Raw genomic sequence first — 144179 nt, forward strand, 5'->3', positions numbered from 1 at the left:
ATACAGAATAGATTGCATTCAATGAATTTCTTTCTTTCCTGTTATGGACTATTTACAAGCTCATAGACAACATTCATAATTTAATGAAAAATTGGTTTTATTGAATTGGTTTTGAAGTTTGGGGATTGTTCTATTGACAGAATACAATATGGCTGTTCTGCTGAGGGAACTGTGTCTGCTAGTGGAATGGGCATACTCTCATTACCTGCACTGCAGGGCTAGGAGATACTCTGGAACAGATTTTTTTAGTCACTTTGGAAAGCTGTATGGAGTGGAAAGGGATATGGAATGATCACACTTGCATTTGCATTTGGCTGCTTGTGCAAAGTTGGGTTTAGGCCCATAGAACATTACCAGAAAATATGAATGATTGAATCAGGGCTCTTTGATCCACAGGAAGTTTCCATTAGTAAATCTATTTCTAGTGATTTCTCCTCCTGCTGCAGCTCCTCTATATCACTTTCTATTTTATTCCAAAAGGTTTACCAAACCACTAGAAAATATGAGGGAGAGAATTAAGTCTGTAGGGGAGGAAGACAATAAAAATTGCCTCTGTCTCCATATCACACACAGATGCCTCAGTAGGATCAAAGGGGTTTCTGTCAGCAGAATAAAAGAATTGGATACAACCTATGTTTATCTATTGCTTTATTCAAAATTGAATTAAATCAGCATATGGAGTATGCTAATGACATCCCCTTCACCCTCATTTTGATCACACGCAAAGCAGCAGTTCTGAAGAGGAGAGACTCTTCTATGCATAGTGGGTCTGCACAAAAGCCAGAACAATAGAAAATCTAACTTCTGGATTGTGTGGAGACACCTTATGTAAAAGAGGCCCTCTGTTTCATCACCTTAGCTTTTCATGTGACCAAAGTGATGGGGAGAGGATCATTCCCCTGCATTCTGGTGTCATCCTGTTTGGATGATGCATGACCTAAAGCTCAGTTCAGATGTGAGCAGTCTGAATGATGTCCAGCATATTCCGCACCAGAGCCAGGATATAACAACCTTTAAATTGTTTTAATAATAATAATAATAATAATAATAATTTATATTTCCCACCTCTCCAAAGATTGAGGTAGGATTACAGCAGTAATCCTGTTAATAACAGGTAATAACATACTTATTCCTCTGGATCCCCCAGGAAGATCCAGAGCCCGCCATTCCTGCACTATGGTGGCTGTCTGCATAGATGTACCTCTGAACCGCTGTGGGTCATTCACTCTGAGGTCAGAATGAGGCATCCAGCCATGTGATCATTACTGGTGCCTTTTTCTGACCTCAAAAGCAAGTGACTCATGGCAGCGGTGGATGCACTAGAAGGCTCAGTGGGATGCCTATGCAGACAACTGCAACAGCACAGGAAAGGAGGGCTAGGAAACAAGGGGAGGTCAGGGCAGCTGTGGGCCAGGACACTCCAGGATGATCCTAGAGTATCCTGGCCCATGCAGACTGGTCCTATGTCACCTGTCAGTTTAGCCCCTTTTACACACCTAAATAGGGCTTGTGACAACCCCAACACCAACATTCTTGATTGATCTCTGGCTATATTAAGTGACTCTCCAACATTTCAGAGATGCAAATCAGGATACATGTGGCCAAGCAACAGAGGATTTGCTGCAGAAGATTTGAAAAAGACTTCTTTTTCTCCCAAGTCAAATAAAAACAATGTTAACAAGTCAAAGGCGGGTTACAAACCGCCATTAGGGACGTCCTGAGGACGTCCCAGTTTGAAAAAGGGGCGTCTCTTCTAGACGCTCCTTACCCTATCACAGACTCAGTCTGTACAAAAATGCGGTGCCCTGTTCATACAGGCACCACCATTTTGACGTAGCAGACGCTCTGCGTCTGCACGTGGCGCACCAGAAGTGACGCTGCGAGTGCGCCCTTTGGCACTCGCGGCACCTGTTCCGGGGCCTGAGAAGGAGCACGATTTCCGCGCTCCTTCTCTGCAGCGTCCGGGAACCGTGCCGTTTAAAGGCTGCAGCTCCTGGACGCTGCAAGCGGAGGCAGAGCCAGACCGCTGCTTCTCAGCGGTCTGTAACGCACCAAAGTCTAGAGCTGAACTGCAAAAGCTGCAAAGTCAAGGACTAAATACCAAAAGCAAAAGCAACTTTAAGAAAGAAGCTTTTAATCTTAAAATCTTCCAGTCATGTTGATATTTGTTTGATTCAGCAACAAATATTTCAAATTGCTGGAGATAAATATAAAAATCAAGTTTTAATTGATAGTGGAGCTAGTACGCATTACTCGAACAACAAAGAATGGTTTGTTGTTTTTGATGAAAATGTAACTTTTCCTATCTGTCTTGGTAATGGTCAAGATGTTTTTGCACAAGGAAAAGGGACTGTTATTTTGGTGAAAACAAAACTTGGTCCTGACAGAATAGGAACTTTACAAATCCCAGATGCTTACTATGTACCGGATTTCCAAGCCTTTTACAGTGTGCAAACCACAACATCAAGAGGCAACCGTGTCAGGCCTGGTACGAAGTGGCGCTTTGTGCCGACCTGGGGGCGATTTTAGGGTTCTGTAGGGCTGGGCATCCATACGTGCCCGGCCCTACTTTCGGCACCTGTGCACCATTTTGCTGCACCCCTGTCTACACGGGGCACGTGACAATGACACGTAGGCATCCAAGTACCCAAGTAGCACTCACCAGAAGCATTGTCATCATGGCACACGAGCACCATTATTACGCTCCTCAAAAGAAGTCACCTAGAGCGGCTCCTTTTGAGGGAGCGAATCGCTGCCATGCCGTGAGGCTGGTGTGCCACCGACAAGGGGCAAAAATGGGCGGCATGGAGCTATCTGTCTGTATCCCCCCTCAGTTTCAGAAAGCAAACCTGCTTTGGTTTTCATGGCAAGAATTTGAATTTTCGAGCAGAATTGGGATCTCATAGTTGCTATCAGATTCAGATTTTACACTCATCTGTGAACAGTGTGACCAAATGTAATCACAAAGACTGTTCAGTTTTATGGCATTGCAGATTTGCTCATCGGAGTATTGAAAATATTAATAAACTGGCAAATCAAGAGCTTGCAAGAGACTTTAAATTCAAAGCATGCTCCAATAATGAAAAATATGTAGACTGCTTGATAGCCAAGGCCACAAGAACTTCACATCCTCCAGTTACTGAGAGACAATCCAACAAGGTATTGGATCTTTTATATGCTGATCTCTCTGGACCAATGAATCAGAAGGTACTGTACTTTCTGGCGTATAAGACTACTTTTTAACCCAAGAAAATCATCTCAAAAGTCGGGGATTGTCATATACACCGGGTGTCGTCTTATAGGATGGGTGCTGAAACTTCTGAGCTGTACTGGAGAATTTGTGGTCTCTGCATATGGTGGGGGGAGCTCAAAAATGGCTGCAGCCGCATCCCCGCGATATGCAATGACCGTATGAAAGCAGCAAGGGCGGTGCTGTACAAGTACAGTAAAAGAAAATCCACTCACCAGGATTCATGGAAAGAAGTGACTTAACGCAATCCAATGATGAGGTGAGGGGCGCCTCACCGGGAAGGTGTAAGTAAAGGGCAAAGCAAGCTGCAGGTGTCCGGGACACCCAGGATATGGAAAAAAGCCGTGCTTGTGCTATCGCTCTGATATTCATGGAGACAGGGAGGGCTGAGCAGAGCTGACCAATCTAAGCAGGCTTTGTATACAACAAGTTTTCCTGCTAAGTACCTGCATGTCATAAGCATTTGAATTAAAATTACTATATTGAAATCAAATCTGATGTTTTTTTTTTAATTTTTATTTGGTGTGCGTTGGAAGAGGGGTAGTCTTATACAGCAAGTATATCCCAAACTCTATATTTTAACTAGAAAAGTTGGGGGTCGTCTTATACGCCCAGTCATCTTATACACTGGAAAATACGGCAACTGTTATATTATGTTATTATATTATGACAATTATTAATGATTTCAGCAGATACACATATACTTATCTTCTCAGAGATAAGAGTCAAGCTTTTCAAAAATTCAAAGACTACTTTAATCAAGTCTCTAACAAATTTGGCTCCAAACCAAAGAGCCTGCATACAGACAACATCACTGAATTTGTCAATGCTGAATTTGATGAATTTTTAAAAGAACATGGCATTGAGCATCAGATTACACAGGCTTTTTCTCAGGAACACAATAGTGTGGTAGAGATAATGAACAGAACTCTCAAGGTGATGGCAGTCATTATTCTTTTGGAAGCCAATATGCCTAAATGCTATTGGCCTGAATCCATCATGACTGTAACATACCTGTGTAACCAATTGCCAACAAAATCCAAAGATGTAACCCTATTCCAGTTATGGCATGAAGTTAAACCTAAATTAAACCATCTGAAGCAAAGCAAAGCATTTACCTATATTCCCAAGCAGAAAAGAGGCAAACTTGACTGTAGAAGTGAAGAGGGAATTTTTGTTGGTTATGCTAGAGGTGGTTACAAAATTCTAAATCCAGATGGATGCACAATAAAATTAACAAGTGTTGTTTATATTGATGAAAAACCACAGCTCAAATTTAGTCCAAACCAAGATATGTAACAAGATTTATTTGCAGTAGAAGACTCCCACCACAACCAAAGCAAGTGGAGTTCTTTCATCCTCAAAAGGTCTTGCATCCAGAAGGGGCTACACCTGCAGTGGACCACCACGACGAAGAACCAGACATCATGCAAGAAGTGGAGCAAGGTATCTAAATCCAGGTAAGAAGGTCAGAATGCTTCTTTTTTTTAAAACGGTATTTATATCTCACCCTTCAGGCCTAAAGGCACTAAGAGTGGCTTACAATTATTATTATTTCTAATTAGATGTTTCCCTGCCCTCAGGCTTACAATCTAAAAAGACTTGACACAAAAGGAGAAGGGAATGGTGGTGGGGAAGGGGATCAGGTCCAGCTGAGGCCTGGACCAAGGCAGATAGACTGGAGGGAGGGCTCTGCTTCTTAATAAAGGTATGCCACCTGACAAATTCTCTTATCAAGCCACAGAGGAATTAATTCCAAAACCTCTGATTGGGAGAAGATCAAGGGAATTCCAAAGACAGATTCAGATAAATGGGTGCAAGCAACTAGTGAGTGAGAAAATGCAATCTTTATATAAAAACAAGACTTTGTCGGAATTGCCAGAAGGAAAAAGGGCAATTGGCTCTAGATGGGTCTCTACCACAAAGCTAGATGCAGAAGGGTAAATTCAAAGATACAAAACAAGACTTGTTGCTAAAGGTTATACTCAAAAGTATGGTGAGGACTACAACAAAAATTTTGCTGGGGTAGTCACTCATACAACCATCAGAATTCTTCTAGCTGTTGCAGCTTGCAAGAAAATGAATGTTCAACATCTGGACATTTGCACAGCTTTTCTGTATGGTGATCTCTCTGAACAACTTTATATGGAACAGCCTCCAGGATTCCAAATATCTGGCAAGGAACATTTTGTAAGCAAATTACAAAAGAGCATTTATGGTTTAAAACAGGTGCAGAGTGTGTTTGAGCAAAAGCAGCATGTGACGAGATCAAATGGCTGCACAACTTATTTCTGGATTTTAGGATAACAGAGCCCAAACTGACGATCTTGATGCAAGATAATCAAAGCTGCATCAAAATTTCTGAAAGTGACAAAGTGCAAGAGATGTGCAAAAGTAGACTTGTCTAGCTAGAGTACTGCAACACTGAAGTAATGATTGCAGACATCCTCACTAAAACTCAAATAAAGGTTGGTTCCAGCGGCTATGTGTAGGACTGAAGATCCTCAAGTCAGTCCAAGAGATGAGAAGGGGATTGTCAGAAGAAACCTATGCATTCTTTCCCCTCTCATTATATAGATAGGACCTTTGACTAACTTGTGGTTTTGTCGTCCTCCAGTTGGAGTCCTCCCTCCCCTCTTTCTCTTTAAGACTGTTTTTATCTCAAGTTGGTATGTGTCTCTAGCCTGTCTGCTAGTCATCTCTCTCTCTCTCTCTCTCTCTCTCTCTCTCAGTCTTCTTGCTATAACTATCTTAAGTTAGATTAGGTTTTAGTTTTATTATGTATATTTATTAAAGCCAATATTATTTGTTTTTAAATCACAAACTACATGTTTGTTGTTTCTTTGAGTTAGTCTTTATTTTTAGGAAAGCATATTAAAATATAATCTGACACACACGTCTCCTGTACTAGTCCTATATTGGGGTTATATACATTACATCACTGCCTGTCAAGGTATTCATTGATTATGCTATGTAATGCTTGTGTTGCAATAATAACTTAGGGTGAGGACTGGGAGCTAAAATAAAATTGGTAGTGGGGATTAAAAACAATGCAGCACATAGTAAAGGTGTAACTGGAGTCTGAGGGGGGGAACATTCTGCCAATTTTCTGTGCAGAAAAACATGAACTTTTGTGTAAATTTGCCCTAACAAAATCCTGAAATCACAACAATCTTGGAGCTATGTGGTCATGTTCTAGAAGAGTTTATTCCTGACATTTCACCAGCATCTGTGGCTGGCATCTTCAGAGAATGCTGGCATGGAATCTTGTGGCTGTTTTCCTTTTCCTTGGCAGAGTCTCTTGAATTTTAAGATACTGTTTTCTAATCAAGGATTCAAATATTATCTCATATTCTTCACATTCTTACAGGGAATAAGGCCAAACCTAGCCTATCTATTTTATTTTAAATCCAATTGTTGTGCATTTCATAATAACCATAGATGGTGCTGCTCCTCATAGTATCATCTGGTCTGAAATTGTCTTGTCTAAATCACATATCCAAACTTTTCCCTCTGCATTTCAAAATGACTAAAATTGTAAATTCCCTATAAATGTTGTGATGTGAATAGGTATTTTGTTCAGTGAATGTGTGCTGCAGTTTACTAGTTTCATGGTCTCTCTCTATTTAGAGCTGAATGTTTGTTTTTATATGGCATATTTTAATTAGTGATTTAGTTTCCACATATCTGGTGTAAATCTTGTTGAACTTAATGGAACATGCTTCTCAGTACCCAGAGGACAGAGCTGTTAGGATGCTTTGCAACTGTATTATTATTTTATCCTTTCATGTGGTTTTTTAAAAAAACCTGCAGTACATGTGGAGCTACTAAATTCTTTTCTATCACTTATTCACTGCATTATTGTGCCTTGCCTGTGTGGATTGACCACAGACAGAATTTCTGTTTCTATAAGAATGCTAACAATGTTGAGAACAGTCTGTTGAAAACAATCTTGATAGCAGGTTCATAATTCAGCTATGATTAATAAAGATGTTTGAATTACTACACTTGTATATTGCATTTTGTCTAGGAAGTTCAAAGCTGTGAAGATTTAGCCTCCAGGTAGCCCCAATCTAGTCACTGAAAAGATTCAGTAATTGCATAGTTTCAAAAAGGATGTGTGTGAGATAGAATGAGTTGGCTCCATAAGTATTAATGAGTGTGTGTGTGGGGGGGGGGGGGGGGGAGGTGTGGGGGTGTATAAGTATGAGAGAGAATAGGGCGGAGAGTAGGCATGGAAATAATATTTGCTGTTATTCATTCCCTGGGTTTCCTGACACCTAGAAAGCTCAGCTGGGAAAAATAACACAAAAGTGCAGATTTTGTGTGGATTTCACCCATGTCACATCACATCAGACATATGTTCGGTTCATTCTTCTGTGCAGAAAAATAACAACAAGGATTTTTCTACATGAAAATCAGGCTTTGTGTACACCTCCCCACCCCCCCCACCCCAAAAAAAAACCCGCTCACCTTTTTGCAACAGCCACACTCTTTCTACCATGTATATTTTGTGCAAAATTGTTGCTTTCGGCAAAGAAAAATAGAAAGACAGACAGACTAGAAATTCTTCACAAAATCACAGTGATTTCTGAGAATGCTAATTTTTGTGCAGAAAATGGGTTTTCTCCCTAAAAAAGATTTCCATATAGAAAACACTACTTCCAGAAAACTATAGGAGTCAACTGTTTGTGTATGCAAAAATCATGTTGTTGTTGTTTTTTACAGAGAAACATGATTTTTGCATGAAACTACATGCAGGTTTGTGGAAACAATGTTTAAAATAAAGAATTGTGGCATTTTACATGCATGTACACATGTGCACACACAGAGAGACACATACACAGGCACACTGTTCCTAGAAAGGGGGGGGGGGGCTCTGAAAAACTAAAGGTTTTCTGTGGAAAAATGCTAATTCTAATTCCTTCCAACCACCATCTTGAGGGGGAGAGAGGCAGGCTAGCAACAACAGGCCACGCCTGGAAGACAACATTATTTTTAATTCATGTCATTTATTTATTTTTAAAATATTTTAATTGTACTTTTTGTTTGTTTCTTTGTTTATTAATTGCTATGAAGCTGCTCTGAGTCCCAGTCCTGGGAGAAGAGCGGGATATATATATATATATATATATATATATATATATATATACATACATACATACATACAAACAAACAATTCTGTTACAGCAATTCAGACACAGGTAGTTTGTGAGTACAATGCATAAACTAGTTAGGCCGTGGTAGAATCTTGCAGCCCTTGGGGGAGATATCATGTAACCACACAACCCCTGGGTCTCCCAGACCTCCCCCCCCCCCAAACCTATCTAATACCATAAAAATATTGTTTCATCCCTGAATGCTTTTTCAGAACTTCTATGGTTTCATGGTTTCATGCTTAAACACTGTTTTTGGATGGTGCATCCTGAAATGGGGAGGGGATCCATTCTAAAAGGGAACACAACAGAATATCATTTCTGGTTTTAGGTTTTTTTCATGTTAAAACACAAACAACTAAGTCTACATAATGTTACTTGACATACAATTCTACAAATCTAAATAACATACATGACATACATACATTTACAACAAGCATGAAAAAAGATATTATTGGTTTTAGGAATCACAACGGGTGGTTCTTCAAATGGCATTCTAATCTGCAGTCCATGCCCACCCTGATGAAGACTTTGGATTTTTGATCACCTTTGATTAGGCTTTCAGTCACCTTTGTTGAGAGAGATACATGGAAACTGAAGCTCTCTTGCTCTTGCTTAATCTCTCAGGCTGCATCCACAATGCAGAAACAATCCAGTTTGATGTAAAGTCGAAGGCTTTCATGGCCGGCATCCATGTTTTTTTGTGGGTTTTTCGGGCTATGTGGCCATGTTCTAGCAGGGTTTCTTTCTGACATTTTGCCAGCATCTGTGTCTGGCATCTTCAGAGAATCTGTGGCTGGCATTTTCAGGCAAAGCATTCTCGGAAGATGCCAGCCACAGATGCTGGCGAAACGTCAGAAAGAAACTCTGCTAGAACATGGCCACATAGCCCGAAAAACCCACAGAAAACTATAATCCAGTTTGACATAACTTAACTGCCATGGCTCAATGGTACGAAATCCTGGGAGCTGGAGTTTTATTGTGGTACCAGAGCAATCTGACAAAGAAAGCTAAATGTCTCACAAAATAACAATTCTCAGAATTCCATAACATTGATCCATGGCAATTTAAGTGATGTCAAACTGGATTATTTCTGCAGTGTAGATGCAGCTTCAGTGGCTTTTGATATCTACAATTTTCTTCACCAACTCAAGGGGTTGAGAGCTGGGAGCACTATGCTTCAGTGGTTTTAAGTTCTACAGTGACACTGGCAGGCTGTTTCGCAGTTTCTGGAAATGGCATTATGGGATGGCAATATGTACCATCTTATCCATGTACTATTAGTTATATGAAGCCACTGGGAGTAGTCATCAGATTTAGAGCAATGTGTCATGAGCATGATGATATCCTTGTTTCTGTGTCACACCCAAATGAGGTAGGGCCATGAAGCTGTTGTACAACTATATGGATGCAGTAATGTGTGGATGAGTGCTAAGAATCTGCGCCTGAAACTTGGTATGATGGAGGGCTTGTGGGGACTAGTTCCCAGGTCCAGAAGATAAGTAGGTTACTTGTTCTGAGTGCAGTTTCACTCCCTCTCAAATAGCTAATGCAAATTGATTGGCCATCCCACCCACCCCTCCACAAAGGAGGCTGTGGAACTCAGATGGGCTGTTTGCTGCCCTCACACTGGTAGAGACCAGAATGGTTAAATCACGCCATGGTGGGTTGGACACCTAGGGGCTGTGGTTAATGGCATGCTTTGCCTGTCATCCCCTAGGTGTCCCATTCCTGGATTAACCATCGACCCATCCACTTGGCGCTGGTATAGAGTGAAGTCTTTCTTGGTTGCCTCGGGCCGGGCCCAGGTAGGAACTTCTCCCCTTTTCTACAGGGTTTTTCGCTTACCCCACACTGTTTCCAGTGCCATATGGGAAATTGACTGAGGTGGTGTAGCAATAATACATGATTTGGTTTAAAACTTTTGATTCTAATGGGACATTATAATATATATTTTGCATAAATTCTTTGAATTTGATCTCAGCAAGCACCTTGGACACCCTACTGGGTGTTAGGAAAATTTCTCAAAACATCCCTATGGGCCTTGCGACCTGGGGGTGGCTGAAAGAAATAGATCTTGGGTCTGGCTTGAAAGTATACCCCGACTTTAATCTTTGCAGATTGGGAAAGGGGACTTCTTGCTGGGCTTCCTTATGTGGGCGGCCAATGTACAACCCAGTTTATGGACTGTCGTTGAGGGCCCGGGTGTTATCGTCCTTGATAAGCTGCAGAGGTAGTCTGCGGTAAGACGCCGGTTTGCAGCTTTCCCTGTCTCCCACATTTGTTTGGTTAGGATTTTAGTTGAAGTTCCATTAAGAACTTAATAAATAGGTCAATAAATGGCCCTGTTTTATCCCATACATCTTGTGTCTGGTCTCTTTATTCCAGGGGTAAGCTAGCAAAACTGTGAATGTGAGGAGAAAAATAATGCAAGAGGACAGAATTGTAGCACCTCCCTGTCACCATTTCCCTACTAATACTGGCAACCTTGTCATGTGGCTGCTTTTCACTTAAAACAAGAGCATCCCATCAGGAGTTTGTTTATCTCTCACATACTATCTACTTTGGTACTCTCTTGGCCCAGAGTCCATCACTTCCCCCCAAATCTGTGCCCATCACCTAGTTTTATGAAAATAACTATCTCCCATCCACCTCCACTCTCTTCCAAACATCACACATTGAAAATAACAATTTCTCCTTTTTAAAAAGTTTAGTTTAGGGGTGTTGCTTGCTACCTGTTATAATAGGTGCCGATGAAACCTCTTTTAAAGTATAAATTAAAATATAAAGTATAGATTAACTTTTCGTCTGGAAAAAAAGTTTTGGGGATGGTTTATATTTAGCCTGCAGAAGAGAAGACTAAGAAGAGATATGATGGCTATATTCAAAAATCTGAATTATTATCAAGTGAAAGATGGAATGAGCTTGTTTTCTGATGTTCCAGAAGGTAGGACATGAACCTAAGGGAAAGGAAAACTAATTGGCCAGCTTAGCCATGTATGCAATTATTTCTGACTTTGCATGTGTAGTTATAAAATTTGCACATACAACTTTTATGCATATTAATGCCATATGAGCCTAAAACATTTTAACATTTAGGCTTGTAATGTAGATGAAAATGTCATCTGTGAAACAGCCTTAAAACTGTGAAGCTTTCATGGCTGGCATCTATAGTTTTTCATGGGTTTTTCAGGCTATGTGGCCATGTTCTAGAAGATTTTATTCCTGACATTTTGCCAGCATCTGTGGCTGGCACCTTCAAAGAATGCTGACCTGGAAGAGTCATACACAGACACACACACACACACACACACTGTGTGATCCTGGGTAAGGAGGAGTGATTCCAATGTTAATCTGTGTATTGTTCTGTTGTTGATGATGTCCCCTCCTTGTTGTCTTTCCACTGACATGTAAGGATCTGTTTACTTAAGGAGGCGTTAGGGTTGTAATATGGTGCAGCAGACAGAGCTTATAATGGGGTCTGTGTGTGTGTTGTATTTCTACATTATATTTTAAATGTGTTTTTAAAACTGCTTTTAACTTGTGTTTTTAATGGTATGTACGCTGATGGCAAATTTCTATTTCTATTTTTGTTATTTTAACTTAATTGTATGTACAGCGCTGTGTAAACTTCAGGGCTGGGGAGTAGTGGTGATTTTGGGGTTACTCCTTGTCCTACTTTTTCTTAATGTTTCTCCTACTCCTATTCCTGTAAAAAAACCTCTTACTCCTTTACTCCTACTTCTATTCCCCAGTCCTGGGGAAAAGCCCTGGTTGCTTTGCAAGGCTGGTGTGTGTGTGTGTGTGTGTGTGTGTGTGTGTGTGTAAGTGACTCTTTTTGCCTCTCAGTCCCTTCCCCAGTGCAATACAAAATTGTTTGTGTGTTTGCTTTTTGCTGTTTGTGTGTACAATATAATAACAGGAATAAGGAGTAACAAATACATGTTGTTACTCCTTATTCCTACTCCTGCTCCTGAAATGACTTCTTATTCCTTTACTCCTACTCCCCAGTTCTGGTAAACTTACAGCACTTTATAAATAAAGCATAATAATAATAATAATAATGTTTCAGCACCTTTGAGGCTAATCACTGAAAGAAATGGACAGCATGAGTTTTCGTAGGCTTCAGTGTCCTTCCTCAGATGCTTTTGGTATTTATTATTATTGTTATTTAGAGAGATCTTGTAGCCCCTTTGAGACTCACTGAAAGGAAGAAATGGGCAGCATGAGCTTTCCTGGGCTTCAGTCTCCTTCCTCAGATCCTATTATTATTATTATTATTATTATTATTATTATTATTATTATTATTATTATGTAGAGAGTCCTTGTAGCCCCTTTGAGACTAAACTGAAAGAAAGAAGTTGGCAGCATGAGCTTTCCTAGGCTTCAGCCTCCTTCCTCAGGTGCATTTGGGAATGTGTACAGTTTTGTTGTGGCTCTCTGACAGGGAAGGAGTCTCCCCAGACATCAGCCCCCAGAGCATGGAGCCTTGGCAGTTCTAAGCGGTGTCAGAGCGGATGGCCCCTGCAGTGTGGACCCAGTCCTCCAAGCCCAGGGGTCCCCCCCCCTTCCTTCCTTGGCCAAGACGTGAGGAAGGCGGGCCCTGCTTCCCTCTCTCTCTCTTCTCCCCCTCTCCCTCTCCTTGTCAGGGCTGCCTCTCTGAGGGAGCTATAAAAGACCGGGTTTTGAGGCTGGCTGGAGCTTCCCTCCCCGCCTCTGCTCGGCTGACAGGGACGCTGAGGCTGTGCAAAGAAGCCTGGAGAGGGCAAGGAGAACTAGGCAAGCCAGAGAGAGAGAGAAAAAGGAAAGAAAGAAAGAGAAAGAGAAAGAGAAAGAGCTGAGGAGGAGGAGGAGGAGAGGACGCAGAGCCCCCCAATGCATGGACTAGCCGCCTTTGCAACATGCAGGAGCTACAGAGCCGCTAAACGGAGTTCGGACGACGCAGCTGCTGGGGCTGGATTGCAGCGCTCTCTTTCCTTATGAAGAAGGCACAAGTGAGTAGCAGCAGCGGCAGCGGAGCAGAGAGGGGCCAGTAGCACCACCAGCAGCAGCAGCAGCAGCATCCCCAGGAAAGAGGAGCAGGAGGATGGAGGGAGGGAGGGATGGAAGGCCCTCCTCACCTTTCCGCAAGAGTTTGGCTGCAGCAGGGCGAGGCTGCGTCCACACTGGAGGAAATAATCCGGTTTGATCCCTCCTTTAAATTGCCAAGGCTCCACCAAGGTGTGCCACAACAAACTCCCATGCCCAGCATTCCAGAGCATGGAGCCTTGGCAATTTAAATGAGGGATCAAACCGGATTATTTCCTCCAGTGTGGACGCAGCCAGAGAGCCAAGGCTGCCTGCGAAGGCGCTTTCTTCTACTAAAGGTTGCCTGGTGCCTTGCTCCTTATCAGTCCTGTCCTTTGGACATGGAAACGGATGGGAGGTTCCTGCCTCTCCCTGAGAGAGTTCAGAATAAATATATTGGAGAAGCAGGTAGGCTCCCATTCAACCAGAGAGAATAATATCTCTATTCAAGAAGCAGGTAGGTTCTCATTCAGCCAGGGGCTGAGGATAAAAATCTGTATTCAATATTATTATTATTATTATCATTATCTCACCTTTCTCCCAAACTGGAACCCAAGGTGGCTAACATCATATATAAAAATGTACAAAGTTAAAAAAATAATACTAATCTAAAGCCGACCCCCTCTTCCCCAGTAAAACCAAGCCTGCAAGATTTTAAAAGGCCTCTTTAAATGCATACGTAAGGTAGGCTTTCATTCAACCAGGGGCTCAGGATAATATCTATATTCGATAAGCAGGTAGGCTCTCATTTAACCAGAGGTTAAGCAAGTACAGTTTCATTCAGCCAGTTTGACTAAGCATCCTCTTTTTCCCCTCAGGGCATGTCCTCCATTTCAACCTTTTGTCCAGGAGGATATTCCAGGCTGGACAGAGTCCGGCTAAGAAGCATGAATTTATATTTCTAGAGGAGTGTGTTGAGCGTTTCTTGTGCAAAAGCCTTCCGTTTTTCTGGCATTGTCCTCCATTTCGTGGTGCCTTTGTCCTCCTTTGCAGTGAGGACATCTAGTCGCCCTGCAAATCAACCTGCCTCAGGCCTTTGAATGAAGGGGGTTAGAAATGCTGCCCCAGATGCATTCAATACAGTTTCATTGCAATGCTCTGGGCACCACTTTTCTTTCCGTCCACTTCTAGGCATTTCACTCCTTGCCTTTTGCTTTTTTGGAACTGGGTCCATTATTTTCCCACAAGAGGGCAATAGCTATACTACGATAGGTGGATAAACATAGACAGGAGGCATTTTCAGAAAAGAAAAAGATGAAAAAGAGGGGAATAATCTTCCCTTTTTATATATACATAATAGCAAGAAACTGCTTAATGCATGAGCTGAACAAGGCAGGCGGCTCAACAGATATTCTGTGTCCTGCCCATCATTTGCAATATATTTGTGTTTGTTCTTGTTGTATGCCTTCAAGTTGTTTCTGACTTACGATGACCCCATCAGAGGGTTTTCTTGGCAAGATTTGTTCAGAGGAGTTTGCCATTGCCATCCCCTGAGGGTCAGAGAGTGCGACTTGCCCAAGGTCCCCTGGTGGGTTTCATGACCAAGTGGAGAATTGAGCCTGGGTTTCCAGAGTCATAGTCCAGTGCTTAAACCACAATTTGTATATATCTGCTGATTGTGACACTGAGTTACTGTATTTCTGGTTTGCAAGGGGCCAGTGCCACTTTCTCCCTGTTGTCTTTTCTCAGAGGTCTACAATTTTCTTGCTCCCATCCCCTGGCACCTGCCCGTTGGCCATTTTAGACAGACTCATGTATCTGTGTAACTGCAGAAACAGGCTGCAATAGAACGAAGCAAGGAGAAAGGGGGGGGGGATCTAACCTGGGCTAGGCTCAGAAAACATTTATTTTGGTGATACTTTTGTATAAAATTTGTTTGTATAAATTTGATTTTTTGTTTGAAGGAAAGGTAGTGAAACAGGTATTCCCTGCATTTTGGAGAATATTAGCCACTACTACTACTACTACTACACCACACACACAGTATCCCTCATGTTAAAATGAGAGTGTTGTGATGGCAGCCTCTCAGACCAGGACATTATATGTGAGAGGCTGCCATCACAACACTCTCCTTGTCTTTTGGTTGATCTCTAACCAAATGGAAAGACAGTTTCTGCAGAAAGTTCCAGGGGCAGAGAATTTGAACCCTCCAGATGTTTTAGACTACAGCTTCCATAATTCCTTATCAGTGATCATTTTGGCTGAGCTTCTGGTAGTTGAATCTCAAAACACTGAGAGGGCCTATTACTTGTTAACTTACTAATTAATTAATTAATTAATTAATATTCTGACCTTTTGAAAGCCATGAGACTCAAGGTAGCTTTAATAAACTGAAAACAGATACAGCTAAAAGTACGTACACATCATACAATTAAATTTTTAAAATTAAACAGAATTAATTAATTAATTAAAAGCAAGCTGTTAAAAGTAGTGTCATGTCATCTGGAAAAGAATTAATCAGCAAAGGTTTGCGATTGGCTATCTGGACCTTAAATTATCACCAAAATGTATGGGTAGGCTATGTCAGAGCTTGGAAAAGTTACTCATTGGACTACAACACCCAAAATCCTGCAACCAGCATGACCACTGGCCATTTCCAGCATTCTGGAAACTTCCTAAGATTTAGGGTTTATGCTAAGAATTTGAATATGGTGTGTCTGAATATGCCTAGAAATAAAAGAGTCCTTTTGAACTGTGGATGTTTCCAAGCCTAGTTTCTATGCAATAAAGGCAGGCAGTGAGTGCATGTAAAAAGAAAGAAGCCAAACTGCCTAGAAAAAGCAGGCTGCAACCCTTTTCATTGTACCCTTAAGACCTGGAGTCCTTTTAGAAGTTTACTTTTAGAGTGATTGTTACATTCCAGATAAGTGGAGATGACATGGTAGATCCCTTCCCATTAGGCTGACAAAGTAGGCAGCCTTCCTTGGGTTTCTAGACCAGATGGCTCCACTCTTGCTGTGGATTTTTGTGGCTCCGTTTCCAACCTAGAATGAAAGCATTCACCAGCCATTCAGCACTTAGGCTTCTTGATAGCCAGGATTCAATCCCAGACATATTAGCCTGTAAATGTTGTGTGTGGATTTTTGTTCACTGGGTGGTAGAAAGAAAGTACAGTACATGCAGAAAAATTTCATCTTATTGAACAGTATTTGATGTTAATCTTACCTGAGAGACAGAGAAAGACCAATAAAATAAAAATGTCTAAGCCTGTTTGTAGAGACTGCAACAAAAGGAGAGCTTGGAAAAATTCCCCACCTTGGGTTTTACAGTTCCCTGATTCCTGCAGGCAGTGTGGCCCCAAGTCAAATTTACAATCAGAAGAAACTTCTAGCAGGAAAAAAAAAACCTCCTTTTACCCTCTACAGTACAAAAAGTAACTGTGTGTACTCAAGGCAAGTGGAAATTAATCCTTTTGCTAGTAAGGTAAAATGTACCTTCTTTCCTTGTGTGCTTTGGTTGTGATGTTCCAATAAGTCAAAATGAACTGATTGAATCAAATATATTTTCCTTGAGGTGTGCATATTGACTGATGTGTAGTGGTTTGAATATTTAACTCTGGAGATCAGGGTCTGATTCCCGGGTCAGTCATGGAAACCCATTGGGTAAACTTAGGATAGTCACACAGTCTCAACCCCAAGGAACCCCATGATAGGCTTGCCTTAGCCTCGTCATAAGTCAGAAACAACTTGAGGGCACACAGCAGCAATGGGGAGGTCTTACTTTACTGAGTGATTTGTAGGCTCACTCAAAATATGATCTCATCAGGCACTATACTATACTACATCATCCACTGTTTCATACTTTCCATCCTGCTTCAGTAAGATATCATGTTGTTTGTATAGTTTTTGCGTATGTGGCCTTTTAAAGAAGAAAAGTAGTGAGAGAAAGAAAGGGAATAAGGGAATTGTTTCTACTGTATGATCTTTGCATTTGCAACTGGTGTTCAACATTTGAATGAAACATTTCAGATTGATCCTATATATGCTTTTTTGAAAGTAAGTCACCCTGCAGGCAATAGGACTTACAGCCTCATGGGCATGTTTAGTGTTGCAGTTTAAGGCCATAACACTGCAGGAAATAAGTCACAGTAGAGTTCAGATGTTCACTGTTAGTTGTAAAAGCAGAGCTCTTGAAAAGCCAGTATGGATTTGACAGAAGATATGAACTCCTTGGGTTTAATTACTTGTCATAAGCTAGATACGATCCTAATTAGCTAAATACTTTTAATCAAATATCTAAAATATCCTGTAAAGTGGGCATTTTACTCTCCTTATGATGAATACTCCAGCTGCATGAAACATATACGCAGAAAAGTGAAGAAAATTGTTTTCAGTTGAAGCGTTTGATGTAACAGACAAATGTTACATCATGTGTAGGTTGTGACCTTAGAAACTTTATGGCAAGGGACTATGCTGATACAGTATATATTAATGATATATGTAAACATTTTTCAGATCTGAGGACTATTGATGTAAATGCTTTTGAAAAAGAAACAAACACTGTAGTAATGCTTAGTTTTTTGTGGGGTTTTTCGGGCTATGTGGCCATGTTCTAGAAGAGTTTCTTCCTGACGTTTCGCCAGCATCTGTGGCTGGCATCTTCAGATGTAGTAATGCCTTTCAAATTAGCCATTTGAGGTTTGCCCAGACACATTTTCATTCATAGTAATCACAGTGATTCAATCCCCTTGAAGGATTATTCTGGTGAGAAGGCTTATGAGATCATGTGCATTAGTAAATACATAGTGAGAAAAGAAGCCAATCTATATTTTCATCCTGATTTTTTTTATAAAAAAGATTTAACAGTAATAATTATAAATGAAAAATTTTAAGAGCAGATTAAAAATATGGATTGTAGTAGTATTTTGAAGTTGTAATTGTTTTTATAGTTATCAGTTTAATAGCAATTCTGTATGACATATTGAGATAAATTATTTTTAAAAGAAACCAGATGCAGAAGTTTGAAATATGGGCATTAATGACAACTGTGGTGATAACTGGGGCAAAGACTGTCAGAAATTTGACCTGCTGGCTAGACATGCAAACTTTAGCAGACCGTACTACTGGAAAAGAGCTAGAGGCAGAAAGAATACAGCTTTCTTTTGTTAAATGGGTACATTTATTGCCAGCAGTTACATGACCTTCAGGGCTTCTCTATAAGGACAGTCCTGGTAGTACAACATTCTTGCTGCTGGAATAGGGTCTTTGGATATAAGGAGGCAGCACAAATTGTGCAAGAGAAACCCTGTGGGAATGCAGCAAGGAAGGATATATATATATTTTTTAAAGATATTTAAAAAAAAAAATAGGACCCTGCAAACCAATCTCCACTTGTCTGGAAGTCATCTCATTTGAACTCAATGAGTCATATTTCTGTGTAGACATTTTGAAAGTTGTGCAGCTAAGCAATGTGTCCTAATACAACTGTGGGACTTGTGCACTTGATTCGAAAGCCCAGAGAAACACCCGTTTCACTGGCTTCAGTGACAGGTCAGACCTTAGAAGCACAGCACTCATTTGCTGAAGTCAGCAAATGACAGCCAAACCTATTGACTTGTGATGTTGGGATTAGAAAAACCAAAATAGCAAAATATAAAGGCTCAGGGTGAGGAGCCAGCAAGAGTGAGAGGGCTGCAGAAATGCTGAGCTGTAAATAAGTTTTTTTGATTTAAGCTCCTATGTGAGCCTGAGTGAAACAACTCCCGCGTGTCGGCATAGTCAGAGAAACACTACTGCTGCTCCTGCTATTAATTTTCCTCATCAGTTGTCATCATTAAAATGAATTTATTGAGAAACACCATGGAAGTAAGATGTTGTTGTCTGGCCAGAAAGAATAATGTTTTTATGTGGAGTGATTTTTGCTCAGAAATGACTGATCATAACCAGGTTCCTCACCACTGGGATTAGGGGAAAGGACTCAGGCCAGACAGTGGGATGGACAGGCACTCTCTGTACTTTTTTAAAGGTACTGCTCAGCAGCTCAAAACCTATGATCCACTGAGGAATTTGGAAATGTTACTTTTTTGGACCACAACTGGTACAATCTCAAGCCAATTTGCCCAGTCTACCTGAGGGTTTTTGGAAATTGTAGTAAAAAAAAGGTAACATTTCAAAGGTCTGATTCCCTTGAAAACTTGGTTTAACTTGAACTTGATTATCTAATTTGGGCACAACAGTCATAATGTTTTTGGAACAAATATTAAAATGCTTTATGCAATGTTTCATTTACTGAGAGGAGTCATACTAGATAAAAGAGTGGCCTATGCTCCATTCTTGGTTTTCACATGGCTCAGTCACTGTGTTGCATGTGTCATCATCCTACTGCGTACGTATGGGAAAGCAAATCATTGCATTCTGAATCAGCTAGGGAGGCTGGACAACAGAGGATAAATATGTGAAACAGCATTGCAGTGGAAAATTGGCATCCGTTTCAAGCAAAGCCATAGACTCTCTTGGCTTTGGGAGGCTCCATTCACAATACTGAGCATATTGCTAGTGGGTGTTTTGGGATTTACCAAATGCCAAATCAGTAAACATACTAGATAGGTGGCAGGAAACAGAGATAGAAAAAAGGTTACAATGAAGGGGTGTTTCTTCCTACTGCTCACTGTGAACTTTTAAAAAATGAGTATCATTTTAATTAAAATAATTGATTTCTTATTTTAATAGGACATTTAATGAGTGTAACAAGAACAAAAAGGGAGTTTTTCTCCACAGGCTTTGTCCTGTCCAAAACTTGTTAAATATCGGTTCAGTAATCAAAATTGAAATCTAAACTAAGAACTGCTAGAGGGAGTCAGGATGTGGAAAATATCACTGTTTTGAAAAAATTGATTATAAAATGGCAAGCAGCCACATGTTGCAATGTTCAACCTACTCATTCTGGCATAGATCCACCAATGTCACCAGGTCTACTTCTAAAATTGCTTTGCGATCTACAACCTTGAGTTTTATAAACTTAAATTACAGTGGCTCAAATAAGTTCTTGGCTATTTAGATTAGCAGCTAAAGTATGTAATGAAGAGTCAAAGTGACCAGAAATAGTTTTACATTGATAGGAAGGCACTACTGTTTAAAAATGTAATTTGTAAAGACTCGGCTCCTGTAGCTGCCGTTTTCCTGTAAGTGCATTTTCCTAGACTATCGTGGACTGTTAATTGCTTCTGTGGTTTGGGTTTGCAATAGTTACAGCTTATTTTGCTCTGTATTATCCTGTCATGTAATGAGCACTCCTGTAGGCTGCTTCCCATAACCTTGCCATGCCTTTTTATATGTACATGTTAATTTTTTTACTGGAGTAACTGGCTTGTCATCCTTATGTCTGGGATTTTATGAAAAACAATCAAAGAAGGGGAATTATAAGCCAATACAAGGCAGGAAAGAAGTTCAGCTGAATACATCTTGTGACACCTTTTGTGATATGAGAACAGATAAAAGAATCAAATGAAAATAATTTGCTTTACTTATATTCAAGCATGAACAGATTATCCACTAGATTATAGCAAATCCACCTTAATTTAGCAGTGAGGTTGATGACAATGAAGAAATAATAGCTCTTTAGAAAAAAGACAAGTAATGGAGTGGAGAAACATAACAGAGGTTTATGAAATTACATGTGGTGTCATGAAAATTTTCTTCCCTTTCTCGGAATACCAGAACTTGAGGTCATTCCAGTGAAGCTGACTGGTAGCAGATACAGGGAAATCAAAAAGAAGTACTTTTTGATATAATGCACACTTAAATTATGGAATTCACTTTGACATGATGTAGTGATGACTGCCAACTTGGATAGCTTTAAGAGATAGTGAGAGAAATGCATGGAGCATGAAGCTCTCAGTTACTACTCATCACAATAGTTATGCCCCTTCTTGACACAGCACATAATTATCAATTTGCTTCCACAAGATTAGTGACAGCCACCAACCAAGATGATTTCAAAGCTATGTGTGGTTATGAGTTGGTTCTGAGCTATGCAAGTGCAGCAGTTTCAGATGAATGTTAGGCCTCATTCACGCTACACAATTATAGTAACATGATTCAGTTTTAACTGCCATGGCTACATCACATGCAATCCTGGCATATATATTCTGATGAGCACTAGAACTCTTTGACTGACAATTTTAAGTATTCCTTTCTAAATGACAAATTCCATAGGATAGAACCATGGCAGTTGAAGTGGAATCACAGACTGTTGCCACATTACAGAATTAATGCAGCTTGACTGTTTTAACTGTCATGGCTCTATCCTATGGAATTCTGGGATTTGTAGTTTGTAGTGACACTAGAACTCTCTGATAGAGAAGGCTAAATATTTCACAAAACTGCAGACTGCAGCATTCCATAGCATTGAGCCATGGCAGTTAAAGTGGTGTCAAACTGCATTGATTCTGCAGTGTAGATGCAGCCCTAGTGCTAATTGTCTCTTGGATGGACCCATAAATAAATATTGGCATGTACTGACAGTAAAGGAAAGCTTAAAGAAATCTGAAGAGTATAATAATGACAGCAGTTAAATATTCGATTATCACTCAATAATTATCAAATGATGAGACAGGCCCTAGACAGCCTTATTGGTCAGGTTAACTCTTTACTATGAGCAAGAACAGGTTTATATTTGATGCCTTGATTGAACTGGGTGACACTGGCAACATATGATAAAGTTTGTATTGCTTTGAAATCATCGGATTATTCAGTATGGGGGAATACAAGAGGAAAGTTCTGAATATTGCAACCTTGTGATATTTTATTGATGAAGATTGAAATGGAAGTGAGAGACCGGGAGTTCCATTCCCATTGGGAACACTTTTTAGGGTTCCTGATCACATAGACAGTGCCTCGAATCAAGATCATCTACACTTTAAGCATAGTGTAAATATATGCCACTATAGTTACAGTGGGTACCACAGTTGCACAACTGATTTCACAACAGCCATGTCTGTGAGCTCACACATCGTCCGATGGTCAATAAGCTACCACTCCCACCAAGTCAAAAACTGAAACAAAGTATCTCTGTGTGCTTTTGTAACAATTGTTTCCACTAGAGACCTCACTTGGAACTATCCATGAAAAGGTACAACCACATTAATGTGGGTGTAGTGCTCCAACAAAATTGTGGCTCGTGTTTTTGTGTCTTCTGCTTCTGCAGCCTTCTGAGGAGAAGAGAAGATTAATAAGATGAAGTAAGAGATGGAATGTGCTGCAGTGACACTGTTATATTGCTTTTGAGCACTTATTATAGCAGTTGGCCTTACAAAGACTAAGACATTTCAGTCCTATTTGGCCATTCAAGAACCCATTTACCTTTATGTGTGAATGGGGAATGGGGCCACATAACCCCTCTCATGGTGGAACTTCCCATGTGTTTGTGTGTATTGTGTAAATATTTGCACTTGTATCAGCTCTAAGAAGGACACAGTCCACACGATCTTCCATTAACAATTTGAAATGGTGTGTAGACTATTCAATAAATCACTCAATCACTCACTCCATGAGCAGAACATCTTCTCCAAATGTTTGTGCTATATGCAGTAGCATGTTTAATGACTGAATTAAACACTGTTAGCCACTGTTATTCCTGAGTTTCTGTACAACTGAAACAGCTGTGGTTAATGCTTCAACATGAAGGGTGGGGAATATTTCTGGATTCCAATGGTGTTCAGCCTCTTTGTTCAACTGCCTTTGAGATGATGCAGTTTATGTGAAAACACGATATTTTTTCTAGATGCTTCAGTGAATGAATCCTACTAAGAAAAGTTTAATACAAGGCTGGGGAATATTTATCTTCCCAGATGTTTTTGAACTCACATCGTCCCTCATCAGTGGCTATGCTGACTAGGGCTAATGGGCATTTCAGACCAACCTCATCTGAAGGCAAGGCTGGATTATCATTGGTGCAATTGGACTGAATGCTCCAGAGCCTTTAGTGGCTAGTGCACCTATGCTGTTCCTTGTGCCACATGTGTGCACACAGAGAGACAAGGTGCACAAACGTTTCTTAACCTATGGTAATGTTGTAAAGAGAGAAATGTCCCTGCAGGGAGAGAGCATAACTGAAAATCTCTCCTTCATCCCACATGGATTTGTAGTATTTACTAGCAGCCCCATTTTCCAACTGCAGTGTGAAGAGATGCAGATGGTACATTGGAAACACTACCTTTTAAACTCTGGCCTCAGCCATACGTCCTTGGACCCAGATCGTGGGATGTGGGGGTGGGATATGGCCATAGATGCATCCTTGCCTTGGGCACAAAGAAGGCCCTGGTTTTTTAATGCTCCAGAGCCCGAGTCACTTTGATCCAGTACTGTTGGGACACCATGCCTTCCCTGGTATAGAGAAATGCTCAGTGGAAGTCATAAGGTTCTATATAGTTGTTAGCTACTTGTTCTGCATTTGTCTTGTGAATCCCCACTCATCCACAACATTTATTTTAAGGAGAAGATAAACATAACATTAAATGATTGAGAAGTGATTTGAACACCCATCTTACTGTGTTCCAAAGCAGAGTGATCCCTCACCAAATAAACTAACAGCATCCAGCCCTACTCTTTTAGCAGCCAGTTGTATTCTTTTCTTTTGTATCCCCATGACTATTTTTGTATGGTACATTTGTGCACACATCTTGCATGCGACTACATATATGTACCAGAGTTTAGAAAAACAGAGCAGTTGGCCAAAGCATTTTATGACTTGTAGTTCCAAAAGTAAATTTTTAAATCTTTGGTATGTAGTAGAATAATCCCTGTTGACTACTAAGTAGACATATATTAGATTTGTAATCTTGAAATCATATTTCTAATTTGTCATTCCCAAACATAAAGTAAGAAGTTAATCAGTACAAATCATCTGTAGTTGGTAAGTATTAAAGAACATTTTCCTGTAGGTAAAAAGCTGGTTTAAAGTGCCCAAAACCACAAGGATTTCAATCATGTGTTTCATTTACCATAGTGGTAATATTAATGGTAATGAAATGCTAAGCTGACAAACGGCTGCTCTTTGTGCTTATATTTAAACAACTCGGATTTCTGTGAGTTCCCTGCTAAGCCTGACTTTTTCCTACATTGCTATTTTGTTTCTCCAAATCCTTCTTCACATTTTTACCTGCTGTGCTATTTCCCGTAAAGGAGACTCACACTAATACAACTAGAAATCGTATCTCCTCAGGGATGTTCTTTCTGACCTTGTTTATACTTTTAAAATCCCTAGATCTTACTTTTCAGCTGGCGCCTAGAATGTATTAGCAATTGTAAATTGAATTATATTGTGTGAAAACAGCAATTTCTTGTGGTGTGAAGGATTGCTTTTGAAGCTTAATGGAAGAGAACCCAGGGTGCCTTTGGTAAACAGATGTTCAGGTTTATCAAACAGACTGTGACAGTTTAAATACAACACAATAGGCAAATAAGGTTGAACTCAGAATAATTGTAAGACATTTTACAACTGGATCAGAGATAGAGAATTCTAAAAAATATATTAGGAGATTGGGAAGACCTGCTTTGCTTTACCTTTAGAAGAGATGACATGTTTAAGTACTGCTGATCTTGTATTTTCCATAGTGACATCTGCTGCATATCAGCAGTCATCTGTATATGTTGTTCACATTTGCGTCCTTCTTTTCCTTGAAGGGATATTGAGTGGCACACCACAAGAAGTCTCTTCACAACAATTATTGTGGATGTTGCTCCCCAAATGCCAAAACCATATTCCAGCTTTGCTTATGTAGAAACTGCCATGTCTTCCTTTTCCTTTTGTTTTCTCCCTTGCAGGAGACTGCAATGCAAAGACTATACACAGAAGACTCTCTACTCTATATATTTGCTCTTCAACTTACAGAGTAGGCTGGAACTAGACTGGACACAGTAATGTCACAGGGTGGATAGAATTTTTTAGTGTATCCTACTCTCCCCTCACTTCTAATTCTGTGGGGAGATTTTAGGATTGTTGTTGTTGTTGTTGCTGTTGTTATTGCTGTTGTGTGCCTTCAAGTTGTTGCTAACTTATGATGACCCTAATATAATGGAGGTTTGCCATTGCCTTCCCTTGAAGCTGAGAGCATGTGAGTTGCCCAAGGTCACCCAGTGGGGAATCAAACCCTGATCTCCAGAGTCACAATCCAACATATATGGCTTTAATAATTTGGAAATGAGAAGCCTACTGTGTCTGAACCTTTTGACCACTTTTTTCCCCCAGAGAAGCCGTGGTGGCTGGGGAAGTCTGAGATTTGTCCAGAAAAGTTACTTTTCTAAATTGTGGTCTGGGAGCTGAGGTCCACTCACTCATCAAATCCCAATATAGCCTTAAAAACAGTAAGCTATTTCTATTCACTGACTTCATCAGTGGATGCCTATTTTGACCACAAGAATAGAACACAAATTCTGAGACTAAAAATGAGAATGTGGGAAAGGTGTTTCATCTTAATGGTCTAATTTCTGATGACTCTGCCTACTGTGGTTTCCTTCTACCAGGACCCATATCTCTGTGTCTGATATTCTGCAGCCTATGGTTATAATGGATTTGCTTCAAGGAATGTTTTACTGTACTTTTCTTTTCACTCCAATTCCAGTGACCATCTGTCACAAATCCTGCCAATCTGAATAAGAGTCATCAAGAAATAGTCTAAAGTGTATGGTATGAACATATTAGCAAGTTTTACTACTGGTGAGTAGCAGCAACAGATTAGCATATCAGACACAGAGATGTGGTCAGACATATACACTTGGCCCTTAGTATCTGTGGAGGTTTCGTTTGAGGACATACACATCCACAGATGCAAAAAACTGCGGGACTTCAAGTACTACGATTTTCAGTGGCTGTGGGCACACAACTGCTTTGCCACTGCTGCTTGTACACACAGCCATTGGGGTAATAGGGCTTGCCATCTGCAGATCTTTAATCCGCAGATGGCAAGCCCACAGTTGGGGCAGGTGAACTGTATGGAAAACCTCCTCTTAGAAGTAATGTTTCCCATAATACTTTTTTACTTACCATTGCTTGGGTCAGTAATGGTGGGGTGCTTTATTAATGAACATAATATTTGATTACTTGATAAGTACAGTCAGCCCTTCTTATACACAGATTTTTTATACACGGATTCAAGCATCCACAGTTTAAAAATGTTCCAAAAAAGTATGAATTTCAAATATCAAACCCTGATTTTACATTTTTATAAGGGACACCATTTTGCTATGTCATTATATTTAATGGGACTTGAGCATACATAGATTTTGTTATACACGGGGGATCTTGGAACCAAACCCCAGTGTATAACAAGGGTCCACTGTATTATGGCTTTATAATATTTCCTTATTTGTATATTAAAATCCTACAGAGTCAAGTTTTATCAGTCAAAAAATGGAAAACAAAGCAAATTAACTGCAGGCAGCCCTCACTTATGAGATACACTTCTTACTAGTTGAGTATACCTTATCTGAAATTCTGAAATAATTCAAAACCCTAAACGTTTTGAGCTATGTATTTGTACTGTATTTGTGAGGCTAAATGGCATGAGGCATCTCTTTGCTTCAAGTACTATGCTTGGCTTCCCACCAATTCACAGATCCTCTGTCTCTCTCCAGCCTCATTATATCTCATTAGGCATACGCAAATACTGTACAGGTATTCAAAAATCAGGAAAAAAAATTGAAATACTCAGCAGAAGACTTAAGGGTCTGTATAGTTGTGAGCTACTTCTGGTCCAAAGCATTTTGGATAAAGGATATTTAACCTGTAGCTATACTTACTGGTGTTTGAATGTTGCAGTATTATAACCTGAAACAGAAGCTGCAAAGCAAAGTGTAATCATTGTTTTCCAATCCTACTGTGTTGTGTGTGTGTGTGTGTGTGTGTGTGGTTTTTTTTTTTTAAGGGAGCAGGAATTCAGACTTATGCAAGAAGAGATACATAGTTGCATAAGTGCACATGTAAGCATGCTTATGACATTGGATAGCGTGGAGGAGGAAAGCTGTTAAAATTCCAAAGTTGCTCTTTTCATCTCTTCTTCTGTTCTTTTACTACAAGTAAAAAGTAGTGCTCCAAGTATTATTAAACCCATTCCCAGTCTTATGCTTGCAAAAGGTGTGCCAGATTTTTTTAATAAAAATGCAGAAGCATGTGGATTGAGCAAGCAAAGCTGATGCACAACTCTTTTCATTCCCCATTAATAAATAAAAGCACAGAATTTTTTAAAAAAGGCATCAAATGGGTGTGATGGGAATCAGTTTGTTGTATCAGAATTGTCACAATGTTAAACAGTTAAAAGGTTTAATTTCTTTCTCTTCCTGTTTATAGCACTAATAACCTACTCCTCAGCTTCAGCCATTGCATTTCCAGGCCTTTGGTGTAAAAATAAAGATAAAAAGAAATGGAAAGATAGTAGCTACATTTACAAGCATGCCTCACAAGGTGGAATTAAGTGGCTATATGCTGCTCTGTGACATATGATCAGTAGAAAAGAAAGATCGAAAAGGGAAAGAGAGAGAAGAATGTGCTGATAATAAGTTTAGAGCTGGTGTTTAGAGAAAGTGTGTTCTGATCAGAAAGAGACCTACTGTGAGCATTTTATTTATTCATTTCATTTGTATGTCACTTGGCTCTCAGAGTGGGACTCAAGGTGGCTCCCAGAGAGAGTCAGTTAAAAGTATTCACAATAAAAATTTAAAACAATTAAAATCACTATATAAAAATGTATACAATCATTTAAAAGACATACAAATAGCTTTAAAAGACAAATAAAAACCCAGTAAGAAGGTCCCCTGCTTACACTTTAAAAAGTTTGCTTATATGAAAAAGTTTGCCTTTTGTTGGTCAGCAAAAGGAAAGCAGGGAGGAGCCTAGTCTCTTGTGGAAGGGTGTTCTAGAGGGTGGGAGCAGCCATTGAGAAGGCTCTTTATTGTGTTCTCACCAAGTGTGGCTGGGATTGTAGTGGGATTAAGAAAATAACCATTTTGAAAAGGCTTTCCAACTTTGAAAACAAATCCAGCTTTCTCTCCTCAGTGACTCAAAATGGCTCACTGTGCCCCTGGAGCCTTCGTAGTATGCATGTGATTGGCCAGTTTGACGCCAAAAAGAGGAAGAAGGAGAAAGAATGGCAGGTGCTTCTGAAGGTCCTATGGGGTGCTGGTATGACCCCTGACTCCTCAGTGTTGCATGCCTCTGGTCTCAGGTTTCTTGTAGAGACAGATAGAAGAAGTAGAGATAATTATGATGAGTGTGAGAGAAGAGGTCTGGGGCCCTGTCACACTACACAGTTATAATGCTATGATTCCACTTTAACTATCCTGACAACATCCTATGGAATCCTGGGATTTGCAGTTGTGGGAGAGGTATTTAGAATTCTCAGCCAGTGAGTTCCAGTGTCTCAAATACTTAATACCTCAGGATTTATGCCTGCATGCAATAGAAAGCTGGTAAAGGACTTGGAAGATACCGAGGCTGTGCAGACCAGCATCTTTGGCTGGCCTGGAGGCAGAGTCGGGGCATGATGTCTACACAACTCATGCCCTGACTCCGCCCCCAGGCTGGTGTGACACCGTGCACAGCACCATATGGTGCGCAATGTCATGGTGCTCCTCTGGCACTGCATCTACATGACATAGCACCAAAGGAGTACAGAAAAGCCACACGCCGACAGCTATGGCACCCTTTCCACGGTACAGAAAGGTGCCATTTTTTGCGGCTTGTTTTTGTGCCATGGAAAGGAGAGATCAGGGCTGCAGCATTGCCATGACGCCGATCTGGCGCATATAGAGGCGGCATCAGGCCGCCCTTTAGGGACAGTCTGCACAGCCCCACAGTCTATAAGAACAGACAGCCACAAAATGAGGCCAGAGTTCTGAAAGATCCTGGAATCCTCTTGGGTCTTTCTTGAAATTTGTGGAGAAATATGCTGATGGCTCCAGGGATAGCAGCTACAAAAAACTCTACATCCAGGCTTCTCTCTTTGGCAGAAGTGGAAAGTGTAGCCAGAACTGGGTGTTTGGAAGAGAACTGTTGAGGCTTTCTAGTAAAGTCAAAATGACTTGAGCAAAATGATCCTGAAATCACACACACACACACACAATTTTTAGACTGAAGCAGACACAATAAAGAAACATAGTCTGGGTGAATACCTGTTGTAGACAAAAAGAAGAAAGTCTTGGTGGGGCAGTGGTTAAATGCCTGTCCTGCAGCCGCTCACTCAAAACCATAAGGTTGCAAGTTCAATACCAGCAAAAGGGCTCAAGCTCGACTCAGGCTTGCATCCTTCCGAGGTCTCTAAAATGAGTACCCAGACTGTTGGGAACAATTAGTTGTAAACTGCTTAGACACTGCTAGTTTGGTATGAAGCGGTATATAAATGAAGCTGTTTGAAAGGAAGAGACAAACTTCGGCCAGTCTAAAGAAAAGTTTCTTAGTAGGGTCAATTCCTCAGCCCAGATAAAGACAGGGTCTTCCTGTAGCACTATACCACAAGGAACCCATCTGTGACACATTTTGGTAGTGTGTAACTTTATCAGATTTAGTGAAGGTTATTTCATGACTGGCCTCAGTCATTGAACAATACTCATTTTAGAGTAGATAGTTCAGTTACAGTGCCGCTCCTGGCCTGTGTATGATATCTGACATCCACTGCCTATGAGCTGAGTACTTGATGGGTATCATCTGACCATCTGGGTTCTTTCCATGTACTTTTTCTTGCACTGCCCGCCTTCAATGCTTGCCTCTGCTTGAGACAAACAGAAGCCTCTTAAGGCAACATTTATACTTTACAGGAGTGGGATGTTTTCCAGGCTCTTAATCAAGCAGTCTGCCAGTAGGGTTTGGTATCTTTGGGGTGATGGTCAGGACCAGGCATTACCAAGCAATAGATACTCAGCTGTTCTTAGGTGCTTACTAACCACCACATACTCACAGTAGGGTTTGCTCATTCATGTTAATGAGAACAAGTGGGGACTTGCAAAATATTGTTAGTCCTCAGAAATCTAATATGGAATATAAGATATGTAGAATACATAAGGTTTGCGAGTTCTCAAAGTTTCTCCTACAATAACTGTCTATAATTGAAGGTAGCACATGTATCATTGATCAGGGATGTGTAAAGTGCAGCCTGTGGGGGGCAAGTGGTCTCTGAAATGCATTTCTTTGGCCACCAAAGGTCTCCCAGCCCCAGCTCCATCTGATTGTGTTGATTGGCAGTAGTCAGTGGTTTTCCAGGTTTATATAGAACCATTTCCCAACTTTATGTTTTCTGTGCAAAGGGTCTGCTTTTTTCCTGAACTGCTATACCAGACCTGGCCTTATGCTGCCTATTCTTTGCAGAGAGCAACTCACATTCAGTTCATCCTTCTTTCATATTGGCACTGACATGAGTCCTTGTACTGGTGCATAATCAGACTGGGGTGTTTTTTAAACACTGTTTTAATGGTGAGGAATCACAAGCTGTGTTTTCTGTTAGACAGACACTTAAACGTGTGTGTGTGTGTAATAATTGAAAAAAGCAACGGTGCTGCACTGTTCTCAGGTAGAACCTAGATTGCATAGGGATTCTATAAAGCTGAGGTAGCTTTAATGAAATGATTGAAAACTAGTTTTTCTTTAAAAAAAATATTCAGATGTCTCCACTTTCACTATCCTCAGTGATGTCTGTTAGAATGGGAATGATAAAAGTATCCACTAGCTGTTACAGAATTTTAGTAACAGAATTCCCAGGATCTAAGCATGGAATTAAGAGGTTGGTGCTGGAGACAAGAGTGGTATTAAATTAAGGCCATATGGCATTAAGGTGTAAAGTCTGTAGAGCCAGAAGTTGTTTTTTCTCAAGTTTTCTGGATCGGGGCCATGGCGTGAGGTTGTATCACAGGCTTTCTCTGTTGGACATACCTAGGTTGGAAAGGCTGTATCCCTCAGAACTGAAATGTTTTGCAAAAGATTGTTCCAAATACTTGCAGAAGATAGCTGATTTATGGTTCCTGAATACACAGGAATGCACACAAAGGTCCAAATTCACAGCAAAATGAGGTGGGAAACTTTTCAGGTGTATACTGTATGTATGTATATATATATATATATATATATATATATATATATACATACATACATACATGGCAAGTAGACAACTAACATAATAAGGAATGTGATGGATTACTGCAAGGTGGAATTTGTTTGTTTATTTGTTTCTGCTTTTTAATTTCTGGAGGTTTTTGTTTTGTTTTGTTTTGTTTTGCAAGGGTGACTTTTTTTTTAAAAAAAAGTGGCAGCCTACATTGTCCGTTAAAAGGGTTTCAGTTCCATAAAATAATCCTCAAATTTTATTGTTCCATTCTGCTATGTGTACAGACTATGCATGAGTGTCTTTAAGGTGAAGCAAGTGTTTAACTTGCATAAGACCTGATTTTGCCGATGCTGTATCCATGTGGGCTTGTGTAATGAATTCTGTTTTGCCAGTTTCTAATGCAATAATTGCACGGCAACTCCTTTTAAAACTGTTTCAGATTTCGATGTCAGCTCTCATTTGAAGTGAATAGCATCTGAGGGGAAAAAATTCTTAGACGCTTTGAGTCATATGTGGGAGGGTGAACAATAGACAGCCATCTTAATTTAGAAAACTTGTATAATACCTCTTGGCACACTCTATCATTTAAAAAAAAACATGTGCACAAACTAAACTCGTTTAAGGAATAATACAAAAAAAAATTCCTTCCTGAATAATTGTTTTGAACATATAAAACTGGTACCTGTTTTAAGTTGTGAAATCATTTCTATGTTTTATAAGCATTTTTGGGGAATACAAAATTGACCAGGACAAGCAGATTCAATCCTCATTTCTGTAAACCTAGTGCTGCCCATATGGCAAAGCAAAATGTTGTTTATAGATTAACCTTTCCCAACCTGCTTCCCCCCAGATGTGGTAGATCTGGCTCTCCAGCCAACATGGTCACTCGTTTCCATGTTTACTCTGCCTTACTATTAAATAAGCACATTAAGCATGTACCTGTTTTTCCAACTAAATATTTTTGGTCTCTGGGCGTCTCTGGAGCATTACTAGTACATTGGCAGTTTTCTTTTTTTATTTATGGTCTTTCCAGAATGATTGCCAGATGTCTGTCTGTCTTATTAAGATGTTGTCTCTTATTACAGAGCGCTGCAGCAGAGATGCAACCAGTCCACTGTCTCCTGCTTTGAAAATGTCTCACAACCCTGTGTTCAATGAGCAAAGCAATCCTTTGTGCTGTTTCATGACTATCACCCCTTGTTCTTTGAAATGCCAACTGCTCCTGTCCAAGTTCAAACTATCTATCTGATATCAGATACATTTCTTGTATCCAGTCATCCATGCCAATGGTCATTTTAGACAATATCCTTTCGTTGCTGCTCATTACAGTGGGGCTGGGGGCTGTTTAAGGAAAGAGTTTATCACATGTGGAGGAAGCCTAATGGGACATTATATCACATGGCCTCCATTAAAAATCAGAGGAAACCCCAGATTGGCTTTGTCAGACCACTGACATAGAAGACAAAAGTTGCTGCTGGGGCAGAGAGCCCTTGGTATTCAGCGGGTATGTGTGTGAGAGAGTGGATAGGTCAGGGATGTTATGTTCTTCATTAATCAGAGAATTATAGAGTTGGAAGGGGACCTATTGGTCATCAAGTCTAACCTATTGCAGGATCTCCAGCTAAAGCAGTGCTTCCCAACATTTTCTGTGCCCCATATCCCTAAGAAATGTTTGATTAATGTTCACACACCCCTACAAAACGAATATCACATTTCTAATTTTTAAACTGCAAATTGAACCACATACAATAGTGAGACTGAACAATCTGAACTTTTTTTGCTTTTAACTCGGTTCATAAAATGCCAATCTAAATTGAGTAATTAGATTCAGATTTATTCAGAAAATAATTGTAATCTTCTGTAAATTGTAATTTTTTCTCTTTGTGATTACATAAACAACGAGACTGCTTTCTATGCAACAATGCACCTACTGCCACTTCTCAAGGCACACTGAAAGCTGGCTGAGTGACGACTTGTCATTCAAGGACACAAACCACTCTGTTGAATTTCCTGAAATTCCAACTTACACCCCCGGAGGTGCAGGATTCCCAGGTTGGGGACCCCTTAGTTGTAGCATTTGCAGTATCTGTCCAGACTCTTTTTGAAGTCATCTCACCACTTCTCTAGGCAGTTGGTTCCATTACCAAGCTGCTCTCACTGGAGTATATCACATGGAGCCTTTTGGTGGTTTTCCAGCTCAGTTCCGGCTCATTTCTGACGTGACTGCACTTCCAACGATGCAGTGTCATGTTGTAATGTGAATGCGTTATCAGACGCCATTCCTTTCTATGGGAGCTCCTTGCGAGGTGCTCCCGCAGTGTTTCCGAAGTGACCCCTCATTTTGGTAAAACTGGAAAAAAAGTGGCTTCAGAGAATTCGCTTCCAAGCTCCCTTCGATTGCACTGCGATTTGATCTGGTGTGGAATGCAGCTTTGCTACTGCTCAGGTAATCTGCCGCAAAAACCCCAGGTTGCACATTTCCCATGATGCGGCACTGCAGTTTTCCCCCATTCCCTTCCAGTGGTTCTTCCACTTTCAGGGCAACCCGGGGGTGGGGAGCAATCCCTCCGTTGTCTCTGAGGGTATTCCCCGGCCTCAGGCGCACTTCCCGGGCACTATATTGGAGGGTGAGGTGTGTTTCTGGAGTAAATCATGTGTGGAATATATATATATATCTACAGTGGACCCTTGTTATACGCTGGGGTTTGGTTCCAAGATCCCCCATGTATAACAAAATCATAGCAAAATGGTGTCCCTTATAAAAAATGGAAAATCAAGGTTTGATATTTGAAATTGATACTTTTTTTGAACATTTTCAAACCGTGTATGCTCGAATCCGTGTATAAAAAATCCGTGTATAAGAAGGGCCAACTGTATATAGACGTGTGTGTGAGTGTGTGTGTGTGTGTGCGTGCACATGAATGTGAATATACAGATATATATATTTGTGTGTGTGTGTGTTTGCGTGAATGTGAATATCCAGATATATGTGTGTGTGTGTGTGTGTGTGTATGTATACAGTGCTACCTCGGGTTACGAAATTAATTCGTTCCGCAGCGCCGTTCGTAACCCGAAAAGGCTTTCCGTTAGCGCTGGAAAGCTGCTAGCCGCGCTTCGCATTTAAATTTCGCGCCGAAATGAATTTCGTAACCCGAAAAATCTTTCGTTACCCGGAACAGTTTTTTCCAATCTAACTTTTTCGTACCCCGGAAATTTCGTAACGCGATCAATTCGTATCCCGGGGTACCACTGTATATATATGTGTGTGTGTGTGTGTTTGCGTGAATGTGACTATATAGATATGTGTATACATATGTGTGTGTGTGTGTATGTGTGAATGTGAATATACAGATATATATATGTGTGTGTGTTGGCATGAATGTGACTATATAGATATGTATATATGTGTGTGTGTTTGCGCGAATGTGCATATATATATATATATGCATGCGCACACATGCTATGCGTGCATATATATACACATGCACTCTTCGATGTCTGTCAATGCACAAGTGTATATATATGTATTGCATGTGCACACACATACATACGCTGCCATGCATGTGTTCCTGCATATATATATATATATATATATATATATATATATATGTATGCTATACATGCATATATATATATATATATACACACACACACACACACAGTGAACTATCCCATCATCCCCTGCCTTCTCCAGCATCCCAATCCTGGCTCCAGCAACCCCCAGTGACCTATCCCATCATCCCCTGCCTTCTCCTGCATCCTGATCCTGGCCCCAGGGACCCCCAGCGACCTATCCCATCTTCCCCTGCCTTCTCCTGTATCCCAATCCTGGCCCCAGGGATCCCCAATGACCTATCCCATCATCCTCTGCCTTCTCCTGCATCCCAATCCTGGCCCCAGCAACTCCCAGCGAGCTATCCTATCATCCTCTGACTGCTTCTTCACCCCGATGAAGGATGACAGCTAAAGAGGGGCCAGGGAAGGAGGGCAGCGTCCAGAGCCCCACTGAGCATGTGCAAGGGTGCCAATTCGAATCGTTGAACCCTCCAGTGTGGTAATACAGTGTGCACTCACTCCCCTTTGCTTGAATCCGCATCACATGACTTGCTTGGAATAGAACTGACTCTGCTTCCCCCTCAGTTTGGAAGGGCAGTGGAAAGGCAACCAGGTGTGGTAAAACATCACGTTTTAATGTGAATTCGCATTGCTAGACAGGAGTGACTCTGGATCTGGTTTGAAAAAACAGCACGCTTTGCATTGCCAGAACAGGAGTGACTGCGGATCTGAGCTGCAACCCCCCCCCCCCCCCCAACGTGTGATAAGGTCCACTGTCAAGAGGACAAGACTTCACTGAATTGCTTGACAATCACATTTAATATATGTTCCATGTATGGAAGATTCTATTCTTTGAACAGAAGGTCATCTTTGGACTTCCTGTATCTTTAGGTGAGAGAAACTAGATCTTTCAGTCTCAATGACTCTTCTACTTTGGAAATACCAACAGTATTTAAAAATGAAGATCTGACTTATGTATATGCTCATTTTTAATTTTTCTTATCTGCTGTACGTGAAATAGTGAATAAATAACTATTCTTGCAGTTAACATTGCAGAAATAGTAGACAGATAATGAGTTGTGCAGAAAATGTTGCCAATTCTATTTGTCATATACAATTTTCAGAGCTGTTAACTTTTGCTTCCAGCAAAACCCTGTTTTCCAGAAATATCACCCCATATTTAACATAGGGTGCACTTGCACTATAGAAATAATGCAATCTGACACCACTTTAAGTGGTATAGCTTCATCCTATGAAACCCTGGAATTTGTAGTTTTACAAGGTCTTTAGCTCTGTGTGCCAAAGAATGTTAGTGCCTCACAAAACTACAAATTACCTATGGACTTTTTGACTGTAACATATTTGTACATCAGTAGCACTCTGATTCTGAGGTGCCTGGGGCAACTCAGAAATACAGCACAGCATGGACAAATTTCAGATCTCTTAAATCTGACATTGAGTGAGAGATTAGGGAATAACCTTTTATATCATACTCTGCTGCATACATTCTCAGAGCACCCCCAAACCTCAACACAGTGCCACTGACTAAGGCGGGGTACAGACGGGCAGGGGAAGACGTCTTGGAGGTGTATTCTGCTGAATACGGAGCCTCCAGACCGCCCACCCCGGGGGCGTGGCTCAGGAGATGGGGCTTCCACATGGGGTTCAGTGAAGACGCCTCACCTGGGTCCGTTTCGGACCCGCAGTTTCCAAACCGCCGCCTCGGAGGACGCTGCAAAGAGAGAGGCAGCTTCCTCACGGGCGGCCAAAAACGGGGCTTTTTTTTTCCTTTGCCGGCTGGCAGATGCGCAGCTGCGCAGCTGCAGCGCTAAGCAGCGGCGGCAGAAAGCCTATGGGCACATTTAAAGTGCCCAAGCCCCTTTAAAACTTTTTCCCCCGCTCTGCCCAAGAACAATGGTGGTCTCCTGCCAGCTGGTGATCAGCTGGTGTTGGCATCCTTGTCTGCTTGCACTTTGCCAGTGTCACCAGCATCATGGATGCCTCCTCTCCTTTGGTCCCCGCGCTCTTGCTGAATCTGCAATGCACAGCTACAGCTGTCTCCGCTGCCACCGCTGTCCCCCTGCCATCCCCCATCACCTCCCTTGTATATATGTAAATATTTACAGTTTTAGCGTTTTTTATTGTTCGGTGAAAATGGCACAGGAATGTGTGTAGGGGTTCACTTTAAAGTCCAAACTTTCCAAGCAGCGCATGCGTACATGTTGCTCTAGGGTTAGGGTTAGGGTTAGGGTTAGGGTTACGAGTCTTAAAATGCGCTGCAGCTGTGCTGCAGCTTCCACACCTGCATGGCAGCTGACGCTGCAATTAAAGCCTGACTGCAAACTGCGCATGTTCCAGGACCCCGAGTCATTATGTGACGCAGCAGACACGGAGCTTTTAAATGGGCAACTTAAATTAGCAGCATAGCAATTCTGGCGTACCGGTGCAGCAGCTTACAGACGGAGCTGCGCAGCTGCGCATCAAACGGAAAAGAAGCGGAGAAAAGCAGCACCTTTTTAATGCCGCTTCTTCCCGCTTGGGGCGTGCGGGGGGCGTGTTCATGGCGGCATTCAGGTAAGGCACGTCTGAAGGCTCTACCTTCATGACGTCATGAATACACCCCTTTTTGCCCGTCTGTATCCCGCCTAAGGTGAGCCTTTATCCATTGGGAAATAGGGAGGATATTGATAATTGGCTACTGAGGTCTGTTAGAATTTATGCAGCCTTGATGAGTATCCTTTTAAAAGTTTCTTTTCATAACTTGAAAAAGTAAAATCTCATTGGATTACACTACAAGTCTAATAGTGGTGTCTGTTAGTTGTAGCAGGGCCTGTGATTTACACCAGAGCTGAGAAAAGTTACTTTTATTTTAACATAATTCCTACAGTCTGCCAACTAGCAGGGCCAACAGCCATGTTAGCTAGGGGATTCTGAGAGTGTTAGTCTAAAATGGTATTTTTTCTAAGTTTTATTAGTCCCTGTTTTGGCTAATTTTCATTGGCTGTTCAAGCTGATAATTGATAATCATTGTTTGTGATGCATTCTTTGAAAGAGTTGAATATCTGATATGTGTTGGATGTGGAATGTTGCCTGGTATACTGTTGGCGCACTACACCAGTGCAGGTGGTGGCAGCAGAAGGAAAAAGGCTGCAGTCACAGTAGCCTTGGAAGAGAGGAAGACACAGGAAAAACAAGCTGCTTGGATCCAGTAGATAGTCTGCCTTCCCTGACTGGTGCTGCATGATCCTAGAAGAAATGCATAGCATACCTATAGATTTCAGTGTTTCCCATTCTGAAGTCTCTGTTTCGGTCAGGCTCAAACTGAAAGGAAAAAAATGTTTCACACATACCTTATAGAAGCTGGCAGTGCTTTCAGTCATACTTCACTTTATAAGCTAATATGTTGTTGTTGTTCAAACCTCTGCTCCTGGTTTCATTCTTGGTTTATGTGCTTTTGCTAGTCATTCTTGTATAGTTTGCATACTATGTTTTTCTTTGTTACTACTGAGAAAATTCTGGTTATTCGGTAGTCTAAAAGTGCAATAAATAGTTAGATAAATGGGAATATAGAGAGTTAATAGAAGGTTTAAGAGTCAGCATGGTGTAGTTAGCATTGGGTAGTGGTCTGAGTGTTGGACTAGAACTCTGGAAAGCCAAGATTCAAACTCCTGTTCAGCCATGGAAACCCACTGGATAATCATGGGCAAGTCACACTGTCTCAGCTTAAGAAGAAGACTATGACAAATCTCATCTGAAGAAAATTTGCCATGAAAACCATAAGGTTGCCATATGTCAGAACTGATTTGGAAGCACATAACAATAAAAACTAGAAGCTTGCATTCACTATTCCTGTATCTTTGATCAGTTTTCACCCTATCCTTTTACTTGGTCTTTTTAAATATGTATATTCTTCCTTTGGATTTTGCTGCATAATTTCAATATGAATCAAAGTTTTTGTACCCATGACAAACTCATTATTCGTTTTATTGTTTCCTTGATGTTCCTCTTCCTTGTTTTGTCTTTAAACAAAGACTTTCTGGTTTTCATCTTGCAAAACTTGTAAGTAATGATCACTCTCTCTCTCTCTCTCTCTCTCTCTCTTGCTCTCTGAATATTTCTAAAATCTTTCTGAAACATTCTAGAATCTTTCTGATGTATTGGATCTGTTTAAAATGTATCAGGTCATAAGTAAATTTAATCCAGTTTGTACTGTAGCTTATCATTTCATTTATGTGATCACTAGGAGTTAAACTCTCCTCGCCTAGTGCAGCACCATCAAGTGAGAGTAAGCAATTTACACTTCAGTACATTTCCTTAAGTCGTGGTACTAAATGTGATTGTTAAACTGTGAAGTTTCACAGTTAAACTACTGTGCAGTTAATGAGACTTGGCACATAAGACTTCTCCAGCTGTAGTTACTTGTGCTTACTTCTTCCCACCCCCAGCAAAGGGGATTTCATGTTGGACACATTGTCAAAGATTGGGGGGGGGGGGGGGATGACAGAAACATTAAAAAAGATAAAATAATTAATTTAGCTAAGAAGTTTACCAGTAGAAACCCTAGACTAATGGAAGTATTTTTTAAAAGCCTTTCGGGGGGAAATGTGCTGTATTATAAAAGCATATATAGCAAAAGTGCTCATTATGTCCATGTATTCATCACATCTCAGTAGGGTTGCAGTAGCCTTTTTTATTACAACACATTTTCTCTGTACTATTATTCATGGGAGCCAAGGAAACTGCATGCTTTTGCAAAGCTTCTTTTAAAAACAGACATTTACAGTTGAATTGTAAGAACAGTGGGGCTGTGGCTGAGTAATAGGTCACCTGTAACATGGAAGGATATTCTGGAAACTCTTTTTTCCATATAGTTACATGCAGCAGCAGCGTCCTTAATGATTGTGTTAGAAATACTGCTTGCTGCTCTGTTCCCCAAAGGAAGAGACAGTCAGACAGAAATATCTTCAGTGTAGTATGCTCAGCAAGCAGAATTCATTCTCTGTTGGGTTAGCACAAAGAGCACTCCTTTGGCACACATATTTCCATTAATTATACTTTCATTACATTACATTTTTATTGGTTTCCATTATATTGCTACATTTAGTGTGATTGTCTTAACTAAGAGAGCCTGTTCAATTTACAGAATTTGGCATTCTAGATTGCATAGTCTAGGGTTTCAACTGGGAGTAAATTATTACATCTTTGTTATAGGACAGTTAGCACAAGTGATATTGAGAGCCATATTAAGATATGTTTGTCATCCTACATGAGGACACTCTGGTCTCAGTCATGGAGCCTGGAGACAGTCGTCTTCTTCTTCTTCTTCTTCTTCTTCTTCTTCTTCTTCTTCTTCTTCTTCTGTGGTTCACAGGTCCCAGAAATCCTCAGTCAACATGATCCGTTTTGGAGTTGTGGTAGACAAAAGTAACATTCCCAGGTTTTTGACATGGGCCAGATGAAGAAGGCTTATTAAAAGGTTGTGCAGTCGACACTCCATATTTGCAGCTTTGATTTTTGTGGATTGCATTAATATGTTCTCTCAACTCTGCTGGAAGTTGACCTTAGAGCTGTGCTGGAAGACTTAGAGATTCTTAGAGACAAGACTTCTCTAGCTATTTTGTGCCCTCCAGTGTGATTCTGTGGTCATCTTCCAGTGGAGTTGTTCATGGAGGACCTAGAGATTCCTAGAGAGATGTTGTCTCAGGTTAAAAAAAGTGAGTTTTTTTATTTGTGATTATCACACTTTCATGGGCATCCTGCACCCCTAACCCCATTGAATGTGGAAGGCCCACCATACTCTGTGTTCCCTCACTGGGGACCCTTTCATACCATCAGTTTTAGCACAATTTCACTCTAACTGCCCTGAGTACATTCCATGGTATCATAGCATTTGTATTCTGACAAAGCACTAGAACTCTAAATTCCACTAAGTCCCAGGCTTCCATGTGATGAAGCCAGGACAGTTAAATTAGAATTGGAATGCTATAATTGTGTAACGTGAAAGGGTCCCGGCATATTTTATATGTGCTTCTAATGCAGAGGTGGCTGTCTATGGCTCTACCACTGCATGTAAGCCTTGATCTTTTTCTTATATGGCCCATGGTTAAACATCAAAGCCCCCAGAAGAATGAAAGTTGTCATACATTAGCAAAAAGGAAGTGAAGAGCAAGAGATGTTGCTGTGGTTAAAATCTAGTTGGCTGGATGGCTGGTTAACTAGTGTGGCCCTATACAGACTGACAGAAAGCACCGGCCTGTGGGTAGAGTCAGGGCAGCGCCCTGACAATGCTTGCCCTAACTCCATTTTGACACCATTTTGGCATGCCCAGGTCCAGACGGTGCACGCCATCATGACGTACCTCCGGCGCTGCATCCAAATGATGCAGCGCCAAAGGGCCTCCATAGAGCCGTGCTGCTGTGGCTATGGCACCCTTTGGAGGGTGCAAAAAGGAGCTGCTTTTTGTTGCTTGTTTTTGCACTCTCCAGAGGCTGGATCGGGGCCATGGCGTGAGGTTGCCAAAGCCCCAATCTGACCAGAAAAGGGTGGCTGCATGCCACCCCTTGGGGGCAATCTGTATAACCCCTGTGTTTCTAAGAAAGGGACAGGTAATGTGCAGCCCGTGGGACTCTTTTACATCATTTTACACCAGCCAGTTCCCCAAACTTTTCTTTAAAAAATCAGCATATTTTGCAAATGTGCCAAAGGAAAAGAAAAAAGAACCACTCCAGCCTCACATATAAATCTCCCAGAATCCCCCCAGCACAATCTAATACTATCAAGGGTTCTTCTCAAAATGGTAACAGGAAGTCACATGCCATCACTTCTGGCTAAAATTCTGGGAAAGACTTGGATGCGCTCCGTGCGCATCCAAGGTATTTAGGAGCATTCTTGAGGGTGAGGAAGTAATCCATGGGGACTCAGTGGGAGAGAATTGGCCCCTGAGCCCCATGCATGTGTCCTAAAAGAAAAAAAATAACTTGCCTAAATACTTGCGACAGTCAATTGTAATCATGTAATTATATTCTCAGAACTAATCCCTAAACTGTTAGGGGATTAAGGTTGAAATCCTGTAGGCACTTATACTGGCGTAAGCCCTATTAACCTCTGTTATAAGTAGAGAGGGAAAGAATAGTAGAAGATATCCAAAAAAATGTCATAAAACATATTGGGGGCTTATGTTGAAAGGCCCAGATAAGAATCTTGAACTGGCAAAAATCTTCACATTTTAGGACTAATTCTTCACAAAATTCTCTCAGAGTTGTTTTGCACAGAAAGCAGCATTTAGGATCAAGGTGATTGTGTCATAAATAAAGGGTGACAGAAGAGATATACAGGATCAGAAGTTTTAAATATGAGACTTTGGTGCATTACAGACCGCCTGAAAGCGGCAGTCTGCCAGCATCGCCGGTTGCTGCGTCCAGGAACCGCAGCAGCCAAACCGCGCCGTTCCCGGACGCAGCAAAAAAGAAGCCCGGAAATGGCACTTCTTTCTGCGTCCTGGAAGTGGCTCTGCGAGGTGCTAGTTGCGCATTTGTGGTGTCACTTCCACCGTGCGACGTCCAGATGCTATGCGTCCGTGACATCAAGATGGCGGCGCCCGTGTGGAAGGGCGCCACCATTTTCTACGTGTTCTGCGCGTACTAGAATTAACAGGCATCTAGAATAGAAGCCCCTTTCTAACCCTAATACACCCCTTCCTAACCCTAGTACGCACGGAGCGCATACTTTCGGCGCATGTGTAACGCGCCAGTGAATGCATATGCATGATCCGGCTCCCCCCGCATATGTTACCTAAGCCTTGGTGTGCAGGATATAGAACAGGATAGTTGCTGTTTTAAACCTGAATCTGAAAACAGCTAATTGAAGTAAGGAAATATTTGCGATAAAATGGGTAAATAATACTGTTATGGGACACAGATGACAGTGTATTTAAAGAGAATATCAAACACAGGAAATGTTGGAACCATTGTTGTATAAGGAGAAGAATGGAGAGTGCTGGAAGAAACGAAACTTCATGTAATAATAAATAAATAATAAAAGTTTATTTTTATCCCGCTTTTCCAACTTTTGATCAAAGCGGCGTACAGATTTAGATAAAAAATACATCAAGATAAAACAATTAAAACAGCATTTAAAAACAATCACAATAACAACAATAGGGTCAGCTGAGTGGGGGGAATCCATAACATTGCAAGGTCATTGACAGAGGGGGTAAAACATAAAATGACATCTCATGGGGGGAAGGCTTGGGAGAAGAAAAAGGTCTTAAGATTCTTCTTAAAGAAATCTAAAGATATGGTGGCGCGGAGCTCGTCTGGGAGATTATTCCATATTCTAGGGGCCGAGATAGAAAAGGCCCGTTGCGAGGTCCTCGCATAACGTGCCGTTGGGACCTCCAGCAAGTTCTTCCCTGCCGACCTGAGTGTGCGGGGCAGATTATATGGGGATAGGCGGTCCTCCAAGTACCCTGGGCCCAAGCCATTTAGGGCTTTCTAGGTCATTACCAGCACCTTGTATTGCGCCCGAAAGCAAATTGGCAGCCAATGGAGATCTTTCAAGATAGGTGTTATGTGGTCTGACCTGGAACACCCAGCGATCAGTCTCACTGCCATATTTTGCTATTTTGCATATTCTTGCTGCCATATTTTGCTATTTTGCATATGTACTTTAATTAAACCCTAACAAATTTTAAATACTAGATTTGTAATAAAATGTCTCACTTGAGAAGGCAGTAGAGGTTACACAATTGCATTTGTGCAAAGGTGTTCTTTTACTGGAGTATCTTGGTCCACTCCTGTCCTCATGTGAATGTTATTGAACAATTTAGTAGCCAAGAAAACATGGAGCAATAGCAGGGCATATTGGAGGTAACAGGAAGCATATTTGTGCAATGTATGCTTTCACCAAATGCTGTGCTCTAGGCTTTATTCTGTTGTATTGTGCCTGCAGTTTATTCTGTGATTGCTGGTCTGAAATCGGGTGTTCTGTCAATGGTGCCATGGTCACTGGAACAGTGGCATTAGAACTATTGCTAGAGACGAAAGCTGAGCCCATTCGAGTCAGTAAAAGGGAACAAAGAATGAAAACAATGGTTCATGTTTTGCAGATTGTCATGGGACCTCTGTGAGGATTATTTCATACTGAGGGCAATGTTTGTGTGAATGCCTCCATTGTCTGTGCACATTCCAAACATGATTTACAAATGGAGAAACTGCACACTTGAATCATCTGAAGTAATTTGGATCCAAAAGGGCGCTTGGAGACTGGCAGAAAGATAAAGCAAGGTAATCAAACTGTCATCCTAGAAGAGAGGATGTAAATTTGGCAGCCCTGTTAATTACATCATGGAACACTGTATGCTTTATAAAAGCATATCAAATGATTTGGTAATAATGAAAGAAGTTTCCTTAGAAACATACAAAAAACCAGCTTGAATCCATAGTGTGTCAATGTGATGTGGTGTAGGACCGAGAATGTTAGAATGCATTTTTAAAATAGTAAGAGTAATTTTATTCAGAAGGAATCTTTGCATATAATCAGGTGATTTCATAAGTAAGTACAGCTGGCCCTCCATTTTTGTGGGTGATCAGTTCTGGACCCCCGCACGAAAATGGAGACTTGTGTATATTCAAGCCCCATAGGCTTGAATGAGGCACGTGAGCGGGCACGGGATGCATGCCCATGAGCATGCACAGGATGTGCCCTGCATGGACATGGCCCATTAAAAATAATGGAGGCCACCTCTCCATGAATATTCAAGACTGCGGACCTGAAGTATGCAAGAAAGGAAGGGCAACGGTAATTTTGTTGGTACGTTCAGCTTCTCTCAAACATAACTTAATCCCGAGACAGACGGGCAGGAAACATTGTAATCGAGCCAAAATTAGGGTTCTGGAGCATGCAGCAACCGCACATTCCCAAACCCTAATATGAAATGGCAGCGCCATCATGGTGGGCTCCAGTCCACATGGGGGCGGCCATGGTGACATAAGTTCGGTGCTGTGTCCACACGTCGGGGTGCCACGCTTGTACCATTGATGCACCTGTGCACTAATGGAGCACAGATGGTGGTGCCCACACGAACTTTTTGGTGTGGAGGGAGCTCATGCTGTTTGATTGCTGCGGGCTCCCTTGGGAGCAGAATGGGCGGTTCCAGACCGCCCTTTTGGGGCAGTCTGTCAAGCCCCTTACTCCTTTTCTTAATGTGTATCAGGCATTATTTTAATGTGGGGCTTTTGTTCTGTATGAAGTTTAATCAGGAACAAGGCTCATTTTTAAAATGAATACCAGTATATAAAAAAGTGAGAAAGAAAAAATTAAAGTGACCACAGTTAACTTTCAGTCTTCCTAACCTTATATTAATAGTAAATTATTGGGACCTGTTTTGTATTACACTGTCTTCAGCCTAAAGTTCTGAACCTTTCCATAACACCAGCTTTTGAACTCTGTTCTAAAATATAATGGTTAAACACTGTTAAGGTGGTTTGCTAAGAGGCTGAGGCCTTGTCTCACTGGCTAGGATATTCCAGGAGCAGCCTAGAGTAGCCTGGCCCCACTGCTTCCCTTGCCTACACCTTTATCCCCTACCTTCCTCCCAGGTCTGTACAGTTTTCCAGATCTAATTTAATGACCTCTAATTCTTCCTCTAACCACATATGGATGCTGGATATTTAATTCCAGATAGTCTTTGAATGCAGCATGTATGTTCATGTTACAATACGGAAAACCCATTCTTACATGTATAGGAAGGAAGGACAGAAATAAAATATGTCAAGCATGTGATGGGGAAATGCACCTAATGGGTATTTTTCCAAAATGCCCATTCATTCATTCATTCATTCATTCATTCATTCATTCATTCATTTTATACTGCCTTTCTCCCTGAGTGGGAAATAAGGTGTGTCACAAAAAGAATCACTTAAAAATGTACTATAAAAATTAAAAAAAAGAAGAAGTAAAAATCATAACATTAAAACAGGATAAAGTAATTTAAAAGGCTTACTAAAGATTTAAAATAAAGCACTCTCTAATAAGAAATGCTCCTGTAAGTAATTATATATTAAAATTCTGCTTAAACAGACACATTTAATGTCCATGAGTGCAGGATGAACCTCGCTCTGCCCTCTACACTATATAAAAAAAGTCCTGTTGGTGTACATGTACAGTTTGTTGCTATTATTTTTATTCATTTATATTCAATAGAAGGACAGTCCTGATAAAGCAATGCTAGCCTGGGAGCAGTCACCAAGAAGAGCCTTTTCCTTGTTCCCAACAAACATGCTAATCCTTGCTGATAGCAGAGACCAGTTGGCACAAAAACAGTCTACTTAGAGATAGTTGGAAAGGAGAATTAACAATCATCAACACAGTTAGAAACCTGTGTTTTTGCAACAAGTTTGTCTTTATATACCATATTTTTAAATATATAATGCTGTAAGTTCCTGTACTCAAATTTATGTATAAGATGGCCTTCCAACTGTTTACTTTTAGCTCACTGGTCAGCTCTTGTTGGACTACAGCTCTTATCCATCCTAACCAGCATAGCTGATGGGAATTTCAGTTTAACAGCATGTGAAGGACTGCCTTTGCCCATCTCTGCTCAGTCATTCTCCATTAGCAGTAGTTTGTATTCGTAGACTGCTTGTGGACTCAAAGCCTAAACATAGTAAGAAAACAGCCCTGCTGTGTTCAATGCAACTTGATTCCTGGCAAGTGTTTAGAATTTCATGATCTTTTCTGTTCCATTTGCTTACCTGTTTTGTATCTTATTTCAGTGTTCATGAAATCTACGGGTGGTACAAATGATTATAACAGATTAGTCTTTGTGATTTTCAAAAGACTTTTGTAAATAATGCCACACAATTTTGGAAGCACAGGAGGTGTTGTGAATAATTGAAGCAACCTGCTGATAACTCTTATGTCTTTTCCTCTTTGGGGTAGATACCGTGATTATGGAGACATGGCTTACCCTTTTTTTAGTGGGTGGACTTGTTTGTTTGTTTGTTTTTAAATATTGTTATTACAATAAAGCCAACAATAACATTAACAAAAGCAATGACACAAATATACTACATTTTTGTATATCTAAAACAAACATCTAGGGATAACAAATTGCACTAAATTACAAATCTAACTAAACTAGCTACTTAAAACAAACATAAGAAAAAATTCAACAAACAAAAACAGTGGAACTTGCCTTCTGTGATTCTTTAACATTAAACATTTCTGCTTCCTTCTTGTTACTCAAACCTTGCCACATACCTGAATAGTAATCTTAAAAATGCATGCAATATTATAATATTATATTTCATAGAAAACTTAAAATAATTCTATAAACCCCTGCACTATAGAAGACTACTTATTTTGTGCCTTTATATTATCTCATTAAAAAAGAAGAAGCTTAAAATAAATCTATGGCCCTCTACCTGTACATTATAAGACATGTATTACTTTGAATCCCAAAATAATTTCAGGTTCTTGCTTCTTTTCCATACCATCTATTTAAAAGCTTCCACTTTTATTCACGTAAGAATGTTTGCCTAGCAATAGCACTGCTAATGGTGGAGTACTAGTTCCTTGCCAAGTGCATGGCTATGTTCCATGTGTCTAGTGCATGACTGTGCTCTGAACACTGCTATCTTGTAGCATGCAGCAAATGCTTGGGGCCAATCATGATGTATGATTTGGCATAAGTTGCATCTGCACTACATGCAATAATGCAATTTGGTATTGCTGTATTTAGGTCTGAATTTGAATTGAAGGGGGAGTAAATGACAGATACTATCTGTCTCTAATTGGCACAGGGACTTCTTCAGGAGTCTTAGGCGGGGTACAGACTGCCAGAAAGAGGTGACCAGGAGCCACCTCTCTTTTCCGCGTAGCCGCACCGCAGCAACCAAATTGCACAGCGCGGCTATGTTAAAAGGAAAGGACCACTGAAAAGCATCTCCTTTTAGTGTTGTTGCAAACTGCCTGCGGCAGTGCGAGCACGTTGCTGCTGCGAGCAACCATCTGGATGGTGCGCAGCAGTGATGTCTTTGCTACGCGTGCCATGTATACGGTGAACGCAGCAGTGATGTCCTGGTGACGTCCTAGAGTTGCGGGGCGTCTGGAAACAGCGCCCCAAGGCAACCCTAGCACATCACCAGGACGTGCTAAAGGGCCCGTCTGTCCAGGGCCTAAGTTATTCAGGTTGCTGGTGGGAGGGTACAGAATTGTGCCTTTACGCTATAATATTTCAGTCATTTTTATAAGGGCTTTACTATACAAAGTCTTTGGATTAGAGTCAGAGGAATGAAGATGGGAAAGAGAAGAATTATAACCTGCACAGTTTATTAAATGTACTATAAATCAGTTGTTTGGATAGATTTTTGATAGTGTGTAACAAAACGATGTTTAAATGTGGAGCTTATTAAATAATAACAGTGATAGCAGCCATTTTTAAAGCGTTAAATATCTCTTCCCCTAAAAAAAGAAATGTTAGAGGATATTTTATAAGGCATTCTGACATGTGTCTCTAATGAAATAATATTATAAGTGGCTTTTCATGTTAAAGGATTTATCCTCCCCCCATCCATTTCCTCTTCTTGCTATTTTGAGTTTAGCATTCTGTATCAATTACCAAGTATTCCTTCCAGAAAAATGGAAGGAAGGAAGAGAAAGAAAATACTTTGTTATTCCATTTTCTCACAATAGATATGTACAAACTGCACAATTCAGATATAACTTATTATATGCAAGTGTCTACTCTAATAATATGTATAAGTTCCCCATTTTAGCCAAAGAAGCTGGAATACCTCCACAGCTGGCAATCTGAATAACTGCTGTCTCAAAATGTAAGATAGCACAGTCCATATAAGTTAACACAGTCATGTTGCTACCTATGGGGGAAGGAGGAACACCTTTTTACAATAACCAGGATTATATATTCAGTATTTTTAGTTTTAAAAACATAGGCAACTTCAAAATAGGATTGTGAAAAAATATGTATCATTGAGAGCTTGAGTGGGGTAGCGGTTTGAACATTGGGCTATGGCTGTGGAGACCTGCATTCATATCCCTCCTTGGCCATGGTAACCCACTGGGTGACTTTAGGCAAATCACACTCAGCCTCAGAAGGAGGCAAAGTCAACTACCCTTGTGAACAAATTCTGCCAAGAAAACTCCACCTTAAGGTTGCAATAAGTCAGAAAGAACTTGAAGGCACACAACAACAATCATAGAATCATAGAGTTGGAAGAGACCGCACGGGCCATCCAGTCCAACCCCCTGCCATGCAGGAAATCCAAATCAAAGCATCCCCTACAGATGGCCATCCAGCCTCCGTTTGAAGACCTCCAAGGAGGTAGACTCCACTACACTCCGAGGGAGTGTGTTCCACTGTAGAACAGCCCTTACTGTCAGGAAGTTCTTCCTAATGTTGAGGTGGAATCTCTTTTCCTTCAGCTTCCATCCATTGTTCCGGGTCCTAGTCTCTGGAGCAGCAGAAATCAAGCTTGCTCCCTCCTCAATAACTATCAGGTCTCACAAAAAGTGGAATAGATAGAAAATTTTAGATCTTGGGGAGGCAGGTTTAGAAGGTCTTGTTATAAAACACACAAAAAACATTTAGGGCTCAAACAGACAGGCCAAAATAAAGCTGCTTTGGGCCACTTTGGAAGTGTGTTGTTTAATTGACACGTGTCTTAAGAGGCCAGAGGCTGCGCCAAAGCCATGCTCTAGTCCTTCTGGCCTCTTAAGATGTTTGTGTCATTTAAATAGCATACCTCCAAAGTGACCTGAAGCAGCTTCATTTTGGCCTGTCTGTTCAGGCCCTTACTTTCCAATATGCAGAATTGCTCCACATGTGTGCAGTGTCATGTTTTAATCACATAAATCAGATGTTTTTGGACTGCAGCTCTCAGAATTCCTCGCTACTGGCAAGGATTTGGAGGTGCAAAGCCCTTCTCTCTTTGATAATCATTTATGACCACAAGAATAAAATGGAGATTGCTTCTGCTCCCCTGTTGATAAACAAATTTACTTGGGAATACAACAAACAAGCAAATGTTCAGTTTAGTTAGTAAAGACTAGAGCACTGCTGGTGGAAACATCAGTGCTTATCTGACAAGACACGCCATAAGAACTCATTGGATTCTTATGGAGTAGTAATCGATGTAGCAAAGAACTCTTTCTATGGTACACAAATTGCATTGGCAGAGTCTTGTCCAGCAGAGCTGTTCAGATTGGTTAAAGAGTTAACTCAGCTGCCTCTCACCCTGAACCCTTTATTAGAACCAACTAAGGCCTGTTGTGATGCTTTTAACAATTTCTTCGCAGATAAAATCTCTCAGATAAGGGCTGATCTTGATACCGGCATTACAACAGAATTGATAAGAAAGGTATCCAGTGACTCCATGGACTGTATTAAACTGGATCACTTTGAGTCTGTAAATACCGATGATGTGGACAAGCTCCTTGGAAGCATAAGGAAGATGATGTGCCCTCTCGATCCCTGCCCATCCTGGCTTACCGTTCAGGGAGGAGATGCAACAAAAACATTACTACAACTTATAATAAATGCATCCTTCCAGGAGGGGATATTTCCATCTACATTGAAACAGGTGGTAGTGAAATCTCTCCTGAAAAAACCCTCCCTAGACCCCCTATTAAAAAACAACTACAGACCTGTCTCCCTTTTACCATTCTTGGGCACAGTGATCGAGAGGGCAGTTGCCTTCCAATTCCAGGCTGTCTTGGATGAAGCTGATTATCTGGACCCATTTCAAACTGGCTTCAGGATGGAATACGGGGTTGAGACAGCCAAGGTCACCTTAGTCGATGATCTCTGTCTGGGCATCGACAGGGGAAGTGTGACCCTGCTGGTGCTCTTGGACATCTCAGCGGCCTTCGATAGCATAGACCACGGTATCCTTCTAGAATGCCTGAGGGAGTTAGGCATTGGGGGCACTGCGCTCCAGTAATTCTGTTCCTACCTCTTGGGTAGATTCCAGATGGTGAGCCTGGGGGATAGCTGCTCCTCTAAGAGAGAGCTGACATCTGGCGTCCCTCAGGGCACCATTCTATCACCCATGCTAGTTAACATTTACATGAAGCCGCTGGGAGAGATCATCTGGAGACATGAAGCACGGGTGTTATCAGTATGCTGATGATACCCAGATCTATCTCTTTATGTCCCCAACTGACACGGTGACTAAGAATGGCATCTCTCCTCTGGATGCCTGCCTTGGGTCGGTAATGGGCTGGATAATGGAAAACAGACTCAAGCTGAATTCAGAGAAAACAGGTACTCGTAATAGATTCCCAAGTCCAGGGATGGAGATTTCCCAAGCTGTCCTGGACAGGGTCAGACTTCCCCTAAAGGACAAAGTTCACAGTTTGGAAGTACTCCTGGACCCATCTCTACAGTTATCATCTCAAGTGGATGCGATGGTCAGGAATGCTTGGTACCAGCTTCGGCTGATACGCCAACTGTGCCCCTACCTGGACCGAAAGGACCTTGAAACAGTGGTACACACACTGGTAATCTCTCAAGTAGATTTCTGCAATGCACTCTACAAAGGGGGCTACCTTTGTACCAAGTTTGGAAGCTTCAGCTAGTTCAAAATGCAGCAGCCAGACTGATCACTGGAACATCCAGATCAGATCATATAACACCAGTTTTAAAATCTCTACACTGGCTGCCAATCAGCTTCTGGGCGCAATACAAAGTGTTGGTCATCACCTTAAAAGCCCTACATGGCTTGGGCCTGAGTTACTTGAGGGAATGCCTCTCCCTACATAATCTGCCCCACATTCTCAGAACATCTGGGAAGAATCTTTTAGAATACTCAAAGACTCAATATCAACTTCCCATAGAACATTTACTGCCATGGCCCCCACATTATGGAATAACTTACCAGAGGAGATCCATCTTATCACCACTTTAGATGCCTTCAAGAAGGCACTAAAGACGAATCTCTTCAGGCAGGCATACCCACCCGACCTTCTGTAAAGAAATGGTAGAAATCCCACTTCTGATTGGAACAGCACATTGTAACTGATGTTTTTATTAGTATTGTTGATTCAAGTTTTAACTGATTATTGTTTATAATATGTATTTTTGTATGTGGTTTTATGGTTGTAATCCCGTCTCAATCCAGTGGGAGAGGTGGGAAAATATTATTATTATTATTATTATTATTATTATTATTATTCTAGAGAATATAAAAGTGATGTATTTAAAAGAACTGTAATACATAGGTATAGTAAGGTTAGTAATAATGCAACCCCCCTGGGAACTTTCTATCTTATTCTTCTGCTTAGGAATAAACTCCATTTTGTTATGGGAAATAGTAAACAGAGCATCTATAAGCATTTACATTTTCCATCCTGCATTACCTGAATATTAAAATCTTTTCAAAAATCAGATGGAAGAAAAGAAAGAAAGAAAAAGGCAAGCAGCCCCAGTGGTCCCTTCACGGTTTGTTCCCTTCATCACCTGCTGCTCACTATATGGTCATTTTAGGGCCCCAGCAATAGCTTTTCCACTGATCATAATACCTAATACTCAGCTTTTAATCACCATAAAGATTTAGGTTATTCATTACCAGCTCTAAGCATCTCAGCTAAATGGCTTATTACTAGTCTCACGCTTCTGTTGAAGCTTAGTCAGATTGGAAGATTTCTAATACATAGTAAGATTAGTCTCAATTACTAATTTATCCACTTCCAGCCAAGTTAGCTTTTGGTCTCTCTGGATTACAAGGTTTCCATCAGTGTGTCACTAAAGATAAGCATTCCTTTGTTAAACAGGGCAACACTGCAAGTTTTATCTTAGCTCTGTGTGCTGGGCTGAGGCCTGTGGAAAGAGCGTCAGTTAAAATTTTTGGGTGTTTTTGGTTCTACTTCTTTGCCTTTAGCCATGGCACTGTTGGAATGTGAGAACTTCCTTAAAGTTGAAGTTGGCCCTTTGGTTGAAATAAGTTCTTTACCCTTGTTCTGTGTAGAATGCATGATGCTTAGTGTGCTACAGATCGTCCTTAAAGGAGGTTCTGGCAGTGGTGCCGTTTATGCCACCGACAAGCCGCAGTGGATATACCGCGTGGCTTGGTGGCAGCAAGAAAAAGAAGCTGCAAAAAGTGGCTTCTTTTTGCAGCATGCCAGTGACACCACAGTGTGCCATTGGTGCACTCACGGCGTCACCTGGGTGCTGCGACGTGCGGACACTAGGCGTCCGTTACGTCAAAATGGTGGCGCCTGTGTGAACAGTGTGCCGCCATTTTGTATGTACTCCGTACGTACTAGGGTTGCGGGCGTCTAAAAGAGACACCCCAAGGCAACCCTAGTACGTATGGAGTACGTACAAAATGGCCCGTCTGGAGTGGGCCCTTGTTTCCTTTCCGGAAGCATACTAGAGAACTCACATGGAAAGAGAAAGGATGAAGCTCCTTTACTAGTTTATTGGAAAAGAGAGTGTCAGCAGGTGTTGCTTGTGTGGCAGCTATTAAAAGTGTAGGAGCCCTGTCCTCTTTTTCAGGTGGGCACCCTAAGGCAGATAAACAGCATATCCCTGAAATCCAGTTTATCCATTGTCAAGAATTTTGTGAGCAGTGAATGAATAGTTAAAGGAGCTCACATCTATGAACCCTGAATCATGCTTACTCCTTTTGGTAGTGAGGGGAGCTTGTGCCTTTGCCCTCAAAACATATGCAATGGGAGGTGAGATTTGAAATTTGTTGCAGGGTGGTGAAAAAAGATAAGACAGCAATGGAACTGAGTGTACATCGCCCTGTGAATTGTTCATGGGATCCTAATTGTACCAAATAATTGTCATCTGTCTACACTTCCCCTCAGTAATTTAGTAGATAAAAGGTTGGTTCAGAGCTCAGAACTTCAGAGTGCTAAAGTATCTTGAGCCTGCTATGTTTCCTGCTATGTATCTTGAGCCTGCTATCCCAATCACTGTTCTGTACTTGGGAGAGAAGGAACAGCAAATGTCTTCTTTTTTTTAACCCTCTGATTTGATATTCTTCCAGACAATTCTTCCTTTAAAAAAAGTACTGTTTCCTCTTAATGATTTGTTAATCCCACCCTGTTCAATTGAGCCCAACCTCTTCTGATAAAATTTATTGAATAAATGAAAAATTAAGAAGGCTTGTTACTTCAGGATATCTTTTCTTCATTTGCTTTTTCATTGTAGTTGGTTGACACAAAATTATACTAATTGATAATAACATGTATTATGCAGGGGTGGAAACACAGATCTTTGCTTGGGTATATCTTCTTTGATTCTTCTGATTCCTTTATTAACTTTGTGGGTGATATGTGATAGAGATGAAAAGGGGAAGCCCACAAGGAAAAAATGGTAAAGATATAATAATAATAATAATAATAATAATAATTTTATTTATATACCGCCCTTCCAACAGATCAGGGCGGTTTACAACAGATTAAAAACAATACAATAAAACAATAAATCCATACAATAATTCCATAAAAACAAAAACAGAAAAGCCCCGGATTAACCGATCCCTTTGCCAGTGCGGAGGAAGCAGGCCTAGAGGACTTTAATCAGGTGACAGGAGGTGGGATTTGTCTTATTCAATCATTGGCTGTGAAGAGAAGATTAGCTTAATAAGCCTCTCCCATCAGTACAACCAAATCTAGTTGAGAAGGGAGTAAGGGACCAAGTTACTAAGTACAGTAAACCTGAAAACCATATACAGGTTGAATCTTCCTTATTCAAAATGCTTGAAACCAGAAGTGGTTTGGGTTTGTTTTGTTTTGTTTTATTCTAGAATATTTTCATATACATATTGCGATACCTTGGAGATGTTACTTAATTCTAAACATGAAATTCATTTATGTTTTGCACATGTGCTGTTGTAATAAAGCATACTGTTCTTGACCTTATTCTACATACACAGCTGGGGTAAAATGACATTTTTGTGACTAAAGTTTTGCCTATTGTGGGAAAGCAGTTTCACTTATGCACTACTGAACCGGAGGCTCCTGGAGCAGACTATTACTTTCCTAAACTCCAGGGCCATGATTTGTTTTTCAGATACTTTATTTAGTGGTACCAAAAAAGGGAGTGTATACTGCTGATGAACTTTTACTGTCATTGACAGATACAATGATAACACCTGTCTTATTTCAACAGTATTAGTGTATGGGACCAAAGCTAAGGTGGTAATACATTAAATGAGACAGTTGCTACGTTAGCATTTATGTATTCCATTCCAGCCACTGAGCTTGCAAAGGTTAACCCGAATAAAAACAAGACATTATTCCTGATTTCACACACACTCAGAGATACATATGTATTGAAATCATGTGTTGAACCTGCATAAATGGAAACATTTCGAATAGTGGAAGTAAAGATACTCAGTCTAGACAGAGCTGGATAGATTTATGGAAAACAAGTGCTTTCTTTTCTGTTGTCTCAGCTGTCAAGACTACTGTTCTGTGCAAGTGTACCTCTTTCTCCTCTATTACCAAAGATGAGTTTGCACAGAAGAAATAATCCAGTTTGGCACCACGTTGACTGCCATAGCTGAATGCTATGGAATTCTGGGAATTGTAGTTTGTGGTGGCATCAAAGCTCTTTCACAGAGAAGGCTAAATGTCTCACAAAACTACAGTTCCCAGAATTCTATAACATTCAACCATGACAGTTAAAGCAGTGTCAAACTGGATTATTTTTGCACAGTAGACTTTCTCTGGGATATCCATGACTAACATAACATTTAGCTTCATGGAATTGCACCCAAAAATTTTCTTTGATTATCTTTGTTCTTTTTTTTTTCATACAAAGGACCAGTTTACAGACTCAGATTTTTCTGCACACATGTGCTTTCTTATATGCCCCCAAAGCAATTTGAAAGCTAGAGAATGTAACATGTCTCCTGGTCCATCTGGAAATACATTGACAAGAACCCAGTAGGATTCATAGTTTTTAGTTTTTTGTGGGTTTTTCGGGCTATGTGGCCATGTTCTAGCAGAGTTTCTTCCTGACGTTTCACCAGCATCTGTGGCTGGCATCTTCAGAGAATGTTTGCCTGGAAAGGACTTGGCTATATATATTGTGTGACCTGGAAAGGCAGGAGTGATTTGCATGTATATTGTTTGTTGCTAATGGCAGGCCTCAGGGTTAGCAACAAACAATATACATGCAAATCACTCCTGCCTTTCCAGGTCACACAATATATATGCCAAGTCCTTTCCAGGCAAACATTCTCTGAAGATGCCAGCCACAGATGCTGGCGAAACATCAGGAAGAAACTCTTCTAGAGCATGGCCACATAGCCCGAAAACCCCACAAAAAACTATGGATGCCAGCTATGAAAACCTTTGATCCCAGTAGGATTCCTTTAAATCAGTGGTACCTAAACTTTGGTCCTCCAGATGTTTTGACTTCATCTCGTAGAGTTCCTTGCCATTGGCTAAGCTGTCTGAGGCTTCTGGCAACTAAAGTCCAAAGCACCTGGAGGACCAAAATTTGGGAAGGACTGGTTCTGTAAAATACTGAATAAGTATACATTTCTCTTGATCCTGGAGTTTTTCTTTTAAATCCTGAACATGAATACAATGTTACACTGAGCTGTAGAGTGCGTATTGTAAAACAAATGAGTGATGGAACAGTATAATAATACTGTTAGTTGTGGTCTGAAATTGGTAGCACTGGCAGAAGTGCTTGGACTGGTTTGAATTAAAAATACCCATAGTACTGTGTTACAAAACAGTATATTAATCAGTGCTGGAAAGGCATTTCTATAACTCTCTCAATGGAGTTTGAATTTAAGGCTACACCACAGACTGAATGCCCACATTTCACTGTTTATCCTTAGCAGAGCTCTATTTGCAATATGTGTGGTACTAGTTTCTGATGCAGTTATACAAGTTGCTATAACTGGAACTGAAAGCCCTGGTTTTTATAGCATGTGGGGCATTGTTCAGCCTAAATATGGGCTTTACCAATGCATGGAACCATTATTTTCTTAGACTACAACTTCCAGAATCTCCCAACCAGCATATGTATACAAGGATATGACATCCAAAACAGCTTCCTCAGGGATCTGGTTTTACCTGTGAGTTAATGATGAGAATGCAAAGAAAACAACAGTGGAGTCTTCCAGTTCAGAAATTAAAGCCAGATGTGCATCATAATGTTGATCTTTTGTAATCACTTGGCAATACTGTACTAAGCAAGACAGCTGCAGTACATTGAAGAGAAAATCTGGAAAATCTGCCAGTTATATGGAGAATAACATTTCATGAAGAAAAAAAAATATGTTGTGAAAGTTGTTTGTTTTTGTTATAGCTAATCACTTTTCTCTCTTCTGCCTTTTCACTCTCAGGCAAAACCGTGAATGCTTGAAAGATGAGTAATATGTTCATATAACTGTATTCTAATTTTTTCAGTTAATCCCTAAGCAGAAGAATGTTTTATACACTGACACACTTACTTAGGAGTAAACCTCACTGAACTTATAGGACTTAATTTCTGAAGAGGCATACATATGATTGCATGGTCAATTTATTTAATGCAGTGGTTCTTAACCTGTGGTCCATGGACCCCCAGGAGTCACAATGTCCTCACAAGAGGTCTGTGAATGCTCAAAGAAATGTTATGAACGTTTACGGTTAACTTAGAATGAATAAGAGAAAAGAAGGAAGGAAGGATTTTTACCTAAGTTTTTTTTTTCAAATTTCAGCTTGATCTGTCAGTTCTACTAATCCTATCACCTCCATTAAAAACAAAGGCAAAAATCAGTCATGAAAATAACTGATTGATAACAAAATTCAGCACTTGCTATTTCTGTATACATTAGAATGTATGTGAATGCAAGTGGATGACCTCAAGTGGGTAATAGTAGCTGCAATACAGCCAGAAGTAGGGTTGCCATAATTCTCTACTAAAAACAGGGACAAAATGTAGGACAAAATTTAGACCCAAATATAGGACAATTGTAGGAAAAAAATTAGCCCAAAATGTAGGACATTTAAGGTCCTCAATTTTTCTTAAATGTCCTACATTTTGGGCTAAATTGTATCCTACAATTATCCTATATTTTGATCTAAATTTTGTCCTACCTTTTGTCCATTTTTAGTAGAAAATTATGGCAACCCTAGCCAGAAGCCGTCTTCGTAGCTGCACTGGACTGTAACATTGTCCACATTGTGCCACCACATTCTAGGAACATCTATGACTTCCCATAATTCTGTAGTTGTATTGAGAATGTTCGTGAAGAAATTCATGTATAAAGGATGGTTGTGTTCACAGGAAGAGAGTCAGAGTAAATGTGAGTGAGTGTTTATGTGTGTTGGAATAGTAACAAGATCTATAATTTGAGTCATAGGGTTAATGATCATTATAGGATTAATGGTGAGCTACTGAGAATATCGATGATTTTCAGTTCTGTATGTATAGCTCTAATCAACTTTTGAGCCTTCATAAGCCTAGTTTTAATTGTGAGTCTCTCTCTCCCTCTTTTACTCACTCTATTCTTAGCCTTCTTTTCTGTTGCATTATATTTGCATTATTTGCTGTTTTGTTATTGTGCTTGCCATTATTATTTTGGTTTATTTTGTATCCTTTGTATATATTGGTTTTGTATAATTTTGTTATATACATTGTATGTTACGCTTTTAAACAAATATAGAGAAAGCTTATTTATAGTACTTTTTGATTTTTGGTCTTTCCAAATCCATTGTTTCAACAAGATAACTGGAATGATAACTGGATTGTTGAAAATGATTTTGCTTCTTTGATTTCTGTGAATTTGGTTACTGTCATGTAGTGACTTTCCATGTTTATCACGGTCAATTTCATAACAATATATTTTGGCTGAGCTTCAGGATGGATTGCTGGCTCAATTTGAAATGTAAAAGTACTGATTATACTGATGAGGGTACGTCCTGTTCAAAACAAAGTCAAGCTTCTTCCCCTTATCTTTAAAAATATCGCCATTATAGCAAAAACCATATGTTGACTGGATTCACAGGTATAAGCCCACAAAACAAGCAACTGCTACAGTATGTGTTACATTATGATAACATAACCAATGAGGTCATGAAACCATCAAAAGTGTGACAGCATTCAATACGAAACATAAAGAACATGCCACAAAAAGCATCAATCCCCCCCCAAAGTAAGATGTAGGAACTTTGGGAAAGTAAGAAAATAGTTTTTAAAAGATTGCAACTGGTTGTAACAATGAAAATGCAGTGGTCTCATTTGAGATTTCTCAACTAATAGCAAAAACTGGAAAACTGCATACAATTAGCTAAAGAACTTATATTACCTTCTGCAAAAATCATTGTTTCTACATTGATCAGTGAGAAAGCTGCTTAGAACCTTTTCTGAATACCTTAATATAGTTAAGAAGCACATCAATGGTTTGTCAGCCAAAATCAAGGATCATTTATTAGAAAAAAATTCACATGTCCCCCTTTTTTGCAGCTGGACAAAAGCACAGACATAACAAAGCAATGTTATTGTGCTACATTAGACACTAATATGAGAAAATATATTCAAAAATGTACTGTTCATCTTCTCATTGGTGCATACTATAGCTGAGGAAGTATTTAACAGCTTAGACAAATTTATAACATCTCATGACATGGATTAGTTGAAATCTGTAGAAATTATCACAGACACGGTACAAGCAATGCCTGGAAAGCTTACTGGACTTGTAGCACAAATTGAGGAAATCATACCATTGGTGACTTGGTAGCAGCAAAATATATTTAAAGGGGGTCTGTGGTGAAGAAAAAGATAAGAACCGCTGATTTAATACTTATCTACCATCAACTCTGTGTTAGCATCTGTCCTGATTGAAACTAGGAGCCTTTGAGTTTATGTGCAGCTTCCCCATGTTGGTGAGCCATGGAAATGCATTTTGCACATCTGCCCTTGCTGTTTTAATATATCCAGGCTCTGTTCTGACCCTGCATGTCTGACTGTTGGATCCTGCTGGAGAAAAAGACCACTAGTCCTGTTCTCTTCTGCTTTCAGTCTTTAGATATGGACAGTGGAGATACTGTCATCTTCATGTGGAGCTTCTAAATGTGATCAAGAACCCTGATTTTTTTCAGATTTTCCCAACGTGTGGTGTTCCTCCACATATGGCTGAAGCTTTCTTCTGCAAAATATTGTTCTCCTTGTGTGGGGTTACCTCAATCTCATCCTCACCTTTTTGGCATGCCTGATTAGAGCTCAGGTTTTCTTGGTCTATTTCTATATCCTTCCATTGAATTGCTCTTGGATTCTTTCTTTTGGTTTGCTCTGTTGTTCTGTTGGCTTGTGTCTGCTTCCTGGTTTGTATTTTTCAGTCCAGTCAGTAATGTAGCTTTGTCCAGTGGCTCCATGTCTCTGGTTTCTGCCAGTTCCACTCTCTGAAGCTTCATTTCACTCCATAGTGGGAGGCTATGATTTCACATCAAGTCACAGTACTTTGATTCTGTCTTTATTTTTATGTCATTTGTGAAACAACCCAACCTGGCCTGTTTCACAGAAACCTGGCTGGGGGAGGACAGTAATGTAACCTGGGCCCTTCCAACTGGGTATTCTGTCAAGGAGCAGGTGAGAGAAAGTGGGCGAGGGGGGGGATTGCCTTATCCCATAAAAGTAACACCACTTTGACCAGGAGACCTGTCCGGAAAACAGAACACATTGAGTGCATTTACCTGATCCTGAAGGCTAGGGACAGTCTGGGGATTCTGTTGGTATACCATCCACCCCATTGCTTAACAGACTCCCTGGCCGAGCTGACACAACTGGTCTCGGAGCTGGTGCTGGAGTCTCCCTGGATCTTGGTTTTGGGGGACCTCAACATCCCCTTCAAGTCCAATTCATCAGATCTGACAGCTCAGGAGTTCATGGACTCCATGACTACCATGGGCCTGTCCCAGTTAGTCTCAGGGTCAACGTATTGTGCTAGTAATACACGCGAAGTGACCTTTAGTATGGATCAGGAACATCCATGGGCAGAAGTAATTCAGACCTCCGCCCTGTCATGGATGGAGCATTTTCTGGTCAAAGTAGGACTGAAGGCTACTACCCATATCTCTCTTGGGGGTGGAGGACCTATTAAAATGGTTCGCCCTTGAAAGCTGATGGGACCCAAAAGGTTCCAGGAAGCTCTAGAGGGTTTTCTGGTTGGGAACGATGGCGATTCTGTCAAAGCCTTGGTTGATACCTAGAATAACGATCTTACCAGTGCCATAGACATTATTGCTCCCAAATGTCCTTTCCAGCCCGCTTCTAACAAAAAACCATGGTACACCAAAGATCTTCATCAAATGAAGCAGGGTGCGCAATGACTAGAGCATCGACGATTACCTGACAAGTCACTCCATCAGAAATTATTGAATTCTTATGGTGTGGCAATAGATGCAGCAAAAAATTCTTTGTATGCTGTACGTATTGCATCAGCAGAGTCTCATCCAGCAGAGCTGTTCAGGGTGGTTAAAGAGCTAACACAACTGCCTCCCACCCTGAACCTTTTATTAGAACCAACTAAAGCCTGCTGTGATGCTTTTAATGACTTTTTTGCTGGAAAATCTCTCAGATAAGAGTCGATCTGGATGCAGGCATTAAAACAGAAACAAGAAGAGAGATGTCCAGTGACTCTGTGGACTATGGCAAACTGGATCATTTTGAGTTTGTAAATAGTGATGAAGTGACAATGTGTCCTCTCAGTCCTTGTCCATCATGGTTGACCGCCCAGGGAGAGGATGCTATGAAAATATTATTACAACTTATAATCAACGCATCCTTCAGGGAGGGAATATTTCCATTGAAACTGAAACAAGAGATAGTTAGACCACTTTTAAAAAACATCTCCCTAGACCCCCTGGTGAGAAACAATTACAGGTCGGTCTCCTACCATTCTTGGGCAAAGTGATCGAGAGGGCAGTTGCCCTCCAGCTCCAGGCACTCTTGGATGAAGCTGATTATTTGGACCCATTTCAAACCTGCTTCAGAGCGGGAGATGGAGTTGAGACTGCCATGGTCACCATAGTCAATTATCTCTGTCTGGGTATCAACAGGGGAAGTTTAATCCTGTTGGTGTGCTTGGGCATCTCAGCGGCTTTCGATACCATAGACCATGGTATCCTTCTGGAACGCCTGAGGGAGTTAGGTATTGGGGGCACTGCGCTCCAGTGGTTCTGGTCCTACCTCTCGGGCAAATTCCAGATGGTGAGGCTGGGGAACAGCTGCTCTTTTAAGAGAGAGTTGACATCTGGCGTCCCTCAGAGTGCCATTCTGTCCCCCATGCTGTTTAACATTTAAACGAAACCACTGGGAGAGATCACACGGAGACGTGGGGCACGGTGTTATCAGTATGCTGATGACACCCAAATCTATTTCTCTATGTCGCCGACTGTTACAGTGACCAAGGATGGCATCTCTTCTCTGGATGCCTGCCTCGAGTCGGTAATGGGCTGGATGAGGGAAAACAAATTATTATTTTTATTAAACTTTATTTCTAAAGTGCTGTAATTATACACAGTGCTGTATAAACAAACTCAAGTTGAATCCAGAGAAAACGGAGGTACTTGCGATAGGTACCCCAAGTCCAGGGACGGAGATTTGTCAGCCCGTCCTGGACGGGGTCACTCTTCCCCTAAAGGACAAAGTTCCCAGTTTGGGAGTACTCCTGGATCCATCTCTACAGTTGTCATCTCAAGTAGATTTGATGGCCAGGAGTGCTTGGTATCAGCTTCGGTTGATATGCCAACTGCACCCCTACCTGGATCAAAAGGACCTTGAAGCAGTGGTACATGCACTGGTAATCTTTCGTTTAGATTTCTGTAATGTGCTCTAAATGGGGCTATCTTTGTACCACGTCCAGAAGCTTCAATTGGTTCAAAATATGGCAGACAGACTGGTCACTGGAACTTTGTCAAGCACTTTGTCAAGTATTTCTAACAGGAAATTAATAATTGAAAACTGTTTTTCATTGGTAACTTACAAATTTTAGGGCAAAATTAATAGGTTAGATTGGGAAAAAAACTCCTTTTTTGTTTGTTTGTTATTGTTGTTATCAGTAGCCCAGATATTTGTCAAGATGTTCAGCCAATGGTTATGTACTTCATCTGCTTGGCTAATGCACAGACAATATATAATATTACTCATAAAAAATTGCCATTATCTCACTGGGACTTGTGCCCCAGAAAATGTGCATAAGACTTTAACATTAGTCTGCAGCCCTAATTGTACTCTTACTGGATGTAAACTGTAAATTGTAGTGAAAATGAATTGAATGCAAATTGTAATAAGCAATCCCTATGTTTGAATAAATGTTTTAAATTTTAAAAATGTTGAGATTTTGTACTTCCATTCTGTAGTAAATATTCCTGAACTATCCAAATGGGTGAAGTCACCATACTAGCCCAAATATAATAAATCTGAGATGCTAAATTGAGCCTGGCTTGGTTAGTACTTGGATAGGAGACTAGCACGTACAGTGGACCCTTGTTATATGCTGGGGTTTGGGTCCAAGATCCCCCGTGGATAACAAAATCTATGTATGCTCAAGTCCCATGAAATATAATGACATAGCAAAATGGTGTCCCTTATAAAAATGGAAAATCAAGGTTTGATATTTGAAATTTATACCTTTTTTGAACATTTTCAAACCATGGATGCTTGAATCCGTGTATAAAAAATCTGTGTATAAGAAGGGCCGACTGTATATATTAGGAATCTCCAGGTACAAATAAGAAATACTGTATATACTCATGTATAAGTCTAGAAATTTAGGTTAAAAAATTGACCCCCCCCCCCAAAAAAAAACCACCCTAGGTCGACTTAACCATGGGTCAATGTAAATACTGTATTTTAACTCATATATATATATATATATATATATATATATATATATATATGGTGAAATGCAAGAGTTTAATCCGCCTTGGAAGCATTTACCCCCTTCTAGTCTCTTATCCATCCAGAAATAGTTATGCCTGCTGAAATTTTGTTAAGTTCTTTGGTGTTGTTTTCCTTTGGTTCATCCACTTCAGATCCTTTGTTACATGCCCCTAGGTTTTACCCTTGATTTATCCACGGGTCATATCAAAATCCATAATTTTGGCCCCAAAACCTGCCCTCGACTTAGATATGAGGTCGACTTATAGTCGAGTATATACGGTAATCATGTCTGTCAGTGTTGATTGTACAGGTATAGATGGACCAAGGTTCATATTCAGTGTAAGGCAGCTAGCTCCCCATGTTCCCATAAGCCTAGCAATCAAACTAATTGATGTCAAACTAATCAATTATTCTGTGGAGATATTTGGACATTGTGGCTTCCATCTCGCTATTCTAATTGCATATAATAACAAGGTTGGCTGGTTTAAACCTTGGATTTAGCCAAATGACTTTAAAAAAACCTTTTCCTGGTTCTTAAAATTGATTATTCTTTCCTTTAAAAGAGCCGGGGGGGGGGGGGGGGAGTCTGGCTATTATTACTATTTTCCAACCCTCTTACTGGGAGTATTTAAACATTTTATTTTAACTATAATAGTTTATTGGCAATTGTTCATTGTTATGAACCATTATCCAGTGTCAGTTGTTTCTTTTTAATCCTTTTATTTTTTAGTGTAAGAAATGTCACTCAGAAAGAAATCCTACAATTGACATTAGTTCCACCAAAACAACTTGCTGTAAAAGAACACTCTTTAGAACTATTATTTAAAATAATGGCCATAATACCCGAACTTCATTTTGCTATTTAATTTTCTGATTTAGTTCTATATTAGTGTAGTCCTCCACTTTTATGCAGAAAACCAAACAAAAACCAACAACCCTGGTTTAAACAACAACAAAAATGTTTTAACCTTTTTTCCAACCCTGTGTAATAATAATAGCTAAACCATATTAATTGTATATTTTATATCTGAGTAATTCTTGCTACACCTTTAAATTAGTTCATAGTTTATTTATTTATTTATTTGTTAGTACATTTATATTCCAACTTTCCTTAAATGAGCTTAGGGCAGTGCACATGAAACACCTCTTTATTATATCCTTGCAACAATGCAGGGGCAGAGAGAAAGAGAGTGTGGCTGGTCCAGGCACACCCGCCATATTTCATGGTTAAGTACAAACATCAGCCTGGGTATCCAAAGTCCACTCTACACTATCTGCTACACCACACTGGCTTTAGTTATGTCTGTTATGGTGATAATGCTAGGAGGATGAGCAGAGGTTGAGAAATAAGTCATTTAAGCTGTACTGGGGAAGCTTGATTTCCCATTAATTTAACCCACTGTGGTAAACTGTGGGCTTATGTTGTCCTGCTCTTCTCACCTGTTTTGTAGTCATGAAGAGCTCCCAGTTTCAACAAACCACTAGGTGTCAGCGTGAATTGTTGTTGTGTCTCATGGCATTTCTGACTTATGGTGACCCTAAGGCAAACCTTTCATGGGGTTTTCTTGGCCAGATTTGTTCAGAGAAGGTTAGTCATTGCCTTCCCCTGAGGTTGAGGCTGAGAGCATTTGAATTGCTCAAGGTCACCCAGTGGATTTCGTGACCAAGCTGGGAATCAAACTCTGATCTCTAGAGTCGTAGTCTCACACACACCAGCTACTGTGCCATGCTGGCTCTTGTCAGCTTGAATTACTCAAGAAAATAGGACTTATTCTCATCAGGGCAGTCAGTGGCTTCCAGGTCAGAAGCTCAATGAACTGGTTCTGTATTTGTTTCCAGACTTTAAAGGGGCGATCCAAGATGCTGAACTCTGTTGTCACAATAGTTTCAGCATCTTGGGTCCAGAACAGACAGACCAAATGAAGCAGCTTCCGCCTGCTTTGGAGACATGGTGTTCAAACAATGCATTCCTCCAAAGTAGCCTGAAGCCATGCTCCGGTCCTTTGGACCAGAGCAAAGAAGAGTGGGATAATCTGGCTCCTGGCAGTGCAGATTGGGTCCTGCAGCTGCAGCCCACTTTGGGAGTGGGCAGTGTGGTTGGCATAGTCCCAACCTGCTTGCAGCCTGAGCAGACTCAGGCCACTCTCCCTATCTGCTCCAGCCTTGGATAGCTATTTTAAAGTCTGGAATCAGTGCCAAGCAGATTTCCTGCATCACTGATATGGAAGCCTCTGGTGACAACCCTTGGTTTTCACCAACTAAAGTTTCAGCAAACCACAATTCTTTAAGAAGTTCCTTTGGTGTTAAATAGAGAAGTGGTGAAACAATGAGCCTGAATTTGGGCATTAGCAATTTGCTTGAAGGCATCTTCTGTGTTCATGTCTGAGCCAAGAACTGAACAAAAGTCTTTCTGGTTCACACTGCTAACTACTATACTTCATCTATAGTAATATATATAAAGTTACATATAGGATACACACACACACACACACACACACACACACACACAAGTTACAAATTTACAATGACACAATGAAAATAAAGATTCTCTGGGCCCCCAAATTTCCTATGTTCTATTTTGATCTACATTGGATGTAACATTTTAAGTGACTGAGGTTTGTTAAATTTTATGAGGAAAGTGTTTTATAAAGAAGAAAAGAAATGTTTGTAAATAGAGGAGCATGTAAATAAGATTCTCTTTTGAACAATGGGCCTTGGTTGTTGTAGCAGCACATTCCGCTGTCTTGGACCAACTCCTGTGTAAAGCTCTGTATCCTGTATAAACAAGTCTTTTGGAGCTGAGAAATGATTTTCTTGAACAAGGAATGGAACTGACAACCATAAATCTATCATGAAAACAGGTTCATAAATGTTTTCAATGAAAATAATTTAATATATTGAAAGTAAGGAAAAGAATCTCTAATTTGGCAAAGTATTGTTGAGAAGCAGGAAACAGACATAGCATTAGGTATTCCAATATTATTTGTGGCCTTCAGAATGAATACCTTTCTTACACAGAAAGCAATTTATCTTTGGGGGGAAATTAAGATCACTTACTGGTCTACATTATCTGCCTGTTTCACTATAGCTTGGCATCTTGTCACTAGACATGTGAAGGCCTGGGGATAAGCACAGAAAATTGAATAGAAATACAGGTTTTGCTTACTCAAACTTTTTGTTTGTTTTTCCAAAAAATTGGAGAAAAGGCTATGAAGTATTTTATTTTAGAATAAAATAAATATATAAATTAAACATGTCTTAGAAGCTGTTAATATATCTTAAACCTTTGGTTTATATTTTATTGGCTTGTCCATTAAAATAAGGAGGTAGCAAGAACAATACACAATATTAAAAATGTAATTACACTGCAGATTTGCATAACACCATTACAGCACTGGGATCACCCCCATTAACATTTAATAATCTCCAATATAATATTTACCTTTTACCCACTTCGCCAATATTGTTATTGAAAACTGCATTTTCTAATTATTCACTTTCAGTTGCTATCTTAGTAGTGGTATGAGAAATAACAACCTTTAACAATCCTGGCCATGCTATCTGGGGGATTCTAGAAACTGTAGCGCAAAAAGTAACTTTTCCAATCTCTTATCTTCAGCCATTGGTGAGGGGAACTTAGTTTTGAGGGATGCTGATCTAGACCACTGACCTTCTGCATGGACTCTTCATAGAACCTGGTGGCTTTTCATGGAGATAGTCATGTTGGGACAGGCTCTAAGATAAATAGTGATAGGATTGTGGGGTGAGAATGTTACAAATATATTATATTTGCCTTGGAAGTACACATTTGGTTTTGAAAATATTGTCAAGGAAAGTATATCATGTTATCCTACTTAATTCCATAAGTACTTTTTGGCTGCTTTAAAAAATAATCCGGTGATTGTCTTAATTTTAGTAGCCAGTAAGGGTTTCATTGTGAAGTATGATAGGCATTTAGCCCTTGTAAACGTTACCAAGCATATATCCCCTCTCTTTTACAGACTTGGATTATCACTTGCTTTTATCTTCAACTGCTCCTACTTAATCCTCTTGTCAAGGCCCAAAGTCCCTGCGGGAATCCTGTGACGGATGATGTGAATGACATTGCAAAACTGGCAAGTGGCTTTTCTTTTAAACTCCTATCTAAATACAAAACAGTAGTAGATGGAAGAGGAAGAGACATTCTGAGGAAATATGTTGACTGATTTTCTTCTTGACTTACACAGATAAGTGACCAGCTCACAAAACCTGTAATGTTATACAGCATGCAGGGCAGTACATCAGTACTTCCTGTTCAACACAAAGTTTATTTTAACAGCAAATCAGCTCAAATGTCCTTAGTGTATTTTCTTTAGACAGCTGTTCTGCCTATCTGTGAATTCACGTAAGTGCTATTTTTACCTTTACTCTCAAACTCAGAGTAGGTTTGTTGTTATCTATCTTCAAGTCACTTGTGACATATGGTAATCCTATTCTGAGGTTCCTCTTGGCAATATTTATTCAGATAAGGTTTGCCATTGCCTTCCCCTAAGGCTGAAAGAGTGGGACTTGTGGAAATCCATCCAAAGGGTTTTTATGACTGAGGAATTTGAACTCTGGTTTCCACGAATCGTCGTTCAGCACTCAAACCACTATACCAAGTTGAATCCTCATGCTAGGTACTTTAGCTCATTCTCCCGAAACCTAAATGCAAGTATGTTTTAATGTATTTTTAATGTATTCATTTGGAAATCATTGAATGGAGAGTAGTCTAGTTGTGTTTCCACAAATATTGCAGAGGGAAAACTGTAGTGTGTTTTCACAATAAAAAGGACAGTGTTGCAAGGGAGACTCAAACTGTAGTCCATTTGCACACAGCCTCCCTTACACACACTCACACAAATGCTCACATGAAAATATTTATGGCAGAAGCATTCCTGTTTGGCACACCTGATGTGGCCATCCATACTTTTGTAGCTTTAGATTGTGACCAGTTTGTTTAAGGCATTTCTTAGATAGTGGCAGCTGGTGGTTCCAAGTCAGTGAAGTAAAGGAATTCTTACTTTTAACCTGAATTTTGAAGGAGCTATCCAAAGTTTTGAACCTATTTGGAGGATGGAGTTCATTTCCTTTTTAAAGGTTGTCTTAAAACCTAGATTCATAGAACCCACTGGCATAAAACCCACTATCGACCACTGTTCTCAGATCTGTCCACAAACTTTCTTCATCCCCCTCCTACCAATTTAGACTATATCACCAAGGCTTTATCATGTTTTGCTGTTCATATGCAACAAGATGGACTTTTCAGTCTGAGCAAATGGTAGATTTTTATTCTGCTTTGCTGGTGCATAATCACTGACCTTTTTTGTTAGTAGATTCTGGATTTTATGTCAATTGATAGTATATACTGTGTATATGGAAGAGTTCTTTCACATGCAAAGTAGATGTCCATCATGCACTGCTGAACATTAGATCATTCCAACCCAAGGATTCACCAAGGCCATTGAGACGCTTCATGGGAAACCAGAATTGACTAGGTCAATTTCTTCTTGGGGGAAAAAAACCCAACAATTTTTAGTAGGCTATGAGCAAGGGCATACCTAGCTTTACAGAATGACTACGTGTGTGTGGGTGGGTGGGTGGTCCAGGAGAGGCCCACAGGCTGCAGAACTGATTTTATGAGAGGCATGCTACCTGTGGAACAGGTTTTTCCCAACCCTCCACTAGATCCTGCTTCATGCATGTGTTCATAAATGCAAGTCTGCTGCTTTGCCTTCATTCCATAGGGCAGGAGTGGACAACTTGATAGCCGTTTGGCTGAAGAGCGAAGTATAAATACTATAACTAATAATAATAATAACAGTAAAAAGCTATGGGTCTGTGTTAGCCCCCTAGTAAATCATGGAGGACTTCACCCACTCCTACAAAAAACAAAACAACTTTATTTGCTCCCAGATGTCTTCTAGGGGACAAGGGGTGTTTTCACCATGTTTTGGGCCAGGGGTAGGCAACCTTTTTGAGCCGGGGGCCGGGTTGCTGTCCCTCAGACAACTGGGGGGCCGAAGCCAATAAATAAATAAATAAATAAATATTTTAAAAATTAAATAAATAAATAAACTGGGACAAATGTAGGACAAAATTTTTAATTGGTGGACACTTTTTTTAAAAAAAGGGGAGGACACGGGGAAAAAAATGCTGATTTTTTAAAAAAATGTTAATATAAATGCATGTTTCTGAGGCTTCTATAGACAATTGCCCCTGCGCGCGAGAGGCCAAAGGCCCCGGCGGCAATCGGTGGCAGAACCGGGCTGGGGCCGGTCCCAAGGCCTTGCCGGGCCGCATCCGGGCCGCAGGTTGCCTACCCCTGTTTTGGGCCCTTCCTGTGCCATTTTAGACCCCAGGGAGGCCTTTTTGTAACAACAACAAATTAGGATAAGTCACTTCCTGTTAAAAAAAAAGTTCTCTTTTGGGCCTAAATTGGTCCAGGCTGGGCCTGAACATGGTGGAAATGCCTCCCACAGAATTTTTTTTCACCTCAGAATGCTTTCTTTGTGCTGTGTGGGATATGAAAATGCCCTCCACACCCTCAGAGAGCTTTAGGGGACATTTAAAAGAAAAAATAACCCCTTGGGGCTGCGAAAATAGCTCTGGGGGTGTATACAGCCTACAGGTCACACTTTGCCATAGGAAGTCCCACAGTTATAGATAACAAAAGAATCCCTGCTGATCAATAGGTCATGTGTAATGAAGGGATGATGGTGATAAATCTGAATAGTTAGACAGAGTGTCTGCTAGACTAGTTGTCCACATAACTTGCAAACAGAAGTATTTACTGAATACTAAAAACAGATAAAGTGAGCCTGCACCATATGTGGGCTTCTTTTCCGTGGCTTTCAGCATACGCTGAAGCCGCAGCTCAATGTAATGAATGGCACTTGCACCCATGGCACGCACACCATGCGGCACCGTGTGCACGTGCCCCATTATTTTCAGTTTTTCCCTTTACATGGGGGGAGGGGTGCAGAACAGATCCTTCGCATAAGGGAAGAGAGGACTGATATGTTTTCTAGAAATGTTAAAGTCAGGAAACTGATTTTCTTTTCATTTAAAAAAAACAAAAAAAATTGAAACATGGAAAAAATGTAAAAACACAATTAACAGATTGAAAGTAACTTTATTTCTTTAGGAACACAGACAGTATTATACACAATTTGTTTTGGCATACAATGATTACTTTTTGGTATAATAACAGTACAGTTTATTCAGAAAATTATTATAATTTGAATATACTTCTTGACATTTTTAGTTTTGTTCTAAATGGTTCAAATTGGCTGCTTCAAATTGGCTTCTGCAGTGTAGATTCTCTAGAGACCTTCTCTCTTTCCTCTGGTGCCATTTCCTAGATGTCCTTTTGAAAACAGAATGACATTGTCTTAGCTGCACCTCCTGTGATATCACAGACACTAAGTCTTAGTGAAAGTTGAGTGTGAAATCTGAGATGTGAAATTTCAGGTCCTATGTTGTTCTTGATCTGGGATCTATTTCTTGTATATGATGTTTTGAATTTTGGCTCTTGTTCACATATGTGAAAATCCATGGACTGGGAGGTTTTATGTAATCATAAGAAATTGCAGAATCCGAAATGACTTTCCAAGTACTTTTAGTTTAAGGAGAATGGAGAAATGCTATCTGCAGGTGCTAGAGGATCCAAAATGAAGCATGCATCCTACCCTGTACTAATCTAGTAGTTCCTCCTTAGCAGTCAATCTGCAGGTTCTCCATCTGCAGTGTGACATCAGAGAAAGATTGAAGAGAGGGCAGGTCTATCAGGGGAGGTTGAGAGAGATTTACACATGTGGTTTAAGATCCTAGCTATACATAGGATCTTGAGGCATAGCTATGATATTGAGGCTGGTCATGCCATTCAACAATTACACTCTGTCTCCTGATCCAGCACTCAACAAGATGTGACTAGCCCTCTCCCACCAGTGAATGATGGTATGATGATCAGTGGTAACAGGACCTCTGCAGGGGTCCCTGCTTCTGCTTTTTGCACCATCTCTCACTAGTGGGAGGGAACAGGTCATGTCATCTTGCAGTGCCCTGCTTGCTACTGCCTTAGTGCTCATTTCTTGAGATGGCTAATTGGCTTTTAAAGTGAGTTTCGATTAGATTTGCAGACATGGCAATGGTGCCACAATTGCAGATGAGTTTATGGACCAGTTACAAGTTTGTAAGTCTAGCTTATGACATTGTAACTAATGGAATGCCAGTTGTGATTTCCAGTTTTCCTTTAAGATGTTATATATATGATGATGATGGACTTCATTTGAACTAGATGTAGATGAGAAACACAGGCAGGATACAGACCGGCAAAATGTAGCATGGCAGCAGCGGCAGTAGGGTTAGGGAGCGCGCACCATTCAGACGCTCCCTAACCCTAGTATGTACTAGGGTTAGCCTAGTCCGTACTGGCGGCGGCAAAATGGCGGCACCCTGTCTACACGGGCACCTCCATTTGACGCAACGGACACTTAGCATCCGCACATCCCGGTGTCATAAGGACGTCATGAATGCACCATTGGCGCACTACAATGTCCTTATGGTGCCACAAGAAGAACCTGCTTTTTGTGGGTCCTTTTTGCTGAGTGAGGGAGCCGCGCGATTTTCTGCTGCAGCTCCCTCGTGCAGCAAAACAAGGCGCGGATAGACCACCCTTTTTGGGTGGTCTGTATCCTGCCACAGAACTGCACTTTGACAATTCTCTATGTCATTCTGAGTCAAGAAAAGTTACTTAAGATGGTATGCCTTTCAAAAGAGAAAATCTGCTGTCATACACAAGCTGTCTAATGTTGAGTTGTTTTCTGTTTAGAAGTTATAAAAATGGTCTTACTCCTTGAATCTGTAGTCTTGGCCATTTATGCTTTTTTAACTGTGCGTGAAAAGTGTTTGACAGGCTTTGATGCCAGTAGAGTAGACTGTATACATAATGCATGCCAATTCTTGTTGTGCTCCTTGATCTGAAACAAATTTAATCTTGCAGTGACCTTTCTTAAAGGAATATACAGTTGCTGACATTGCTAAGTATTGAATCACTCCCAGCATTCAGAATATGGTGAACAGCATCTTCACTTTTGTTTGTGACTTGGTTAATACTTGATCCCAAAATCAACACATTTAGATTAGCATACCTTCGCTTTACAGGCTGAATTAGGAAGGAGTCTTAGCCACACACTCAGTACCTCTGCTCTTCTCTACATGCAACCTGGCAAACAAACCAAGAAGTCTTTCATTAACTGTAGTTTCCCATTTTGTCTAAACTAGAAAATACACTAACCCACTTCAGAGCAAGCCAGGATATTAAACCATGGCTTTAAGTTTGTTCCAAAGCTTATAAACACTGATTCATCACACATTGCTCACACTGATGAATCAGCCCAGGGAGAGGATGATGGAAGAGAAGGCAAGACGTGCCTTGGCCCCTCCAAGACTCTTCTTCTCCCCAATCCTCTCCATCGGCAGCCCAGGGAGAGAATCGGGGAAGAGAAGGCAAGAGGTGCCTTGGCCCCTCTGAGGCCCTTCGCCTCTCCGATCCTTTACCTGGGCAGCCCAAGGAGAAGATTGAGGAAGAGAAAGCAAGAATGGCCTTGGCCCCTCCAAGAACTTTTGCCAACCGGGCCCTCTCCTTGTGCAGCCGAGAGAGAGGATCACGGAAGAGAAGGTAAGAGATGCCTTGGCCCCTCCGAGACCCTTCTTCTTCATGATCTTCTCCTTGGGAGCCCAGGGAGAGGATTGGGGAGGAGAAGGGTCTTCGAGGGGCCAAGGCACTTCCTGTTGTCACTTCCCCGATCTCTCCCTAGGCTTCCCAAGGAGAGATCAGGCAGAGAAAGGAGGAATGACCACATTAGCAGCCTTGACCTCACGAACAATCGAAACCACAAGTGTCAAGGCTGTGAATATGGAGGGCCAACTGTATATCAAAACTATCAGAGTTTTTAAAGATGAGATGATCTGTGACCTCATCCCAAGAAAAACAACAAAAATATGTGAGAACCCAGATAGCAAATCTTCCAACCACATCCCAGAGGTAGGACTTACCTCAAGGGAAGAACTGCAAAACATATTGTGCACAGAAAAGGCTGTTTTTTATGCAGAAAATGATTTTCTTTATAAAAAATTACGTGCAAATTTTGTAAGAAGTAAGTCCTCATTTACAACATTTTTTGTACAGGAATCAATCTTTTCTGTGCAGGAAATAATATTAATTGTTTAAAACAATCATGCTAGAATTTTTTGCAGAATAAGGACCAAACTGTCAAGATGCTTATGGGTCTAAGATTTTTCTTATCGGGGGTTTCTTGACACTCAAGGAAAATGTTTTTCTAACATGCTTTTAAATATTTTTAAAAAATATTCTTTCTATCCCTAGTGTTGAGATGGGTAAAAAGCTGAACTTAATTTCACAATTTATTATCCAGAATTCCTGGAGAACAGGAGAAGTCCCAGCAGACTGGAGGAGGGCAAATGTTGTCCCCATTTTCAAGAAGGTGGAAAAAAAGAGGACCCAAACAGTTACCACCCTGTCAACCTGACATGAATGCCAGGAAATATTCTAGAGCAGATAATTCAACAGACCGTCTGTAAACATTTAGAAAGGAATGCCATAATTACAAAAACTTAAAATGGGTTTCCCCAAAACAAGTCATGCTAGACTAATCTGCTCTCTCTCTCTCTCTCTCTTTTAAATAACACTACAAGCTTGGAAGATGAACTGAATGCTGTGGATGAAGCATATCTTGATTTCAGTAAAGCCTTTGACAAGGTCCCCCATGATATTCTTGCAAACACGCTAATAAAATGTGGGCTAGACAAAACTACTGTTAGGTGGACTTGTAATTGGTAGACCAACCATACCCATTGGGTACTCACCAATAGTTCCTCTTCATCCTAGAGAGAAGTGACCAGAGGGATACCACTGAGTTCTGTCCTGGGCCCAGTGCTATTCAAGATCTCTATCAATGACTTAGATGACAGAATAGAAGGCATATTTATGAAATTTGCAGATGACACCAAATTAGGAGGAGTAGCTAATACCCCAGAGGACAGGATCAAAACTCAAAATGACTTTAACAGATTAGAAAGCTGGTCCAAAATTTTAACAAGGAGTAAAGTAAGTTACTGCAGTTAGGCAGGAAAAATGAAATGTACAGATATAGGATGGGAGAGCACCAGATTTGACAACAGTGTGTGTGAAAGGGATCTAGTAATCCTAATAGACCTAGTAGGAATCTAGGAGTCCTAGTAAGCATGAGTGAACAGAGTAATGTGGCAGCTTTAAAAGCCAATGTGATTCTAGGCTGCATCAATAGAAGTATAGGGTCTAGGTCAAGAGAAGTAATACAGTAGTACCATTCTATTTGGTTTTGGTCAGACCTCACCTGGAATATGCATCCGGTTCTGGGCAGCACAGTTCCAAAGGATGTGGACAAGCTAGAGTGTACTCAGAGGAGGGCAACTGAAATGGTGAAAGGCCCATGCCCTATGTTGAAAGGCTTAGGGAAGTGGGTGTCTTTAGCCTGGAGAAGAGAATGTTAAAAGATGATATAATAGCCCAGTTTAAATATTTGAAAGGATGTCATATTGAGGATGCAACGAGTTTGTTTTCTGCAGCTCCAGAGAATAGGATCCAGAGCAATGGATTCAAACTATAGGAAAAGATTCTTCAACATAAGGAAGAACTTCCTGACAGTAAGAGCTGTTCAACAATGGAATGTGCTGCTTCATAGGAGGATTTTAAACAGAGAGTAGATAGCCATCTGTCAGGACTGTTTTGATAGCGTGTTCCTGCATGGCAGGGGGTCTATGCTTCCAGTTGCTAGTGGTATATTTATAAGTAATAATATCTATCTTGTTTTTAAAATTCTAGATTAATGTACAGTCATCTCAATATGTCAGCAGTGAAGAATCATTTGCTCTCCAGATTTTATTTTTTTGAATGATGCTGCCATGATCCTTCACCACTGTTCATGAAAGACAGAGCTTCTGGGAGTTGAAATCAGAATGTCTGAAGGGCTAAAGGTTCTCCACACTCTGTAATATGTCTAAATACTCTGTAGCATTCTCCATCACAGAAGAATGGGTGTAAGAATGGTCCTTGAACAGAGATCAGGGTTAGATATCAATGACCTTGCCTAAGAGCAAAACCCAACTGAGATATCAGAAAGAAAGTTGGATGTCAAAAAAACAAAACCCTATATTTATTCACTTCATTTGTAAATGGAGAACATTGGAAGCACCAGCTTCTAGGCTGGAACAAACCACACCTCACTGTTTCAACCTGAAAAGAGCAAACTGTGTTTTCTGCCAGTCACTCTTTGTCTTCACATGAGAATCTAAAAGAGAAACTGGAAAGAAATTGCATCTGAATGCTTAGGACAGGATGGAATATAACTCATATAAATAAATGCCACCATACAGAAACTAACTTGAAATGTTCTTGCACATTGCTAAATAAGGGGCAAATGGAATGACAGGTTGGTATATTACAATCCTGTTATACCTCTTTTTAGAAGAGTATTTAATAACACTATCCTGTAGCATGTGATGAAATTTAAGCTTTATTTAAAAGAGAATAACAAAATAACCTTGAATGTCCTTTGCTGTCTGTAGGTTGGAAATCTTCCAAATGATTATATGATAGCCCTTAAATATGTCCGGAAGATGGATACACTGGTATGTACAGCCACTTGAATTATTCTTAATAAAATAATTAGAGGACACAGCAACAATTCTTGCTTTCTGATCTTATGAAATGTGAACCAATTTTTTAAAAAGCTTTTATTATTCAGAGGTCTTTTGAAACCCCTTCACAAAAGACATAGACTAACCAAAGCTGAGCATTGTTAATACCTGCTCAGTTATTTTTTTTTAATTAACCTTAAATCATTCGCAATCAAATTCAACAGAATAAATTTGGGCTTCATTGTGGCCATATTTTTTCTTTAATTATAAAATGCAATAAATCCTGATTAGCTTGCAAAGCCAGAGAACAATGTAGATTTTTGGCTGTATAAACAATTTATCTTAGATCATATTATACACTGACTTTGGCAAGAGAATCGAAAAGCAAGTGTATAATTATCATTTCCTCAAGGGAAATCCATGTAAGACATTGCCAGAGATACAGAAACAAACAGCTATTTTAGTTGCAATAATTATTACTATTATCTCCTTAATGAATGCACAGTAGTCAAAAGGATATCTTATTTTTCTGACACATATACCTTGCTTCATTGTCTTCTTGCATAAGTTTGTAGTTCTTAAACTGCAATATAATATTCATCTTATTTTAGAACCATATTTTATATTCAAAAGAATAAATGTTTGCAAATTTCTCCTAAATTACAGTTCCGTCAGCCCCGTTCTGGGCCGTTTGCTTATGGAAACCTTGGCTGCAAGCTTTTTGTTCACCAATATTAAAGCAGTCCCCAGCAAACTTTATACTGTACGGTGGGTCCTTGGTACCCATGGGGTTTAGTTCCAGGTACCCCCTCTCCCCCAAATACCAAAGTCTGTCGATGTTCAAGTCTTTTTAAATACAGTTTTGTTGTAAAATGGTGTCTGGCTTTCTAATGGATTGCCTGTCTCATGATGAGCCTGTCCCATGGTAAGGAAAAGGCCTTCTTGAGAATACCATAATCTCCCCCCAGGATTGAGATAGGGCCCAACTCTTGCTACTTTTAAGATGTGTGGGGAGAAGCATGTTTTCAATCTGACATTTATTTATTGTGTTCAATTTTAATGATATTTATTGATTTTAGTTTATTTGTGGGGTACCAGATGGACCTTTGGCAGGGCTTAGAATAATTTTAGTTATGTATTATAACTCCCATAATCCCTCAGCTAGCATGACCCTGATCCAGTAGGCTTATTTTTCTATTCATATGCTAGAGCTTCCTCTTCACCTACCGTGCCTTCATGTTGCCCATCAATGTATGGTGACCCCATGAATTTCCTAGGGTTTTCTTAGGCAAGGAATACTCAGAGCTATTTTGCCATTGCCTTCCTCTGAAGTATAGCCTACAAAACCTGGTATTTGTTTCAGGTATCTGTCACCTTCAAGTATTTATGGCACTATATATCTTCACCTTGTGCCTCCCCCCATGTAGTTATCTGATTATTAACATGCCGTGATCACAATTTTGTGTTTTCATACCCACAACGGTCTTCTTACACTAATGTTTCACATCTTAAATTAAAACCACTGGAACTGTAATATTGGGCCCATGGTGATATTAGCTAGAATTAGACTATTAGAAATAGTCTCTCATAAATTCCATTTATGTATTAATCTGTTTCATACTAGCCTGACTGCATAGTTCTAGTTTTGCTTTAATGAAGAAGAAAGTCAAAGTTGCATTATCAGTATTTTGACAATATTCTGCATCAAAACTCCTAATGATCTATGTTGAGTTCCTATCCTATCCATTAAATTCAAATGAGTAAGTTGGAAAGGGAGAAGTGGAACATGAGAAATAACTTAGTTTTCAACAAATCAAACAAAATGTATTTCTTTTGGCATTTAGTGTCACAAACATGTAGAAAATAAAAAAGTGCTGGCAGCATACATTTCTAATATACATCCAGTAAAACTATAAAATAAATAAAACTATACAATACAATATCTCACAAATTTCTATTGGCCAAGCATCTAAATGTTCCTGGCCAAAAAAAAAAAAAGCAAACACGCAGACTGCAGTGGTTTCTTTTGCTAACTAAATAATAGCATAGTGAGAAAGCCACTTGCTGGAAGCAAGAGTAGTCAAAATGGTTTTGTGAATGTGGGTAGTGAGTTGAGTGAGTGAGAGACAAAGATAGACAACAAGCACAAAGGAGATATACGTATTTTCCCTAGCAAGTAATCAGAAAGAATAGGATGAATACATTGTGCCAAAATAGTGTAGGCATTTGAACAGTGCCAATTCTAGACTTTAGGGGGAACTTGGACAAGATGTTTTCATTGGATTCACCTCTATCCATTGACACTCTCCATTTGCTTATCTTTTCATCTAGGATCAGTTGACACCACTTGTTAGAAAGAGAATAAGGACATGCAGAATGGACTGTTCCTTCTTCCCTAGTCCTTACACTGCTCACATTGTCAGAGGAGGGTAGCTCAGTAAGACAAAACAGCAAGGAGGAGGTTGAACAGGCCTAGAAATTACCAGAGTTCACACTGGATTGGGATGTTGGAAGCAGCAGGTGCCCAACAGTAATTACCTCTGATGTTGATCCTGCTGTTAAGTGACCTCCCCGAACCAAGTGTTGGAGCTACAACATAAATAATTTCCACTTCATCTCTAGGTGGATATTATTAGATCACTAAAGTGAAGGATGGATTTTGTGGTTCTTTGCTTCCTCCATTTTTTTCTTCCAATTTTTTAAAATTATTTTTCTCTCCCATCAAGGAGCCAAAGATGATGATGAACTCAAAGCAGCTTACATTTTAAAAAAAATACAATTAAAAGCATACAAAAGTGAGCATTAAACTTTAAACTGACACAGTATTAAAATACATTACTCATTAAAAGAATAAAATGCAGTTTAAAAGATAAAATAATTTAAAAACAATACAATTAAAACAGTACAAAATCCCCAGCCTGTTCTTTAAATACTTTCTGTTTTAAAAGCCTGTCTGAATAAAAAGGTTTTAGCTTGCTGATGGAAGGACAACAAGGAGGGGACCGTTCTGACCTCCCTGGGAAGGGAGTTCCAGAGTCTGGGGGCAGCCACCCAAAAGACCCTCTGTCTCTTGTCCCCACCAACTGTGCTTGCCATGGTGGTGGGGCTTGTGAACGGCCCCTTCTGATGACCTCTGTCTAGGCTTTCTCATCTTGGGAGATAGGCTCTGTCAGCCTGGTCCTGAAACATATAGGGCTCTATAGGTCATAACCAGCACTTAATTATAAAATGATAGGACTTACATGTCATTGCACATGATGGACAACAGGTGTTTTTATTTTGTTTTTAATAGTGTGCAACTATAACTCTCCTAATACAGAGAGAAGACAGGATTTATTTTGGATAAAGGCAAAAGCAAATACACAATAAATAGACACATAAATGCTCACTGAACCAATGAAAAAGACAGTTAAATTGTTGTGAAATTGTATTTAGGGCTCATGAAATTGGTAAATGGGGATCATGCCTTTTTCAGATTGGTCCTTCTGTTTCCTTTTGTCTCCCAAATGACATCATTCAGCCAGTTTTAGAGGTGATGCTTAATAGCTGGTTTTTGTTACCTCTAGATTTTTGCTGGAGCTGAAGGTATCAGATCATTTCATGATATTCAAGTCATGACTAGATTTTTAAACAATATCTCATCAGACATACTGTACTTTTTTGTTACTTTTTAAAGTGACCAACATTTTTTCTGTCAGGTTTGTTTGCTTGTTTGTTTTAAACAACTGCAGGGTCTGGAATTTGAATTTTCTGTCCAGTTAGGGCTGAATAAAAATTTCATGCTAATCTCCCTGATCACTACACTGTCCTTCCACTCTGTGTTATATCTCCTCCCATCTTCCTCCCAGACAACTGGTTTTTGTTGTTAATTCCAGTCTCCATGTCAACATGTTCCATTTGTTCCATGATGATGTTTGTTACTAACTCAAAAGGATGTCTTGCATATGTGACCAACATAGTGAATATCAATTGACTGAGATCTTGCAATGCTAGCAATATAGCATTGACTTAAAGATCTAATTTTGATGTGATTTTGACCATAGATGTAGCTAGTTAATGTCTCTTTCCTGATGAAAATTACTTTGACCCAGTGGAATCTTCTGTCAGCAGAACAGAGCAGTAGAGTATACTTGCTTCTTATCCCCCCCTTCTCTTCAGCAACCCTCTTTGTTCCACCTCTAAAGCCATTCCAAGGATCTCCTGACCCTTTGGGACAAACTGGAAGGAGAGAGAATAAAGGGAAATTGCTGGAAAAGGTCTCTGTCTTAAGTCCCCACTGGATCAAAGAGCTAAGTGAAAGGGCACCAGTCTATAGTTTGAACATTAGGAAAATGTGTTCATCACTAAGATCAACCCATTCAGTATATAAAGGCAAAAGCAGTATTTCATAAAGCTTTGTGCAGTTTAATTGCCTTTCTAGCATATAATATGAAGATACATATCTTTTTGTAGTGTCAATTAATCAAAATGATGAAAAGCAGAAATAACAAGCTAGAAGACGTTATGTAAGGAAGAGGCAGCTTGTATTTTAGTTTCCATCTTACTAAATTAAAACCGAGGTTAAACGCTAGCAATTTTGTTGGGGTTTTGTTTTGTTTTTTGACAGCTTTGGAGCTGGTAGACACAGGGATAAAACAGAACTGGCAACATCTACTGACAGTCACGGCTGACCTAGTTATGTTAAGGAGGGTTGTCAGAAATTCCAAAAAAGAACTGGAGAAAACAGCAGGCAACCTAATGGTAGTTGAATTTCAATTTAACTAAGTGCAGACTAATACCAATTGGAGAGGACGTGCTAATCTACTTTTACACATTTTAGATTACTTAAACAGTTGTTGTGTGTGAAGTGTAATTTATCTTTTTCTTCTGTTTATCATCCCTGACAGCCTAATCATTGTTGGTTGCATTTGATGGTGCCTGAGTTGTCAAAGAGTCTGAATAATCTTCTCAACAAATTTACAGAACTTACAGATATGCCAGATGTCTTGAGTAATTATTCAATTATCAATAATCTCCGAAGAATCATCAATGATCTAATGGCATGCCTTTCTTCTACTAAATATAAGGTAATAACCTAATATTGATCCTCCCCCTTTGTTTCTAAAGAATAGTGTAAAATTGCGGATACAAAATAAGGCACAACAAAATGTAGAAATATTTTCTTGTCACTCTGAACTTGTCAGATTCTTTTTCAAGCTTTCGTACTAGTTGTCCTTACATTTAAGTTTATCACTGTTGATAATTACATTTCCCCCTTATTTCAGTTTTACTATCTCTTTAAAGCACAGTTCAGTTGTGTACATATATACTCAAGAAGCAAGCCCCATTGAGTTCTTCCTGCATCAGTGTGTTTATGAATGCTGACTGATGTTGAAATCCAATAACTGCTTACTTGGAAGTAAGCTGTAATTAAAGAGAACTCACTACTCAGGAACTACCTATGGGATTCCACACATAATGTTTGCTGTTTGCTCTCTTTCTGTTTTGATAGGATCTCTTAAGCCATGTCTAGGTTTTCTTTTAAAATATGTAATGGATATGGAAGAGAATGGAGGCAAAGGGGGAGATGAAAGGGGTGGATTTAATGTACTCCACCTCACCCTACCACTTCAGTATTAATTGAAACTTTTAAAAGAATGCCTGAAAGAATGTCTTTGGCCCAGTACATACCTGTGAAAAAGGCTGGACTGGACGTGGCCTGTTTCCCTCTGGAGGGACGCTGCAATAGCCAAATTGTGTAGTGTCCCTCCAGACCAAAAAGAACCCAGAAAAAATGGGTTCATTTTGGCACGTGGGGATGGCGTCATCAATGTGCCATTGGTGCACTGTGACACATCCATGACGCAAGCGCAGCGCCTGGTGGTGTGGATGCAGCACCGCACTTGTGTCATGCACACGTGCAACCTAAGGATGGCACCACATAAAGATGGCACCGTCCATACATGTTAGGGTTCCAGAGCATGCAGGTGCTGCGTGCTCCGGAACCCTAAATCAGAAGCAGCATGGTGCTTTTGGCCTGTCTGTTTTGGGCCTTTGATAATTACAGTGGAAGACAGCAGAAAACCACGAGATAATAGTACATAGCCCATCTGGGACAAATGTTGTGACCACAGAGGAATCGATTGACCCAAAGACATATTGCTCCCTGCTGTACACCTCTTACGAAATGCATGTAATTTAGAAACCATTTTGAAATTAATTGTTTAATTTTGTAAAGTGAAAGAAATTAATTACTTATTCAGGGGATTATATTTTTTTGAAACTGAGTGACAAAACTTTTAAGTTAATTTGGAAATTGTTATATTTTGTAATCCTTATCCATAGAGAGTTTTTACACTGTAGTGTGATAAACTTTAGTTATCTGCACATTCTTTAAAGATTGGCTTTTGTAATTTTTCACTAGAATTTTAGACTACATCATGATCATCTTTATGAAGAAGGTAGATTTATTCCAGAAGAGTTCTTTAAGCACTTTTACAGCACCATCGACGTGTACAAAATCTTGGCAAAAACACCAGTACAAAGTGACTGTATTTTGCCATCAACGACAGAGATCCCTCCAAATGGTAAGTGTTCTACTCTATACAGAAATATTTTCAAATGCCCCCAAAGGTTTCCAAATACTTGTAAAAATACCTGTTACACTAATTATGTATGATCTTAGATGTACTGTTGCACTCAGAGCTTGGAAACATTAATGTTAGCGCCAATGCATTAATTTTAAATCATTAAAGAATTTTCATTTATCAATGTTAAATCATTAAGAAAAAATAAATGACATTGCTTGATTAATTAATTTGTGAAGCTGTTAGATTAAAAAATATCATTCAAAAATTGCTTAGAAAGTAACAAATTAAAGTACCAAGAGCCATTAATTTGTCCAGCCAGACAAATGTTAGCATTTAACAATAAAAATAACACATTTCCAAATCATTGTTGAAAAATATAACAAGTTAGTGGTAACAAATTAATTTTTAATGAATTATTTCCAAGCTCTCTTTGTGCTATATCATTACACATGCCATTGACTAACTGTAGGCATAGACCTCACTAGCGGTGAGGTCAGCTTTGAGTCAAACTAGATGTGACAGGTTATGTTGCCAGTGGAAGCTTTTCCTCTGCCTCCAAATAGGAACGAGAGAACAAGTTCCCATGTGAGGAAGGCAGTGGAGTGAAAAAGCTTCATTACCAACAAATGCCAGGTGCTACAGGCTATATTTCAGAGGAAGGAGCTGGCAAAAGCATCTCTGAGTATTCCTTGCCTAAGAAAACCCTATGAAATTAATGCGGTCACTATAAGTTGATAGGTGACTTGTAGGCACATACATACACATCCTTTGTCATTGCCAGCTGTTTATTCATCTCACACTATTGACACAATTGCTAATGGCTTGAATGTTGTTGTATTTAGTTTGAACATCCAGTAACTAATGCTAAAAATGTCTTAATCACTATTGTATATTCCCATGATATAAAGTAGCAAAGCATTAATTAGATGTCTGTCTGTCTGTCTCTGTCACTGGAATATGCAATCTCATCCACACACACACACCAGATATATGTGTATGATGTTATCAGTAGTGGTGTGTGTGTGTATGATTCAACCATTCCATGTTAATTCTGACTCATCTTATTTATAAATGCTTTAACTGAACTGACTAAAGCCACAATGGCAGCAAGAGAATCTGCCATTTTTCCAAAACACAGATCAATGATGTACTTCTTCTGTCATAGATTCCAGCATCAGTGTTACGAAGCCTTTTTTGTTACATCCTGTGGCTGCAAGCCATCTTAGGAACGACAGCAGTGGCAATCACAGTAATGGTAAGCATAAACAATGTGCACTACGTTTATGCAAGGAGGGAAACTTAAAGGTGAGACAGCAGCAATATGATGACAGGATATATAGTGCGCCTGCACCATACTCAGGTGCACCATACTCATCTTTAAGCATATGCTGACATCGCGCCAATCAAATAAATAGTGCTCGCACTGCATGCATGCACCCCATTGTTTGCATTGGGGTGCGAGCATACATGGGATTTCTTTTATGTGGGGGATCCGGAATGGATCCCCAGCATAAGGGAATGGAGGGCCCACTGTACATCATCACCATTTATTGGTAGCATCAGTACTAACACAGAAGTGCAGTTAGTTGCAAGCAATTTCTATTGTTTATTAATGGCTGCATCTGCACTGCAGAAATAATCCAGTTTGACACCACTTTAATTGTCATGGCTCAGTGCTATGGAATTCTGGGAACTATAGTTTGTTAAGATGCCACAACAAGCTACAATTCCCAGAATTACATAGCATTGAGGCATGTCAGTTAAAATGATGTCAAATGGATTATTGCAACAGTGTGGGTGTAGCAAGATCTAGAAACAGTTAATATTGCTTACCAGACTGAGAAGTAGTGGCCAGGATACAGTGAGAGGTAGCACGCTACAGTGGCTCTAAATTGGAATTAGAGACACATGTGTGTGCACGCATCCAGGTTTTGTGTGTTTGTATTATAAGCATGTGGAAGGTAACCAGTCAATTGTGGTTTCTTTGTAGAGTAAAATAAGAACAGTATAACAGAACATTTTCTGTAGACACTGATTCACTGCTTCTTTTGACCCAGCTCTCAACAATCCCCATTTCTTTATCCTAATTTATATTTGTATGTTCTGTGGAAAACTGTAGTCACCAGAAGTGTTAGCTTTTCCCCCATGAAGTTAATTTGTGGTTAAGTGATCTCTTTTGGAATGTTAGATCACTTCTGGAACAAGTGCAATCTTTCCCCACCCATCCCCTCATATTGGTCATATCCTAACCATGTTAAACTATTCCAAATGCACTTTATGTAACTTCCTTGTGTCTGACTTCAGGCTCTATGTTAGGCAGAATGTTAAAACTGGAAACACAGATAAAATAGTGGACTATTTCCCCTTCTTTCTCACAAGGCCATGGGAGGTGTTGAGGTGATCTGAAGACATATTTTGCAATGACTCTAAATGTTCATCCTGTGATAACTACACACCAGGTGTGCAGCTGGTTGCTGGGAATTAAGTAGTTATCAGAATTAATATGCAACAAATGCTGTATGTACATTCTTGGGCATGTAATTTAAGACACCCAAGAAAAGATGGGGTTGCCATTTCAGTTATTAGTGTAGGAATTGAAAATTCCAGCCAGTTCTGTGTTCTCTGAAAATATGTATATGTAAGAATAGTCTTTATGATTGTGTCTAACTTACACAGTTACTGGAGTTTGAGATCACTTTGACTTCCATGCAACAGAATCCTAATATTTCTTATTTGGTGAGGTCCTTAAAATTCTCTGCTTGAGAGATCTAGAATTATAGGTGGGGAAAGCTAGATCAATCTAGCACAGAATTTTATGTACTTTACCAAACTAGACGAGACCTAAATACTCCGAAGGCACCAGATCCTGTCTGATTTTGGAAGCTAAGCAGGGTCAGTGCAGTTTAGTACTTGGATGGGGAACCACTTAGCGATACTGGGTGCTGTAGGCTATATTTCAGAGACAATATGGATATCTTTGAATATTCCTTGCCTAAGGAAAACATGGAGTCACTGTAATTTGACAGGTGATTTGAGGGCACATACATGCACACATGTAACTCCAAGGATTCCATAAGACTTAGCCATCAGTATTAAAATGACATCAAAATGATATAACTATGTAAAAACAGTCTGTGTTCCCAGACTGGTTAAAGATTCATAAGAGAGAATGAGTAGAATGAATTGTGCTGTTACTAAAGTTAAATGGAGTGGGTGGCGGAGGGGGGGGGGGGGAATCCCAGGAAAAAACTAATTATTTCTGTCCATGTTCTCACTGAGGTGATTAAAAAATAAATCAATAACACAATTTCTAGACTTTCAGCCAATTTGAATAGTCATAATCTTTAGCCAGGTTACAACTTGTTTTAAATCAATATTTTGTTGCAGCCTGCTTTTTAATTAACACCGGGAAGGTTTTTTTTTTTTAAAAAAAATAAACCTGTTGCATTGTCATCACTGCTTCACAATATACTTCCACTGCACTGCATTCAGATTAATTGTAGAAGTGATATGAAAGACAAATGGAGACCTCAGAGATAAAAAACAAACAACATTTCAGCTCTTTCTTTCTTTCTTTCTTTCTTTGCACTACATTGCTCCGTCTTTTAAAATAAGAATGACTTTCTTTGTTGTCACCCTATTATGCCTCTTCCTTCTCTCTTTTTATAATAGCAAGCTCAGGTGGTCAGTGCCAGCAAGAATGCAGCCAAAGTGAAAACAAGATAGGCATCCAAAATGAAAACAAAACAACTCCAGGGGGAAATTTGTTTTACACAAAAAATCTCCTTCACAAATAAGCAAAGCCCCAGCTGAAGGGGTTCTGAGCCACTGCAGAGATGAGTGCATTGGGGAATGACAGCTGTAGTGCTCTCCTGGTCATGGGGTACATTGAGACACACAGTTGGAGAAATACCTCAGGGTCTTGCTGCAACTGCATCCCTCAACATGCTGCTCTATGACCAGAAGAGCTCTGCAGTCTTAATTTCCTTGCACAGTAGTCTACAGCACTGCCTGGCTAAGAAGTTGGTTTTGGAGGTCATGTTTGGTCATTAATTACCATGTGTGAATCCCAAAAGTTACAAGACTGTAAATCAGCTTACAATCTTGTAAGCTGATGCCAGCAATATTTCTGTGCAGAATCATTATTTCCTGCACAGAAAATGTCATAAAGGACTTATTTAGTGCAAAATGGGTACTTTTATGCACAAAATAAAAAAAAAGGATTTGCTGCACAGAAATATTATTTTCTGTTCAGGAAAAAAAACATTTCTTTGGGAAAAAGTATGATTTTTGCACAGAATAAGTCCCAAACAGCTAAGATTCTCTTCAGCCCAGGATTCTCCCCACCATTTGGTTACCTAACACTAAAAAAAACACACTTTTTAACCATTTTCTCAAATATATTTGAGTATTCTTTTTATTCTTACTTGCTATCCAAACTAGATTTAGACTCCTTGAATCAAGGTTGACTTATCCATTTAATATAGATTCAGTTAACCAGCCTCCAGTGGAGACAAAAAAATAATTAAAAAATGAATTAAGACACGGAAAAGTTCCAGAAATATGTGTGACACACACATACCTAATATGTCAGTGTGACATACTGGAATGCTGAATAAGGACATTCCTGATATGATGTTAAAGGTACTTCTCGTTTCTTACTCCTGATATTTATCTTCGGTAGTCTTGTGCATCTCAGTTTGGCACTGAAGCAGGGTTAGTCAAAATTCAAATTCTCCAAAATACTTTAATTTGTAAATTAAAAGAGAACCAATCAAAAATAAATAGTGCAATTGTGCTGTTGGTCCCTAAGTGAGTGGTATGGAGAATTCATTCCAGATTTTAGTCCCAATTTTAAATTGACAATCTAAACTGATAAACCTGTTTTGGAGATGTGGTTCAGCTCCTTGGATAACGCCTTTAAAGATGGGAATAAATCCCAGAATTCCAGAGTAGCGGTAGCACATGAGTCATAATTTCCAGAGATTATAGTATGATGTTTTACCAGGAACCAGAGTGTAGTTCCAGAAGAAAAGAGGACACCTAAGGGCCTCTTGCCATGATCATGCCAAGACCATGATGACCACACAGCCTGCTTACAAAGCAGGCTGCCACCTCAGTCCCAAACTGGCCGCTGCCAGGAGCCAGATTATTTCCACTCCTTTCTGATCCAGTCCAAAGGACCAGACGGCAGCATTGGAGTGGCTTCCAGCCACTTTGGGGGTATGCTTCGTTTGAATACCACACCCCCACAGTGGCTAGAAGCCACGTTATTTGGCCTGTGTATTTGAGTTACCATTCTAGGATCCTGTTTAACAATCTGACTGCAGCACCAATCCAAGCTGAGCATCAAATAGTCAAGAGCTTTGTTTGTTTAAACTGTGCATTGAAAGAATCAAGGCATGGTGCAACTTGGAAACTCATGCATCATTCTGTGAGTGAGAGGAATGATTATCCTTTGTTAACATGCAATGAAAGGTGAAAGGTGAAATCTTTATGCATCTGCTTTTTTAATGCAGATGTTCTGTTTCACATTTCCCTCAAAAAACCTCTCTTGTATTATTCTTTGATTGCATGTCTAGCAGTGACTGCATTTCACAAAAAGTTCAACTGATTGTTAAAATGAAGTGCCACCCTCTGACATTTTGGATGTAGCTTGGCACTGGTATTTTCTTTCAGAAATCAGCCTTATGAACTCTGCAGCCTCATGGGTTCAGATAGAAATTTGGTAACTCCTGTTACTGTAATGAAGTCAGTAAAGATCCCCAAAATCTTTTTCACTTACTAAATTAATGTTGAACACTTGTTCTACCCATTTTACACTATATAACCAAATCAATCTGCTGATGAAAGATGCACTGAAGTAATACAGATAATAATCTTGTTCTAATTAATCTGTAGGTTCAACCTGAGTAACATATATAGTATCAGAATTAATATGCGGTTTTCTATGGTTGTTTTTTTTTTAACTTAGCCCCTGTCCTGACACCTTGTTCTACTTACAAGGAACAAAAACAATATGTGATATTCACTTGCATGTAATTTATTTGCCACTCAGAGCTTGGAAATATCATTTTTGTGGACTGGAGAATCTGGGAATTGTAGTCCAGAAAATAACTTTTTCACACTCTCATATATTCCTGATAAACTGAGAGAAAACATTTTTAAAAGTAGATTTGTTTGTTTGTTTGTTTATTAGTTATATTGTGCCAATAAATTTAAAATGATGTAAATGTGTGGCGTCTTGTTTTGAGCACTGGACTGTGACTGGAGGCAAGAGTTCGAATCTCTGCTCAGTTATGGAAACCCACTGGATGACTTTGGGAAAGTTACACCCTTTCAGCCTCAGAGGATGGCAATGACAAACCCCCTCTGAATATATCTGCCAAGAAAACTCTGTGATTGGTTCACCTTAGGGTTGCCATAAGTCAGAAACATTTTGAAGGTACACAACAATAGCACAACAACATGGGTTTTCCCCTCTCCTACGTTATCATCACAACCAACCTACAAAGTTGGGTCAGGATGAGATAGAGTGATGAGCCCAAGCTCAATTCATTTCTGTTACACCCTGAGGTCTTCTAGACATCTAGAAGTATAAATCTTGCCGAGAAAGTATCAGCATGACAGCTGTAAAGGGAAGCCTTACTTTACAAACTTGCTAGAAACTTTTGATTGTGTCAGCTAGAGAGTACTCATAGTACAGAGAAAAGAGTGATAGTAAATGAAAAAAAGAGAAAGAGATGGCAAAGAAGGAGAGAAAGGATGTGGCTTGGCTTTGTTTAGACACTGGGACCATCCACTGTACACTTGAATATCACCCACCATTGCCATCAAGCTCCTGATATACCTTGAGGGAGTAAAATTTCTAAACCAGGACTTGCAAACATTACTTTCTGGAATAAAGCTTACATTATTCCTATCTGGCATGAGAACTGTAGTCCAATAAAGTAACTTTTCAAGGTTCTGCCCTCAACATAACCAAGATTACCCAGTCCTGGAGGAGGCAGTAGTGGGGCAGAAGAACCAGAGGTCTAACATGGAACAAAGGCAGCTTCTTGTATTCCTAATAAGAAGAGCAACTTTTTAAAGAGAGAACTTCAACTACTGTGGTTAGCTTGCATGGTGTAAAATAACCACCTTCCAATTATGCAGACTTGAAGTATCTGTTCTGCTTGACTAAGATTTCTTTTTTAAAGTTGGCATACCTGTAGGGTCTAAACAGAGTTCAAACAATGTTGGCTAGAAATCTGATTTAAAAAACAAGAGTTAGAATCTAAGACAGCTTTATAAGCTATAAATTGTCAGGCTCTTTATGCAGTGAGGCTTGAGTGGTGGTTTGAACTGGAGTCGGCAGGATATTTGTGGCAGAGATAATGCGGGAAATAAAATCTCAAAAGCTGCAGAAGTGGTTCCTAATGAATAGCCAGTCTTCAACAAGGAAATGAAGTAGCTAATATAATCTGATAGCACATTATACTGGCACTTCTCAGCAGTTGCTTATCTTGCTTCACAGAGGTTTTAATTTGATTTCTTGTAGACTGTATTTTCAGATGCTGATTATCCTCAGAACTAGAGATTATAACAAGAGTTAAGTGTGTCATTCACCTGAACTCTGACAGGAATAGATAAGCACAGTTTGGACCATGGGTGGGAAAATCTGGAAGGCCAGGGGACCCCAGAGACCTTGCACACCCTGAAACTGCTCCCATTAAAATGGCAATCTGTCTGCCCCTGATGCCCCCAAACACGCTCTGGGGGACATGGGAGGTATTTTAGGATGACCAGATGTTCTACCCATAAAGAGTACAAGACACCACAAAATGGTAGGACATGACCAAATAAAAGCTATAAACACTCATATAAATATAAGTTCATACTGCTTAGTTATGCTAAAAACAGATGACATTTGGGAATTCCTTCTCAGCACATCCTGAAAAAAGAGGCTGTCTAGTCACACTGGGTTATTTTCACCATATTTTGGACCTTCCTGTGCCATTTTAAAAAAAAATAGATATGAAGTCACTTCCTGTTTACTTCCTCTTTCAAAAAGGTCTCTTCTGGGCTCAGCAGGTCCCAAAACATGGTAGAATCCCATCTCACACACCCCTAGGGCACGTTTAGGGGGAAACATTTTAAAACAACACCTTTTTCTTTTTACCCCTGAGGTGCCCAGGGGGTAAACATGGTGGGAATGCCCTCCACACTCCCCAAGAGATCATTTTACAGCAACAACAACAGAAATGTACAACCATGTAAGTCCCTGATGACACTGATTGGAACTGTGTATGAACAGGCACCTCGACAAAGGAAACTGTACCAGAGCTTGATTCTAGCCAGGATGGCTACAGCTCAGAAGTAGGCCTTGGAAAAGTTACTTTTTGGACTACAGCTTCTAGAATTCCCCAACCAACATATGCTATAAACAGATACATGAATCTCTGGGAAAGCTCTGTCATAAAAGTCGAGTGCAATCATTGATTCTAGCATAGGCAAGTACTGCATTTCCTTGCTGAGCAATCTGTTCTGGTTTGCAAAACTGCCTTGGGAGGTGAATGAGGAGGGAAAACTGTAGCTGGAGAAGAATTAATCGTGTGTGTGTGTGTGTGTGTGTGTGTGTGAATGAGAGAGAAGGAAACAAAGAAAGGAAAGAAATAGCTTGTTAACGTACTTCTGCAGATGGCAAAACTCTGATTACACAGTTGCCAAGAATGTTTGTCTTTCTCGAGTTAGTGCAAATAAAGCTGTGAATATCAGGCAGCCAAACAGTTCCTACCTAATAACAAACAAACCCCTTGAAAGATAGAACTTGCAATGTATGGTCTAGAAAGGTGTTACTGAACACAATGCATTTAATTAACTATTCTACCCTGAAGATTAAATAAACAAAGTCTTCACTTATTGAAAATGTTTTTAATTACAGAAGCAGAATTGGGTTTCCTCAGTAGTCCCAGCATGCAAGGAATGAGCATAGCACTAACATCACTGGTGACTCTTTTTATTGGCTTTATTTTGGGAGCTGTGTGCTGGAAGGTGAGAATGTTTGTAGATAAATGTTGTTGAAGAGGCACTTCATTTAACACTAAAGAATTTTTAAAATGTGGGGAGGTGTTTTGTTTTTTTAAATGTATTTATTACATTTGTTTATTGCATCTCAGCCCACCTGGATTAGAATCATAGAATCCTAGAGTTGGAAGAGACCACAAAGGCCATCCAGTCCAACCCCCTGCCATGCAGGAACTCACAATCAAAGCATCTCTGATGGCCATCCAGCCTCTATTTAAAGACCTCCAAGGAAGCAGACTCCATCACCTTCCAAGCCAGCATGGTGTAGTAGCCTGAGTATTAGAATACAAGTCTGGAGACAAGGGTTTGAATCCCTGCTTAGCACTGCAAACCCATGGGCAAAGCACATTCTCTCATCTTCGCATCTTTTGAACACATCTTGCCAAGAAAACCTCATGATAGATTCACTTTAGGGTTGCCATAAGTTGGAAATGACTTAAAAGACAACAGATGACCAGGGTTCCTGAGCAGTTGCAGATGGATAAAAAGATTCAAAATAGTAAATAAGAATTGAAATACATTTTAAACAAGCTGAAAATCTCCTCCTTAAAAAAGTCCCACAATCACAGCAATTAAAAACAGCTATTCCATTTTTAAGGATTAGAATAACAAAGATATAAACTGCCTTGAAGTATGGTGAAATCTTCTTTGGAATTGTTTCAAAAAAGTCAAATAGCCAACTTTACAGAGTGCTTTACCTGAATATTCCTATATGGCAGAAGGTTGGACTATATGGTCACTGTGGTCTCTTCCTATCACAAGATCTTATGATTTTAGGTGTATTAGGTGCATGCCAGAAACTGAAAAGGGATGAAATCATCCTGACTTCATTTGGGAGGGAATTTCATGGTCAAGATTTGTATTAGTGTTATCTTGGGGCTTTTAAGAATTGTTTTTATTTCTGTTGTTTGTGGAGGGAGGGAGTTAAAAAAAGATCATAATTCAAATACACTCATCCCTCGGTATCCGCAGACTTGGCATTCACAGTTTTCATCATTCGCAGATGGCAAATCCTCCCTCCCTCCTTTTTCCCCTGGCACCATGGCCTGTAATCAATGCTGGCCGCATGGAAACTTGCTTTCCAATAACAAATCCATCTCTGCATTTCCTTGTTGCTGCTGCACAACCATGCAAAATGTACAACCATTAGCACATCATGAGAAAAGGGATCATGTGGTCCAACAAATGCTTTTGAACTACAACTCGCAGCAGCTCTAGCCAGCGTTGCCAGTGGTAGGGAAAGGTGGAAGGTGCAGTTCAGCTGTATCTGGAGAGACTCCTGATTCCCATTACTAGACTAGCTTTATATTACACTGGTATACTTCACTAACTAGATTCAAATGTAGTGTATAGATGTACTCCCCTCCCCAACCTAGAATGGCTACTGGAATGTTGCAGCTCTTCTAGTACAAAATCTTGAAGTACATGTATATCTTATGTTAGATACCAGTCTCTCCACTCATGTTATCTTATATACTGTGATCACACACTGGACTTCAATCCATTTTTTTTAAGATGAAGAGCAAAGTTGCAATGTTTAAATAAATAAATATATCTAGGAAAAATAAAGATACCTTGGATAGTCTTAACTTTTTCTGTTTGAACACTATAAGGCATCTAATGCTATTTTCTTCCATAGAAGACAGCCCACAAACATATACTAGAAAGTAACCAGACTACACAAGCTAACATCTGCCAAGAGGATAATGAAATAAGGTATTTTTATTCTATTGACAATCCATTATGAATCAAATCAATGTGAATCAATTGTATCTTTTGACTTTCCATCTTGTATTTCTCAAAACCAAATAGCATGTTATCACAGTTCTGGGCATGGAGGGTGTGCAGGGGATAACTTTGAGATGTGTATGCTGTTTTGTTCCATTAAGCCTGTCATCCTTAAAACCACTTAATAGGAAATGAGATCTACAGACACAAAATGGCAGACTGCTGAGTAGACTTGCATAAAATTATGCTATAAAATGGTAATGGGGGGATGTTAGAGGATTCAAATTCACTCTCAATTTTCTAGCACTTCCCACACAGCTGCTCTGAGTTGTATGGGAGATTTCCTGGTGCTGAATTTCTGTGGTGACAAGAATTCAGCACTGGGAGAACACCCTTAAAATTTGGATCACCTGTGGGAGAAATCCAGTGTGACAGCACTTTAATTATGCTATGGCATTCTGGGAATTGTACCATGGAAGCTGGTGCCACAACAGACTATAATTCCGAGAAATTCCATAGCATGGATCAGTGGCTGTTAAAGTGGTGCCAAACTGGATTATTTCTGCAGTGCAGATGCAGCTATAGATTAGTTCCCTTTGCAACAATGAATCTGCTCAAATCATTTGCTCAAATGAATATAAGCAAGAATTCAGGCCTTATTGCTCAACATGTCATGGTCAAGGCAAACACTGGGATTTAGGCAGCAGGGATAACACATGCATCTCTTTGCCCCCTTCATGAGTTTACAACCTATATCCAGTTGCTTGTCCCTACTAGAATAGACCAGTTGAATCAATGAGAGCTTGACAAGTCAATATTTGTATAAATTAAATTATTTCATAAGGTTTACTTTAGTTGAGACTGACACTTGGATTTAAGGTTACTATACCCTGCTCATGCTTATCTAGGATTTAGGCTGCTGTATCATGTTGGTGCTTAGCATCACAGCAAAAATATATATTTTTTAACAGTAGACATGTGCTTCTCTTCTGCTCTCTGACATGAAGAAAAGCCTCCATTTCTTATACTTATGCTGCAAAATAAATCAGTACATCCCCTATTATTGTTGTTTTCTAATAGAAATCTTTTAACTATGTAAAAAATAATAACATAAGAGTACTTTGTTTTGTTTTGTCTTTCAGTATGCTACAGCAAAAAGACAAATCGCTTCTACAAGTGTAGCTGTTGCTTTTTTAAAAATATACACTGTTACTGTTTCACTTCTGGGTAAGTTCTGAAAAATAATATTTGACATTGCCCACTAGCGTATTCTTAACAATTGGCCTGCTAAAACATTTCATAACTATTTCCTTTATAAAGTTCTAGGCCAGCAGGATATTGATGTGGTCACTTTGGAGTTTATCAAACGGGAGGAATTTCTCTTAAATTCGGATGAAAAGAAAGTGGGGCCAGAACACATTCACTTAAAGTCACTAGTTTTGTGCAATTACGTGAATACGCATTGCATTCGAACTGACTCCCCACTGCCCAAAAATAGCATGCCATTGCCCGAATTTGCATGTGGCAGTCTATCACACAATAACGTGAAACCACTATTGCATTCGGACTGACTTCCCATTGCCCGAATTTGTGTGTAGTGGGTTATCACGCAGTAATGTTAAACCCCATGATTGCATTCAGATTGCCATCGGATTATACTTCCAATTCCCCTTGTCTGATAAACTCCTTTGTTAACAAGCATAACAGTCTATAACATGAGACCTTTTGGGGTCACTTTAAATAACTTTTTAAGTCAGGAGACAGCAGCACATCTGGAACATTTGATAAGATACTTGAGCCTTAGTACTATCATAAAGGCACAATTTATGCCTTTTTAAAACTCTAGAACAATGGTGGGACTCTGAGACAGGCCTGAGGGCCAGTTCTCAGACCCTGGGGCCATATGGAGTGGCAAAAATGCCTTAAGATCCTGAAATGGAAGTGGATAGAAGTTAGGTTCTATTTTTGTAGGGGACCTCTGCAACTTTGCTGGTCCTGGGGGCTTCCAGGAGAGGCAGCTTGTACTTGGGACTAGAGAAATGGCAGTCAATGAAATCTAGATGAGTTGAGGGCCACAAAAACAGCTTTAGGACACTGCATGTGGTTTCAGGATTTTGCAGTCTGCAGTCTCAGCATTTCTAATAGGTGATTAGACACTTCACAAAAAATAGACATTTTTAATCAGTACCGGAATCATGCAGTGTTAAATTTCCTTTGTAATACTGAAGAGGTAGGGAATGTTGGAGGGCTTTTGTTTTAATAAAAATGTAGAGACTTGCATAAACAGGCATTTTTCAAGGCTTTGCCTTAAATTTTGATACTGTATAGCTGACAGATAAGTTTCAAGTATGAGCTCAGATGATATATTTTACATTAATTAAGAAATGAAACCAAATTTCTGTTCATTAAACTTGAAGCTTGCTACCAAGAGTTTGGGTGAACACAAAATGTTCACGGTAGTTTACAAATGTACACACAGTTAACAAAGCTGTGGCAGATTGCATTCCAGGGTAAACTAAGTGTGGCCTTTGAGGAGTTGTTGAACTGTAACTCCCTATCAGGCCTGAACAGTATAGCCAGGTGTGAGAGAATACTGGAGCCACATGTTGCCCACCCTAATCTGCTCCCTCCATTCTATCAATGTTGGCCATAAACTCACCTCAGAGCCTAACCTCTTTCACCCTGCCACCTAAGCAACCATCCCTCAGCCTTCTAGAAATTTCTGTACCCTGTATCCTATTTCAAAATGCCTTTTACCAATTTGATGCATGTTCAGCATAATATCTTCCAAAAACTATTCAGGTTTTTTTCCCTGTCTCCTCTACCAGGCAGCTAACAGTTCCATGTTTGCTTCATAAATGAAGCAGCTTTAAGCATAATTGTATTCCTTTTGGAGTGACAGACTGAGTCTGCATCTGTTGTTGTTGCCCGTGACTCCATATTGAGAATATAGAGCTGTGGACAAAGAATGTGCTACTGTGAAATCAGCGTTGGATTAAATATCATCAAAGAAGAGTCTGCACCGAAAGGAACTTTATATATATAGATATATATATGCAGACAAATGTGGGGTTCTTTGCATCTTGAGGTTGGGAGCAGATTTTGGCCAAAGCTGTAAATGCATGAACAAATTATTATGGATTGATGTGATCCAGACCCAAAGTCATGAGGAAATTTGCATTTTATGTAAACATGGAGACTCTGAATAGGAGAGAAATGGATAAGAATAATCTTCAGCACTGCACATAAGACTTGCAAATAAGGTTATGCAATGAACTGATGTGCTTGCATGCTTTCATTGGTGGAACTGGGATCATAATATGTGAAGGTCACATATGAAATAAGACTGGATATCTTTTGAGCTATAGGTGACCTTGAATTCCATGTCATAGAAACCCAACATATATTTCAGGAGAAGTAAACATTGGAACATGAAAAAAGGCAAGTATAATAGAATGGAATATTGACTGCTGGATGTAGTTATCTTTTAAGAGAATGGAAAAGACAGAGTCAACATTTGGGATAGAAAATGGTCATTAAGCCTATTTAAAATGCTTAAACATGCTCCTTTCTTGACATTTACCAAAAAAAAATAGATTTTTTTGAAAATACCAAGGTTTAGTTTAGCTTTTATTGTATGCCATTTACTATCTTCAAGTGAATTTTAACAGTAATACACTTGCCATCACTTAGCATTCTCCATCAATTATTATTAGTTTGCCTGAAATAAAATGGAAAACTTTCTTCTTAATAATTGTCAGCTTCTTGATATTCCTTGTAACAAAACTGTGGACAGAAAATCCCAGATTGAAAATAGCCTGTTATTCACAAATGTTTAAAGCAACATTAAAAATGTATTTTAAGTTATTTTTTTTCTATTACAAATAGAATCCAAGGAGTTTGTGTTCTATGAAACAGTTCAGTTGTTCCACATCCTAGACTCTTAATCCAATCATAAGGTGGAAGCTATTGTAAGTTTAATTATACTATTGTTAAAATTTTCATTTACCATACATTGATAAGATTATGCTTAAGAAATACTTAATTTAAACTGAATGATTTTCACCAATTTATTTATTTTCATATCTGTCACAGACTATTAGAAATAATATATGGAAAGCTATAGAAGATATTTAGGGTTGATTTAAATAACACAAATTAGACACTACTAAAGCCCTATCCAATTGTTTTTAGCTAGAGAAGAAGCTAATGGCGTTAGGAGTACCATACAGTGTATACTATTATGAGGTTAGGAAGAGAGATCTGCACAGTTCAGTGCAGAGTTCTGCATTACAATCCAAATCACAAAGCTGACCTTTCAAGTCTGGTAGAGACTTCAGAGCAACCATGTCCTATATGTCACTGGTTGTTAAAAAATACAACTGGATTGAGGCCCAAAATTATGATTTTCTAACCCATTTTAGAGTCATAGATTGATATCTATGTATAATCTCAGATATATAGATAGACTTGCTTGAATAATGTCATAACACAGGTCCTGATAAGGTGAAACCAGAGCTAACAGTTAACATGCCCCAATAAATCACTAAATGCCTCATAAACTTCACTAAGACTTTACATTCCAGCAAGTGATCTGTAGATTATGTGTGCAATATCTGAACCCCCCTCCCCCCCTTTAACAACTGTTCAGAAGGGAACAAAGGACATAATTATTAGATAAATGTGACTTTAAAGATAATATTGCAAACAGGTTGGTATGTGTAGTACATGTTGTGCAAAGTTTAGTTTATACTGCAGAGTTTATAACAAAGCCACATTCTCTTTATCCTTAAAATAAAACAAGACAAATTGAAGGTCAAGAGGCATTTGCAAGGCCAACTAAAAATTCCAAGTATAATCCTACTGGCATTACCATGCTTGCATAACCATCGTTGTTCTCATTTTTTAATGTAAATAACCTCCATTAGCACAAAGTGAAATAGCATCCCATCAAAAGTGAAGCTGAATAATCATTCTGACAGCTCATAGCATTTCTTTGGCATTTTCTGCTTAAGAGATTTGTCTGAGTGGTTTGGGCCTTCTCAGTTAAATGTCACAAGGATGAGATATCTGGAGAGTACTTCACTACTTAAAGGATATATATATATATATATATATATATATATATATGAGATCCACTAATTTTTAAATCTTTGGGGTCCAAACCGGAGTGCTTATTTCATGCCAGATTTTGATTCTGCTCATATTTTGCCCCCTTTCATTTTGGTTTCATGTGACTTGGGATAAGATTTTGAATTCTAGCAAAGCTGGAGTAGTAACTTAAGAGTCCTAAACTCTACCACAAAGACAAAATTGGTGTCCTTGAGTTATGGCTGGGAACTAGGCCTGTCACAGAAAAAATATATAGAATATGTTGTATTTAATGTCAAATATTCTGTAGCATCCAAATTGTTCAGTTTGCTTTCATGGTTAAAACATGGTTGGACAACTTTCCGGAAATGAGTGGCATTGGACACTGCACAACCCACTGGGTAGAAACACCTGCTGATGTGCCACCAATGTTTGTCAGTATTTTGGTGGCCAAAAATCTCCACAGTTTCTTTAAAAGCAGGGTATGTTTAGAGCATGTGTTTTCTATTAAAGTAGAAAGTACACTCCCACAATGGTACTTTGAATCAAGGTACACACTCCCTGAACTCCTTGGTCATAAATTAAATGAGGAGGGTTTGCAGCAGGATCATATGCTTAATGAAAAATTGGTTGTTTTTTTCAACTGCTGCTCTGCCAAAATTAATTGAGAAGGGCTTTGGAGGTTGGGAGCATACATATAGCTGAGTTAACCCCTGAGTTAACAGTTTTTCGTGGCCATGTGAGCAGACCTGTGTAGCTTTGTGAGGGGTCTTTTATATCTTCAACTGCGTCAAACTTTGTGAGATACTTCCCAAATATTTTGTTAGTGTGAGATTGAGACCCAGATGGAGAAGAGATCAACCACCTTCAAAAGGAAGGGAAAGCTGACATATAAAAAGATTGCTGAGGAGGAAAATCGCCAAGAAAGAACAAGACACTGGGTTGGAGGAAAGTCCACAACTTTATTAAACCGAACAAAACAGGGGTAGGGTTGGCCCAAAGCATGAGGTCTGGATCTGGAACATCCATCAACCCCTGGTTGATCAATGAACTGATTTGCTTAGTGATGGCCAAGCTTCGGGATGACATAGGGGCAACAGCAAAGGCCCTTTTGAAGACATGCAATCAGACGATTGCATGTTCCTGTTAAGCCCCTAGTCAGCGGAAGATGCTAAAACAATGTGACCCCCGCAATGGCTGCACCGCATGTCCTCAGTGCTCCCGGGTCCCAAAGGACTCCCAATCCAGTGCTCTGGAAACCATGCCCACCAGATCCAAGACCTATGCTACCACCCCCAAAAGGTTGTGACAAAAAACAGCACCCAACATAGGGAGGGAGGGCGGGAGAGCTGAGCTAGAATGGTGCCCAGGCAGGATGCCACATGGCCTTAAATAGGCCCTTGTACAGAGGGATACCAGAAAAGGGAGGAGGCACTGCCTCTCCTGGCCCCTCAGCCAATGGCTGAGCTCAGCGACCAGGCCAGCCAATTGGCGGGCCCAACCACTCCCCTGGCATGCTAGGAGTTGTAGTCTCCCAGCGCCAGGGAGTGGAAGGCCTGCCCTTCAGGCTCTGACAGCCAATAGCGTGCCGCCCCCCCCCCCAGCAAACAATTCTGGGAGATTGGGAGGGCAGCAGTGGCCAGCCGGGCTTGGCTCCATCCCCAGCAGCAACCTGGCTGGCCCTGGTAAGTCGGGGTGGCCCAATTTATGATTGATGAACTTAATTACCACTTAAAAATTTTTAACAGTTACCACTTAAAATCCTTTAACAGAGAAATAATTATTTGCTCATTTTCTTCTCAAAGAAAGCAATGAATAATTTTAGCAAAGTTTGGAAACTGCACAGTTTGTTCAAAAGGCACATTAAGTTATGTTGTACAGAAGTTGCATTTTCTGTGAAGAAATGGCATTTTCTACATGGAAAATAATATTTCTACATAGAAAAATACCTGCACAAAACAACTGATATGCTAATTCGGTGTAGAGTGGGTCCCGAACTCCAAGGATTGTAGTCAGTTTAAGATTCTTCTTGTCAGGGTTTCTCAACACTCAAGAAACACATTTTTTCAATCATTTGAATATTTTTAAACATTCTTCCCATCCCTATCTTGGATTGGACCAGGTTGGATTTCTTCTTCCTTTCAATTCATACTGCAAAACTCAGTAAGGATTTTAATCTCTGTTAGTCATTGTGAGAACAGAACCAAGGGGCATGCCTCTGGGTGCAATTCTTTGGATTGCTTAATACTGAGTAAATCTAGAGAAATCTGTCATTATTTAGAAACCACAAGAACCTAAGAACAGGGAATTGAAATCCAGCAGTGTGACTCTGTTGGCACAAAACACAGTGTAATCTGTTATACAAGGCCTTATACATCTTAAGGCATATGTTTACACTGTGTCTGTGGTGTGCAAAGTTTTCCACTAGCTTTTGCACAACATTTTCAGCATAAGGGATTTATCTTTTGATCCAATACTTTCTTTCAGGGAAACATACAAAATTGTATTTTCATTTGTTTTGGAAAGAGTGAATAATATATGCCTCCAAAGGTAGAAGATGGAACGTTTTTTTAATGTGTGTAATTCAAACCCTATTTTATTAATTCATTGCAGCATTTATGCAAATACATATAGTGAAGTCATTAAAATCTGTGTGTTATTAACATCTTTGTGGAAATAGAAAAGCAGGTTATGTCAAAAAGCAAATACTCTCTTACATGGAACTCTACTTGAATAACTGAATGGTACTCATTTCACTGCAAGTTTGCTTCAGACCTATGCTCAGTACAAATGTGCCATATTGTATCCATATCATTCTTCTCTTAATATGATGAGACTCTCCAAACTACCTATTATACATCTGTTAAATCAAAAGAGCTACTTTTGTATTATTTCAGCTACTTGGAATGAGATTTATGTCATAGTTCCCCCTGCATCACTAGTCATTTCATTCAACTGTATTTTTTAAAGAAACAGTGTATAAATAATTATTAAATATATTTAAGTTCTTGAAAATCAGAAGCTTCGGGCTCCTCCTTTTTGGTCAGAGAGAACCATTTGCTGGCTGCTTTATGGGTTCAGAGTATGTATATTTTCATGTAAAAAACTAACACAATCCTATGTATTTGTAACCAAACTGAAATTGAATTGACCATGTTTATAAAAATGTAACACACATCTTATGTGTCTTCTTAAAAACAGATGTATACCCGTGGCTTTTTAAATAATGGTTGAATCTTCAATTACATTATATACAAATACTTTATTGTTCTAACAAAGAATTGTATGTGGTGAGGTTTAATGAATGATTGACTTTTACTCACTCATGAGAATATAAGCGGAGCCACAATAAGGAAGATCAGCTGTCTTTTAAGACCCAACATCCCTTTTACTACAACAGGATTATATATTGAGGACCTCTATAGCATCATATTATTAATGGAATATTGCCACCCTCATTGGTCTCTCTGGAATTGTGCTATCTCTTCCAGACTGGTATAAAAAAAGGTGAGCATGTGAAAGAGCTTCTTGGGTTTCAGCAGATTTTGCCTGTTCTTGTTACTTTCTAAATAGAAAAAGTATGTTGGTATTATTTAAGCTTATATATTTCATTCAAAATAATGGTACACAAGGGAAATGGTAGGGTAATATAATATATAAGATCATATAATCAATTTGGATTCCCAGGTATCCAAATACCATGGATTATATGTTTGGGAATGAGAGAAAAGTGTCTCAGCAGTTACCAAATCTAGGCAGTTATGGAGCAATAGTGCCAAGAAGCCCTTGTGACCTAAAGGCAGGAATGTGAAGAATGTTCACACTTTAGCTCATCTACAATGTATGTAGATACCCAGACACCCCTTTGAAAAAGGGCAATTGCATGAGATGCTTTGCATTTCCAGATTTTTTTTTGATGAAAAACTAAATTGTACTATTTTATGTACCCCCATAACATTTTTGTGCAATTGAATTGTTTTGCTTTTTTTAAAAAAGCTTAACATTAAAAAAATTTTATATTAAAAAAATCCATTAAATCGCACACAGTTTCACTCAGTGGGAAACAAACGTTTAAAATACTTTGTTCCTATGTATCTTTCTTGCTCACATTGGAATAGTCAGGGCAAGAATGGACAATTTAAAGTTTTCTAGATTTTCAACTGAAACTCTTTTATCAGCTGTAGCCACTATATCCAATGTTGAGGGACAATGGGAGTTGCAGTCCAAATGATACAGTTGCTCCATCCTAAGGTACAGAATAATTTTTGGTACACTTGTGTGATTCAGTTCCATAACCACTTGCCAGAACCTGAATGTCTTTTAGAATTAAGATTAGAAAAGGGTCAGACTAATTCTTATCATATAAATGTAATTGTAGTCACAATTGGAAGAGACTAATTGACTCGATGGGACTTAAGTAGTTTTGGGTCTGATCTGGTTGACAACTGGATGTAACACTTAGTGTTTGGAAATGAGCAAGCCATTTGCCATTTGTATTAAGAGTCCTGTATCATTTTTAAAACTAAATTATTTTATTTTATTTTTAGCGTCAGCTTTTGTGGATTAAAATCCACTTTCTGGAATAAGAAGTCAGTGGCACTGGCTACTGTGAAATTAAGTGGCAATACATAAATAATCAGATGGGAGGCTTCATGCCAACACTAAAAGCAGCCAAGAATGATAGGGAAAGCCCATAATTTATAAATGCCAGACAAAATGCAATACTTCACTCAAGTTGTCTTCTGTATGCTGGAAGTCCTAGCTACCTCTTGGTGTACATGGGACATCACTGCATGCATCTCTAGTAGTAATAAGGTCCTCTATTTTCCCCATAGGCAAGCAGATGTACTCTTTGAAGCCACATTTTGACTGCACCAAGGCCTGAAGCATGCTCATGTGTCTTGGAAAGTGGTGCTAAGTGCTAAGAATGTTCTTCCATAGACTAAGCCCTCCAAGGTTGATAGAGTAATGAATTTTTCTTCACTATGAAACACCAGCCCTATCCATTAATCATCAATAAAACCCTCTTTTACACCAGTAAATGCTCCTACAGCCACACAACAGAAATTGACCTCACTTTAACTGCCATGACTCAATGCTATGGAATTCTGGGATTTGTAGTTTTGTGAGATATTTGTTGAAGAAAATGTTTGAAAATAAAGTGATGTTTATACACACACACACATATAGTTAAGCTGTCCTGATTAGGCAGGGACAATCCCAATTAATCTTCAGTCATCCAATTTTTTCAACTTATTTTAAAATGTCCCAGTGTTCTTTCCCTACTTTCTGCCTATGCCCTCAGCTTACTTCAGTTGCTGCACACTGAATTCAAAGTGCAAAAGTATTTTGCACTTAACTAACTCAGCATGAGGAAGAGGAAAAAAGACCAGTGTGTGTGTGGAAACTCGCCTTTCCCAGTAGAGTCAGGCAAAAGCAAATTGATGCAGCCTCTCCTAGCTTGTGTTTTATTCCTTAATAATAACCTTTGCCACCTTGACCACGTTCTGATGTTGCTTGGTCCTGTCTTTCCTGGTTTTCACCTATGAAAGGTGAACAGGTGTGTGATTGAGCCAGAGCCTCATCAGGAAACGGGGGGAGGGGGGTGAAAAAATAAAAAGTAGAATTTTAAAAAGTTATAAAAGTAGGAAAATGTAGAGCCATGAAACCCACTGGGTGAGCCTGGGCAAGTCACACTCTCTCAACCTCAGAGTAGAAAGTTGGCTCAAGGTTGGTGAATTAAACCTGGTGAAGCAGAAACCAAAGGAACAGGTTTGCCATGTGTTTTTAGGACTAGGGTATTATCAGGAGGCACGGTGACATCTCAAGCTCCTGGGAAGACTAATCTCACAGGGTAACAAATATCCTCAACTTCTCCTATCAGTTTGCTAGTTCATAGCTTGTCCAAGGCTTTGGTCACCATAGCAACCCCATATCTGTCTTTTAATTCATTTCCAGAATCTAAAATCCAGGCCAAGAAAAAAAAAATCACAGCCCTCCCTTACCCACAGGAAACAGGCATGCTGTTTATGAATTCAACAGAAGATTTATTTCATTCCATTCCATAACTTAGTAGGCCTTGTCCCCAATACCCACGAACCTCAAAACAGATTTTGAGTAACACCATGTTATGTGCTTTATAGGTCATAACAAACTTTTTGACATCTGTACAGATCATGCAAAGCTATGGTGTGCTCTTTTAAAAATGGGAGTGCCACTACATTTGCTAGTCTTGGTGAGAAATTTGTGAACGAGGCTACTGTTAGAGCAAAATATGGAGAAATACAATGGTTCCCAATGGACAAAGGGGTCAGGCAAGGATGCATTCGATCAACCCATTTGTGCAACTTGTTTGCAGAAAATATCATATGAAGAGCAGGCTTAGTCTCAAAAGAAGGAAGGAACATCAGCAGTCTAAGGTATACAGATGATACCCTACTACTAGTGGAAAACATAGACTTGGAACAATTATTAAGGAAAGTTAAATAAGAAAATGCAAAAGCAGGATTACTGCTGACCATAAAGAAAATAAAAATAATGACCACAGAGGATTTACATAAATTCAACCTAGATACTGAGGAAATCAAAATATTTCCTTGGATCAAACATAGGTCAGAAACAGAGATTGCAATCACAAAATCATAAGTTGATTAGGAATGGGAAGGGCAGCTATGAAAGAACTAGACAAAAACCTAAAGTGTAAAGACATACAACTGAGCACTAAAGTCAGAATCATCGAAACCATGGTATTCCCCATCACCACACAAGGATGTGAGAGCTAGACAGTAAGGGAAGTGGACAGAAAGAAAGTAAATTCATTTGAAATGTGGTGCTGCACAAGAGTGTTGAGAATACCATGGATGTCCAAAAAAAACCAAAACAAACAGCTAGCTCCTTGAATGGATCAAGCCTGAACTTTTCCTGGAAGCCAAGATATCAAACCAGAAACTGCTGTATTTTGGCCACATCATGAGGAGGCATAACTCATTTGAAAAGACAATAATGCTAGGAAAGGTAGAAGGCAGTATAAAGAGAGGAATACCACACACCAGATGGATAAACTCAGTCATAGAGGTCACTGGCCTGAACTTACAGGAGCTGAGCAGAGTGGAATAGAATAGGTAGTCTTGGAAATGCCTCATTCACTGGGTCACCATGAGTCAAGTTCCAACTCGAAAGTAGGTAACAACAACAATGACATTCAAATACTAAGTGATAGGCTGATGTGCCTATTCATGATTGATGGCATTCCATGGTAAGATTGTACAAAATTAATAACATTATCATACCTATAGAAGTAAAATAAAATAAAACAATAATTATTTGGAACAAAACCCAAGCAGATAACACAAAGCAGTCAAAGGCAACAGTGCTATTTAAAATAAGAAGAGATAGTGACATGATGGTTTTCCAAGTATTCTTCTTCAGAATTATAAAAATAAAATTTTAGAATTAATACTTTTCAACCAAACTCCAGCCTTTAGAGAACACAAACCTCCTAGTTCTATGCCTTTTGGTACTGCTACATCAGTTTACATTAGGTGAAAATCCAGTCCAGTGACTCATGCATAACTGGCTGACACACTAATATGGAGTGTTTCCATATGAACTATCAACAGCTATTTTCACAGGACATTTGGGAAACCTGGGGATTTTATCTTGTTTCATTGTGGTACCTTGTTTCAAGCAATTCAAGTTACACTGTAGTGCTAAAGTTCTCCAGATGTCTCCATCACCAATTCTCGCTACATTATTTGTTGAAATTATTATAATGATCAAACGACCATCAAGGAACTGAAACTTCTTGATAATATGCTTTGAGGCATATATGTGTGTAATATAGTTCAGATTGATATTATACATTTAGAAGATAGGATTCTTCATTGAACTGTGAGTTACATAGGGCCAAATCATTCCCACTTGCAAGTGGAATTCAATTTATTTTAATTCCAAATGGACCTCCCTAGTAATGTGACAGAAGTGGTAAAGTAGTATTTCTAGGGGAAATCAGACATTAAGTGGGATGCCTACATTTTCTCCAACTGTCTCAATTTGGCAGGGAAAGTCCCAATGAATCCTGTCACTCTACTTTTTAAGATATTTTTAAAATGTTGTTATTATTATTATCATTCATTTATGGAGCACTGTAAAGTTTACACAGCCCTTTACACAGTAAGGGTCAAATAATGGGGGGGGGGGGGGTGTGTGAGAATAAAAACCTGCCAAACAGCATACAATCTAAAACAACAACATTACATGATTAAAATATCTCTAAAATAATACTAAATAGTATACAATAAAGACAAAGTGAGCAGCAGATTAACAACCAGTAATTTGGAATGCTTCTCCAAACAAGAGTGTCTTCTAAAAATATCTCAGATTATTTCTCCTTTTCCCACTTTCCTCCTCTGTTCTCTACTTAATTCAGTTCATACAAACTCAATTCAAAGTGTAAAAGGAGTCTGGAGTCAATTAACTCTGCAGGGAAGAGAGGAGAGGAGAAAATGGACTCTTGCCTTCCTAGTCAGCTCAAGCAAAAGCAAGCTGCTGCAGCTTCTCCTAGCTTGTGCATCCCTTCTCTTTAATATTGTTTGCCATCTTGACCACACTCTGATGCTCCATGGCCACATGTTGCCAAATTTTCCTCTGTGAAATGTTGGAGGGTAGGATGCATATTATCTTTTATTAACAATCCCTTTTGATTTTTCCCTCCAACAAGGAGATTTCCTTGCATATACATGCATCAGCAATACCTTCCAAGGACCAGCTACAAAATTAAATGCTGGTCCTTGGAATATGTGTTTGGAAAGAAGCAACCACATTCCAAAGATGTGTTGGGGGGACCATGTTTTGACAAACAGATATCTTTCACCACCACCACAAGAAAGACTGACTCTTCTAAATGCACATTAAGGGTAGTACGATGAGTGTGTGTGTGGAGGGGGTACTATGGTTAAGGGATGTCTGAGAAGTCACATATGCACATATAAGCAGCCTTCTGATTCTTTACTTTCCTGGCCAAAAATGAAACTATTCGCTCCCAATGCAAGATGTGGAACTAGGGTTGCCATATCCCACCAGGGGGCGGGACAATCCCGGTTGGGGCGGTGCCGTCCCGGTCCGGTTTGGCGCCCAAACCGGGACGGCCCCGCCCACCACGGCCACCTCAGCCCCCGCGGCAGCTCCAAGGCCTTGCTGAGGCCTGGGAAGGCTCTCCGCGGTTGGAGCTCCAGCCGTGGAGACGCTCCCTCCCGGGCCCCAGCGAGGCCTTCTAGGCGGCTCCACGGTCAGAGCTCTGGCCGCGGGTTCCTCCAAGGCCTGCGCAAGGCCAGGGAGGAGGAGGCCGCATCCCACTGCGGCGATCGCCGCGATGAGGGGCGGCCCCCGCCTCCTTCCCGGCCTGGGAGCCGGCCGAGGCTTCTTCTCAGGCCAGGAGGAGGAGGAGGCCGCTTCTCCTCGCGGCAATCGCCGCGATGAGGAGCGGCCCCCGCCTCCTTTCCGGCCTGGGAGCCGGCCGAGGCTTCTTCTCAGGCCGGGAGGAGGAGGAGGCCGCTTCCCCTCACGGCGATCACCGCGATGAGGAGCAGCCCCCGCCTCCTTCCCGGCCTGGGAGCCAGACCCAGGCTTCCTCCTAAGCCGGGGAGGAAGCGGAGACTGCTCTCATCGCGGCAATCGCCAAGGCCTGCGCGAGGCCAGGGAGGAGGAGGAGGCTGCTTCCCACCGCGGCGATCGCCGCGATGAGGGGCAGCCCCCGCCTCCTTCCCAGCCTGGGAGCCGGCCGAGGCTTCTTCTCAGGCCGGGAGGAGGAGGAGGCCGCTTCCCCTTGCGGCGATCGCCGCGATGAGGAGCGGCTCCCGCCTCCTTCCCGGCCTGGGAGCAGGCCTAGGCTCCCTCCCAGGCCGGGAGGAGGAGGAGGAAGCCTGGCACCGCGGCGATCGCCGCGATGCCAAGCTTCCCTGCGCCCTTCCCGGCCTGGGAGCAGGCCTAGGCTCCCTCCCAGGCCGGGAGGAGGAGGAGGAAGCCTGGCACCGCAGCGATCGCCGCGATGCCAAGCTTCCCCGCGCTCTTCCCGGCCTGGGAGCCGGCCTAGGCTCCCTCCCAGGCCGGGAGGAGGAGGAGGAAGCCTGGCACCACAGCGATCGCTGCGATGCCAAGCTTCCCCGCGCCCTTCCCGGCGTGGGAGCCGGCCTAGGCTCCCTCCCAGGCTGGGAGGAGGAGGAGGAGGAAGCCTGGCACCATGGCAATCGCCGTGATGCCAAGCTTCCCCCCGCCCTTCCCGGCCTGGGAGCAGGCCTAGGCTCCCTCCCAGGCCGGGAGGAGAAGGAGGAAGCCTGGCACCGCGGCGATCGCCACGATGCCAAGCTTCCCCCCGCCCTTCCCGGCCTGGGAGCCGGCCTAGGCTCCCTCCCAGGCCGGGAGGAGGAGGAGGAGGACAAGGTTTAAAAATCGAGGACTTTTTTTTTAAATTTCCTAGCCATGAATTTTTTTTAAAAAATGTCCTACATTTTCAAACCTTGTCCTACATTTGTCCCGGTTTGGAGGTCCTCCATTATGGCAACCCTATGTGGAGCAGAAATCAAGAGTTCAATTATTCCAGAGAAAGACAAGCATAGATTTGTGGGAGTTATCAACAAAACTCTTACATCTCAAAAGAAAGGCTAATTAATGCTTTGCTTATTTATTTTGTTTAATTATAGCCCTCTGTTCTTCCAAGAATCTCAAGGCAGCATAATGTGGTCCTATCTTATTTTTATTCACCCAGCTCTACAAGGTAGCTTGGACTAAGAGAATAATGCATTTTTAACCTTTATTTAAAATGTTCATACTTGTAGACATAAGAACATACCAAGATCAGATGAAAGGCCTGTCCAGTCCAAAGTTTTGACTTCACAGAGGCCAGTCAGACAATTATGGGGAGCCCAAGAGCAAAACGTGATCCCTAGCAACAGGCATACACGAGCGTACTTCTTCCAGTGCTGATCAAAATTCTCATTTCATCTTCTAAAGGCATCTGAGTTGGTGGCTATTGCAACATTCTGTATGCCCAGTGCGAAGGAGTATTTCCTTTTATCTTTCCTGTATTTTCCACTATTCTATTTCATTGGTGACATTTAGATGTAGCATCCAGAGAGGAAGTTCGAGATCTACTTTTCCACACCATGTGTAATTTTAATAACCATTTCCTGCTCTCTTACTTACCTTCTTTAAAAAATGAAAAGCTTCAGTATGGTAATCATTTTGCTAAATGATCTGCTCCATCCCCTTGATCATCTTAGGGGCTGAACAGACAGGCCAAAATAAAGCTGCTTCGGGTCACTTTGGAGGTATGCTGTTTCAATGATGCATGTGTCCTAAGAGGATGGAAGCTGCACCAAAGCCATGCTCCAGTTTTAAAAACTGGAGTGCAGCTTTGGCCTCTTAAGATGTGTGTGTCATTTAAACAGCATACCTCCAAAGTGACCCGAAGCAACTTTATTTTGACCTGTCTGTTCAGGCCCTTAGTTGCCTTTCTGGACCTTTTGCAGCCTCCTTGATCAAAGCTGTAATAGTATTTACTAGTGTAATCACACAACTTAAATTTGTTTTAAAGCATTCTGATATTGGCAATTTTATTTTCAGTTCCATTTTAAAATCTTCCCAAAATGGGGTCTATTTTCTTCACTGCGGTCGTACACAGCACATACTAGTGGATGACTATGAGGCCATTAGGTGGGAACAGAACAAAAATGGTTTTTAAAATGCTATGCCACTGACCCTTAAAACACAACAAAACATTGGCATGGGTTGATAAGAAGTATGTTTTATATTTGATAAAGGTATTTTGCTCCTGTTTGTAAGAAGTTATTCTGTTTGGGGTTTTTGTGTTTAGTTTATCTTTGGCAACTTGGGAACAATAGATGATCAATGCTAGGCCCGTGTTGCTCTCTTGACTTCCAGCTTCTACTAAATTCTGTAGAAACGGAATAGAAACAAGAACTACAGATTACATTTTTTCCAGACATATGTGAGACCTTGGGCCCAAAGCCAGGCACAAACACAGAAGCATTTTTTGTCTTTTTTGGCAAAATGAGGCATTTTTTGAGACTACAAGTATCTCTTTGTTTGCAGCGTATTGTGCCATGCTGAATAAAGCGTGATAGTAAAACAGGCTCAATTAAAGAAGCTGAAAGACAGAATGTATGGCTTGTGTCAGTTTTAAATGTCCATCACAAAGAGAGTCAGCATGCATGTTAGAAAATCCTTGTTCTCATTCATACCTTGTTGATTATTCCATTGCTTTATTAATCTGCCTTGCCTATAACACCAATGACTTTTAACATTATTTCAGTCAGATACCAGGGCAACAGACTCAGAAAGAAAAACACTATCACCATTATCTTTTCTAGTGATAAAACTAGATTTCCTGAATGAGACTGACAAACATGCAGCACAGTTTCTTTCCTAGTTTTCATCTGACCAAAATTTGAATTGGGAAATTAAGATTTTAGGCTGGAATTATATTTTTGTCTCCTCTTTTTTTCTGTTATTTTTCAAGTCTACTTATTTACACAAACCATTTTCAATTTCTTCAATTAAACACTGGAGAAATTTCCATGGCTGCTTCTTCTTTAGATTTCACAGCAGCCCAGTTGACTTCTTAGAATGAGAAAATGACTTGTCCAAGCTCATACAGTAAAATTAGTCAGTGGAGATGTAAACACAAATCTGTTTGGACTATCTACTTGATTAATTCCAACTATACTAGAGATAGGGATGTTGAGTTGCATGCTTATAAGGTAATTTCCATGTTTCATTGTAGGAATTTAGGCACAAAATATATTTATGGTGACTTCCTGTTTATTAGGTTTCTCCCCTCTCTCTCTCTGTTCCCACAACTAAGTTAAAACCATTTTCTTCTTCCTTCTTCTCCACTGGACCTTGTATGTGAGTATGTACACATTTTTGTGAGTTTTATATATGTTACAGTTTTTTGTTCAGTTTCTCCCTTGTCAATTTGATTACTCTGCTTGAGGGATACAGTACTATATCTCACATTTTCCAAGAGAAAAAGCTGTGGCCCTCTAGATGTTAAAAAAATGCACCTTGCCTGAACAATACAACACCCATTAGCTCTACCTTAGCTAATGCATGTTACAATTCCTCCAACATTTGGAGGGCCACACTTTACTACATAGGCTCTTGGTAAGCCATTGGTTTTTGAGCTGTGACATAGGTTGTGACCATAAACTAAGAATTTAGCAGCATTGGCATTCTTTCTTTCTTTCTTTCTTTCTTTCTTTCTTTTTCTTTCCTTCCTTCTTTCAGGAACGATTGATGGTGATGGTTTTGAAAAGTTAAAGAAGGAAAAGTAGAAAGGAAGAGAAAGAAGAGTGTATATTCACACAACAAAAGGAAGAAATTGACATATGTACCAAAGAATTCAAAATAAAGCCTATGTTCCATGTTAAAATTAAAGTATGACCTTGAACTACTGCTAATATAGTGCGCCCACGTCATATGGGGGTGCACTTTACATGGCTTTCAGCATATGTGTGCACAAGCCCCATTCATTTAAATGGGGCTCAAGCATAGGCGGAATTCCCTTTACGCGGGGGAGTCCGGAACGGGCAGACTCAGCTTATGAACCAACATTGCTTTGTGAAATTTCAGTAGCCACCAACTGATCAATGCTCACAAATAATGTTCAAAAATTAATTAATGTAGCTCTTTAAATAATGATCAGAAACAATGATGTGGTCATATGTTTATTTAATTACATGGTGCCTTTTAGTTTACAGCTCCTAAGGCAATGTATGTTGACAATAAAAAAAAATTACAATGGTATAACATTAATGCAACAATTAAAATAAAATACATTATAACCATTATAATTCAGCATCGCTATGCCATAAAATGGAAACCCATTATAAAATGCTGAAATGCCTAGGCTACTGAAAACTATTTGCTGATGCCAAAGAGATAACAGTGTTGGTGTCAGGCAATCTTTACAGGGCAGGGCTTTCCTTATATGAGAAACTTCTATTTCTTTGAATTTGAGCAAGTTGCAGCCAACTGGGCTTCTATACCAGTCTCAAAGCCATACATGGCTTGCATACAGGAAGCACTTGCCTGTAGGTTAAAGACAGGATCACAGGAAGCTGCACTATACTGAGTGAAACTGTTTCATCTAGTCCAATATGATCTATACCAGTGGTTCTCAACGGGTTTCCAAGACCGTTCTGCTAAAGCTCTTAGAATTCTTAATCACTACTTTATAGAGTCTGACAGTTGCAATACAAAAAGACCTTGGGGCTCAGGTTTGGAAATTGCTGGTTTATACTTCCTAGCAGTAATTTTCTTTCTTGGAGTTATATATTTATTAATTTTAACTCAAATAATCCAATTCACATCCAAAACTATAAACATTCAGAAATAAAAATATAAAGAGAAAGAGGAGACAAAAAAGGAGACAAATGAAGAAAAATAGATTCATCACTCCACATTGCTGGGGTTAGGGACACAGGACCCCAGTGAAAGTGGAAAAACTGCAAATAACAAAAACACTATGTTTTTACCTGAGAGAACACCTCTCTAGGAATCTCTAGGTCCTCCAGTGCAACTTTGTGGTCAACATCTGCCAGACATTGGCCATAGAACTGAACTGGAGGAGCTACAAATGTGTAGTGTAGTGTTCTTTCTAGAAATCTCTAGGTGTGATTTTTGGTTATAATTTACCATAGAGTTGCACTGGAGTACTTACATATCCCTAGAAAGAACATATTAACAAAATCCATGATTAATCAAATCTGCAAATGTTACTTTTATATTTTGATAATTTGTTATGATGTTTGTTGACTGATGTTTATTTGCGTTTTATTATGTTTTACTTGATGTTTGATCAGTTGATTGTAATATATATATATATATACACACACACACACACACACACACACACACACACACACACATACATATACACACACACATATATATATATCTGCAAATATGGAGGGACGAGTGTATATATGCAAATAATTTTTAAAAACCAACAACAACAAATGATCTTAAAAACAGAATGCTTTTTGACATTCAAATCTTGAATGATAGCCTTGCTTACCATAGCCTCCTGCATGTTGATGGAAGTGGGATGACCCTTACCCAAGTGTCCAATAATAAACAAGAGTTGTGCTATACTACAAAAGATATGCTGATAGATTCAATTAAAGTATCAAAACAATTTTTTAAAAAAAGATTAGTTCTTCTCCAGAATAGATTCCGTCACATAATTATTATTATTTTAAAAAATGAAATAAACTTAATGCAGGGAGAAATAAGAAAGCAGTGCTGATTGTTTTGTAAATCTACTGCAGAATAAAAACTACCTACACTGAAGTTTTATTAAAAGCAAACAAACATATTTTTCCATCCTTCATGAAACTATAACAAATATGGATATTTTTATTGTCTCCAAAGGACCATAACAACAACATTCATGGGCTACAATAAAGAGTGCACTAGCTAACATTTATATTCTAGGATTAAGGAGAGTGAAGGATTTGCCAGACGATTGATTTGGAGTGTAAAGGGAACCAATCTGTTAGTTACTTAATGTGTTATTGTATTTTTTACTGCCAGCAATTCAATGATGTTGAATTTTCTGCCTCGTGTACTAAAATAACTTGGATGGTTTTTTGAATACTATATAACTTGGCTTGAGTGGGTGAAGACCACCATTTGCTGTCTCATCTTGGGCAGCAAAATGTCTCAACTTGGCTATGGTAAGTGCTAACAGGATTAGATCCAAAATGGCAGCCTCTCAGAATCAAGAAGGGAGAGTATCAGTGTCAGAGTCCAGAAGTTTCACAAGAACAAAAAAAATTGTTTTAAAATACAAAAGGGACAAAAGAAAAAGAAAACTTACCCCTGCAAAGCAACCCAGTGATATCTAAACATGGCCAGCAGCTATGGAGTGTGGAACAGAAGTTGGAAAATGGGGAGGGATCAGAATACAGAATATAGGAAGAGTAGAGTGCCCTGAAGGGCATCACAGTGTCTGAAATCCTGAACAGGAGTACCGCTAGTTGACTATGAAGATACATTGCAATATTTTAATGCAGCTTTTTTTTTTTTACTGCTTTTTAAACACCAACTCCTAGACTCTTCCAGCTAGTATGGCCAATTCCAGAATTCATTGGCATGAAAATGAGACTTTACACATCTTTCCAAATAGTGAGTGGGCCTCCAGGAGAGAAGGCAAGAGTCTTTACACAAGTAACATGTTTTCTCAGATCAAAATCACAAAGAATAAAAACATAACAAATCTGAAAGAACACAATTTGTGCTGTATGTATTACACAAAACCTTTCATTCTTCATTAAGTGGATGCAATATTCTCCACTTTTATGTATGGCAGAACTGCAAACCAACTCTTCAGGGCAGCTAGGAATGTGTATATTATGTGTATATGACACTCACACATGCTTTATATGAGATGACATGTATTAATGCCAAAAGGTAAAGAGGACATGAAAATTCAATCTTTAAAAATTCGTGAATACTAAGCAGAGCTCAGAAAATGTACTAGTTTGGACAAGAACCCACAAATTCCTCAGCTGGCATGGCCACTAGCTTCTAAGGATAATGAGCACTGTAATTCAAAAAGTATCTTTTCCATGTTAGAAAATAAATTTTAGAGGGGTGAATATATTAGTTGGTGGCAATGAAAAAGAAGCTTGTGACATCTCAAAGACTAACACTCATATTATGGCATGATGGATGTAGGACTTTATCCCACCTGGCTTGAAAAGTGGAATTAGAGCAGGACAGCAATGTCTGTGGCCATATCTTATCACACGGTGCTGTGTCTGTCAAGTGGTCTTTAGTTTATCAGCTGCTGAAGTGCTCCTTTTCACTGATGGGTAAAACCTGTCAATGCCCACCCCAGGAGAAAGTGGGGAATTTTTTTTTTCAATTTTCTTTTCCTTTCACTGTCCTGCTAATTCCAGATCACCTGTCCGGACAGTCAGAGAGAAAATATTTTCAAAGGAAAAATGCATGTATCTCAATACTCACAGCTATGTGCACAAATGAATCCATGCATCTTCACTATGCACCAGCTGCTTTCCCTTTTTTGTTTAACTGTAAGGCAGATAAAAATAATGAGCAGAGCAGTTGCTGGGCCAGGGCTCTTGGAGGTCTCCCATTCATAGGGTTGCCATAAATCAAAGTCAACTTAACAGCAAATAACAACAATATCTGTGGGCAATAAATCATAGGGAAAGTGCAACACAAACAGCAAAAAGCCAGTCTGCTACATTCTGAGTAAATCAATGAGACAGGGGTACAAATTTACAGGATTTCCCCTTCTAGTCTGGAAGGCCATATTTGTGGGTTTTTTTCTTTGTTGTTGTTGTGTGCCTTCAGGTTATTTCTGACTTATGGCAACCCTAAGGGGAAGTTATCATAGGGTTTTTCTGGGGCTGAGAGTATGTCATTTGCCCAGTGAGTTTCCATGGCTGAGCAGGGAACTGAACCCTGTTCTCCAGAGTCATAATCTGATGTTCAAACCATTTTTCCATACTGGCTATCATGAGAAGCTTTTAGCCATGGTCAATTGATCAAAACAGGGACTGCAGTCAGGACATCAGAAGAAGATTAAGAACGGCGAGGGCAGCTATGAAAGAACTAGAAAAAATCCCAAAATACAAAGACATACAACTCAGCACAAAAGTCAGAATCAAACAAGTCATTGTATTCCCTATTACCATGTATGGATGTGAGAGCTGGACAGTCAAGAAAGAAGATAGGAGGAAAACCAACTCATTTGAGTAACACTAATTTTCAGCTAATAACACTAATTTACAATGCCAAACATGAGCCATAGCAACATTATCAAGTTCTAGACATAAAGGATGAGGCTGTGTATGTGTGTGTATGAATGACACAGAAGTAATGCTTAGTACAAGAATTCTGAAGAAGCAATGTTAAGTATAATAGACATTGTAGACTGTGTTGTCAACAAGGAGAGTAATTATTTGTACAAATAATTATATATGCTTATAAATTATATATGGTTTATAAAAGGAGTCAGAAGTAACTCTGGTGACAGAAGGTCTGATGCTACACACCCACCATCCACTCTCAAATTCATTTCCCTTACATCAAAAGGAAAGACAGTTAGCATCCTGCTAGATATCTATATCTTACCTGTCTGGGCACTCCCTGACAGGTGTGTCTATTTGCTTTTTTGGTTGATATTCTATATTTCTTTCATTCACTCACCCGCTTTTTCAAATTGTTTTATTGATATCTTAATTATATTTATTTTTGTTCCCTTCTCAGAGAACTGCTGCATTGTAAGGAGAACTGTACATCACCTAAATAAATAAAGCAAGCAAACAGTTGATTTATTTATTTTTTATCTACTGCTGCATACAAATATTGGCAGGAATCCTGTATCAGTTTATGCTTGACTAAGTACTAAACTAAGTAGCTTCTCCTGGCCTGATCTCCCTGCAAATAAAATAAACCTGATGGAAACATAATTCAACTGTACTCTAATTAGTGGCAGAATGACCCTCCTTCTTCCATGCTGTTGAAGCCGAGTAAAGCAGGCTGGGGGCAAGTTACAATCATGACAATAGTGCCAAAATTATGATTTAGTAGTGATTGTGAATATGAAATAGTCCTATATGTTGTATTCACAACTGCTACTTAGGCCTGGTACAGACGGGCAAAAAGTGCCGTCCTGCAGGCGGGGTGAGGGCTGAGTGTCCCCACACTCAGAGTCCTCCCTGAGCTGTCTGGACACCATCTTGGCATGTGTGCATTCAGATGGTGTGTGTGCTGATGATGTGCCTCATGTGCCACATCTAAAAAGCACAGCGCATGAAGGGCATCATCATGGTGCATGAGCGCCCCAATGGTGCCCGTATTGCAGCGCAAAAAGAAGTCCTTTTTTAGGGCTTCTTTTTGCTCTGTGTGCAGGCCACGGCATGTAGTTGCCATGGCCTGCTTCTGAGGCAGAAAGGGGCGGCATCTCACCACCCCTTTCTGCCCATCTGTTGAGCCCCTAAGTCACAATTTTTACATTATTGCAATGATTGTAACTCCCTTTCCCCAAATCAGCTGCCTGTGGAGAAAGAGGACTATTCTGCTCATGATCAGAGCATGATTAAACCACATTTCTGTCAGGTTTGTGGGGAGAGTTGAGCAGAAGTTACTTAAATACTTAATTAAATATAAGCTGATACAGGGTCCTGGCCATTATTTATCCAGTCAGGGGATCTCGGTATATAGTTGTACTGGGTTGTTTTTGTTTTTGTTTTACTTGCACATTACTTTTAAGTCAGATATTGTCATACTGCAGCTCCTATCATCCCTCACTATTAGCTACGTTGACTAGAGTTGATGGAAACTGCAGTCCAACATCTGGAGAGCTCTAATGACAATTTCCCAAGCTCTGATGAAAAACTGTAAGAAGGGATAATACTCAAAAGGCCTGTTCTTCTCATTCATGTGTTATATCAGGTCATTTGAGGAAAGAAAAAAAATAGAAAACAAATATATCTCAGAGTCAAACTAAACACAATGCTATTTGTATAGTTAGCAATCAGCTTGCTATTTTCTGGTTAATGCCAAATTAGGCTACTTGAATATGTTTTGGAGTGCCCCTGGAGACTGTCTGGAAGGTTTAGCTCAGGCAAAAGAGGCTGCCTGGATACAGGCAGGGACTAGAAAATGTGGACACATATCTATGTCAGTTGTACCAGCTACCATTATGTTTCTGGACCTAGTCCAAAATCCAAGTGCCATATCTCTGAAGTCTTTAATAGGTTATCTGATGGATCAGCTTTAGGACTGCCAGATCTCATAGTCTGGTCCCAAGCTCTAGTTTTCAAGTGTCATCCCCAGGCAGGAGAAGAAATAAATTCTCCACTTTTGTTGTGCTCACTTCCAAGCAAGAGTAAAGAGCTGTGTGCAAACTGCAGTTGATAGAGCAGCAACATGCTACAGTTTGAAAGGCTTAATTTGATCAGCTTCCACCTTTCTTCCAAGTATTTGTGGTGCCAGAGATCACCCTCCACTTTGTTCTGCATCGACCTTCTGGCTAGAAGCAAGTGATCTAGATTAAATTTTCATTACTCCTATGTAGGTGAGAAGGAATAATTCCCTCATTTCATCTTGACCTCAGAACAGACCCTTTAGTTATAATTTCTTTGTCCATTTCTAAACAGGAAAATATGTATTCCCCTCCCCCCTCTCTCTGTTTGTTTGAATGACAGCTTGCAAACAGCTTGTGTTGATACTCAATGCAAAACACTTAATGACTTCACCAGGGACTGCCTGTATGTCTCAGGTTTGGGCTCAGAAACCTCAGATCCTGGGAAAATTTTGAACTGGAAACCCTAACCTTCACTCATGCAGTTCTGCCAGTATATTAAGGCCTATCAAGACCAGTGAGAGTGCAATACAGCAAAAACAAGACCTTCATGGTCATGGACCTTAAACTTTGGAAATTTCTCCTAATACATCTATACTTTACTTTTCTGTTCTAGCAGTTAGGTAGGCCTTGGAGACCTTCTTCTTGCTCCTCAAGGCTGCCTTTGATTGCTACTATAGATTTTTAATTCTATTGTAATTGTAATTGATGTATTTTATTGTTGTAACCCGCCCGGATTCTTCATGATTGGGCGGGCTATAAATAAATCTTTATTATATTATATATTATTATGCTGAAATAGTTAAAGATTTTCTGTACCTTGGCTGAAATCATTAAGCAGAATGAAGACTGTAGTCAAGAAAACAGAAGACTGGGACTTGGAAGGGCAGCTAAGTAGGAACTAGAAAAGATCCTCAAATGTAAAGATATATCACCGAATGCTAAAGATAGGATTGTCTATACTATTATATTTCTGATTTCTATGTATGGTTGTGAAAGCTGGATAGCAAAGAAAATCAACTCATTTGAAAGGTTGTGCTGGAGAAGAGTTCTGTGGGAGCCATGGATTGCTCAAAGGACCAATAAATGTGTTATAGAGCAAATCAAACCTAAACTCTCCCCAGAAACCGAGGGGTCAAGCAGATTGGCAGCTTGGAGCAGCCTCCCCATTCAGCACAGAATCACAGGAACCAGACACCCTGAGTTTGCAAGAGCTGAGCAGGGCTGTTGACTTGGAGGGTGATTTGGAGGTCTCTCATTCAGAGGGCCCATAAGTCAAAGTTGACTTGATGGCAGTTAACAACATGGCTTATATCAGTAGAACAGCTTCACAAAGCGATTCTGGATACTATGCTGATGCAATTGCTTTTAAGGCTAACCACAGCAGCAACCACTTGCACCAAGGCAAATCCAGTATGATGCTTCATCATCTTGTAACTGGGCTGATTGGCCCCAATGGTTCGTCCCACTTGGTGCCACCGGTGCTGCAGTCTAACCGGCAAAGCACCCCCTGTGAGTGTCAGTGCTTCTACTGAGGTCAGAATGGGGTGCCCGGCCATGTGGGCATGTCACTCTGCTCCCTCCTCATTGATCACATGAGCATCCCATTCCAACAATAGAATTAAATGAAGAATAATTTAAAGTATGCAATTAAGAATTATAAAAGGAAGTTTACAAAATATTATAGTTCATATTGTAGTTGTTAATATTGTAATCTGATGTATCATAAACTCCTTCCTAAGCAACATTAAGTTCTCAAAAACCCGTCAAACCTTCTTAAAAATGTATTTGCATGTCATCAGAAGGACAACAAGGGAGGGCATTCTGGCCATCCTAGGAAGGGTGCCTAAAAGTAACTGTCAAGAAGGTGTTGTCTTGTATCTACTCCATTTGTGTCTGTGAGGGTGGTGGGATTGAGGCAACCATTTCTTTCTAATAGTGGACCCAATCCTGAAAGTAGGGTTACCCTGCACAACTTTAAAAGATAACAAAGACACCCTGGGCATGCCAATAATGGAAAGAGAAGAAGAAGAAAAAGAAGGAAAAGATTTTATAAATTTTATGACATATGTATTTCTCTCTCTCTTAACATTTAAAATAACCCAATTTTTCAAAAAGCACATGTTATCAAAGGAACCTGACTGTGTGCCTTTGAAACAAACAAACATATTAGTTTGCTCTCTGAGATCTACTGTAGAAAAAAGAAGAGTGTTAAAATAGAAGCTTCTACCATGTCTGCATATGGGATATTTAGTTCTTGATAGATTATGAAATTTGCAACATCCTCATATGCTGATACAGACTTTACCGTGTTGGGGGGAGTGAAGAAACTGCAACCTTATAAAGAGCTTACATTTTCTATAAAAGGAAAGGAAAGGTTTTGTTTATTTGCTTTTTAGTCTGCCTGGCAGTACAATGGTGGGAGATGATTTGTTACAACTTTTCCCACAGACCAATCCCTGGGAGTGCACTTCTATTCAGAATGCATTCTGTTTCCACATAAATAGTATCTTGTGCATTTTTTTCCACTTAAAATAATTGGACTGAAGCCCTTCCAGTATTTCTTTTTTTATTACTATTATTTAATGTGTTCTCTCACTTTCTTACATCCTGCTATAACAGCCAGTCCTTAGATGCTAGCTAAAGAAAGGGGAGACCCTGCACTATTTACTTACTTAATTACTTATTTACTTACAAAATAAGAGCATTGGTTTGAAGATGAAATGAGAGGCATTCAATGATGATTAGGGTTGAACTTAGACTTACAGAAGAGAGATTCTTTCTCTTCATTTTCTTATGAAGTACTGCAAAAGCCCTCTCTCCACCTATCATGTTTAATCTAATGCACAAAATGTTAAGAAATATTTATACAGCTTCGCAAGCCATCCATCAGCCCACTGGCACAAAGTGTATACAATCCATGAAGCAAGCTGCAAAGAGCATGAGGCCTTGCTAAATCCCAGAGGCACTAATGTGGATTCTTCAAGATTCTGTAAATTGTCTCCTAAAGCCACAACAAGGCTGGTTGCTTCTGCTGTTCTTGCGTGATGTGAACAAGGTTCCCAGATTTTACAAAGGGAGTGGGGGAAGATATCCACAGAGGAAGGTCATATCATTTTATTCTGTGCTACTCTTTTCTCAGGGCAAGAGTTTTGTTATTTCCTGTGGAGCTCAAACTAATTCCCCACAGATTACAGTTTTTCTCCTATTTGAAAGATTATACAGAAAGACATATCCAAATAACATGAGAGTTTTTTGGCTCACAGACTGCTTGCCATCTTAAGAATATGAAGTTGGAGGGGCTGTACAGACTGCCCCTAAGGGGTGGCCTACAGCTACCCCTTTTAGTGCCAGAACAGGGCCACAGCAACCACACACTGCAGCCCCGGTCTCGCCTTTCTGTGGTGCAAAAAGGAGCCTCAAAAAGCAGCTCCTCTCTGCACTGCAGAAAGGGAACCATAGCAGCCTGCGCCATGGCTTTTTGGTACTCTTTTGGTGCTATATCATCTAGAGACAGCGCCAGAGGAGTGCTATGATGCTGCCCACCATGTGGTGCAGTGCACAGCACCATGCCAGCCTGGGGGCAAAGTCAGGGCATGCGTCGTGTGAACACCATGCCCTGACTCTGCCCCCAGGCTGGCCAAAGATGCCTGTATATACACCCTCTAACTTAACCCTCAGTCAAATGTTCCATGTGTGAGTTGTGGAATATTTTTTGACACACAATGAAAACTCAATTGTATTACAGGGTATAAAAATGCCCTGTGTCCAAAGGAGAAACAGTGTGTGTATGCTCCTCAGTAACTAGTTCAGTGGATTTAGTGCAATTTGAATTAGCAGAGGTTTTTGGTAGAGAAAATACCAGTGACTAATGTTTAGGGAACATGTTTAGTACAATGTCAAGCCAAAGTACTTGTGCATGAGGGTTACAATCCAGAACAGAGCAAACATCCCATTTTGTGTTTGTATGTAAGGGGAATTCCCAGAGGAATCACCATCATTTCCTGAAAAAGAGAAGGATCTTGAGAAACTCCAGATTCAGGAGTTTATTGCATTGTTTTAAAAAGTGACTTACCACTGCTGAATTGAATTTTAATTCAGGCTGCATCCGGATACTGTGACATGTGTTTTGCCACAGACGCTGCCGGGCAGGTGCATTCCAGCTAACTTTCAGCTAGAACCCAAACTTAGACAACCTCTTTTCAAAGCCGAGATCTTCTCGGCTTTGCAAATCAGCCAGCTGAGCTCAAATTCTAGCCAGAAGTTACCTGGGATGCACCTACCCAGTGGCAGCAGCAAAACGCATGTGACAGTATTGTGGTGGAAATTCCTTGTTGAAATAAAAAGCCATAGAAACATGGAGTGGCTTTGGTTAAAGAAATAGAGGCTTGGAGTTTAGAAAAATTAGAGCAAAGGAGTAAAAACAGCATCATGACCCGTAGGAAGCTGGCACCAACAGAATTAGATATAATATACACAATTTAAGATAAGGATACATTGTTGATGTTCAGGAGCAAGGTTAGGAGGAAAGCTACTAAATTCCTAAAGGAGGGGGTAAGGAGTGATGATGCAGTTTTAATGTATGCATGCATTTCTGTTCTGATTGTAAGAATTCTGTATGTTTAAATTGTAATTAGCCAATCAGGTATATTGAAGAAGCTTCTTTGTCTTCAATAATATAAAAAGAGCCATTTTGTCTTATTCGGGATCTCAGCTTTTTGGAACTGGAATTCCACTGAGTTCAATGTTTTCCATTGTCGACAATTGGAAATAAATTTATGGATTTTCAATTTACTAGGTCCTCTTGTCAATCATTGTTATGCCAGGCCTAGATCTTTAAGTTTCCTGAAATTTCTGTTACAGTATCGGCATGCAGCCCAAATTAGAATTCAGTTCAACAGTGGTAAATCATTTTTTTAAGCTGTGCGATAATCTCCTCAGTAATAGTTGCTAGTTTACTTTCCTACATAAAAGCTAGTTTGGGAGGCTTTTGCAACCAAAATAACTTGGTATCCTTTCCTGAGACAACAAGCATATGTTTTCTTTTCACCCTGCTAAAGCATCCAGAATATTTACCCTGTATTTATCACAAGGTGCAGTAGCCTGTTGCATTTTGGCTAGCAAATATTTCTGCAACTTTTTCCTTTATTCCACCCTTCCACTGCATGAATTACAAACACCAACACTTAGGTTCTGGGTTTGTAAAATTATTTTTCTAAAAGCCAAGGATGGTTAAATGCTAACAAATCACAAAAAAGGCAGTCCCTATTTTGCTTCAGCTTTTTCCCAAAAAGAAGACTGTGTACTCCTGTGCATCAGCAAAGATAGGGACAGCTATCAGGAAGTTCCTCCTAATGCTTAGGTAGAATCTCCTTTCCTGTAGCTTGTATCCATTGTTCTGTGTCTTATTCTCTGGAGCAGCAGAAAACAAGATTGCTCTATCATCAATATGACATCCCTTCAAATGTTTAAACAGGGCTAGCATATCACCCCTTAACCTTCTCTTCTCCAGGCTAAACACACCCAGCTCCTTAAGTCATTCCTCACAGGGCATGCTTTCCAAGCCCTTCACCATTTTGGTCACCCTCCTTTGGACACACTTCAGCTTGTCAACATCCTTTTTGAATTGTGTTGCCCAGAACTGGACACAGTATTCCAGGTGACACCTGACCAAAGCAGAATAGAGTGGCGCTATTACTTCCCTTGATCTAGACGCCAAACATTTATTGCCAGGATTTTGTGCCTCTGACTGCAGCTGCACTGCATAAATAATCCAGTTTGACACCACTTTAACTACTATAGCTCAGTGCTATGGATTCTAGGAATTGTAGTTGGTTGTGGCACCAGAGCTCTCTGACTGAAAAATCTTGATGTCTCACAAAACTATATTTCCCAGAATTCCATAGTACTGAGCCATGACAGTTAAAGTAGTGTCAAACTCGATAATTTCTTCAGTGTGGATGCAGCCTCTGTCTCCCAGTAGCCACATGGCCAAAGAGGGGAGTAGCCTCTGCCTACACTGATGTCCATCCAGACCCATCTTAACTTACAACAACAAAAACAACATCTTGACAAAATGTATGCTTGTGATTCTAAAACTGTCGATTTTCTTTTTCTCCTGTATGATTTTTTAACATCTTTGCCTGATGAAGAAACTATTGGAAGATCTTTCCATTCTCTTTCCCCCTCTTTAGATGGATAGATAGAGATTTCCTGCATACAAATTCCTCTCTCTCTCATTCAGGCTAACCTGTCGGGGATGCTTTGATTTAGATTTCCTGTATGGCAGGGGGTTGGACTGGATGGCCCTTGCGGTCTCTTCCAACTCTATTATTCTATGACTTAGGTCACTCCCTCTTTGGGAGTAGCAGACACTCTCTCAAAGATTTTCAACTGAACTGCATGTTTTCCTTCTTCCTCCTCTCTCAAGTTTCTTTGGAAAGATGCTGGGATAAAGATTACTTTTACCTGAACTATTCACTAGCTAGATTAGGATACAAATTTTTATGTAAATATAGACTGAAGACATTAGTAAACTTTTGTTTTGAACTACAAGCTATTTGTGTTGTTTTTGGAGTTAACCTCAGTTCTTAGGGAAGCATAGTTAAACAAAGGCATATTTCTGCTACTCTGCTAATTTACAGCTAGCCCCTAACTGACTTGGCTTTAACATTTTTGATATTTAATATTTTTGTTTCCTCTGCAAGGGCTGAAGCCTTGGGAAATTTAAATTACCCTATAAAAACTAGTGGACCTTTGAAAGTTTGCATGATTTATTCTGTGTATTTTTTGGTTGGCCCTAAAATATCAGTTTTGTGGATTTTGGATGTTGTATCTTGATGTATGGTCAACATGGTTACACCGGATACATTTTCTGGACTTAAGGATCTATTCTGATGTAACCTCTTTGTGATGGCTGCTTAACAATGGGATAAACTTCCTCAGAAAATGGTGGGGTCTCATTCTTTAAACATAAATAGAACCTGGATGTCCACTGTAAAATAATGCCTTCAAACCCTGAGAGCCCACAAAATCTTATCCATCCAATTCTCACTGTAGGTAATCCATTAAGGCGGCTGAACAATCATAGCTAACTCTGTCTCAAAATCGGACTTGAAGCCAGACTGAAATAGATCTAAATTGTCCCTTCCAGAAACCCCTAGATCTGAGAGGCCACCACACACTCTAATATATGGGAAACTGATATAGTGTGGTCCAAGGAAGGTTTTTTCCATTACAGTTTGCAACAGCCTCTTTGAGGCATGTTGGGATGCTGCCTTGTTGTACCACTCCCCTAACCTATTCAGCCACTCCTCCTCTGACGTGTTTAATAAGCCAGGAGGAGCAAAGTCTAGAACATATGAGGTGGCTCTCACCTCTCCAAGAGTCCTGTTCACATCCTCAAGATATGCAACTTGAAAAGTATCCATCATCACTGTACAATCAGAGTCCAGAGTAGTCTCCACCAGTCCTGAATCAACTATAGCATCCCAGCTGAAATGAATCCAAGCAATTTTAACTACCAAGTGCTCTGCAAATTCTTTACAGTGGGCTGTTGAGTGGTTTGTTTTTCTGTGGTGTAAAGTTGTCTTTAAAAAAGCAAGGAATCTGGATTTATGCTGAAATTTGTTTAACAAACACCTACTTTTTGTTTTAAAAGTAATGAGTAATAACTGTATCATCTGCACCCTCTTTTGCCAAGTGTTTCTCATTAAATGTATTAAGGTGTCTATGTTGGTTAAGAGGCTCCCATATCCTTTTACCAAGAAAACATCTCAGCAAATGCAATGGGATTACAGGAGAGATAAGTGGAGATAAATGTGGGTCAATGGTGTTTAAAGCTATTGGAGATGATTGCAAAAACTGAAGATGATTGTCAGGATTATTCATTTTGTTTAATTGGCTTTGAACAAAGAAGATAACTGTGGCTTCCATAATCTAATTAGAACCACGAATTCATCTGACTATACTACATTTACTGCACTTGGAAGTGTAAAAGTTACCACTTTGTGTAGAAGTGTAAATGAGATTACTTGTGGTATTCCATATTGCTCCATGGAGGGGAAGAGAGACTGTTTCAAGAGTCTTGCAGTCATTTAGAATCCTTAGCAGTTCCTTGGATGGGCACATGGTTTAGAATACTTTGCATATTCCAAAGTAAAACAGTGTGTGAGGTCATTTTAAAATTCATTTTTAGAAGCACAGGTTTTTGCAGTGTAAATAAACTTCAGTTGGACAAGGAGAAGTGCTTCTTCCAGTTGAGAAGAAGCAGAAGGCAGCAATAACAACAACAAAAAACCCAACTGCTAGGAAAGAAAAACCAAAACAGTACCAGTATATTTGGGGATTCCTTTGGCTGGTTTCCTTGTCTGATCTCTGACTCAGATGAATAATGGTAGACGTGCTAACTATTATGCTTCTGCCAAGCCAATGTGGTACATTCTTAGAACCTGGGGCACCTTACAGAATAAATAAATGAACTTTGAAAGCATACTTGTGACGGGAAGAACTAGATGTCTAGCCACTGTAAGGAAAATTTCCATGGAAATCAAATTGGTTCAGCCACTTTAAACCAAGGAAGACTCTTTGCCACTTGGTGCCAGGCTTGTAAGCAACCAACACTCTTTGAGAAAACAGGGGAGAAAAGTCACCCTCAGGGAATCCATTATCTTCATTAACTGAACCCTGACACAAGGAGACAAAGGCCTGTTACAGACTGCCAAAATAAAGCTGCTTCGGGTCTCTTTGGAGGTATGCTGTTTAAATGAAGCATGCATCCTAAGAATCTGGAAGCTGCACCAAAGCTGCGCTCCAGTGCTTAGGAATGGAGTGTGGCTTTGGTGCTACCTCCGGACTCTTGCATCATTTAAATAGCATACCTCCAAAGAGACCCGAAGCAGCTTTATTTTGGCAGTCGTGAGCATTAGAATGTTTGGGATGCTGACAATGTATTTTAAAAATTCCATTAGAAGTGAAGAGAATCATTGTGGTCACAGTGCAGCTTCCTCATTAGATCTCTTTTGGCTAAAAATGCCATCAAGAGTGCTTAGGTGGGCACCAGAGATTTCTGGGGCTTAACTAACTGAATAAGGCTGCATCCAAACCCATTTTTGTGCCCCATCACTAGGTGTACCAGGTGGGAAACATGTCTCTGGCAATCTGGCAGCTTTTATCATCCAAACAAAACAGGAGAGTCGCCATAAATAGTTTCACAAGTCAGAATTAGCCTGGTATCACCCAGGTAGGAAATGGCAAGACACAACAACAGCTGGGCAGTGACACTTGAGAAGTGAAGTAATGGAGGGAGTGGTACTACTGCAAGGGTGGGAATTAGAAAGCCTTCCAGATGTTGTCCTACCACAGCTGGCCAACATGGCCAGGGGGAGGAATGCTGGGAGCTGCAGTCAAAGTACATTAGGATAATTCCCACCCTGCACTACAGTGTCAATTCAACATCATCTGAAAAAGTACAAACAAGACCTCTAGGCGGGAGGGAGGAGCATTCTCTCATCTTCCTTATCAGGTCATCCATCACTTAGAGTTTTGAATAGCCTAAAAACATCTGGCAAAGAATGTTGATGCAAGCAATAACTTGTGCCATCTTTTGTTAACTGCCAAACTCTATATGAAATCTCATTTACAGTTGCTAATAACGTTAAATAGCTCCTTATCAATGTCAATCTGTATCTATATGCTTGTAAATACCTGGGCATTATTGCATCAAAGGAAATGAGTGCTGCTTCTAATATTGTTAGAAAGATGCTTTGAAGACTTTGGAGTTCTTGAATTTCTCACCTCAAGCTTTGGCACAATTAATTATATATTATAAACCAGACAACCCTACAGTCTTGGCATACCAGAAGGCCACATTTAATAATACATTACATTGCCATAGCTTAATAGTCAGAATCCTATGTACTCTCACATCCTTCCCATAGGTTGAGATGACAATGAAATGAACTGAGATGACAATGAAAATACTACTAAAAATAACCCAACAAACTCTCACACATACCTTCAGTGTCCATAGGCAACACTGCCAATTCATACTAATAATGCACTACCATGACAATGTCCTCATCTGTATTTATTTACATATCTCCAATGAGAAAAAATGTTGGTTTAAAGGAAAATGTTATGCCTTCTAAAATGCCACCGCCAAGTCTAGGGTGAGTGTCTGCCCAGCTCCCTTCCATGCTCACCTCACATATACTGCCAAGATGGCAAGAGGAGGAGCAAGGAGACACCGAGTAACCAGGGGAAGGTCTAGAAAGGACACCGCTGCTCTGCAAGACAGCCTTTTCACTTTCACATACCTCATAAGGGTCAAAGAATCAAGGGAGGTTTGGGGTCTTTCCTCTTTCCTTTTCACCATCCCACACTCCCTTTTTTGTTTCTTGTTGTTGTTTTTTCACTCATCTTTTTTGTTGATGTAATGTTACATCAGGATAACAACCAAGAGCAACTTGGATGCAATCAAAGGGACACTCCCAGGCAGGGACTACTACCAAGGATTCCCAAGAAGGATTATAAAAGAAAATAAGCCTTCCTGGTTTATTAAACAGGCCAGAGGAAGGCAGGCCAAGTGGGTAAGGCAAGTGATTAACACCTCTTTACAATAATGCAGGGTCCCAACATGCCTACAGGAGGGGGTGGTAAGACCTCTTCTGAAAAAAACTTTCCTGGATCCTACTATACTGAATAGGCCAAACATCTAGGACAAAGGAATATACCATATGACAGTGTCTCAACTCCAGGGGTTCCTGGATGAGGCAACTTAAATAGAGCCATTTTAGTCTGATTTCAGGCCTGAATGTGAGTCAGAGACAGCTTTGGTTGCCTTGGTAAATGACTTGCACATAGAACTTGATGAGGGAGTGGGTCCCTGTTGGTTCTGCTGGACCTCTTGGTGGGTTTTGATACAATCAATCATTTTATTCTTTTGAGTTGCCTCTCTGAGATGGGGGAGGTATTGTTCAGCAGTGGCTCACTTCTTTGCCTTGTTGTTTATTACTTTGAACTTAGGTTCAACTCACTGAGATCCTATGAATGAGAATCCACCAGGAATTCTTGTCATCAACAGCCCTGTTCAAGTCTTGCAAACTCTGGGCTCTGTTTTCTTTGGTTGAGTAGAGGTATTTGTAATGCAATCTTCTTATTTTCCTACTGCCTTCAACTTTAATATTTATTTAGTCTTTTTCTAATGTTATCTCATGATATGCTCAAAGTACAATAGCCCCAATTTCATCATTTTATTTCTTAAAAGTAACAGGCTTAGTAATATTGGTATTTCCAGTGTATCATTATGATCAACATTTTACATTTAATGTGCTACTTTCAAGCTAGTGGAAGGGAAATGTTGGGGTCTTTTTTCACCCCTAAGGACAAATCTTTTCTTTTACCTTTAGAAAAATCTGAAACTTTGGGGAACATTTTTCCAATGAAAAAAAATCTATTTTAGAATGAATATTCTAAATGTCAGGAACTGTGTAATATAAAGTGTGTTTGTAAGACAGTGCACAGAAATGGATAATAATTGTTCCTGGTTATATAGCCGTTTCTGTACCCATCAGGTGCTCCCATCTTCATGAGGGTTCTTATTCCTTCCCTTCCTCCAAAAAATGTTTGTTTCTCTAACCCTAGCCCTAATCCATGAGGGAAAAAAACTTTCCAGCTCACAATTTCAGGAAATTTTACATCTCTGCTGTTGTATTAAGCTTTTGTTCCTGTTTGGAAAACACTGTGGGGAAAAAAAAATCTGATTGCTTGATGCAAATAAAATAGACCCATGTATGTGACTTCAGATGGCGTCTCGCCTCTCAATGACTGTCTTAAGGCAGTAATGGATTGGATGAGGGAAAACAAATTGAAGCTGAATCCAGACAAAATGGAGGTACTTACGGTATCGGCTCCAAACCCAGGCATCGGGATACAACCTCCAGTCCTAGAAGGGGTCACACTCTCCTCAAAGGACTGTATTCTCAGTCTGGGGGTGCTCCTAGATTCGTCACTTCACATGACAAATCAGGTGAATGTGACGGTCAGGAGTGACTGTTATCAGCTCTGGCTGATACGCCAGCTGCGCCCTTTTCTGGAAGTCAGGGAACTTGAGACCATAGTACATGCGCTGGTAACCTCACGTCTTGATTTCTGTAATGCCCTCTACATGGGACTACCCTCGTGCTTGGTCCGGAAACTTCAATTAGTTCAGAACATGGCTGCCAGACTGATCTCTGGTACATCCAGAAGAGACCATATAACACCGATCTTAAGATCACTTCACTGGCTGCCCATCAGTTTCCGGGCCCAGTACAAGGTGTTGGTTATCACCTTTAAAGCCCTAAATGGCTTGGGTCCAACCTATCCCTGTAAAACTAGGCTGTCAACAACCTCCCAGAGGACCTTTTCAGCTGTTGCTACCAGATTGTGGAATGGCCTGCCGGACGAGATCTGTCATATTACCACCCTAAATAGCTTTTAAAAAGCTATAAAGACAAATCTCTTCTGGCAGGCCTTTCCTGAATAGTTTTCCGGCTATCGGAAGGAAAATCTAACTGCTGACCTCCGACTTCACCACAGTTATTGTATTGTTTTTTAAGTATGTTTTTATGTTTTTAATTCCACACTGTTTAATTGTATTTTAAGGGGGGTGGGTTGAGGGTTTGGACTGTATATTTTAACTTTGTAAGCCGCCCCGATTGCTTTTTGTAGAGAGGCGGGATATAAATTATTATTATTATTATTATTATTATTATTATTAGTCGGTCATTCTAATAACTGGGTTTCACCAACAGAAATATGAAGAAGTATAAGTTTCAATTTATTAGTATTTATTTTAATCAAAAGAGTAAACACAAAGTAAATAAACTACAACAGATTTCAAAAGTACCTGAAATCATATATATATAAAATTTACTACATATTTAATTAGTATAGTCGGCCCTTCTTATACACGGATTTTTTTATAGACGGATTCAAGCATACATGGTTTGAAATGTTCAAAAAAGTATAAATTTCAAATATGAAACCTTGATTATCCATTTTTTATAAGGGACACATTTTGCTATGTCATTACATTTAATGGGACTTCAGCATACACAGATTTTGTTATACATGGGGGATCTTGGAACCAAACCCCAGCGTATAACAAGGGTCCACTGTATATATGTTTGGCTCTCCTCTTGACCTTAAGAGGTCTACATGGGGCTACCCTTGTACCAAGTTCAGAAGCTTCAATTAGTTCAAAATATGGCAGCCAGATTGGTCACCGGCTCTTCAAGGTTTGACCATATAACACCAGTTCTAAAAGCCCTTCAATGGCTGCCGATTAGCTTTCAGGCACAATACAAGGTGTTTAAAGTATTACATGGCTTGGGCCTGAGTTACTTGCGGGAATGCCTCTCCCTACATAATCTGCCCCGCACACTCAGAACATCTGGGAAGAACTCTCTAGAGTTACATACAAGTAGATTAGTTTCAACTTCCCAAAAAACTTTCACTGCAGCCACTCCCAGAAGAGATCCATCTTATCACTTCCTTGGATGCTTTTAAGAGGGCAATTAAGATGGATCTCTTCCATCGAGCTTACCCACCCAACCTAGTATAGAAATACTGTTCCATTTGTGACTAAGATTTGAATATATTTATTCCTCTCTTGCTTTTTTATAGAATCTTTTTAAAGGAATGATTTGTAAGTCGATATTGTATTTTATTGTTGTGTTTTGTACGTTTTATCAGGTTGTAATCTCATCTCAATCCATCTGGGAGAGGCGGGAAAATGTAAATAATTTGTTTTAATTTTTTTTTTCATTTATTTTTAATGCTGAGTGTTGCCCTGAAGTGCTATAAATTGACAAACTCTGTTCTGGTTCAATTTCTGAACTGGTGCTCTGTTCACTTTGAAGAGTAGGAAAACCAGCCATGCAGTCACAAAAGAACATCATTATATCTTATCCTTTTTGTAATTCAGCTTCTTGAGTTAGTATTCCACACCTGCACTTAAATTAACAGAATGGAAGCTGAAAAGATTAGGCTAAATAGTCGCAACTTGAGCAAGATTCTAAGTACTAGAATTGTCTGAGTGAAAGTGGACTTTGGAGGTTCTTGGTACACTTCTATAATTGCTAGGCATTGATGCATCTTTAAGACCACTGTAGGCTCCCTAGGTATTGACCTTGTTTCCTGCTGCTCTATGGGACTCTCTTCTGCTGCTACTGGAAGTGTCAAATCATGGATTGGAGATAACAACAGAATAGGTTTGTGGACCATGTCTGCAGCATGGAATGGGGATTACTCATACTTGCTGTAAATAGTCACCCTTACGCCATCCATGGGCTTAGATTCTCTGGGACAGAACCACTGCAGTAGTCAAACACCCCCATTGTAAGCAGAAGATTTCTGGGTATGGCAAAGTAAAAGAACTATGTAGCAGATGATGAGAAAGGCTACTCCCTGAGACATTTGAAGAACCTTTGCAAGTTGTAACTGATACTATTGAGAGAGAGATGTATCACCCCAATCCACAAAATCTGACTTTGTATAATGTAGTTTCCTATAGTCCTCATCCATACAAAATGAAAAAAGCTTATCAGGGAACGATTGCTAGTATTCAGTAGTAAACATCAAAAGTCTTCTGCTCTTCCTAGACTATGCAATCAAAGTTATCCTGACTCTTTAACAATTGGTTTCCCTGCTGCAGAACAAATTTCTCACCCCTTCCCCCGCCCCCATACACAAGTTATACATAACTTTGAACGGGGAGTAAAAAGCAAGTATGAACAAGAAATGTGTCAGACCATCTCACTTGGTTACTGTAATGACAATGTTAAAGAATTATATCAGGCTACAGAATGATGAGAGAGAGAAAGGGAGAGATGAGGGAGAGCTCACCTGAATAAATATTGATGAAAGGTGGGGGTAATTCCTCTCTTGAGATTGCAAGCTAATAAACATAATCTATCACCATTTTAACAGCCCCTTGGACTGCTGCTAAACAGATAAATAGTATCATACTTGATTTCTAAGCAACATTTTATTACCTCCTAAGAAGCTACAAGCAGTGGAATTATAAAAAATTAGTCACATGATTTATGTATTTTCATTCTGAGAATGATGTAATTTCACCACAAACTCACAAGGGAATATATATATATATATACACACAGAGAGAGAGAGAGAGAGAGAGAGAGAGAGAGAGAGAGAGAGAGGGAGGGAGGTAGGGAGGTAGGGAAGGAGGGAGGGAGGGAGAGAGAGAGTTGAAACAAAGAAAACCTTAAAGATGACTTAAAGAGATATTAAGCTAACAAATAGGCGATATACTGAATTACAAAATAAGTAGGCCTTTTGGAATTTTCAGGCTCATCTATTACATTCTGATGAACAGACTGTGAAACAAATATTCCAGAATCATTTAGAGGAATGCAGAAGGCAGATGACAATGAAGACATTTACGATGTTGTGTCCTTCGGACATATCTCTGCCATAGATTTAAGACTAATAAAATTTATTCCTTTTTACAGAGCATCCTGGGAATAGTCACTTTCACTAGTCTGGACATCTCTCACAGGCTTTCAGTCTAATGTAAGAATCTAAGATAAGACAAAATCTTTTTTCAAAAATCAACTTATGTGGTAAGGCCCTCCTGGCAGTACCACATATTCCTGAAGTCTACTGTGCAATCATTTGGAGCAGGACTTTTAGTGTGATGGTACCTAGTATGTGGAATGCTTGTCTTAATTCTCAGCAACATTCTTATCTAAGCAAGGCTTCCTTATTTAATCTAACCTAATGTGCATTAATGTACTCAGGGTTATTCAGATGGTGAATATAATCCAGGTAGAATCTGAGTAGAATCTGTGTTGCTCACATGCATTTCGAATGCATCCAGTTATGTTTGGGGAGGGCTGGCAAAAACCCACTTAATCCGGGGTAATCGATCTCAGGTATTTTTACAAGTTTTTCTAAAAGATTTGCATCACCGACTGTGTGATAGACACAGGATGAACTGGTGTAACACTCTACATGCCTTGAATGTGGTTTGAATATATTTGCATCACTGACTCCCTGTTTATTTGAGTGCTGGCATGCGTGAGCAAGCAAACTCACAAAGATGTGCATAGAGGTAATTCCATAGTGTGAACAAAAAAAAACCCCAAAAAACCAGAATGCGTGAATCTGATTATTTGCATTGCATTGTCTGAATAATCACTTAATGTATATCCCATGGAGCACATAAAGATTGTACATTAATTTGTATGTTTGTGCATATTTTAATGTTTATGATCAATCAATGTACACTGCTTTGAAATTTTTGAATCTAAATTGTACATAAATATTTGTAAATAAATAAATAAAATGCAGTGAAAAGGGAATGGAGAATGTTGTGTTTCTTAATTGCTCTGACTCACCTTAATTCCTTGTGTTCTTATTATTTTGATTATATATAATTGAAATATTTGATAGCAGTCTAGAAGCTTTACTCTCATTCACTTTGTTCCCTATGCTTATTGGCCTTGTGACTGTCTTTTAGAACTGAAAGATGGAACAGAAGATAGACTGACACGAAAGTAAAATCAGCACAGTGAGCAGATTATGGAATATAAATACATTCCCAACCAGAATTTTTCACATCTACTAGTCATTACATGAAACTTCAAAGTGCAGTTCATTTGGCAGTAAGGATTGTGCCAATGATATAAAGACATTCCTTAGGCTACTGGCCAACATTTTATAGACATTTCCCCCTAGTAACAATTCTTCTGTGCAAATACTTAATAAATTTAACTGAATAAGTTCCTACAAAATATCTGTTTGGTAAGAACAAACTATGTACAAAAGCAAATAAGAGCCTATAAACTTTTAAGCAGTTAATTTACACAGCAGCAAAATGAAACTGGAAGTACCCTGTATTTCTGGAAATTCTTAAAGCTCTTTCAGAAGTGTTTGCTGTGTGCATGCCCTTACAATGGTAATTTCTTTAAATACCTAGTGCATAGATGCCCTCCTGCTAATATCACATATTTGTGCACAAGTAGCTTTGAACCTAGGTATACAGGCAGCTGGTATTCTCAATTTTCTGTAGTAAATCCTGATCTACTACTGATGTAAACTGGTACAAAGCGTAAAATTGCCTTTAGAAGATTTAGGATATCAGATTTATCAAGGTACTGCAGGGATGAGTTTTAATTCATGTCATAATAGAGAATTTTCATTCCAAGCTACAATTTTCATGCATGTTGAACAAACCTCCTGTGAATATGCTGGGACTCACTATTGAGTAAACATCCACAGACTCAGGATATATGTTTGCCAACAGGTGGAGATCCTCAAACCTATGTATTTAAGATTATGATGGTTGTTTATATAGACTGAGACAAGCACTCTGGGAAGCAGGGTACAGGAACAAAGTTTAAAGTTAAACTTAAAAAGCAGACCAGATGTCCAAAAGGCCATTAGCAACTGAGTAGAAGGAACAGTGGAACAATAAATTATTTCATTTTTATTACAATATTCATAACTACAGCTTTTTGCATGTATGTGCATCAGTATCAAAAAATAAATAAATTTCAACTTAGACAGATTGTCCATATCAGAGCCAATCTTCTGAATTTATCTCTTTAGGCTGTACATCTCTGGGCAGGATGTGACTTTTCAAAACATGTATGACACCTAGAAGCCAGTATAGCATTAGTGGTCTGAGCATTGGACTCTGACTTGAAAACAAGGTTTGATTCTCAGCCATGAAAATCCACTGGGTGACTTGCACAAGTCACACTCTCTCGCCTCAGAGGAGGACAATGGCAACCCCCCTCTGAAGAAACTGGCCAAGAAAACTAATTTGGTAATTGTTTGGGTAGAGTAGGGGAATAAGATGACACCTTGGAAAATAAGTAAGAATTACAGAGTGAGAGTTGGTTATGCTGAAATGTAAATACAGAAAGAGAATACCAAAAAATATTGTAAGAAACAATAATTTCTGAGGTAAAAAAGACTTTGGTATAGTGGGAAATCAATGGAATAATAAAGAAATTAAGTGATTTCTAAGGTAATAATTTTGGGTATGATAAGAAATCACTAATTGGCTACCATCCAGAAGTCCTCCCCTACCACTAACAATAGCAATAGCACTTACATTTCTATACCACGTCATAATGAACTAAGCAGTCTCTAAGTGGTTTACAATGTGTTAGCTAATTGCTCCCAACAAACTGGGTACTCATTTTACCGACTTACGAAAGGATGGAAGGCTGAGTCAACCCTTGAGCCCTTAGGATCGAATTCACAACATTGTGGCTCCAGTACTGGCATTTAACTACTGTGCCCCCAAAGAAGGAGACAGAGGAGATTATCAGGCCCGGGATGGGATGAGGTTGGGAGGAAGCAAAACGCTCTCCTGTCCTTCACTCGTCTTTGTCCCAATCACCCAAAAGTATTCCAGAGATGTTATGCTTATCCTGTCATTAAGTGGAATTGTATTACCATGAACTCCCATTAATACAAAATGCCAGGACAATTCCACTTCAGTGACAGGACAATGACAGGATAAGTGTGACATCATCTAAAAGCTTTTTGTGTGATCATGGTCAATCGCGCTTTCTGGATGGGACAATGTCTGGATAAGCACGCCATTATGTGGAAGTCCTTTTCAGGAAGGACGGGACAAAGATGGAAAAAGGACAAGACATCCAATAATTAATTAGAAGTTCCTGGATTTCCTTTTACATTTCAAAGACCCTAAATGAAGCTGAAAGAGTAGCTAGAATGGATAAAATAAATCCTGGATATTATTTCATGCAGAAATGTAGCCAAACCTCAGCACCATAGAGAAGCTAACAAATTATTTAGAAAATATTAGGGGCAGGCAGGAACAGGTTTGCTTCTTCATTCCATTGAAACCTAATAATAACCTATATGCTCATGGATACGAGCATTGAACATAGACAAGCTGGCACTTCCAACTTCCTATGCAAGGGGAGGAATAGATTCTCAAGATATGATTTAAGGTATCTAATTCTCTGAATTGAATATCATCCAGTGATTGCTTATCTGCAAAATACCAGAATGCCAGCATACAAAGATTATAGTTTTTGAGCCAATACTGATAAACAAAGAAAAGAAATCCTTTCTGTAAGCATGTCATCAGCATAACCAGCCTTTGTAATGAAGCAGGGGCAGCTCCTGGGTCAGGATACTCTGGGCCAGGGGTAGGCAAGCTTTTTGAGCCGAGGGCCGGGTTGCTGTCCCTCAGACAACTGGGGGGCCGAAGCCAAAAATTAAATAATTAAATAATTAAAAAAAATTAATTAGATAAATAAACTGGGACAAATGTAGGACAAAATTTTCAAATGGAGGACATTTTTTTTAAAAAATGGAGGACACACAAAAAATTGCTGATTTTTTTTTTTAAAATGTTAATATAAATGCATGTTTCGGAGGCTTCTATAGACAATTGCCCCCCCCCCTTGCCCACCGCTTGCCCCCACTTGCCTGCCTCCTCCTGATAGGCCAAAGGCCCCATGCCCTCACGCGAGAGGCCAAAGGCTCCAGCAGCAATTGGCAGCAGGACCGGGCGGGGGCCGGTCCCAAGGCCTTGCCGGGCCGCATCCGGCCCGCGGGCCGCAGGTTGCCTACCCCTGCTCTGGGCTGTCCCTGGAGTATCCTGGCCAGTGCAGACAGGACCGTAGGATCGTTCAGTAAGGGTTTAAACTAGGATGGCCACTTCTGCATCACCAGATAAGAGGAAACATTTCCAGATGCTAATTTATATGTATAAATACAGTTTTAGTAATAATTTCTCAAACTTTAACAGAAACACAATGCAGCTCAACATCATGTGGGAGAACATGATCAAGTGAGTGGTGTACCTGTTTGCTCAGCATGCTGTCCACCGGCTGGCACTTGATGGGCATCTCCTGGACCCTGTTGTACCTTTTTATGGTTCTTTGTCTTTAATCGTGGTTTGGATGGGAGTGTCATGGACTGCCCAGGGTCTGACTTAGAGGCATAGTCATAGGACTCAGACTCTGAAGACATGGAGGAGGCTGAGACAGGATCAGATCTGGGGCTACCTGGATCAGCAGTCTCAGAGGAGGCTCGGGGAGTTGCAGAGAGAGAAACAGACTCTATGGACTCTAAGCTACAGATACTAGGACCTGTGGAGCGAAGACAGGTCAAGGAGTCTTCGAGGCATTCTTCCAGGCTAGAAGCCAAGAGGAGAGCTAATAGGTTTCAGCTGAGACCTTTTAAAAGACCTCCAGCTGCAGAGATTCTTTGCAGGTGACAACCAGTTTTCCAGCTTTGTTGTGCCTTGCTCTTGGATTTATGATTCTGGTTATCTGACTGCTGGACTTGTGACTATGCTTTTGCCTCTGCCCTTTGCTGTGACTGACTGACTGGTGCTGTGTGACCTTTGGACCGGACTCTGGACAATTCCTTTGTACACTCTACTGTGCTACCCTCAGTAGAGGTAAGCAGGACAGGGAGGATACCTACAGATGAAACTATGGGTATGCTCCCTCAAGCCCCCTCACCAAACCTCTTTTGAAGGACACCACTTTTTGTTAGGCCAGTGTTGTTGGCACTCCCTAAACTATTGTCTGTTCTCAAGTGAAGTACAGAATCTTATCCCCAGGCCAGTACTGATGTCTGATTCAGGTCCCAATCCATCTGGCTTCTGTACATAGAAAGGAGGAGTGCTTCATCTTGTCTTTTGAATTGAACAACACAGTATCTTTGGCTACACCCACCTTTGACATATGAGCACTGTAATTTAAACTGTGAGCTAAATCTAAATCTCAGGCCTTGCATTTAGTCTTAAATTATCAGAGTTTAGAAAGTCACTTTTGAAAATGTACAGTTATAGCTCCACAACTGTTAAGTTAACTATATTTTACAAATATGCAAAGGGGTCTTGTGGCACCTTTGAGACTAACTGTGCAGAAGAAGTTGTAGCATAAGCTTTTGTAGACTTGGTCTACTTTCTCAGATGAGTAATTAGACCAAGTCTACAAAAGCTTATGCTACAACTTCATTTGCACTATTGGTCTCAAAGATGCTATAAGACTCCTTTGCATACTGATATTCCAGACTAACACAGCTATATTTCTGAATTCAATATTTTACAAAATAGCTATTTGTTTTCTTGTTATTCAAAAGTAAGTTAATAAATGCCCTAAGTAGATTTTTAAAAAATCAGGCTGCTACAAGCAATTGGCCCATGATAGAAAACACATTTTAACTTACTTAAATATACTACTACTAATAAAAAAATATTTATATCCCTCCCCTTTGAGGTCAATTGGGGCGGCTAACAATAATAAAATACAATACAATATATATCAAAATCTACTTCCCTCCCCCCCCTTAAAAAGTTATTAAATCAATTATAATTAAAACCAACAAATTAAAACATCAACACATACATACCATTACAAAACAAACAAAAACAAAACAGCAAACTGTGGCAGCATTCCACTCAAATTTCCAGGGAGGACCTTAGGGACTCTCATGAGAAGAGGGTTCCTGAGGTCTTCTGGAAGAGATCCGTCTTGACAGCCTTTTTAAAGCTGTCTAAAGATGTCAATTGATGGATCTCGTCCAGCAGGTCGTTCCATAGTCTGGGGGCAACAACAGAAAACGCCCTCTGGAAGGTAGCTGAAAGCCTAGATCTTTGAGGCTGCAGCAATTTCCTCCCAGAGGACCGGAGTGTGCGGGGAGGATTATATGGGAGGAGGCGGTCCCTGAGATAGTTTGGACCCAAGCCATTTAGGGCTTTAAAGGTGATAACCAACACCTTGTACTGGGCCCAGAAACTAATAGGCAGCCAGTGGAGGGACTTTAATACCAGAGTAATATGGTCCCTCCTCGATGTTCCTGACACTACTCTGGCCGCCATATTCTGCACTAATTGCAGTTTCTGAATCAAGCACAAGGGTAGCACCATGTAGAGCGCATTACAGAAATCTAGACGTGAGGTTACCAGCGCATCTCGAGATCCCTTACTTCCAGAAAAAAGCGCAGTTAGCGTATCAGTCGAAGCTGATAACAGGTGCTCTTGACTGTCGCATTTACCTGATTTGTCATCAGGAGCAATGAGTCAAGGAGCACCCCCAGACTGCGAACACAGTCACTGGAGGAGAGTGTGACCCCATTCAGGACTGGGGGTTGCAACCCAATTCTTGGTTTTGGGGCTGCTACCGTGAGCACCTCTGTCTTGTCCGCATTCAGTTTCAATCTGTTTTTCCTCATCCAGCCCATTACTGCCCAAAGACATTCATTGAGAGAAGAGACGCCATCGGAATTCAAGGCCGACGAACGAGACATGAAGAAATAGATCTGGGTGTCATCAGCGTACTGATAACACCCAGCTCCATAACTCCGAATAATCTTACCCAGCAGCTTCATATAGATGTTAAATAACATCGGGGACCGTATAGCACCCTGTGGAACCCCATAGGTGAGCTCCCTTTTACTGGAGCAGCTGTCCCCGAGCAGCACCCTCTGGGACCTGCCCGAGAGGAAGGACTGGAACCACTGCAATGCAGTTCCTCCAATACCTAACCCCCTCAGGCGGTCCAAGAGGATGCCATGATCTATTGTGTCGAAAGCCACTGAGAGGTCTAGGAGCACCAGCAGGGTCACACTACCCCTGTCGATGCTTAGATGCAGATCGTCGGTCAAGGCAACCATGGCAGTCTCAACCCCAAAGCCTGTCCTGAAGCCAGTTTGAAATGGGTCTAGATAATCGGTTTCATCCAAGACAGCTTGGAGTTGAAGTATACAATACTTTAGTTATCGTAAAAAGAGAATAATTATAAATAATTTCTAATTAGTTGTTTCAAAATGCTGCAGATTACTAACTTTTCATGTTAGCTTGGGCTTGTGAATGTTCTAGCTGTATTATTTTTAAAAGACATATTTTTAAAATCACTCATTTTAAAAGATTAAATAGAATTCTGCTTCCAAATACAACTTTTCCCAAAATTCTATTTTCCCCATTGAATTTTTTCTAAAAAAAAGCCAAAGGTCTTTAAGAAATGTTTCTTAAAAAAGAAATCCACTACATGAAAATAAAATCATAGGCTGAATAGTTCTACTTTCTTCCCCCCCCCCCCCCCCCCCCGCTGAACAGTTCTGTTTTCTTGGGTTTTCACATGATCTTTATTTCACTCTCTCTATTGTTGTTCCACTACCCAAAGCCCCACTTAGATATTTGTTTTTAAGAGGTGGGAACTTCACAATTCATGCAGCTCCAATCCACAAGTCTTAGGTTTGCAGATGTCAGAGTAATGCCAACACTGAAGTTGAATGAGCCTGAATGTCCCCTGTTCACAGCTTGGACAGGTTCCTCTTCAATTACACTGCCCTCAATCCTACTGGCAGATGACCAGTTATAGTCCAAAAAGGTAACTTTTCTAAGTTCATTGTTATATGGAAAACTTATGCACTGGGTCCAAGTGACTGTGAACTGATTCTAAGATTATCTCCACAGCTGCTTTAACATGCATTCAGTTTTAGAAACATTTCTTGGAAAGATCTGGAAGCTTAATGAAGCTACATCTTCCTCAAATAATCCTTTAATTCCCAACCTTTGCCTTTGGGCTATGATGAGGGGTGGGTGACTGGGAGGAATACCAAGGCTGAGAAATATAGAAACATGAGATCTCAATAAATTTCTTTTAGCTTCTGTTTCTGATTGAATCAGCATCCCAGCAAGGACAAACTGAGGTCTTTGCAATATCTTGGCTAGTTCTTTCTACTGTATACCAAAAGCAGATGCACACAACATCCCTCCCTAAATGGAAACAGTGTATGAAAAAAATAAAATTTGTGAGGCAATATTTGATGGGAAGGTTCACAGTGGTAGAATATGTTAGTGGAACCTAACATATACTCATCACTATTTATTGTTACTAGCATTTAGTCACTAGCTGGGTGATTCATTCATCTACTAAACAACAACATATGGGTTCAGCTCTCAGTTCAACCATAGCATTTAGTAGGAGGTCTCCAGCAAACAATTACTGTTGAGAATCATTTTTGTAACTTTTGTAAAGCTTAGTGAAGCACCTTGTAAAGCAGCTTAAGACTGATAACCTTTATTCAGCATAAGCATTTCAGAACTGTACTTCCCTTCATCAGATAGATTCTGTAGTAGTACTGTAATAATAAGTCCATTCTAAATAATGTTCTGAGAAATTATGATTTTTTGAGAGTCTCAGACTTATATTTAAATTGAATGACATTTTGTTTTTGTTTTTTGTTTTTTAATAATCTTTATTGATTAAATATTTACAAAATAAAAGAGGATACAATTCTCCATACACTATGCACTCTTATTTCAGTATTCTTAACCCTCTCCCTCCCCACCCCGTCCCCTTTTCTATTCATTTTTATTACTGCTTTCACATTAGCTATACATTCCGTATTCCTCAAAAATTGTATTTCTTTTTTCCCCTTATCTCACCATCTTCTATTTCTCTCTGGCTTATATCCTAAGCGTGTACAATAACCGTATTTTCCCAGCTTATTTCACAGAATCGGTGTAGCCTATTTTTCCCCTATTCTTTTCTTAATTTGTCTTATTCTTCTGGTATATTTCCCTTATTTTTGCCCATATTTGATTTTCTTCTTCTAATACATCTCCTTTTAGTTTCATGGTTAGTGTATCCATTTCAATCACCTCTAAGCACTTTTCCAACCAATCTTCAACCTTAGGTGCCTCCTTATTTCTCCAAACTTTTGCAATTGTTATTCTAGCAGCGGTTACTAAATACAATAATGGCTTTAATTTTTGCCTTAACTCCCTATTTTCTACTATATTTAATAAACAGAGTTCCGGAACAAGAGGAAATTTCATTTGTATAATTGTTTCAATTTTCTTATGCAACTCATTCCAAAATTTCTTTATCGGGGGCAATTCCACCACATATGAAAGAAGCTACCCGTAGTTTGTTCACACCTCCAACAGTTTCCCTTATCATTTTTATATATCTTTGCCAATCTATTTGGAGTTATATATCATTTTATAGAGGTTTTCTTTTAGGTCCATGCATAATGTAAATTTTAAATCTTGTCCCCACGTTCTTTTCCATACATCCATAAATTGAATGACATTTTGAACCCAGCTGCAGGTTCAAAACTCTATTCACTTAATCTCATGAAATTGGGTTA

The 144179-nt window shown here is 39.9% G+C and overlaps 1 protein-coding gene across 2 annotated transcripts; it reads left to right on the forward strand.

Annotated features, from left to right (window-relative positions):
* Positions 1-13110: 13110 nt before the first annotated feature.
* KITLG (KIT ligand) lies at positions 13111-98388 on the forward strand. Of its 2 annotated transcripts, none has more exons than XM_089523994.1 (10): positions 13111-13400; positions 67916-68029; positions 76563-76625; positions 81521-81700; positions 83038-83200; positions 84369-84458; positions 92127-92236; positions 93909-93985; positions 95140-95224; positions 96826-98388. In XM_089523994.1, the coding sequence occupies exons 1-9, from the start codon at positions 13386-13388 to the stop codon at positions 95177-95179; spliced, it is 852 nt and encodes a 283-aa protein (XP_089380120.1). In that variant the 5' UTR covers positions 13111-13385; the 3' UTR covers positions 95180-95224; positions 96826-98388. The 2 variants fall into 2 exon arrangements, with proteins under 2 accessions (XP_089380120.1, XP_089380121.1); XM_089523995.1 differs by having other exon boundaries at positions 93912-93985.
* Positions 98389-144179: the final 45791 nt, after the last annotated feature.

This window comes from Sceloporus occidentalis, unplaced genomic scaffold, assembly GCF_023333645.1.
Source record: "Sceloporus occidentalis isolate IW3139 unplaced genomic scaffold, rSceOcc1.0.p SCAF_5, whole genome shotgun sequence".
In the NCBI taxonomy this organism is placed as follows: domain Eukaryota; kingdom Metazoa; phylum Chordata; class Lepidosauria; order Squamata; family Phrynosomatidae; genus Sceloporus; species Sceloporus occidentalis.

Coding starts and splice junctions, on each gene's coding strand:
- KITLG (XM_089523994.1), top strand. Junction 84,459..92,126: donor CAGTGGCAATCACAGTAATG/GTAAGCATAAAC, acceptor TTTTAATTACAG/AAGCAGAATTGGGTTTCCTC. Junction 93,986..95,139: donor CAAGAGGATAATGAAATAAG/GTATTTTTATTC, acceptor TTTGTCTTTCAG/TATGCTACAGCAAAAAGACA.